The sequence below is a fragment of the Harpia harpyja genome, chromosome Z (assembly GCF_026419915.1).
Source record: "Harpia harpyja isolate bHarHar1 chromosome Z, bHarHar1 primary haplotype, whole genome shotgun sequence".
Classification (NCBI taxonomy): domain Eukaryota; kingdom Metazoa; phylum Chordata; class Aves; order Accipitriformes; family Accipitridae; genus Harpia; species Harpia harpyja.
In genome coordinates this window covers 44,304,179-44,448,357 of record NC_068969.1, presented here as the reverse complement: position 1 = coordinate 44,448,357, position 144,179 = coordinate 44,304,179, and the positions used below count along the sequence as shown (strand labels likewise).

At 41.4% G+C, this 144,179-nt stretch overlaps 2 protein-coding genes and 3 long non-coding RNA genes across 9 annotated transcripts in view; 3 read left to right on the top strand and 2 right to left on the bottom strand.

Moving 5' to 3' along the window:
- The first annotated feature begins 40,759 nt into the window (after positions 1-40,759).
- Positions 40,760-75,559, top strand: LOC128137508 (uncharacterized). 3 transcript variants are annotated; one of them, XR_008233708.1, is made up of 3 exons: positions 40,760-40,858; positions 70,769-70,867; positions 74,906-75,559. It is a non-coding gene; the product is annotated as an uncharacterized LOC128137508 (long non-coding RNA). The 3 variants fall into 3 exon arrangements; XR_008233707.1 differs by lacking the exon at positions 40,760-40,858 and adding an exon at positions 58,334-58,436; XR_008233709.1 differs by lacking the exon at positions 40,760-40,858 and adding an exon at positions 58,656-58,762.
- On the bottom strand, positions 66,687-85,793 carry LOC128137507 (uncharacterized). The gene is made up of 3 exons (XR_008233706.1): positions 85,584-85,793; positions 85,080-85,469; positions 66,687-67,035 (listed from the first exon to the last, which is right to left on the bottom strand). It is a non-coding gene; the product is annotated as an uncharacterized LOC128137507 (long non-coding RNA).
- Positions 85,794-85,991: 198 nt separating this feature from the next.
- On the top strand, positions 85,992-119,516 carry MTAP (methylthioadenosine phosphorylase). Of its 2 annotated transcripts, XM_052778066.1 has the most exons (8): positions 85,992-86,101; positions 92,231-92,317; positions 99,175-99,233; positions 101,593-101,760; positions 108,729-108,831; positions 112,217-112,456; positions 113,004-113,126; positions 118,574-119,516. In XM_052778066.1, exons 1-8 carry the CDS (start codon positions 86,078-86,080, stop codon positions 118,610-118,612), a joined length of 843 nt encoding a protein of 280 aa, XP_052634026.1. In that variant the 5' UTR covers positions 85,992-86,077; the 3' UTR covers positions 118,613-119,516. The 2 variants fall into 2 exon arrangements, with proteins under 2 accessions (XP_052634026.1, XP_052634027.1); XM_052778067.1 differs by lacking the exons at positions 85,992-86,101; positions 99,175-99,233 and adding an exon at positions 91,564-91,656.
- An 11,448-nt stretch (positions 119,517-130,964) lies between these two features.
- On the bottom strand, positions 130,965-140,044 carry LOC128137590 (cyclin-dependent kinase 4 inhibitor B-like). 2 transcript variants are annotated; one of them, XM_052778675.1, is made up of 2 exons: positions 139,765-140,044; positions 130,965-131,320 (listed from the first exon to the last, which is right to left on the bottom strand). In XM_052778675.1, the coding sequence occupies exons 1-2, from the start codon at positions 140,026-140,028 to the stop codon at positions 131,012-131,014; spliced, it is 573 nt and encodes a 190-aa protein (XP_052634635.1). In that variant the 5' UTR covers positions 140,029-140,044; the 3' UTR covers positions 130,965-131,011. The 2 variants fall into 2 exon arrangements, with proteins under 2 accessions (XP_052634635.1, XP_052634636.1); XM_052778676.1 differs by lacking the exon at positions 139,765-140,044 and adding an exon at positions 133,606-133,800 and having other exon boundaries at positions 130,977-131,320.
- A 1,314-nt stretch (positions 140,045-141,358) lies between these two features.
- LOC128137592 (uncharacterized) overlaps positions 141,359-144,179 on the top strand; it is a 2,936-nt gene continuing 115 nt past the window's right edge. Inside the window, exons 1-3 of the long non-coding RNA XR_008233748.1 lie at positions 141,359-141,605; positions 142,105-142,211; positions 143,974-144,179. The exon at positions 143,974-144,179 is cut by the window's right edge and continues 115 nt beyond it. This is a non-coding gene — a long non-coding RNA (uncharacterized LOC128137592). The remainder of the gene's footprint in view (positions 141,606-142,104; positions 142,212-143,973) is intronic.

The window sequence follows — 144,179 nt, the reverse complement described above, 5'->3', positions numbered from 1 at the left end:
GGCGGCCAGCAAGGAGCGGGCCTGCCTGCGTGTCACTCGGGACCGCGGGCCGCGCGAACGCCACCGCAACAGGCGCTCGGGCTTCGGGGGTTGCGCTGGGGCCAGGCGTTGCACCCTGTCGCGACAGCAGCTGACAGCAGGGAGAGCAGATTTCCTGCTGCGGGCTGACAGGCTGTTCATACAGGCGGTATACACACGCACACGCACGAGAGTGTGTATACCGTCAACTATAGGTACAATTTCAAACACGTACATCTCGAACACAATCTTCCCAACGTCGAGCGTTCATCAGCTTTTGCCACTCTCGGTTTATTTTAGGGCAACCAGCAAGATACTGCAGCCTACGCAGAAGATCAACACCGCTGCTCCTTTCTACAGTTCTTACGGTAATAAGGGCAACCACGTCTTAATTATTTTAATTTTTCTTTTTTTTTTTTTTTAACTCAAATGCCTTGGGTTTTGTACATGTAGAAAAAACATCACTCAGAAGACCTGCCAGTACAGTTGGGAAGCGCAGACAAATTTTCGGACCTGGTTCCTTGTCATGGCTGAAAAGAGGCAGCAGAATGCAAGATTAAAAATAAAAGGTTAGATACAATTGTTTAAGTAATCCATTGGGCGGCTTGAGAATAAAGGTAGTGAACACCTGTGGAGCGGAGCAGGGAGATAGGTGGGTTTTGTATCCTGTTACTCATGGAAAGGGAACCCTCACGATTTCTCTCCACTGCTGTTTTACTTGCAGTCTGAGTTGGAAAGTTTGGGCTAAAAGCTGCAATACAGAAAGGCTGAACAAAAAATTAAAGTGTGACCTTCACAGTAACACTTCCATAGGAGACAGTCAACTCTGTTGGAACTGTCATTCCAAAAAGTACACCAGCATACACCATAGAGAAGCATGCTGCCAATTAAAAATCATGCTAATTTCTAAATTTAACTACATTTGCTTCCAATACATGCTATTATAAAGCCGTGATTAGGCAAATATATTTTTCTTTATTCCAGTTCTGTTCTGTACTCTTATCAAATCTTTGTATATAGTAATTTTCAATATTTCCTTCTGTGCTCAGTTAATTGCATAGCACCATGCTCTTTTGTACAGTGTTCTCACAGCGATTTGAAACATTCTTTTGAAATTAAAAGAAGGCAATTGTAAACCCACAAAACTGACAGAGCAGCTAATGAGATAAAAGCTTCAGGTGCCTTGGTAAAAGGATTTTCAGCTATGCCACATGTGGACTGCTTTTCCTTGATGCCCTCTGTAAGAGATGGCTCAATGGTCTTCCAGAAGAAAGTTTGCATACTCAGGATAGCCATTAGTTCCCTGCTTTTTGCCTTGCAAAACAGCTGGCTGTAGATTTTCTACCAACTGGAAAATTATGCCAGTTTTAATCACCTTCTGCTTAGTGAGGGAGGGAAGCAATATATGCTACACAGGCAGTCCCTCACTGATTTACTCCATGACCAAGCAAGGCTTGGATAGACCACCCAGCACATGGAAAATCCCTTTTTACCTGTGTCAGTGCATTACAACTCAGTTCAGCCTGGTTTGAGACTACTGCTGACTTTTCTGGCTGTGGGAGCTGCTGCTCAGGTGTTTTCCATGGCACAGGCAATATTCAGATGTGTTGAACAAGCTTCCTCTGCTTCCAGTTATGATTAAAGCAGCGTAACTTTAAGAAACACAAAAATTGCTTGCTTTAAAAGTAACATTAGAGCAGTATTCTATAAATATCCTGGTTGTAGATGTAGGGCTCCAACCGTGGTGTCCTTTGGCAAAATCTTTTTTTTTTTTTTTTTAAATAGTTAAGAGTAGGAACAACCAAAGAGGACAGCTGGAGAAAGGGACCACCAAACCAGACCATCTTCTCACCAGCTCTCTGCTGACTACCAAGCACTGTTCTGCAGTGCTTACTGATGCCAAACAGTCTTCTAACCTTAAGGGTATTTAGTTTCTGCAAAGGCAGTTGAGTATACTCAGCTTATTGCAGAGTCAGGCCCCTAGCAGGAGTGGCATTGTAATTATTTTAATGATTAAATTGTAGTCATACCTTTTAGATATCAATAGGGGTATTCAGAAGAGAAAAGCAACAACAACCATACAATGCTGAAAAATGGGGTGTATCAAGTTGATCTTATCATTTCCCATGGTTTTGTTTATGCTTAGTGAATTGGGATAGATCAGGAACTGACTGCAGATTCCATGGGTTTGCAAAGTAATGTGCATTAATTTTACACTTTATATTGTCCATGCATACCGTGATACTAATGTCTAGTCCAGTCAAGCCTACTCATTACCTTGGAGTACAATTGGAGATATATGTGCTTGTTGATTCACGGGATATGATGATGTGTTAGGGATTATAAAGTGCTTTGCAGACATCAGCTAAATATTTTTTTTCAATTAGTTATTCTGACATTTCTGTTGCACAGGAGTGGGGGTTTTTTGTTCTGGATTTGTTTCAGAAGCTCACGACAGCACAGTTTTCTCACCTTTCAAATGTTTTTAAGATGTATCTTAAATGAAAACCCAAACTAAAACTACGCTCAGTTCTGTATGTCTTTCTCCCCATCTGGCAAAACCTGAAAGCTTTCAGACTACTTGGAATTGCAGATGAAATGAGAAAGAACAAAAGGAATATACTAAAAGGATAACTGTATTTTTATGCTGAAAACCTGCATTTGATTTCAACAAATGTAAGTAAACTGAACGCCATGTATGTCCACCTGATGTTTAAAACTGTAATTGTCCAAACCACTTTGTTTTTAGAAGCACCTACAAATCCACTTGTTACACATTGCGTGGCTTGAAATACTGCATATAGTTCCTTCTGCCTGTTCCTTTTGAATGTTAAAACTCTAAAACTCAAATTCCAGTCTCCAGCTTTGGTGAGTGTGTATTAATGCAACTTTTTCACACCCATGTAACTCTTTTTACTCAAGGACATAACCATTGAAGCAAACAGTTCTTTGAAATGTCACCTATTACCTGTGTTTTGCAGGTAGGAGACAAGGCTCAGTGAGCTGGCTGAAGTCATGTAACAAGTCATGGATACAGCTGGCCAAGGAACTCCAAAAAGAAGATTCTGTCCTCACTTGTCAGAAACAAAGCAGATCAGCCCGGGAGAGGGGGACAGCTCAGCTCAGATAGCCGTGTTCCCTGTATGCTGACGTCCTTCAAAGACGGAAAAGTTCCCTGGTAGAATTTGGAAACTTCTGGCCGGTCAGGACAGCGGAGGGGATGGTATCTTAAATTACAGCTCTCTGCCTTGGTTGCCTGGATTCTCTGCAGCATGCCATCTCCTGTGCATCGAGATCTGAGATGGTCCAGGGGAAGCCACTCACCTGATCAGCCATATCTATGTTGTCTTCTCAGGCAAAACTGGGAGTTTTACACAATCCCAACCCTTCCTGTCAACATTACAATGTGAGAGTACAGGTAAGGATCTCACTCAGAATTCATAAATTCTAATTATTGTCCCATAAGCAAAGCAAACATTGAGGAGGTGGGAAAATTTCTCCAGTTGCTTTTCTGGCAGTTTGTAAAAAGTTATTTTACCAACATATTACACAAAGTATACTTTTACTCTGACTTTATTTTATATAGTGCCTTGAAAGAAAGAAGGCCGCCCAGAATGGTACAGAAAGCTTATAAAAAGTTTAGCAGCTCCATGACACTGCCATCTCTCCCAGTTTTATCCCCTCTGGTTCAAGGCTGACTTCCACTTAAAATTTGACAGAAAATTTGGTATGTGATTAAATGATACTTTTCATTAAAATTATCTGGAACATTTGATTAGTTTTATCAGAGAATCAAAAAGTCCTATCAGTTTAGACTTTTAATTCAGTTTTTTTAAGACCATATTTCTTCTTCTTTTGACCTGAAAATTCTACCATTTTTCTAGCCAACTGTGCTCCTATATCAAAGGATTTTTAAAGCACTAATGCCTGGGAACTGAAAATTACCGAGAACTTTTCTTCAGAATGAAAACACAGTGTTTCTTTAATCTTATATGAGCTCTTTTAACCAAACCCCATGATTTGGAGGGGGGAAGGAAAACTGACTTAGGATGTTTTAAAGCCTTGGGTTAGCAAAAAGGTGTAGAAGATTGTATGTTTAGAATCCTTGGTTTATGGAAATTAACTTTTTTCTTAGATCTCACTTTTTTTTCTGTTCATTAGGAAGAGTAGTAAGTGGTAAAAAGCATAGTATAGACAGGACATTAGTAAGATGCAGAGAGTCTCAAATCAATACCAGAAACCCTGAGTTCTGTGGAAATGCTAGTCCAATTTGAGGCAACAGTAGGTCTTTTTCAGTGATAAGAAACAGCACGAAGCATCCTGTCTGCCAGCTTACCTGCCCTATTTCTTTGCCCCAACCCACCTCCCTTCTTCACTACCTTCAGACAGATCACAGAGGCTGCGGACATGCCAAAAACGAGAAGTGACTTCAAGAGAAAGTAACTTTCAAAATCCTGACCTTCATCAGGAAATCTAGAAGATGCATACAGAGACACAGAGCATGAAAGAGCTACTCAACCCTGCCTGGTCTGTTTTTGTAAAATATCTGTTTGGCTGTGGGTCTTTGATACTCTTTTGTCCTTCCTTTCTGGGTGAAAGAGACATTCTTTGTGAAATTAATTAATTCACCTGTAACATAAAGGCATGAACAGCACATACCAGCTACCTCTCAATGACCAATGTTTCAGTTACTTAATTATCACAGTAACAATATTAAAACAATGAAAACTTGAAATGAACCTGCTGCCAGCCTGCAGAGTGGCAGGTGATTTCTTAAAGGTTGCTTTTCAATAAAACTGAAGAGCCTCTTACTGGAGGAACAGCTAATTGAACCAATTTTCCACAGTGTCTCTTTAATATACAAGCAATTCATTACATTGCACGTACCATTCCACATAGGTTTATGGTGGAACAGCACTTCCACTGTTCTCTCCAAGCTCAAAGTAAATTCTACTTATTTCTTTTAAATACAAAGTGCAGCTGAACAGCTTCACATTGAACTTACTAAACACAAAGCCATTTGCTACTGCTTTCCCCCACACACTTTAAATGTGTGTAAGGCAGTTCTGTTTTCAACAGCTAAGCACCATTAACAGTCAGACTACTAAATTTTGCATGGCAGAAGAAATGCAGGGGTAAATGCAGGGAAGCTTCTCCTTTCTTTTTTAGTGGATACCTGAAATGGAGAAAATTTCTAGTGCTTTAAAATATCACAAGATCTAGAAAGCCATGTGGGTAAAAGAACAGAAGTTGCTAAAATGAAAGTATTTCCTTCAAGTAGGAAATAAATTCCTCAAAAAAGTTCTCCAAACTTAATTAGCAACCTGTGGATTCTGGAGTTTAGGATCTTTGCAGAAGCACCGATGAACGCTTTGAATGAGTTCTTGCTTGAAACAGAGGACAGATTCCAACCAGGGCTATGGCTCATACGGACCTGCCTGGTCCCTCAAGTGGGTCACTAGGCTGCCCTGAACGGATATCCGTGCTTTCCCCAGTGTGAGCAGACCACTGGGTGGAAGAGGTGCCAGCTCTGCCTCTGTAGAGATGGCCAAAGAAGGACATGCACTTTCTTAGTGGGTAGCAATTCTCTCTCTAGCATAGCTGGCAGGCACTGCTGGCTGACCCAAAGGAGGAGAAAAGTGCCTGGTTTGGCACTTCTGACCCCTGTGAGATCAAAAAATAACCATTTGAAAGTTGGACTTTGTGGAAGAAATGGCAGTATTAGTCGTCTGGGAGAGCAGGACGCAAGGCCAGCAGGCAGTCTGGCTGCTTGTCTGCTCTTTTCACCCTTGCTTCTCTGTTCAGAGGGGAGCTGGAGACCCTGTGTCATTTCAAGCCAAGATGAAATCCTATAGGTATTACTCTGGTAATATGCATATTGATTAATGCCCTCCATTAGGTGTTTTCCCTCTTCTAAAGGTTGCAGTGTTTAGCATTCATTGGTTTTACCTTGCGTTACATTAAAAGGTGAAGGACTTCATTGAGGTCAAAACAAGCTGTGCTATTATTCATATTAATGGTAGCAGGTGTTCTTCCTTCACAACTACCAGCTAGTTCTTCATTAAGAGTTTAAACCCCTCATAAATACGTATTTCATTGTATCCCTGAAGAATCATCATGAGAGACTGCAGATGTGTCAAATGCAACAACAGTGTGTATGAGGCTGACCGCTAAAAACGGAAATTCTCCCACAAAGCAAGACTAGAATATATATTAGCTTCCTCACACACTTCAGTCAGGAACTTGTGGGTTACCATTTCCACAGGCTTACTTCATTAGAAGAGCCCCAGCTCTGTGCTTACTTGTTTTTTCAGACCACAGCTTGATACACTCTTGGTATAGATATGTAAGTTAGAGAACAGTATATCATGAAAGAAAGATACATGTATCTGTGCATGTTTGTAAACACAGACAGCTCTAGGTGCTGGGGAGAGCAGTAGGAGAGGGGTATTTTACTGTACTCTATTGTCATCATGTGAAGCCGGTACAAAAGCACCATTTGAATTTAACTGAATGTGGATTGGGATTTCTGGAAGCAATTCATGACCATTTACTAGTTAATTCATCATTTCCATCAATGTTAAGCTCCCCTTTTCCCCCAAGATTTTTTTATTGCTGTTGATAGGAATGGTTGATTTCCAAATAGCTGAGGCATCTTCTCTTGGCCCTAGATGAAGAAAACACAGCAGCTCTGTGAGGTTCCAGGCCTACTGTCAGTAGTGAACTGTTCAGTCCTTAGACATCAGTTCTTGGGCAGATTCTATCAGATAGAAATGAAAGGGAGAAAACTTCCTAATATGTTTGTACTAGATTTTCCTGGGCAGTCAACCAGTATTAAAAGAAAAGACAAGACAGGGCAGTTAGGATTGCATGCTTGAGCTAGAATTTCTTTTTATTTTCTTTACCCCCTTTAAAGTTTTCTTATAGCTATGAATTTATAAGTGTTTGGTTCCTACCTAATCTCATGTATGTTTAATAAGGGTACTGAATTAAGTTGGAGCTGAATTAAAACTTGGGAGTGCTGCTGACTGAAATGAGATTTCAAGTCTCATATACTGGGTTTTAATTTGGACGATTGGCATTGGGGTGTTCAAATTTTGTTATTGGTGCTGGGGAGTTCCTCAGATTTGTTCATGCTTCCTGGTCATGAACCACCTGATCTCAGGTGGCCCTCCTTTGAGCAGGGTGTCAAAACAGATGTCTCCAAGCATCCCTGCCAATTTAAAGTATTCTGTGTTTGTACAGAAAGGGGAAAAGGCCATGGCTGGAAACAGCTTAAGGTCTGTGCAGGCAAGCAGAGGCTGAGGAAGCTTACTTAGCAGTTTGTTGTGCAGACGCAGCAGTCTGAGCTACCAGAATCAGCCCTACAACATATTTACCCCTGCAGTAACCTCATAGACTTAAGCTGTGGTGATGTTGGATCAGCTTCATTAGTTGCTTGTGTTTACTCATAGACTTCCTCATAGCATATTTATTAAAATTTGGTGTGCATAACAGAACAAACATTGGATGAGACCCTGCTGCTGCTCGGAGAGTCGGAGAACTGGCATCCAAATGAGCAGGTACTTTCTGAAAGCCCTGCAAAGGCATTGAGTCAGGAGGGTTATTTAATCTTCTTTTTTTCACTCTCTAATCTTTAGTAACTTCAATAGGAGTAGGTTATCAAAAGTATGATGCTTAAAAAAGCAAGAAATTAGAAAGTAAGTTCAGTTTTTTTCATTTATTTTCATGAAATAGAAAACAGATTCTTCCCCTCTTCTTCATTTTCTTTCTATATATGCTTCTGGTTCTTGTCCTAAAATCTTTGTTTGGCATCTGGGGCAGCAGACCTTTACTAGTTCTGATACATTTATTTCTATGCATTTACTCTGTCTCCTCAAAGAATTAGGATTTTGCCAAAGACTGTGGAGTTTATTAGTCTACAGAGGTTCAGTTACACATTGTAATTCTAATATGGGACTTTAAATGAGAGAATTTAATGCAAAAAGGCACAGAATATCAGCCCAGAGTCTCTTCATAACTTTACACTGTAAGGGACAGAGTTGTCTGGTAGAGCAAGGTTTTTTAATTGTAGGATGGCATGAGATTAGGCAGTATGACTATAATAAATTGCTAATGAAGAAGTAGACAGGAAAGAATCTAGTTCATATAAACTGATTTTTTTTTAAATCTGATGCCTTAACAATATCCTGTATCTGGATGGTCAAGAACAGAACTAGTGCTGCAGTGTCTATTCATGCTATTCTAGGGTTCTTTTTATGAATCCTATATGTCAAAACTGTATTGTCTAAGCACACATTTAATTTAATTGGACTACACTTATACATGTACTTAGCCATAGGCATATGTATTTTCTGGATTACAGCCTTTAAGAAAACTTTAGAATAAGGTAATAAGAATGACCAGAATAAGATTTTTTTATTATAGTAGGGGAGCTTTCACCGTTATATGTGAAGGAAGGTTTTTGATTTCAATGTTATAACTTTGTTGGGAAAGGAGGGCTCCATTAATAAGGCAATATGGGTGCCGTATCTGTTTAGATTATTCCGTAAAGTCTTAACGGAAGCAGATGTTTGGAAAACTGTCGATAGCAGTTTCAAGGATATTGCTTTAACAAACTGTGTCTCTGGTTTTAAAAGTCTAGAAGAAAAAGGCAAGGCCTGAACATTGTGTGCATATGCATGCAGAAAGCAGCTGCAACCAGCGTCCTTAAGAGAGCTGCCTGGCTTACAATAAACACAATTGTTGTATGCTTCAGTGTGCAGTTCGGTTTGGTTCAGATTGAGCTTGTCAATTAGTCCAGTGAAAGTGGAATTTTTAGAAAGGCTGGTGGGCGTGTTTACACTGCAGCCGCCGCAGCTCCTACAGACACACCTGAGTGAAGCTTCCTAACTGGATGCTGCTGGCAAAGTCACTGTTGTAGCATGGAGTGCAGTGCAGGCCACTGCATGAATATTTACACAGCTGTTGGAGAGCAGGATTTGCAGTCTGCTGAGTTTCACACTACTACGGCCACTGGTATGCAAATGTTTTAAGGGATGTGGATGCACAAACCCTGTCCAACACAACTGTTCTTAGTCTCCTTTGGAGACTGTAGAGATGCTGAAACAGTGCTTTAAAATGAGTCGCAAAGATCCTCTACGTGGCACTGAATGAGCAAGTTTCAGAACCTGTCAGTCATAGAGCTACCTCTGTGGGGCACGGCACTTTTAACGATTATTGTGAGAGATGGAAGCAATTAGCTGGACATAACAATGGTAAATGGAATAATAAGGCTTCTGAGACCTGAGTTAGTGCCTAATCTCAAGGACTAATTATACTATTGAGCTGACTGGTTAGCTGGCTTCCCGTGACAGGCTGCTGTATAAGTTTATGTAGGATAGCTGCAAACTACCTGAGCGCTCCTGAAAATGCTGCCTTTATAACTTTTAGAAAGTGGCTACTTTTCTGTAGTAGTAACACTTGCCAAGCAGAATTCCAATCATAATGAAACCTACCAGATTTAAATTTTACAGTGAAATCAATCAAAATTTCTACCACTTTCTCTTAGTCTTCAACATGACTCTGAAAGACAAACACTAGTATTTTGCAATCTTTTTTAGCAGGCATCTACTGACCTCATGTTGTCCACACCCACTGTGGGAGCAAGTAATTCGATTTTTCATTATCAATGTGGCTTCCACAGGTAAGTGCCAAAATAAACATTCATAGAACTTGTATCACTGAACGGAGAGATTACATCTGTAGGATTGTAGCCACTCCCATCTTTGATGGTAGAAATAATTATTAGTGTGCCACATAGGCACTTCTTGTTCTTTGAATCATTTTGGGTTTGTTTTTTAAAGTGTTGTAGAGGTGTAAGGAGAGCAGAACTGCTTGTCATAGTGGGATTGCCCCTGCATCACTGGTACTTAGGTAAAGTATGTCCACTTTCTTAATCAATAGTCCTTATGAAATCTGAGATCTCTTTCAACTGATTGAGGTATCAGTTTATTCTGAAGTACTCTTTTTGGACATCCTTTTGTTTGTATTCTGTGTTTTTATTATACAGCTTTGGATTCTCAACTGCAGTATGGAAGAAATAAAAAAATATGTTTGCTGTAGAGTCAATTTACAAAGGTACATGCTGGATGAAGGTCTGGTGCATAAACATCAGCCAGCTTCCTTTCAGGTCCTGTTTCAAATAGTAGCCCAGGTCTGACACAAAAGTGTGTGACATTCTAAGAATACAACAAAGAAACTAATTCAGCAGTAGTCAAGATGTATCTTAAATATGAGTATGTTGTAGATGCCTAGATAGGCACATTTTGTAAGCTAGAAAATATTTTGTTTTACCTTCATTTCATAGTAGCTATGAGAATTGAGTAGCTGGACTTCACAGATCATTTGGAGAGATCATTGGAATATACTATATATAAATGCAAGATAATTGCAGTGAACATATCCCTTTTCCTTTAGGAATTGTTTTTATTTGTAAATCTTGGAAGATGGGGGCATCTGGTGGCTTGATCCTTCCACAATGTGTCATACCTTTAGGAACTAAAGGACCCTTGGTTAAGATGCTCATGGTTTATTCTAGTTGAAGTAAGTCTGTGTGAACCTTCTAGAAAACACTGGAGTCTGACTGCATCCTATATATTTGTTGCCACTGACCTGCTTTAATTTAAATACAGATGAAAGGAGTCCATGTCAAGTCTCTGACTGCTCTTAGATAAGCAGAACTGAAGTAGCAAGGTTTTTATCTGGAGAAGTATTGTAGTTTTATTTGCCATTCTTGCTTTAAGTAGGTGTTCAAGGACAGTTAGAGGCACGCTGATCCATTACGAGCATTGTTTAGCTGTAACATAGTTCTGATGACAAATAAAACTCAGGGTTTCTTTTGTATTAATAAATAGAGAAAAGCCTGTGTGAAACAGCACATGAATTTGTTTAGTAAGAAAGCCTGTACAATGTAGATGAAATTATTTCAAAGAAAAGGAGCCAGAAGTATTAGCTGAAAGCATGAAAGCCAATATTTATACACAAACATGCACTTAACATTATCCTAGTAATTTCTCATGATTCGTGTGACGTTCTCTGTTTCCAAATAATCTGATTTTTCTGTCTTACTTCATTTTCTTGCCTTTTTAACCAACCACTACCTCTGATACTAATCCATCTTCTTCATCCATGATGCCCATTATCTTGTTTGGGTTTAAATGACAAAATACCCAGATATGCCTTCTTCCACCTGGCTTCTCCTTCTTATTTTAAAGCCCCACTGGAAATTTCTAACTGCATGTTGATTTGTTTGCAGTTTTCTCTTCAAAGATATCCCATGATATCCCATTATTAGAGATCAAAATAAAAAGTAAACACAGTTTTGTTTTATCAACAGCACTTAAGGTGTAATGAGTTGCGGACTAGAGAAAATAAATTAAAAGAATGAATTAATTCACAATTTATTGTAATGTATTAACAACTTGCTGTGATAAGCAGTTGCTGGATGCGTTTGTGAGCGAGATCAGGGGTTGCAATAAATTGCTGATGTCTGCTATTGAATTTTGATTGTGTATTTCTTAATGTATTTCTAGGCTTGCAGCTTCCTATAAAAAGCAGAATGTAACAAGAAAATTAGGTTTTTATAGTGTTGGAGATTTACAGACCTGAGCAATGCTACTCTGGGTCCTCTCCCTGTGTTTTCCAGGCATTCCTGCAATTTGAAGACAGTAAGTGATGGAAGCTGGGGAAGAAGTGGTGAAATGGATTGATTGCCTGTAATTGTTCTCATTAAGAGTGATCCTGAAGGACCGTAGTGGGCATTCCTGTGGTTCCTCTCACTCTGGCTTTATCGCACCATGCCTGTTGTCTGCTTATGAACCTCTGTGAGCAGATGGACAAAGATTAGAAACTATTATTTCCTTCAAAACCAGGGAGAAAAACCCTTAAGGCTTTTCTCCTTAAGCAATTGTAAAGGCGTATGAAGAAGTTTGAACAAGTTTTGGAGTGCAAAGCCAAGAAGCAAGAGAAAGGAGTGAAGCAGGACAGTCTGGAGGTAAAGAGGACTCTTGCATTTAGCAGCAGATACATTGCTTGTGAGAAAGGCAGTCGGCTTCTTCAATCCTTTCCTTGGAGACTGCAAATTGGAGTAAATAGGGTCAGGGGTCTCATTTCGACCTTCTTCTACGGAATATTTTTTCCCTACTATCTGCCCACAAAGGCACCCATCAATTTCCTGTTGTAAGCTCACCATAACTGCAGGCTGAGCTAAACCTTACTAAGACTCATTCTGGAGTAAATTGGTAGGGAAACAATTCGATATGTGCAGAGTGTACCATACTTTATTTTGTAATAGGTTCCCCATGTAGGCAAGCTGTTACTCGCACTTCCAAACAGCACACACAGCCAAGCCCTCTGGGGTGACTTCAGCTGGTGGCAGTGTGCATGGTTTGTGCTCTTAACAGTGTGGCTCTGCTCTCACACTCCTCTGTATGGAGGAGTGGAGTTGTCTCATTTACAATTTTTTTGCTCTTTCTAGTTATCCCTCTCAGACAGTAACCAAGAAAACAGTTCACTGTCTTTTTCTTGCGGTGATACTGAACTATCAGACACAATTAGAGGTAATAAACAAAGTCTTCTGTGCTTCCAGGGGGATAGGTTTTCCCGTGGAATATTTTAAATACGTATTTACAACTTACTCAAGTATCAGTTGTCCCCACTCTCAGTTTGATTCTCATCTTCTATAAAACATGGCAATCAGTAGGAAGACTGGATTCTCTCTGCTACCTTATTTAAGTCCTTGCTTCTGCGTTATATAAAGTGAGTGATACATATATATTTATCTTCTCAGTTTTGTATTATATATAGGTTACAGCTCATGCTTTCTTATTACAGAAAGCATGGTGTAGTTCTTGCCTTACCCTAACTTACTGCCATTTTTCCTTTATAACCCAGATTTTGTTACTTTTTAAGGTAACAAATATAGTTCCAAGTTGTTTAAATACTGTTGAAGGACATAATCACTCTTTCATTTATGGTAGCTATGAGAAAAGGCTTGTTTAGACGATTATTTTAACATACCAAGTTTATGCTTAGAATCTTCTGGAAAAGATTTATCGGCATATCTGTTGGTGTGTTTGCCCTTCATAATAACAAACATTGTATATTTGATAGCTTGTTATCAGAGGGACTTTCTGTTTGGGGTTTTCTGTTTCCTTCCTGCTTTCTCTAGAGGCAAGTTTATCTGAGATTTAAGGTTATTGTTAATATCATATCCCACAGGAAATATTCTTAAGGATGTTATCAGTAGTGTCTGAAAGATTTCTGCATTGGAGAAGCAGATCAAATCCTGCATATCTTTCCCCTGTAACTACTTATTCACAGAGTCTCTAGAGCTGTCAGTGCATGATAAGGAATATTCTCATAAAGACTGCATAATTAGGATCTATATATTTTAAGTGTTGTAGATACCACTTCCACGTGATTTAAATTACTTGAAGAAAGTGGATGATTTTGTTTCCACCCGTGCAATAGTAATGCATTTTCTTACTAACACACATGAAACAAAAAAGGACTTATTCCTGATGCTCTTTTAACCCCTAGATTTGTTTCTTTCTCTGAAAGACCTTGTTCAGCTGGGATGGCTTGTTACGGAGCACTTGATTCAGCTTTATGTGCACGTTATCCAACCAAAGGCTTTGTCTTGGGGCACTTTGGTACAGCAGCCTTTATTTGCAGTTACTTTGCTGCCAAGTTGAATGAAAACCAACAGATTTCAAAATTAGGATCAGGCCCACAATTTAATAAAGTTGGTCTGTTATTTCCAAATATTTTTGTTTATGACCTGGCATTTGTGGGTCTTTGTGGACATGCATAAAGTTTAACCACCAGTTGAAATGAAAATATACTCTGCAGAGTTGTGGCCCTCATCACTGTCTTTCATTTATTAACAGCATATTATGTACACCTGGGAAACGCTTTCATCACACGATTCTTGAAATGGTGTCCAATGATGAACGACAATAGCTGCTTTTTGGCTGTATGCTGAACACCTTCAATTCTTAACACTTTTTGCATGACAAAAGAAGGCTTAGGGCCAACAGGAGATGGTTAATACTTTACAGGGTCAGACTGAATTAATTTAGAATAAGAGAAATACCTTACATAAACCCACCTATACATGCAGTATTGCTTGGACGTATTTTAGTCTCTTTATTTAACAAATGCAAGGATGACAAACAAGTCAACTTTATGCCAGTATGAATTGAGGTCGGCAGTTCCTGTGTTATTCTTTTACTTGTGGATAGAATTTACCCTGCATGTCAATAAATGTTTTGAGTTATACACAGTCAGTGCCATATCATTTGTGTGTCCTATAGAAACGATACAAACCCTACATTGAAAATTGAGGTTAATGGATCAACAGTAAGGCTGCCTTTGCTGTTTGGTTTAGGTTTTACTCTCTATTATAATTCTCAGCAGTAAATTCCTTTATGCAGCACCTGACAAAATGGTTCAGTAGTCATTTTCAGATTACACTAGACAGAGAGATTTTCAAAGCTGTGTAGACACACTTTTGCACTGGAAATAATGAAATCATTCAGTGTGTTTTGTAATGAAGGGTAGTATGTCTAAATCACCTAGATTGCCCTGAAATTCTTATTACATTTGATAAATTGTTTGGCATCAAGTTTTTTTTATTTAGTCCTTAGTCTGTGTTAGATGTGGGTTGTGTTCTGTTTACAACAAAATTCCCTTGCATCTCTCTGAACACAGAAAAGGAAAGTAACAGAAAATCAATGTTGTGAAAACTCCTTTTAACTGCTAAGCATAATGCATAAAGCAGAATTTGATTTATAGAGGTGCTTCGTGCTTTGCTGTCAAATAAATGGTTTGTCAAATCTGATATTTTAATAATGATATTAATTTTGTAATTTAATTTAAGTGCCTCAACTTGTTAGACTTCTACACAGAACTGCTTGGGACTTGGGGGATGCAAATGAAGAAATCCTCTGCTTAGAAAAGCTAGGGAAAGTGTGGTCATAGGTAACTGAACTCAGATTTCTGAGAAAACTTTGTTGTCAAATGGAGGACTTAAAGCTTCAGAGGAAACAACAAAGGGTATAAAGGGCTGTCAGTGCTTTTACAGTCCTTCTGAAGAGAAATAGTTGCTCCAAGATATTAACTAATGATTAATCAGTACTCAGGGAATTTTTCACCATTTTGAGCATGGAGATATAGTTGGCCAAAAATTTGGGGTTTTTGTTCCTTGGAAAGCCTAGACCGGGTATTTGGACCATCCACGCTTCTGAAGACAGACTTTCTCTGAGACATGCTCACTTTTTACTTGAGGAAAAAGTCCAGTGATTTTCTCAAAATCAATCTCCTAACCGGGTCTTGTCCACTTGGAATAAAAGTGTGGAAAGTAACCTATCATGTGGGAACACTGGATGAGTTTGCAAGTATTTCTGTGCCATGAGAAGTGCACCTTTCTGTACAGAAGGGACATTTTAATGGCTTGCTTTTATGAACCTCAGACTGAAAGCACATTTAAGAGAAAAAGTCATACAATTTAGGATACTAGATTACTAACATTTGTCATTCCTCTTCCCTCCCAAAACACAGTGCTGTTTTGTTCTAAATGGCTAAGAGAACAAAAGTAATATTTTACCTTATAAATGTATTTCAGAAAGTGACTTGAGTAGCCAAATATTTTAAAAACATTACTTGTCATGTCAGTAATCTGATAAAAAGCATTTGGGCAGCTGTGGAGCTGCTGAGACTGATCAGTGAGTGAAACGCTTCTATTAAAACACATCAGCAAAGACACTGCTGACCAGTGAGACTCCTCATTTAAAATGGGTGCTGAGGTGCCCTTCTCTTCTGGTTCCTCCTAATGCTTCCAGTCTGATCACAGGCTACACCTGAGTTTACTCAGTGGAGCAGAGTTAAAATCGATCAATGAATAGACTGCAGCTTGTAGTGCCTGATGTGCAAATGTGATACTAACTTGAATATTTTTGAAATTTTTAGCTGTTTTTACTGTTATATGAGGCTCTGCTTTGTTTCTTCTTGTTCTTACAGCAAGCCCTGGATTAAGGTATCTGTTGTCTGCAAGTAATCTAACATTTTCTTGCTTTAGCAGTGGAGGAAGCAAGGTTCCTGGTGTAGTCTGCTCTCTGCATTTACCAGTACACTTTCTCAAGATACTTCTGATGAAAGGCCTGTCTGGCTTTAACTCTGTTGCTGCAACTCCTTCTGGTTTTCTTTCTTTTGTATTTTATTCATTTCCCTTTGATAAGTCCCTCCGTGCTAGAAAGGCAATAATCTTTATGGTACAAATGCTTCTCCTTTCACCCTGCAGCAGGAGAAAACCACTTTAGAGGCAGTGGTGTCCTCAAGGTAGATTTTTCTTACTATTAATATTTTAAGATTCTGCCTTTGGAGGAAATTTGGAAAGTACCATGTTCTTGTTGGGGCTGTAGGAGATGAGAGGGGTTTTCTCCCAGCTTCAGCTGCAGAATGATTGACACACATGCTGGAATAGCAATTACCACAGTGAGTTACTTTAGGGTTGAGCACCTGGACTGATTAAAAAAAAAAGTCCTAAAAAATCCTCTGCTGATAGATGCAGGCTAGATTGGCCTATTTATCTATTTTTAAATTCTGAATGCTGTAGTTCACATATGTCACTCCATTCCAGTTTTAAGCCTGCTTTGAACAGCTACTCATTGTGGCTTTCCATTGCAGATATCTGCTGTGATTTCTGCATCTTTTATGAAATTGATTGTAATTGATTCAGTAGGCTGCCCCCTACTTCCAATATCTGTCCATTCTGTAAGACTAAATTTATTAAGGTCCAAGCAAGGCATCTGCAGGTGTTTTTAAAGACATGAAGAGTAATGAGGTGTCCCTGTTCCAACTGACTTAAGACTTATTGCATTGACTTGCTGTTATTATGTACATGACTGTCATAAGAAAAGTCCCCTTGAGACTGGAGGTGACTATAGGCCCTGTAGAGTCACTAAATGTATATTCTATTACATCTTTACTGGTTTCCGGATTATTGCTATCTGGAGCATAATGACAGTGACCCACCCTATCTGCTGTTTCACTGGTAAAGCCTGACGTAAGAGATCGGGTGGCACATTTGTGCATCCACTATAAGAAGCAGAGAAAAGATTGCATTATACTCCTACATCTTTTGTGTGGACACTGTATGAGCAATTGTACGAACTCAGGCTTAATAGAGGAAGGTGATAGTGTCCTGGAGTTCAAAGGTAAAGCAGAGGTCTATGGTAGCACTTCTTACTGTAATTAGGTTACTTACATCTAAAATGTTGAATAAGAATAATTTTCAAGTTGCCTGGAGTATTTTGAAAAATAACATTTGCTAAACTGATAAATCAGGGTGTAACTTAGCTCAATTAAAAACACTGCATTAGCAGAGAAGGAAATTTTGCTATTTTACTTGCTGAAGATTTAAAACAGCTTTGCAACTTTTAAAATGTTTGCATTCTTTTGTATATTGCTTTTGTGTAATTTTTGGAGAAAATATGCAATCTTTCATATATTTATAGTGTTAGTAGCTTCTCTAAAGACTGGTGTGAAGTTATGCTTTTCAGAACATGTGGCATACTGCAACTTTTATTTCCTTTATCTGTGCTGAAGAGCCTGTTCCAAATTTAACAGTGAAAATTTATAAAAATGCAACACATGAACATTTGTGCATTTTTTCTTTTCATGTTCTTTTTTCTTCAGAAAACAGATCAACTGCTGGATTGAAAACTTTTGTACTGCATGTGTTGCTCAATGCAGAAAAAATAGTGGCTTTTTTCCCGTAAATTTTTCATTCTTCAGCTGTTGCTGGTAGTTTCTCCTGAACTCTTAATGTTGCTTTATATTCAAGTTTCATTTTACAAAAAGATATTTTTTTTCCTTTTATTAAGCAGGCTTTGACCATGGAAGGACTTCTCCAAGTGTTAACTTCATACAAGTGAATACTCCAACTGATGTGGAAAAATGTTCATACTTAATGTAAAGGACTTAATTCTTTTTAGAAAAAGGATTCAAAGGATCCATAGTGGGTTTAAATGTACAAATTTGTACATTTATTTCAAAGATAAATGCCAGAGTAATTTCCAAAGCCAGCAGTAAAATAGTAAAAGTCCCTGCTGGTGCATATACAACATCATCATCAGTGATATAAAGGCAAACAGAACTGGAGCCGAATGAGAATGAAGTATACATCACAACACACACAGGCATTTATTTGCACAAGTGAGTCATTTGTATTGTTAAATTCAGTAGGATTTATCCTACATGGCCAACAGCAATAAAAAGTAACTTAAAAGCACCTATCTTAATTTGTAACCAGAATCACATTATATCCAAACCTCAGAATATCCCTGAAGAAAGTTTTCTAAATCTGGGGAGCCTTGTGTTAGAAGTGAGGCTACAAGCTGCCTATCTAATTGGACCATATCACAAAAGCTAATACCTTACCTAAAAAGGAATTATTTTTAGTGTGTGTTTTAAACTAAAGGGAGGGGGTGAAAGACAGGTGAAAAAATATATGTAATCATTCTGAATGTGTTTACAAATCTGATGTTTTCTGGATGGCATCCTGGCCTCTGGATGTAAACCTGGTTTAAGAGGTAAAGGAGATAGATCTTATATCCTGTAGCTGGCATGGATGGGGAAGGGGAGGAAGTTGCTATCATCCTTTAAAAAAATATTCAAGACCAAGAGTATTTGCTGTCTGCTCAAGTGATATCAATTTTCACATTAACCTGTTATTTTTTTTTAATCTCTGCTGTTTAGTTCACCTGTTTGATGTTTATGAGGACCCATTGGCCAGTGACCTAGGAAGATACATGAGGATAAGGTGAGAGTGGACTGGGCTATAGTACTGTGTTTTAGAAAAACCGACCACAAAAGGCTTGGAAGGGTGGATAAATGAAGGGATAATTAGAAATTAATTCAAAGTATATGTGTTTTCCCATGTCATAGAAGCTTTAAAAGTGATACCATGATGTATATTAAATTTTGCTCAAGTAAAAACCAGTTTGTCCTAACATGATTGTAATCTCTGAATGTTTACTAGCAATGCCCAGAATCTTCCCACCACTGGATGTACTCACATAAAGAGAACAGTAAAGCCCACATGCAAATACATACCAATATCAATATTTCAGAGTTGCACAGAACACCCATCAGCACCCCAGTTGGAAAAAAAAAAAAAAAAAAATCACTGAAATGTTGCCCTTACCTTCTAGTGCCTGGCATCTGAGTGTCTTTCAAGGTGATGGCATTATTAATGCTGGCAGTTCCTAAAACATGCAATACACACATTCCTCAGCATTGTTTCTCTTTCGTTCTCGCGTTTTGGCTGACCAGACAAATACAAACCACAGATAGATCTGTTCAGGTAGGTTTGAAATTGAGCAGAATAAGTCCTGCCATCCACAGGGAGAACTTTTGAACCATGGTCTTCGGAGACACGTAATTCTTAGTCAACGAATTGTCCTCTCACTGGTGATTGATTTACTGTGATCCTTCTCACTAATCCTTTCTGTGATTCTTCTAATTAATTTGTGAGGGAGATTAGTCTGAGTGTTTATGGACAAAGGGAAAACCCAACCTTAAGGGAATATATTTCCACCCTTTTCTGTTACCCTTTCTTTTTTTCATCTCTTTCATGTAATTACTACGCAGGAAGAAAATATTGCAAATATCGGCTAAAATGACTCATATCCTGGGTTTGCCAGGTACACCTCGCTGTTGTATGTGATCTTATGAATGACAAATTCTGAGCCTACTGTCTAAGGAAGCAGAGCTGTTTTCATGTCAGTGTGTCATTAGGTCCAGTTGAAACACAATCAAACAAAAACAAGCCCTATGCCTTTTGAAGTATTCATGAGCCTTTCTCCCTGTTCCAAGGTCTTTGGATGTAGTCCTATCATCATTCTAGAGTTGTTCCAAATATTCGTGGGCACAAAATTGCGTTTCTGTGGGATTGCTACTCAATACAGTGAGTGCATCAGTTTTATGCATCATCGATGGTACTTGAACCCATATAAAATTACAATTGTGCAGATTGACTGTACTTGATCTTGACTGCAGCCTTTCATACAAAATTAAATCTTCAAAATTTTCTGAACTAATTTGAACCAGCAAAATTACTTTATACTAGATCAGCACTTTGCCACATGTGGCTACAGTGTTTTTCATGTGGTAGGAGAAACCCTAAAGGCAAATTTATTTCTTTACAAAACCACAATCTTAAATGAAACTTTTGCATATGTTTTTTCAAAGAGAGAAGCTTCAGCTTACAAGATATGTAGTTTATCACAGTTCTTATAGTGAGTCCACCTCCAGAGTCTTTGAACACTTTACAGACTTACTACAGCAGTTACAAAAGCTCTTTTGCATCCTGTGAAGGTCTTATGTAATTTCCTGTATTTATAACTCCTTTATAAAGTTTCTTATTTTGCAAGATATAAATGGAATATTTTTTGAAATAAATTAGCAAAAGCTGTAGTTTTTAAAGGTAAAATCATGACTAAGGAGAAGAAACCATTTTTTAATATTTTGTTTCTCTTAAAAAGCAACTTTTTATGGGTTGCAATATCTCAGAGAAGTAGATCTACTCTCCTTAAAGCTGAAGAGCATTTTCTGCTTAAGAAAAGCCTTTTCTGCTTTTCAGCTCTTTGAAGTACTCTGAGATCTGCTGGTGTGCCTCATATGATTGCATGCTATTTTGCATATTCCAATTGCAGAGTAGCACGAGCAATGTGTCCCTAAGAGCTGGTCTGTCTTCCCAAAACCAACACAACAGAAATAAATTTTCTTAAAGTAAAATTTGCTACCATTTGTGCCTTTGCCTGGGCAGAAAAGTGCAGGCAGTGGCTTCAACAGTGTGATATTCAACTTGTTTGTGCTACCAAGAATCCCTTCAGCAAGAAGTAGAGTGAAGATTCTGTCTAAAAATCACTGATCATTGAGTGTGGCTCTGAACCCAGTGTTTGCAAGCCCAGTAGATATTGTGGTGGTGTATGTGTGGGCACCGTTGCCAGACCAGGAGTCAATGAAGACAGGGAGTTGAATGCCATGACTGGGATGAGGTTGTTGAACCTCAGTCTAGGAAGCAGGAGGAAGGAAACGGAAATATAATACCAGGACTGAACAAGACTTCATTCTGAGCCCTTCTATTTTGAACTTTTTTTTTTTGGTAGATGGTCAAAACCTTCTCTGTTAAGCTGTCCTGACAACCTCTCTACAGCTTTTCCAGTCTAAGATAAGGCTGAGTTGTTCATCCCTCTGAACTGATTTTGTAAATTAATATATTATTAAATATAGCTGTATTCAAAAATATAAAACTGCCATCTCATGTAAGGGACACAACGAGACTTCTGACTGTAAATATTTCTGCTTCTTTATTACTTATATCTTTATTATTTACACCTTTTCAAAGAAAGCTCTACATCTAACCTTGCAAGCAAAGGTAAAAGGATAGATTTGATCTTGGTGTTGCCAGAGAGAAAACGTGTAGTTACATGAGAAGCAAATATCTTCAAGCGTAGCAACTTATGGTGAAATTATGACATTTTAACTGCTTCAGAGCAGATGAGAAAGTGGTCAAGCATAACCTGAGAAACCAGATATTCTTCTGCAAAAATCAAGGTTCTAAATGGTATATCCAACAATAGGGAAATAACAAAGAAATTCGATATTTCTTCCTCAGTCACAGTCTTTATGTCTATGGCATGTCAGTGTCCTCAGGGCCAATCAAAAGGATGACCATATCATGAAAGGGTCATCCAATTTACTTGCCCTTTTTGCTGTGAGATAATTTGCATGGCTCTCTTTCTGACAGTCTTGACACTTTTTCTTATTTGATGTTTATGGTGTTCAAATGATCTGGAAAGACAGGACTGGCAACCGGCTGAGACATGCAACAAATAGAAACACACTGAATTTCCTAGGAAAGCTGAGTTGGAATTAGTCTGAATCAGAGTCACTCCGTATCAAGGTATAGGAAAGGAGCAAGAATGCTGCCAAAGGAAGTGGTGCAAAGCCAAAAAGGCATGGATTCACTTTGCACACTGAACATTTGTCTTCTCCCCTCGAGCTAATGAACTGAAGTTAATTTCCTACCCCTTTACACTTCATTTAGTCAGCAATTCCTGGACAAAGTGTTATCTCCTGTGATTTAGGGTTGTGAAATATACTAGTTAACATGCATTAATACAGGTGGTTACTCTGATATTGTCACTACCCTTAAGTGTTTGCCTTAAACCCCTGTTACACCCAAGTGGAAGCCTATTGCTTTTTAAGGGTGTTAATCATCCCTTAGTCAGATGCCCCACTGTGGGTACAGGTGAGCTGTGTTCAGGAGGCATCACCCTCAACGAGGGAGGTGTTGCCTCACAAGTGTGTGCCAGTTGTGCTAGTGCTAGATCTGAAAGGAGCAGTTAAAGACAAAGTTTAAAACTGAGCCCTGCCTGGATTAAAGGCTCTTTGGGTTAATGTAGGACTGGAATTAGGGAATTAGTTATTCAGTGAGGGATGATGTCTCTCAGCAACTAGGGTGGAAATAGAGTTGCATTATCCATACAAGGACTGACATGCAATTGGGGTCTGTCTCCTCCCATGGAAGAACTGCTTGCGGTTTTTTTGTTTGATGTCTTTGTGTTGTGGTTTAACCCCAGCCAGCAACTAAGCATTCACTCACTCACTCCCCCCACCCGGTGGGATGGGAGAGACAATTGGAAAAAAAAGTAAAACTCGTGGGTTGAGATAAGAACAGTTTAATAGAACAGAAAGGAAGAACTAATAATGACTATAATAACAATAATAAAATGACACTAATAATAATAAAAATATACAAAACAAGTGATGCACAATGCAGTTGCTCACCACTCACCAACCAACGCCCAGTCATTTCCCAAGCAGTGATCCCCCCAGGTCAGTTCCCCCCAGCTAATGTACTGGGCATGAAATCACATGGTATGGAATATTCCTTTGTCCAGTTTGGGTCAGGTGTCCTGGCTGTGTCCCCTCCCAACTTCTTGTACCCCGCTAGCCTTCTTGCTGGCTGGCCATGAGAAGCTGAAAACTCCTTGACTTAGCCTAAATACTACTTAGCAACAACTGAAAATATCAGTGTGTTACCAACATTATTCTCACACTAAACCCAGAACATAACACTATACCAGCTACTAGAAAGAAAATTAACTCTATCTAAGCCAAAACCAGGACACTTTGTGAACCTCTTTATTTCTACTCTCAGACAGTGCATTACATGGCCATGACTTGCAGATGAGTTTTCATTCATAGACTGCTGTGTGAATAATATTTGTATGTAGTCAGTGAGGGTGACTGACTGCTTGTAAGAAACTATTTGTAAGGATATGAAGTGCCCTCTGGAAGAGGCTGTCTGTGCCCATTCACTATGGATTAGTGGGCCAATTGCATTTCTAACTTTTGAAGAAGCATTAATACTTTTCAGTCCGCTTCCATATTGTATTGGGGTATTCTTGCTTTCTTTCATTCTACAGTTCTTTTTTTTTTTCCTCATTTTGAAAGAGTCCGTATTTATTGTTACAGGTATTATAGCACTGATTTTACATTTGGATCATGTTGTCTTTGGCCTCATAAATGAAAAGACCGTTTGGGACACTGTTGTTTCTGCAGCAATGTTCTGGTCCTAGCAAAATCATGGTCCTGAAAGGTTACGGTTATTTTCAATAGGGCATGTGAGACCTGAGGAGTCAGGACCAGAAGAGATATAAAACATCCTCAGCAAGATGAGTGCTCGACATTAAATACAGTGACCCTCAGAGCTTGACATCACCATTGCTGTTCATGATGTGGAAAGAACTGGACCTGACAACTTCAGCTGTAGATCATGTCCTTTCAAAGCATAAAGATTTTGCGTAGTTCCCTACCAAACTGTACAGTGGCCACAGAAAGATCAGACAGTTGTGTGAACAGCAGAAATCAGGAATCCTGTTTTCTTGTGAGTTTGTACCTCAGGACTGAGTCTTTTAAGGATTAAGCTCTAGTCCTGAAGGGCACAAATAGATTTTTTCTCTGCTGCCCTTGGCTGCCTATTACGGAAACTGTGAGAATATAGTATTTCTGAGGCCTCTGTTCTTCTGTCCCATTTGGTTTAATTTGGCCCACTGATTCAAATGAAATTTGTCAGGGGAGTCAGACCTGTTCAGCCCTTTGGTCCTCTTCCAATATTCAACTTCCTCATGGATTTCTCAGTGCTCTAGTTTTACCACAGACTGTGCTGAAAACTGGTGCAATCCTTTTAATCTCTCTTTGCATCCATCCTTCCTGTTTGGAAAATGAGCGGAATGGTTTTCCTTCATCATGAAGCATCATGACATCATCATCCATCTTCATGGACCCTATTTGAGATCTTTGTAAATGAAAATCAAAACGAATATTTGTAAATTTTTGTCCAGCAACATTTCTTAAAAGTCTGCATTAGCACTGCACATTAGGGTGAGATTCCACAGTATCGTTTCCTGGTGATAAATCTGGTTTAAAGCTTTTCATCAGATTACCACCCTCAGTAACTTGTGGGGAGTGTGCTCTGTGCCAGTGAGTGAAATGAACTGGGTTGCAAATAGACTTCTAAAATGTGGAACAGCACCCTTGGCAACTCAGTATGTAATGTGTTCTTGATGAGTGACTTGCCCTGCATCACAGAGGGATTCCTTGGTGGTAAAGTGTGTTTTCTAAGCCATAAGGTAGCTCCATTACCATTTTTTGTTTGTTTGTTTTCTTCTTGCTCTGATTCAAGGCTTGTTGTGTATGAATTTTTTCATCCCTTTAATTTCTTGGGCAGTTACCATGTCCTGACCTTCCGTGGAAAAATACTTAAATTATTTGTATATTATTTTGATGATTGCTTGTTCTCCATGTATAGTGACTTGATATATAAAATCACAAGTTACATCTGTAGATGCTTTACAGGCTGCTGTCTAGACTGTCAAAAGTAGTAGAAAATCTTATAAATCTTAAAATTGTACAGTAATAACATAAAACCTTACAAATATGAGATCTCATAAACTCATTGTCTTTTCTCCATTCCTTGTGGCCTTTCATCAGTGCTAGACCAAATGCAACATGGAAATTATGTAAATTATAGTCTTTGAAGCACTTAATGATAACTTAAGGACAGGAGTAAGGTAAAGGGGTATGTAAAGGTATGCAAGCTGGTCATCTTATACTAAATAAGTAGTTGTGAGAAACAAATGATTTCCAGTTACTTTCATGATTCTTCATCCATGTCTTCAAACTCTTTTCCCTTAAATACTTTCAGTGCAAATGGCATGAAAGCAGAAAAAAAGAGGTAAACAGAATGTTAGCGTCACAAAGAGAAAACCAACAAATTTGGCAATGGATGCCACATCTCTTCTATCAGAAGTACCAGCAAGCCTCTGACAAACGATACCTGTGTGATATCTCCTCCAAAAGACCCATAGCAGATAGTGCCATGGCAAAATGAAATCAGGAACTCTCCCTGCTGGAAAACCACAGAACTCTTTCTTTTTAAAAAGAGTCCAACCATCCGGTATACAGGTTTTCTGTAGGTGCTGTTGTCCTTGGGTTTGTTCTTGGGGGGCAGATTTGGGAGGTTGCCACTGGGTATAGTGAGAGCACAATGGTTCCCTTCTGTCCTTCACGTGTTGACTCGTTTCACTGGGTAGCTTTTGTATGAAGGGTTTACAATGTTCAGAAGGTCTTTGTCATATTACAGGGACAAGCCTACAGCAGAAGTTTCAAAACTCTTCAGGGAGGGTGAGATAGGGAATGGGACATTGCACTAGGGAGTAGGCAGCAAAATGTATCTGCTGTGTGACTTGGGATGGGAAAGATTTATAAACTACCTTTCCCAGAGGCTTGCAAAAGTTGTCCAGCCTGTGCTTGGGAATCCCTGCTCTCTGTCACCCGGAAGAAAGTAACTACATTGCAACAGTTTTGACTCAAGGGCATCTGTGTCAAAATCATTAATCAGATAAAGCATTAGTATGAATAGAGACTGCAGGATCAAGCACCAAATGTAATATAACTGTATCTTCTGACAACTGGAAAAAAGTATTCAAGTTTTAACATTGGATGGGTGTTGTCATTTTTGATGGCAGCATTGCTCCGGAATTTGTATTAATTGTAAAAAATGCTATGACTGTACTGTTTCAACAGTTGGCGTAAGGAAGACCTCACTGAGAACAAATGAGTCATAAAAAGAACTAGGTTTACGCACAGTAATTAACTTCTCTTTGTCCTGCTGTATGATCTGTTAGATGCTGGCACTGGGCCATCATGATAAAGGAGGTAAAGATACCTGTTAAGAAAAACTGCCTACTTCTCCTTTTTAATTCTTTACTTCTCTACAAAACAGAAATTCTACACGCCCTTAAAATGCAAAGTTTGGAGAGTTAGTAACAGGTTGTGTTAGTTACAAAACTATAATGAAGAGAACAGCAGAAGTTCCATGCAGTATACATACAGGATCATGCATATGTGGTGATATGTATGCTGTTTTGTAAATTCTAACATATAAGAAAGTTCTGCAGTCTGTGGTTATCTTGAGTTGCCCTCCTGGCAGCAACTCCATTGGCTTCTGTGAAATGTTTGTATGTGTGAGGAGTTAAAAAAACTTGCAGAACTGCATTGGTAAATTAAAGTTTGCAAGATCAAGGCAGTAAAGCATTAAAGTTAGACTTCATTATACTTCTAATTTGTTCTGTGTCCTTATGGTTTATTTTAGTTTTAAATACAGTATAAATCATTTACCAAAGCTCAAAACTTTGAAGGTACAATGCTGAAGAGACACAATGCCAAAGTTTCATAGACTGGTTACTTTTTCTGATTGGTTGTCTTCATTTGAATTGTAGTTGTGCTTTTAAACATAAACTTTATTCATTAATGGATTGATATTGGCATTGGTTTTGTAACCAAAATTTCTTATCTGACTATATTTAGCGGAACTGAGGTTCTCTGTTGGCAAATAGAGAGAGAAAAGGAACATCTGTGAAATAGCCATGTACGTTTTTATTTATGAGTATAATATTAATATATGTTTTCATACCAGTGAAATGCAAATACTTTCAAAATCCTGTTCATTGTTGGCAAGTGAGAACTAAAAACATATTAGCATTAAAATGATGAGAACTTATGTGACTGATATAATTTTGGTGTCAAAGTTGACATCCAAAAGAAAACAAATAGCATAAATTAAACTCATACTTAAATTGTAAACATTTGTCTTAATTTTATACATCATGCTCAGCACCAAGAGCAATATGTGTGTGTGCGCTTTAAAACACATTTTTACCCATATGGTGTACCTCTATGTTTTCCTCATACCTCTTTGTTGAGATCAAAAGAAATAACATGGCCCCCTTAGTGATTTTTTTGAAAGCAAAATCCCATCACTGTACTTTTGATTTGTATTTGTGACCTATTTAATATGCTGGGAAGAGGCAGGTGAGGAACACCTGGGAGCATTCACTGGACTAGAATAGTGTCCATGCTGGATCACTTGTTGATGTGTGACCCAAGCTGGCAGTAACTCTAGAAGTATCTGGTAGCTAACCCTGTTCTAGATGAAATCAGATTAACTCTTCTCAGATCCTCGCAGCCAAATGAAGAACCATATTATGCACTAACTGGAATTGCTGTAGCAATCTGAGACTTTAGGTCTTCCCGGCAGGATTTCTTTAACGCTGCTAGCAGCCTTGGCAGTGCAGCACCAGGACATCCCTGAGGACCGACCACCTCTAAAATGAGCAGAGTTTTCAGGACAGGGCGTAAACTTGGTGCTCCGCTGGGAGAAAGCAGAAAGGTAGCAGTACCCTGTTCCCCCCACAAGTCACAGTGCTTTGGGGTTTAAAAAGGGTCCCTGCTGACTTTTTAAATAGGGGTTGATTTGGTTTCTATTTGTAATTGTTACTTTTTTCCTTGCCAAAGGGTCCCCACATAGGAGGATTGTCTAAAGAAATAAAAGGCATAGTAATTTTCTTTGCAGGTGTAAGTTTTTCAGTGTGTAACTGAAATGCATCCAGCAAAGCCCTTAAGCACGTCTGTAACTCTGCATATTGCTACTGTGGCAAATTGGACTGCTGTTGTCCCTAGAATTATGCACACATTTATGTGCTTTGCTGGATCAGGGCCTAGTTTTAGAATAATTTTCAGTTCTTTCAGCTCTCACCCTACTAATGTAGATAACGCTGTGTATGAAAAATAGCTCTACTATGATCATGTTAAATAAGCCACACCACAGGCATGAACTTTTTGGAGCAGGCAGTACTCTTTTCTAGATCGCAGTCTGTATTTTTTCTTACTTCTTAAACGTGTTCGCTTTTCCACTCAAAGTAGAAATAAAATGTTTTTTCTTAGCATGAATATAGAAATCTCTTCCTCACCCCTGAATACACAAGTATACTGTAGCAGCCTTGGACCTATCTGAGTGATTTCTCTTTCTTTTATTATTAATCCTTTTTTATGAGCATTTCTGTTCCTGGGTTTGGATTCCATCTGCTCCCCCCCCCCCTTTGTTAGAAATATTCCTTTCTAACTACTGAAAATAACAGAACTGCTTCTATTTAATTCTTTAACTTCTGCTTGTCTCAGATTGGATATTTAACTATGTAGACACCAAGTCTAAGTTTTTATCTACAGTTTCTAGGTTATTGACTTCATTGTTTTTTATGCATTTGTGGCAATATTTGAATTGTAAATGCTCTGAGAGAATATTTGCTTGTAAATCAAATTCTGCTTTAAACCACAAACAGATTTTTACTTGTCTTAGGCTCGTGAAATTTGTGTATATTAGCTGTCAGTTTTATACAAAGTCTTAACCAATTGTCCTAGTTCAAGGATCATAGAGTATTTTTAATCTTTTTTATTTTTTTTGGCTGCCTCACAGGAAAAAAACCCAAGAATGTAAGAAAAAAATAATTTTTAACAGATTAGAAGGGAGACATTTCTACTGAAATGCATGTGAAATACCTGTTAAAAGGATAAATTAGTACAATTCATGAACATAATTCATGTGAGGTACAAATATACTTTTACAGTGAAAGCCAGTATATGCTTTTATATTCATGCTCTAAATTTTGAGCACATGAAAGAAACTATGACCTTACCAAAGTCACAGACAAAACTGTTGCTGCCTTCACTGGACTCAGAGCTTCACCAACATAGGGAACCATTGTCTAGGAATTATTCTCTGGAGTGAAAAATTACTAGGTTGTCCCAGAGAACCCACAGATTGATCTATCCCTTTCACTTTAAGCATGTAATGAACTTCACTGAAATTAATGTTGTAAAACAATCTTAATACTATGTCTTTTATGCTTAAACTGAGGCCCACATATAAAGCTTTAATCTGTGTGTGGTGCAGTATGCTTTCCAATAAATACAAGTAAGATTGGGTTTACTTGTGATTTTGTTGTTTAGTGCTACTTATCCATGCCTAATAGTGTTAATAATTTTATGACAATAAAACCATCTTGTGACTGCTCTCTTCCCATAAAAATAGGTACCTGGCACCTAATGTCCAGTCAGGTATCCATTGCTTGAGAGCAGTTTGTATTCATCCCATGCTATGCTAAGACTTGAAAAATAGAATCTAGTCAGTGCAACACATAAAGCAAGCTGCTTGTGCTATGCAGGCTATTATCTCTTACTGAGGATTTGCTGATTTAGTTTGCAGAATATTTGTGTTCTTTACTAAAATACAGGCAAAAATATTTTTTTTCATACGAGCAACCTGCAAGAAGAATGGGCACCATCTTGCTGTGATGTTATGTCTCCTTGCTGACTCAGACTTACGTGGTAAACTGCTGTTGTGCAAATTGCGAAAGGAGGAAGAGAGTCGGACCTTGAGGTAGCAATATTCATGCAGACTACAGAATTCAGCATTTTCTTTGAAGTTTGCCCTTGTACAGAGCAGGCCTACTTAATATGTTACCCTGCTTGTTGAAGGCGTATGTGGAAGTACAAATATTGCATAAATGAAATGCTGGACCCTGCTCAGGCTTGTATTTTACTCATAGTATTCCAGCACTGGAGTTTAATATTTGCTTTTCTTGAATATTTGTGCAAAGAAAACACAACAGCTCAGAATTGAATGTACAATTAAAAGATTTCTTAAATTCAAATGGGTTGAAGTGGTCACTTTCACTGATACCTATCTCAATTCTGCTTTCTTCAGCAGAAGTATTTCTTCATTTGTACAAAGCCAATTTTTTGTGACCAGACAGAAATTTTTTCAAAGCTATTTTGCTGCATGTTCTTACCAAGTAAATGTTCTAGTAGCATTCCTTATCATTAGAGATCCCTGTTCCCAAATGCTACCTAATCTGCTCAAGGAAAGCTATAGATCTATGCGTTTGACTTCAATTCCCTAGTCCTTTTCAGACATTTTATTTTAGTCATAACAGGACTAATACATTTCTATGAGGTAAAGGAGAGCATGAAGGAGCTTCATGGGCCATTAATGTGCAATTTCTTTTTTTTCTGTGCCTGTTCTTCAAGAAGCGAAGTGGAGATTCTTCCTTTATGCAGGGTTGTATTTAACAGAAAGTGGCTGCCTCTAAATGCATTGTATTCATATGATAATCCAGACTGTTGCACAACGATGCTATTTTCTGCACTTTGTAATGTATCAGTTCAAAGGACTTGATTTCAGAGGTTGCCCTAACTCCTCCAAATAATCAGTAATTAATTTTAGAAACCTCAGGAATCAACTGAGGGGTGGTGCCAGTTCAAAGCATGGATGTGATGGTCGTCCAGTGTTCTTCACAGGGAAGCCTCATGGCTGTGTTGTCCTTCCCATGGAAAACCCCCAGGACTCCTTTGCTTAGGAACTTGCAGGGGTGGGTTCTTGATTATACTAAGTAAGATGAATCGCAGCAGTGATGGTTTATTGTGTTTCTCACTCTGAACACCAAATTTCCTGGATGTAGAAAGACAGCATTTCCACATGATGAAGGTTTTCTGATATTGATGGAAAATGACAAAAGCATTGAAAGTCAGGAAAAACTAAACATCAAGTGAACTATTTGATGTTATTATTCATCAAATAAGTAATCTAATAGTGCTTGAATACATAAATTAAAAACAGTAATAGATCTCATTTTAACAGATGAAGAATATTCAAACACAAGTATTCAATAAAATTCAGCTCTGAGTTAGGTTCCTTAAAGCAAGAGGGGGTTATCTCAGATTGTCATTCCAAAGTGTGAGAAGGGAATTTGTCTAGTGTTTCTGGTTCACATCCATCTGTCTTCTTAGTATTCATACATTTAGCAGGAGAAGCAGGCGGTGATACCTAACAAGAACTCCCACAGACTCAGGCTATAAGCAGCATTTCTAAGAGCAAAGGAGATGCAGGGGCTCCGATTTCTTTCTCTGTCCTCCTTCCGTTGCAATGCAACTTCACCAGCTAAAGCAGCAGGGCTGTGCCATAGTTGTCACACATGATGATAATTTCAGAAGACTGATACATGTTCAGACAAGGAGTTTGCTTTGCAGTCTCTTGCATTTCGACATACAGCTAGTTGCAATCTGTCCTTTAATAGGGCCCCGTGTTCTGCTCTTTAACCAAAATATTGATGGATGTAAACAGCCAATGGCTTTTCCTTTCGATTACAAGACCATTATTACTTCTCTAGTTCATTCTTATCTGTTTGTTGGAAACTAGGAGAGGACAGTGCTTATACTCCTTACAGAAAGTATAAGGTTATAAAACATCAGGGCTTTGTCTTTGTGTAATGACTTGTGATGGCATTTTTGTGCTCCTTTCTTTTAAGGCAGTAGTGGTCAGGCCTAGGATACATTGTACCAATGAAGTCCAGGAGGATTTCTCCATTCTTCCTGAATATGTCTTATATGTTGATTTGCTGGAAACTCATTTTTTTTCAAATTGTCTCTGGACTCCTAACTGAAACTTTGGAGTTGTCTAAGATGCTACCTACAGTCAACAGTGAGGGATATAAGCCTCTAGAGGATGACTTAGACTTGCGGGTTACAAAAAATGAATTTTCAGTTGTTTCAACAATGGTTTTATGTCCCTGCTCTGCCACCCACAGATCTCCTAAATCTTCCTTCTTCTCCCTGTCAGACAAATTCTTCTTTCCAGATTGCCTCCCTACACTGGAGTCCTTGATCTTCCCCTCCCTTTCCCCTAGGAGAAAATCTGCCTTGTCTCTGACTCACTGCCACGTTTAGCCCCCTCGTGCTGTTGAGTGTTTGTCCCACAGATCCAAGGTAGTTTCCTCACTCCACCCCTTGATCTGTGACTGTACCTATTTTATTCCTTGTCTTCAACCTCTGTCTCAGAGATCTTCCTATACCTCTTTGAAGATTACCCATCATTAAAAGTCATAATTAACATAAATGATAAAATATGCAGGAGTAGGAGGCAAAGCACATAGTCCTAAGTGCTGTTTCATACTGACTATATATCTCAGTTTTCAGGTTTCTCCTGCAAGTCCAAGCAAGCAACTCAGTAAGCTCAAAGTATTTAATATAGTATATGGTGTTCTTTGCCTTGGTTTGAATTATTTGACAACCAGTTTTCAGGTTCATTTATATGAATCTTTCAGTAGTGCCAAGTTCTCTTCAAAACTCACTACACTTCAGTGAAGTATTTTCGGGTACGTGTCTGTGCATGTACGAATATATACATAAAAATATTATATATACATATGCACACACATTTGTCCTTCCTATATGTTAAGATTTTTAGTATTTCCTTGTCTAAGCTAACTGGTGCAGGTATTCATGCCACTGACAGGGTAATTGAGCAGTTGAAAAAAGCATGCAGTTTCAGAGTGATTACTGATATATGTCAAAGAATTTATGTGGTGACTAACATTTTAGAATGAGGAATTATCAATTAATCAGGATATCTGGTGAGAAATGGGCAAAATTGACCAACTGCAGTCATGATCGTTAAGTTGCAGACTCCTATGTGTTATACTACCAGCAAAAGCTGCGAACTGGAATACAACTTTCATTACAGAACTCCTTTTTTTTTCAGATAATCTTTCTCAGTTATTATTTCGATAAAACCTTCAATACTAGGAGCAAGCTCCCTTGTTTCCATTCTAAAAGGCACAGTTCAATACCTGCTGTCAGTGGAGGATGGGGCTTTTGGAATTTTTGCACTGTTTTGTTCTATACCTGTTGGTGACGTGGGGGAAGGCAATGGAAGGCCTTTCTCTGGACAAAATTTGGGCTTAAGGGAGCATTCTGGCTTACTGGCAATCTTTCTAAGATATCCTATGGACTTCAGGCTTTTGTGGTGTCTTCACAATACTGTATACTATTATGCACCTTCTGACACATCTTTCAAGGCTTTTGATAGGTTGCTAGAACTGCCCTCCTTGTTTCCTTTCCTTTTATTGCTCACTCATGCTGTTGCAAACTTTTTACAGAAACAAGACCCTTCCCAGCCTTTGCATAGCATCACTTTATTTTTAAGAAAGATTCTGTTGAATTAACCTCATCCTTTTTGTTTTCTGTCTTCTCCAGTCTTTCACATCCCTTCCCGAGTGTTGTGCTTGTGTAACTCGGCATGAGTTAAGTGGATTCAGTCGAAACTCAGCTCCTTTTGTATATCTCCTTGCAATCTAAGGAAGAGACTTGTTTTAAAAGAATCAGTCTATTAGTTTTGCATTCATGAACAGTGAACTTATCTTACCTGCAGGCACAAAGTGCTGCTTGCGTTCTTCCTGTGGTTGGTCTCTAGTTCAAAATATTTATGTATATGTCATATTTTGGTGCTACCTGATAACAGTTGCCAGTGTAAGTAAAAGTAGCCATGGGCTAGTGAATTTAACACCTACTGCCTATGGCCCCAAGGGACCACCTCAGAAGCCAAAGACTAGCTGCATCCTGTGGAAGTCCCAAACCACGTTTCCTGTCACTGGTCCTGCCCCTTACACAAAAGCCCAGGAGGGAATGTTTAAAGATTGACTCCTGGGGATTTCCTTATGCTAAAGGCATCATTTGATGGGCAGCTGAAGTAGGTTTTGAAAGGTATAATACCACTGGAACTGGTGGAAAGCAGGTGGAACAGACCCAAGCTCAGCCCACAGACTTTAATTGCATGATGACTCAGATAATGTTTCTTAAAGTTAGTTTTTTTCTCTTCCTCCCCCCTCCATCCACTTAAAAAAAAATTGTGCTCCATATTTTTATTTATTTATTTACCAAGCCCTAATTGCTTGCATTGGGCCAGTTCAAGCTCCACTTAATCCCACTTAGATTTTTATTTCTTTTTTATTTCTTTTTTGCTGTGCAGGTGTCTGAAGGTGTACTGGCTGTAAGGTGGGTTGAACATGTAGTGATGAAATTAAAGGACTTGGGCCTGGCTTCTCTTTTAGAAGATCTTCAACCTGATAGTGTCACTTGCAATGGTACAAAAGTTATATTTGTGTCTTTGTCCTCTAACAGACAGACCTACCCCCCCCCCCCAACATTTTCTAACAAGACCATCAGGAATACAGCTTGTGAATGAGGTAAAGACCACTTAATTCCTCCCCCAAATTAAACATATAGGTTTATTTTACTAATAAATGTTGAAAACCGATAATGATTTGTATAATTTGAAATCTTTTGATAGCACTGAAACTCTTCATACAGGTTTTGATCACTTACACATAAAAGATTTCAAATTTAAAGAAATTAAATTTAAAGAAATGCATTTAGTTTTACTTACAATATAGGTTGTTCTCCAAGTTAAATAAAATATTTTTAGTTACAAACTTTTAAACCAAGTGATTTGGAAAGCTGGGTGAAAATTGTGTGAACAGCCAGTCCTGAAACTTGCCCTTTTCCTGGCAAATACTAGTTTTCAATGAACTGTCATTTTCTGATGAGAAAAGCAGCATCTTGAAAAATTCCCAGCTTGATCCCTTCCTGATCAACCTGCCTTACAGATATGTGTAAGGTGTATGTTTTCTGAAGCCATCCTTCAATCACCTGGAACTTCAGATTGCCCTTCCTGCAGTCAATAGCAATCTAGCTATTGCATCCATATTGTGACACCTCTTCCCTGGAGATATGATATCATCCCATCCCATAACACCTTATAAGTCTGCTGCTTATTATACCTGGACCATTTCTATGGGAGTCCCCCTCTTTTGTAAAGGTGCTGGTTTTCCTACCCAACCTCCAACAGCATTCTGGCTTCCAATTAGACTGCTTTTCCTTGCACAGGTGGTCTAACTAACAAAATTGAGAAAAGTCACAGCTTGTCCTCTGTCCTGTGGAAGGAATCAAGTAAAATCTCACCTACCGTCCCATGCCCACATGCTGCTACCCATGATCTTCTTGTCTCTTACACACCCTTCTGCAGGACTCTCAGCTCTTCCCCTCGGTGACACTATGACCAAGCTCATTTGAGGATTTACTCATTAGATGTTACATGCCAGCAATTTTCATGGACATGAGTCACCAGAAAACCTCACAGTTACTTGATCTGTGACTTGTCAGCAATAAGTACATGGCCTGGGACAGAAGGAGAAGGCTTGAATCACATCCAGCTCTTTAGATTTAGATTTCAGACTGGTAATCATGCTGGTTTTCTCATCTTGGACAAACTCATTTATCTATTCCTAGTAATCACAGTTGAGAGGGGGTGGTTTCCTCTTTCTCTCTTCTGAGACTGTCAGAGGGCACAGACAATTCCACTGGAGCAGGTGATATGTTACATGTTGCCAGTCAATAACTGCCCCATCAGTTGCATATCAGTGGTGGAAAGGTAACGGGTTTGTTAACTCCGTGCCATTGAAAAGTGAGTCACATCAAGAACATTTCTGTCTCTAGCTAGAATTTAGTTATCAGTGGAGTTGTACTAAGATGTGGGTAGGAAGAGTAGAACAGTCTTATTTTACAATGCAGAAGTTATGTGACAGTCTGAATGTATTAAAGAGAAAGCCCAGAATAACAGAAGTAATCTTATAGAAAGCCCCAGCATCTACTGAATGTTGTTTGCTAGTGGATGCTGATAGAGATATTTAAGGGATGTCAGAGGCCTACTTCTGGCTTGCTAGGCCTTTTACAAATAGAGTTGTCTGGCTGTCCTGGCTGAGAGCAAGGAGTAGCCAGAATATTTGCTACAAGAGAGATTCAGCTGCCAAAGACAAGTTTTTGCAATTATGGTACTCTGAGGTCATTGAGAGGCCTGAGGTGAAGGAAGTTGTTCAGATCTTCCTCTCCACATAGCAGTTTTGAAGGCGATTTGTGGACAGCACATCTAGGTGAACATGATGGCCTCCAGACAGCACAAGACCATCTGTCACATACCAGATAGGCTCAAGGAAAGCAGTTCTTGGCTGAATTTGGGGCTGCACTGACAGGTTTGCTGTCTGCATAGGTAGCTGATCTGGGCCTAAGAGTGGCTTTGGGGCACCCTTGAGGAGACAGCCCATATGCATTCACCAGGTCCAAATCAGGATTTGTGCTGCTCCTTCACAGCTGGGTAGCTGAATATGGCTGATTTTGGTACTTACAACTCAGAAAGAATAGGCTGGGGAGTCTTGGTGACATAAGGAATCCCTGAGACTGTGACCCTATGAAACAGCTAATGTCACCTCTGTGCATTAGCTTGTCTTTTTACATGAAATGTGGCTTCAGGTATGTGGGAGCACCGCCAGAATGATGGATACATGCCATGGTGTTCTTTGAGTTGAACCATGAGTCTTTTGGAGTGGAATCTATCCCACCTGTGTTTTTGTGCGTGTGTATATATAGATACGTATATAACATGTACTTCTTTTTAAACAGCAGATGATCAGAGAGGCAATATTTCCAGTGCCCCTGGATGTCAGAAGATAATTCTCTCTTCAGTTAAGTCAGAAATCTCCAAAAGTCACTACATAGAGTAAATACACTTCTGAAAATTCCAGCATGTGCAAAATTCCCTCCTTGTTTTCTTCCCCAAATGGCTGCTAATCAGATGAAGGCAATAAAAATTAATATAAAACATATTCAGACTTGGCTCCCTGCCATGATTTAGTAGTGGCTGGCCCTTATGGCAAAAAAAGGTAGGGGTAATATGGGGCAGCAAAGGGAATTTTAAGGAAAATTAAAAGAGGAGGCCCAATGGAACAGATGTCTGGTTTTCCCTGCCACTGGAATGACAGCATTTTGTCTCCTCATCAATGAAAACTTTTTAAAGAAAGAAAAGGAAATCATCATGGTACTAAGCACTGAAGGGACCATAAGTGAGAAAATTCATAAATTGGATTAAATGATGATCCACATGCAGACTTCCTGTCACTAGTAATACTTGCATCTGTATAAGCAAATAGATATGATGGTATGTAAATTAGGAGACAGTAAGTACAAAAGTGGTAAGTTAGCTCTAAAAAATCCAGCAGAAAAAAGTGTATTACTCTCTTTTGTAGAAATACATGGAAGCCCCAGTTGGTTCTCCCAGGGTCTATGCAGTCAATGTAGAAAGGACTCCCAGCCCATAGAAGATATAAACAGTCAAAAAGGGAGTGGGGAGGAAATGTGCAAGGAGATATTAACAAAGCACAAATAAACCCCAGCTCTTCTGCCAGACGCATCTGTACAGGGCTCCCTCGCTGTACACTGGCTTTGGCTTCATGATCAGTTCCAGGAGCACCTCTGAGCACCAGTGTATGGCAGTAGAGTTTGTTCAAAGCAGAGAGGAACCCAGGGCCTTTCAAAATCCACCTACATATGATCATTTTGATGAGGAATAAAAACACAGTCTAGCTGTAACTGAAATAGGGTGTGGTTAGAGCAAACTGCCTCACCAATGTGGGACCTGTGACAGCAGAGCACCGAGTTGTCAGTGATGCATGAGGGAACCTGAGGAACAGGTGGGCTCCTCAGAGTATGCAGCAGGGGACAAGGTAGGGTCTTCTCCAGTTGTGTGCTGCTGAGGTACTGAAACACAGAAACATGTTCCCCAATAGCCAGCACTTCTCTGTACATTTGAATGGGAAGGTCTATAGTTGGCAGCCCTGCTCTGATGGACTGCCTTGATTTTAATAATTCGTAGCAAGGAAGCCTTATTCCCCACTCCCATCCCTTAGGGATTGCCACCTCCAACTGACGGGCCTACCTGGGGACTCTGTGTGCGGAGGTGAATATGTTATACTCTGAGTTCATTTGCATCCCATTGAGTCTGAGTCTCTGCATGTTCAGACTGAGGTGCAGTCAGAGAGGGTGATTGAAAGGTTTTATATAATATCTTAACAGACTACTGGGCATATAGTCTAGCTAACAGGCTAGTAATCACAATGATAGAGACATGAATGGACCTTAGCTGTAGATTGAAGTAGTATGGTAGGAGAGAACAAGCATCTACTTGATCTAAGAAAGATCTAAACAAGAGCTGAAAGAAATCACTTTTTCATGAATGAAAAGTGGACTGGCTTATGCCTCAAGGGCAGGACCACATTCAGGAGGTGGCACTGCCTATAAGGAGGCCAGGAAAGGAGCCATGACTGCCCTGTCTCTACACAAACAAAAACTGATAATGCCCTTACCACCCCACAACGCTACCCAACACCAGCTGCTCTTGAAGAGGGACCAGACTCCACACATGGGAAAAGTGCCAAAGAAATTGATTTTAGCCTGGCTGCAAGGTCAGCATGTTTCCCTCAAGTTTGCTTTCTTGGGTTAAATTTCAACACTTTTTTGGTGCACTAAAAACTTGACACTAGCTTTCATCCTGTTCCTGTTGAAATAATTTTTCCCACTGCAGAGCTCTGTGCTGCCCTCTCCTCCTTCCGTGCTGTTGTGCAGGTGCTAGGTTGTGAAACTTAACCCTCCATGTCCCACAGGACATGCTAACCTCAAACCTCTGTCCTGGTGGTGGTGCAGGCACCCCTGCGTTATAGCAACCCACTGTGGCATCCCTTAACTACTGTGTGCTCCCTGTACTTCAGAGAGACTTCCAGTCCTCAGGAGTACCATAGAAAAATGTTCTCCTGCAGAGCTGCTTCTACTGATGTCCTATGGCTGGGAATCGCAAATGGTTTAAAGTGCACTTTCACCCCAAGTAAAGTGTGTCATGCTGTGAACACAACCAGGGCTTTACATCCGTCCATGCATTCATTGGGGCTGAAACCAGTGGGAGATGCAAAGGTGGAAGAGATGAGGAACAAATGTTACGTTACCACCCAGACAAAGATTCATGATCTCCTCTTGGAAGAGTCTGATTTTCTTCATGTGTACTTTTACCCTCTGGATAGTACTTTTTGCATTCTTTCTTCTTAGATTCATCTCTTATTATGTTTTCTTGGAAAATGTGACAACTTAGTTTATGCTCTGCTTCTCTGTGTTTGCTGTCTGCTGTAATACGTTTCTATGATAAGGACACGTAGCTGCTCGGTGTTTGGCCCTGCCTTTCCCTTAAAATCTATTAGCAGCAGGAGCAAACCCCAGAAAATAGTGTTCACATTCTCAGCAGGTCAGGACTGATTTTAATTTTCTTTTTATAGAATTGTGTAAAGTACTGTTTACGATTCAGTACCTTATAATCCTTTTTTGTATTTCTTTAATGCTTTTCAAAAGGACTTGCTCAATAAAGGAAAAACAGTAATATGGCAATTGCAGCTATCAGTTGATTTTGGTATCTTAAGACAGCATTGAATGTTCCAAAGTCAAAGAATAGCCACTTCACAGACAGGAATCTGATTTTTCTAAAGGATGCAAATGTCCTCCCAATTTGAGAGCAGTGTTTCAATATCCACGTTGTAGAGTGGAGTGAGCAAATAGAACAGCCCAGTTTTGCAAGCTTTTGGTTTTAGAGGAAAGTGCATCATTGGGGTGGTGCAGCTCTGGCTCTTACATTTAGTTTGAAGTAATTAAATAACTTGCAATAAAAGGGCTATTCCCTTTGATGTGTATTTTTAACTTCTGCCTGCAATGTGTATCAGAAAGATATTTTTCTAAACATCTCTAAGTATTTCTCTTATTTTGAGTTAATTAAGGCAATTTTATATACTCTATAGAAGATAAAGCTATAATACATAAACACATATTATAGTATACATAGTGGGACAAGTAAATGCCTCATTCAGACCATATTTCCTATTGCTTTTGCATATAAGTGTCACAGTCATCATCATTTAGACTGTATTTACAGAGCACATGGAGAGCAAGACCACCAAATTTGCCTAGGGGAATTTGACTGCGCTTATATTTTTGCTGCATTTGTGCAAGTTAGAAATGGTGTCTCAGCTTTGATTTGTATTTCCTATTGTTTGTCAGTTTGTAAAGAAACATCAGTGTTATGTGTGTATTGCAGGAAGCCTGCAGTCCAGCTGGTCAGGTTAGTCTGTGCTGTAAAAGCATATAAACATTTTAATTTGCAGCACTTTCATTTTTAAAAATGTGATACTACTGTTTCAGTAATTCTGCAATTTCTTTTTCCTTTGCTTGTGTAGATCAAAAAGTACTGGCTGCTGCTGAAAATTTTATGTTCTTTGCTTTCTGTTCCGTAGTCACTGATTTTTACAAAGGATTTGTGAAATTGTTTACAGCAGTTATCTACAAAAAGCTTCTGAGCTTTGTTATTTATGTTGCTTCTATTTTTTTTCCTACCTCCTATTCCACAAAAAGATTCCAGATGCATTTATTTTCAGGCAGTTAATTATCCCCAGAGATCAGATGTTTGGCTGATTCATAGAGAAACTTACAGCCTTCCTCACGGTTGTGGTTTTTCGAGTAGGAACTAGCTTCCAGATTTCACCTTCTTTCCTCTTATGATCTGATTCTCATTATGAGTAAGGGCTTCATCTCACTTCATTCTTATATCACTGCAAGATTTTCACTGTAGGTAAGGCTGGGGTTTATTTTTTATATATCTAAATTTATCTATCTATGTGTATATTTTTATATATATATATACAGAGAGAAATTTCTATAAAAATATGTTGTTGACTTGAGTTCTCTGTAGAATTTTTAAAAATTAGTTTACTTTCTCTTTTAAGATGGGATGGTACAAACGTATTGTGAACCTTATAAGTAACTGCGACAATCTTTTTTCAGAGAATTAATTTTAGCAAAGGGCACCGTGATCCCGTTCATAGTAACACTTGGAATTGCATAGCTGACAAGATAGAATTTTCTAGCCGTTACCCAAGAAACTGCAATTTTTCAACTCTCTCATTTTTTTCCAGTTTTTCATATTCTTTTCAAATATTGCCCCAAACTAACATTATAGTGTTGTTAGAAAAGTAAGCAAGTACTGCGTCCTCTTCAAAGGAAATCTGGGGTAAAATGGCTCATGAGAAGATAGTTGCCTGCATTGAAGGGATTTAGGATGTGTCCTCTGATCAGACTCATTCTTAAATAATGAGTTTTCAAAGTGATAATCTGCAAAGGGGCATTTTATCATCTGAAAAATATAGTGCTTTGCTCTCAACTTGTACAACACCAGCAATTATGCAGAAAAGCAACATGAGGACTCTGGAGGACAGAGTGAGATCCTCAGTAGGGCACATACATTCCATTCCACATGGACAAAATGGGATTACCTCCCTAAACATCACAGAGTAATCCCTAAACATGATTGCTCTAATGGCTAGCTTTCTTCATCTTACTTGATTTTATCTTACGGGCTGTCATTCAGAGGCTTCTGCCCTACTTATCAGTGATTCAAAATTATTTGTCATAGGCATATGCAGAGTTCCCTGCAGTACTATGTATGTATGCAATTGTTCTAATATAATTTTGCAGGATGTTTTTTGTTTGGTTTTTTTTTTTCCCCGAAAAACTGCAACAGGCTTTTCAGACTTCGGCAGAACCATGAGTTAACTGCAGGCATATAATTGTTGATAAGTGATATGGAGCACGCTTGGAACATCTCAGTCTTCTGTAGGCGGCATAAACAGCTTTTAGTCTGGTGATTTTCGTATTCAGAAACTCTCACTTTAAATAAGGGGTGGAGTGCTTTGTGGAAGCTTTGCATTTGTTGTAACAAGAAAAATACACATAAGCTCTGTCTTTGACACCCAAGATCAGCCGTTTAAATGCTATTGGTGTTTCTTTCTTCATCCAAAGCACTTTTTTCTTGTACCTTTTCAAGTACAAAAAAAAAAAAAGCAAATGAAGAACAATAGTGTGTCCAGTTCCCAAGGAGTCTCAGAGCTTCGTCTTTGGAGAGGTAGCTTAAATTAAGAAAATCAAAAGAAGTTTCGCAGGCTCATTTTGGATATAAAAATGGCTTGTATTCTCAGAGGATTATGTTTGCTCACTGTATTCAAACCAGCAACTGGCAAACCTCTGCAAGTTTTCTATTGGCAGTAAGGTTTGGTCCAGTTTTGAATTTGGTGAAGGATCATCTGATGCCTCTCCAAATTACGTAACCAGCCTTGCTTCCTGCAGTCTCCCTCTTGCCCTTATCTTCAGTCCTTCCCTGGAGCAAATCCTGCATCCCACCCACTTCTCTCCCTTCAATTCTGTTCCCTCCCACCCAACCCTTCCTGCCATGAGCTACAGAGCTTCTGTGTCTCTCTGTCCTTTCCTGTAAGCATCATCTCTTCAAAAGGAACGAAAGCAAATCTCTGCTCACTAGCCACACTGTCATTAGCTGACTTTCTTGCCCCTCTGGAAATTAAGGCTAAAATGATCTTCCCTCTGTTGTCTATGGAGACCTTGCTTTCAGCTTGGGGAGGTTTTAGCCAGGACAATTATGATAATTGTGCTTTTATGGGCCTCGTCCTAAACAATGTGTTTTCCAAGGGTTTTAGAATTTCAACACAGATGTTCAGAAAGGATTCAGAAAGTTCGATGTCACGGACATTTTTTATGGTAGCAGTAATATTTTTGCCCTCCCTAATTTTATATAAACATTTTTCCTCCAGGAGAGGTTTTTTCACAGGAAGACAAATTAAATCTTCGTAATATAACAAGAGATATTTTATACTTTTTGCTTAGTCTGTGGAGAGATGAGCTTCCCTTGCTAATATTTCCGATACCTTTTATTCTGTGTCACTGATTTAAAAATTATGTGTCTACTGATGGGCATCAGCCAAAAAAAATTACTTTTTTCCAACCTAAAGTGGACATCTGTGGATTTGTACACCCAGATGAGAAAGCCAAATATTAAATTAATGTATTAACAATGTTTATAGTTTTATTACCCTGTAATTATATCATACCTCCTGATTGTTTTTCTTTTCATCCTAGTCTATAAAATGTAGCTGCCTGAACCTGTTTTTGAATGTCTACATTTCTAGTGTTAGACCTAGTGATGTTTTGCCAGGTTCAGTGGAAGAAAAGGCAGTTGTAGGGATGGAGTTGTTACTCTGGAGAGTGTCAATGCCTGCCAGCCATCAGAAGGTGAACTAGAGACAGCTGGAGACTTGGTTTGGGCCAATAGCTATGTTTGGCATCCTTTCTGCCAGGCTGACTGGAAGGAGCAATTAAAAGCAGCCTTGAGTAGCAGTGGCTGGAAAGTTACAGCAAGGCTAAGTTGTGTAGTTTCAGGGATTTAACTGGTACTAGTTGTGAAAACACAGGGAGGAGGGAACTCTTTGTCAACTAAGCCAGCAAAGGAAGCAACTGTGAGTATGGTCCTCTCAAATGCAGAGCCCTCTGAGCACGCTGTTGACTGAAATTTACTGCTGTTGTTCATTTCTGCTAGACTCCAGGAAAAACAACTTTGTATTTATCTATATTTTTGTTAAATAAATATCTAGAAAACTGAAAATTATTCATATTATCAGCTCATCTTCCTAGCTGAAGAAAGTCTACAAAAGCCAGCATAATTGGCTAATCACTGAAGCCCAAGATGAAACAACATTATTACTTGATAACAGCAAAAGAGTTCTGATAATTTGATGAGCTGCTGTGACTGGGCATGGCTTTGTTCACGCTTGTGGTGCAGTGGCTATTTCATCCTAAACCTCTACTTTCATGCCATGGAAGATCTTTTATTTTAGTTATTGATTATTTATTGATTTAAAATGCTAACATGCATTTTATTTTTATTTTATGACTGAATTTCAATGTTAATAAATATTAAAATAGAGGTTATGCACTGATTACATTGGACCACTTTCATTAACAGTCCGAGTTCCTTCTGTTCATTTTGGACAGCAGCTTCTGCAATGAATGTCCCAAAGAGCTTCGTGAATAACAATCCCATTATCCACATAATTTCGTAGAAGCAACACAGCATTTTGCCATTGCTACATCTATCTGCTGCAACTGTCTGTGTGGTGGAAAATGGGAAGGTTTTGGCACAAAAACAATTGTGTGGTAATTTTTAGGAGGAGTACAAAACAATGTTTTCAGTTGACAATAAATGTAGGATAGTTGGACCAATGAAATAACAGAGAGATACCTCTTCTTTGGAAGAAAAGCTGCAAGGCTTTTAATGATCACTTGTAAGCAAGATTTGGCTTTTATATTCCACCTGACGATCTCTGAAGTTTTTATGGGTAAGTCATATAACTCATGCTACACAGTTTATAGCAAATGTGTAAAGCATTGTCCCACCATATACACCTGCCTCAGTGAGGACAACTGCCTCCAAGTGGGCAGTTAAACAAAGCTAGAAGAGAAATATGTCAGTTCTGGTTGAAGTAGTCTGACAATCCTGCAGGTGGAGGCTACCTAGCTTTCTGGATTGAATACGATATTAGAAATCCAGTGGTGGGTACTACAGAAAAACACGCAGATAAAATTTCTCCTCCTCAGCTCCAGCTAACTTTAGATGTTTTCCACACCATGGTTACCAGTTAAGTTTTTCTACCAGTGCTCCTCATCATCAGCTGACTTCCATTTTAAGGGAGCCTATGGCTGAATTTAGTGGAAGAGCCAGACTCATTGGAGAATTGGATAGAATTTTAGCTAATGACTGGAGAGGAGCGGCCATCCGATATATTCCCATAAGCCTGAGTTGCTGATGCTTAGCTATAGGAGTACTGGCCCAAGCTGTCTGTCAGTTTTGGCTTGTTGTAGATCAAAGAGCCGTAGAACCATCACTCCAGCTCTAAGAGCTGAGCAGTACATTTTTCCTGATGCAGTTTTGTAAATTACCCATTTGGCCTTTAAGAATGGCATAAAATAAATGTTGAGCATTGGATAAAACTTCTGTTGAGTGACTTGGCCACGGGTATAGAGGCATGGTTAGGAAGGAGGGTGGATAAGCTGATGCATAAACTGTGTAAGGGGAGGGAGACGACATTTTTCCTCTTCCTTCTCCCCCTGTTCCCCAGATACTTTGTTGGAGGGTGTCTAGCTAGGACACAATGTAGAGCGGTATGAAGATGTGTGTAGCTATCTGTTCTCTACAGAAGACTCAGGTCTGACTTTCACACAAACAGCAGAGCTGTGCAGATCCTAAGGTAAAATTTCCACTGCTACCTATGGGAATTTTACCACAGGAAAGAGTACAGGTCTGGGCCCGGCATGTAAGATTGGTCTATGTTTGCCAGGGGTTTTGTTGACACTGAAGTTCCTAAAGAGAGATAACCATTATGATGGCCAATTGATATTTAACAGTGTCCTGTCTGGGCTTGCCTGGATGTATGATTCACTTCAAATGCTTTTTGCTTTGAGTCAATCATATGGCTTCTGGCACTGGAATTTTTAGCAAAGAAAGACGTTTTCTGATTTTGAAATCCTTTGAACCTGCAAGCAATGCATTAATTTTTGGGGGTGCCAACATAGCCTTGGCTTCCTGTGATGGTGCAAACTAGGCACTGGCTTCTTGGAGGTGCTTTTCTTCAGCCCTTGATCTTATGTGTAATGGACCTGGGACCAAACATGATAACTTTAAATGCAGCTCAGGGCTGTGGTTAAGGAAGCGGCTGCTGCCTTGGCACTTCTACCCTTCTTCTGACTGTGCTCCAGTCATTATTGTGGAATTTCCTCTCTTTCCTCTTTTATACATATAATTCTTGGCCTCAGATCCAGCCACACATTTTGCATGGGAGTTATCGTATTTGCTCCCATTGGACTACTTACATGCTTAGAGAAATGCATGTGGTAAGGGCTTTGAGTTCCCAAGACCTGAAATCCTCATACTGAGATAGCTACATTACACTACTAATCAGAACAATTTGAAAGCTGCCAAGGAATGTGACTGATGTACCATTAGTTGTGATGTCAAAGCACTGGATTTAGAGAGATTTCTTCCCTGAAAATTAAACAGAGTATTAAGAGAATAATGTGGGCAGACTTAACTAGACAATTGGGATATTATGCATTCTGGTTGATCCTTTAATCCACCTTTCAATTGCCATGTTAAATAAAATTTATGCTGAGTACAAACATGTGAGATCTCCTATCTATTCCTTTGCTGTTTCAGCAAGTGCATACGTCTTTCTCCCATATATCCCGCAGTTTCAGTTCCTCCTGTGTCAAAGTTTGGAATGATTGCTTATTTAGTAGCTTGGTTTGCAGGACTGTAGTCATAAATTACTTATTGTCAGACCTAATATATTAAGGAGAAGAAAATGACGTGTTATTTAGATATGAATGTATATGTAAAAGGGGGCATAATTCTGGTATTTTCTTTTTTCCAAGACCTAAAAAACCCCAATTTCGTACATGTTTATGTATTAAAATGAGTGGATGAATTAACATGAATGAAATACAGTATTTATAAACTAAGTATACCTGACTTTTATTGAAATCCAATTTTTTAAAATAATGTCAGCTGTATTCCAGCGTCTACATTTTTTAAATTTTATAAAGTACTTTGTAGTAAAATCCCTTTGAGGTATAACAAGCAAGAAAGAATCTGCCTTTCATGCTGAGCATGACATCCTATGGTCTGGAATATCCCTTTGGTCAGTTGGGGTCAGCTGTCCTGGCTGTGTCCCCTCCAAAATTCTTTTGCACCCCCAGCCTACTTGCTGGTGGGGTGGGATGAGAAGCAGAAAAGGCTTTGATGTTGTGTAAGCACTGCTCAGCAATAATAAAAACATCTCAGCATTATCAACACTGTTTTCGGCACAAATCCAAAACATAGCCCCATAACAGCTACTATGAAGAAAATGAGCTCTATCCCAGCCAAAACCAGCACAAGTGACAGAAACGTAAAGTGGAAAGTCCCTACAAGAGACTGTGCTTCTGTAAATTGCTGTTAAAAACCTCTACGGTAGGTGGTTGTGCACTGCGTGGAAAACCTGTTTGACTCTTTTCACCAGCACATTTTTTTTTCTAATGTTTCATCCAGATTTTTTTGCTGCTAATTAAGTCAATCTCTTCTATCCTGGGCATGGAGAGCAATCGATCATTTCATTAAAATCTTTTTTACATGACATCCCATCTCTGTCTTTTTATATCCAAATTAAACATATCCACTTATCTCACTTTTTACTCTATAGATAGCGTTTCCCCAGTCTGTTATCATTCTTGTTTTCTGAGTGCTTTGCAATTAATCTGTCTTAAAAAATCAGATCCAAGAAAGGATACAGCACTGAAACTGTATTGAATGTTAGACTAATTAGCTCCCAAGTCTGCTATATACCACTCCTCTGAATAACATCCCAGGATAAGTTCCTTTTTCTGATTGTTTCTAAGGAGTTTACGCTGTGCCCTATCTCATTCTATATCCTCTAGTTTTCCTGAACAAACGCTTAACATACTGGTCTATTTCAACGAAATTTGACAGAAGAATGCATGAGGATCCATAGTTCTTACGAGTTTTGTGAAAAGCAATGGCTGGGCACGTACAGAGAGCTCAGCTACCCCCCTAAAGATACCTGACTGGTTGAGGGGTTGGCATGTACGTCCTGTCCACTCTGTCATTACAATTCACACCTGGCTTCCTCTTGCCTAGGCATGCAAGGCAGAAAAGGGAGCATAAAGAGGGGGATATGAAAAACGTGGGAGTGTACTGCAAGTAGTTTTTGAGGAAGATGAAACTCGGGAGGGAGTAGACGCAGCTGTCAGTTTGGAGGAGAATAAATGCAATTTCACATTTCATTAGTTCCACCATTGACAAGGATTTGGAGGGTACTTTTGGTTTTTTGATTTGTTTTGCTTGTGGGTTGGCTGGTTTGCTTGTTTGTTTGTTTGTTGTCAAAAGCTTTGGCCTGCTGGCTAATTTTCAGATTGTCATCCACTGTAATCCCTACATGATTTCCTTTAATTATACTACTGGACAGCCTGGTGGTTTATGTCCTCTTCCTAAGTGCAATTTGCACTTCAAAGAACATATTAAAAAAAAAAAAAAAGGTTTGGGGGATTACATGAGTTACTGAAATGCAGCATTTAGATGTACTTGCTGGGAAATGTTGATTACTGTACACTATAGGACAGAAAAGAAAAATATTGCAAAAAATTCTTCTTATAACCTCACTTCACCATACTTATTCTTGGAGGACACCTGGACATCCTTTCAGCAGCCTGAATTTACTTTGATTGTGTTTTTACAAAGTTTGTACTGAAATATTTAACATACACTCTTCCTTACTTACTCCAAAAGCTATGTTTACTGTATGAAAAATCTTTTGTAAAATGAATAGATTAGGTCAGTGCCGAGACTCCAGTTGCCCTGAGGAGTGGAACAAACTGAGCGGGGAGAGAGACTGATGATATTCTCACTACTGTTACAATGGTCCCCTTTAACTCCAAGGTTACCCGTGCACTTGGCCTGCTGGTGAAAAGAGTTTTATTCTGTTGCCTTGGAGGGACATCCTGTTTGGATGGAGAATTTCAGCCTGCAGAACTCAATACTTCCAAAACGGTAGGGATAATTCATGTGAACAGCAAAAAAGATTATGAAGTAGACAAAAGACAACTATTGCAATAATATCACAGTTTAGTTGTTTATGTTGGATATAAATTAACAGCTGATTCTTGTTGCCTATACTGTTCTCCCTTTTCGACTCTTACCAGTCTGATGCTGTACTCATAATTCAGAGAAACTATGCTAAGATAAATATGATAAATTCCAATTGTAAATACTAGCATGTGCAAATGCTGTATACAGCTCCAATATTTGCATTTACAGTGCTTATAAAATATGCCAGAGTAGACAAAGGGTACACAGTTGTTCTATTCATGGTATAATTTTGGAATTATAACGGGGGGGGGGGGGTTTATGAGCTATGTTGTTGAAAATTAAAGCTTTTCCCTAAATACTAGCAGGCAAGAAATCAGTCGAAGAGCAGTAGAATAATTTTTTTTTTTTTGGTATGACTTGAAACAGTCCATTTGATTATATTAATTGTTCAGTGTGGTGGGAAAATAGCTGCACTTTTCATGTTCTTTTTAATGTCAGAGGTAAATTTGAAGCATGTTACATTGTCAAAGGCAAAACTCCTGTTGCTTTTAGAAGAACAGGCATTGGTCTGAAAAGCCCATTTTGAAACTAGGCATCATTGCACATCCTGTCTACACTGAGAGGGAAATTGGGAGTATTTGAACTGACAGAGGTGCTCAGTGCTGAAAACTAGGTTTTGCACATGTCCAGTGTCACAATAATTCACAGGATTTTCACTTTGCGTGTTGGTTATGGTGGTCAGAAGAGCAGTAAAAATATGTGATCGTCTAAGACTCATGTAAGTCATCAAAACAGATATTAATGTTTTGGAAATAACTAGAGCAGGTGTACTGACCATTGCTCCTAGGTCGAATTTCCTCTTGACCAGGGAATCACGAGGATGAGAACGTTCCCTCTCCTTTATATGAGCACATGCATGCATGCATGTGTATGTATATATATGTATAAATTATATATTGATGTTATGCAAAATTCAGACATGGGATACACCATAAAGCTGGGACAGAAACATTTGTGCAGCCACAGTTTGAACTCTAGAATTGCCTACTTAACATTACATAGGGTTTTACCTGATGAACACAGCCCCTCAAGTATAAATGTAGCAAGACCAGGCTTGAAGATCTCCGTAACACAGGAAGTCTCACACATTCCCTGGGCGTGCTCAATGAGCATTTAAAAGCTAAGAAACTAGCACACTAATTCAATGCTGAAGTAATGTGAAGACCCTGTTTCACACTGGTAAAAATTTCATACAAATTATCTTGCTTTCAGTGTATCTGTCACTGCAGTTTCTGCTCCTCTGTATTTGGCCATTTTTAGAGGGAACTGAATTGATTTTAGGCCAGAGGTCTCTGCAGCGGTTTCTCAGGACACATATGTGGTACTGGCTGTCCACCTTATTTCTAGATACCAATTTAAATAAAAGCACTAAAAATAGATTTATGGTAAGAGGCTTCTTTATAAGCTATTGTATCAGCATTTGTGTGAATAGGAAAAAGAGGGGGAGCCTATATGTTTCTGTGCTTCTGTGTATGTACCAAATACAGAAATATGCACATGCAAACATATATATTGATATATAAGCATACATAAAATAGCAAAAGTGAAGGCTGGTCTATAAAGGTCAATAAAATGTTGATGACTATAAAAAACAAGTGTGTCTTTTCCTTTAAGTGAGAGACACTTACGGACTTCGTGGGCTGCAAAACTGCTATTGTCATCTTGGAGTCCTCCCATGTAGTAGTATCTGAAAGATTCATTTCACTTCTTTTTCTTCCCAATGCTTCTCTGGTCTTATGCAGTGCTCAGAGGCACTTTGCAAAGAAAAATGCAGCGTATAAAGCTTCAAACAGATGGATAGAGTTTGGAGTGGCAAAGGGAACCATAGCGTGATCAGAGTGGTGCAGGCTGCTCTTCAAGGGCAGGCTGTGGGTCTGTTGGACCCTCCTCGCCAGTGTCTGGTACAGAAATGACCGTTCCCAGCTTGTACACGTTGCCTGCAGCCATGTGTGTAAAGTTACAGAGTGGCATGCCTCAGAGCCACAGCAGGCTGTTGGGTTTAGAGGAGTAGTATGCAAGATTAAATTGTTCCTGCCTGTCTTTGGAAGTCTAGTTCTGCTCCCAGACTCCTTCCTGATTCTAGTCCACATTTTGTGTCCCAAAGAGCTGTAGGATGGAGCCTGTGTTGTTTGCCCAATAACAGGTTGGGGTGTGAATTTTCTGGCTGTGTTTTCTCTGAAGTGCCACAGCTGATCCTCTTTTGCTTCTTCCACGTATGCCAGTGTCCTTATAAATTTGATATATTTGAAGCAGATGATTCTGTTCTTCACCCTTCTTATCCTGAATTCAGGACACTGTTTAGATGGTATTTTTGTTGAATTTTTTTTCTTTATTTATTGCTTTGTCTGTATAGATTATGCAGACTTAAACACAGCAATGCAGTCATGTGAGTGCACTTATAGGGGAGGTCAAAGGCTTTGCAAAAATAATTGCATCTTCTTCTTTCCTGACATATTTAGCATATTTTTTCATTTGCACACTAAGTCTCCCTTATTTGCCTGTCTTCCAATATCATAGGAAGTACAGCATTTGTTATTTTACATCCATTGTTACAATGAAAGAGAGTGTTTCCGTGTAGGAGTAAAGGTGGTCTGCTGAGCAATCACTGGATATTGTTTGGTTTGACAGACCTCCCATAAGTGTCCATAGGCTATGCAATACAGTGATTGAACTTCATATTCCCACTCTAATTTATAACATTTTAAGGGATATTCCCTCTCGCCTAACAAGTAGGTACATGGTAAGAGAGCTAGTCATTTGATTCAAAAAAAAATCAAAAGCGGTACAATTGCAGTGCATGAGTCTACCACCCCTTTACACTAAAAACAGGTTGCTTGGATGAGTAAGAATGACTCATGAGAGCTTACTAATGCTTAAAAAACCTGACATTAAATTTAACCTAAATTTTGAGCAATATTGACAGAAATTTCAGAAGTAGCTTAAGTTGCTATGGGATGCTTTATACAAAAAGTCATGGTATGCAGTGTCTGGGACTATCTTAGATCTGGGTTACACAACTTGCTTAGGTCTTTTTCTTCCCTCCTGTTTATAAATTGTTCGTGGGGTAAGATGCAAAAGTTCCTGCAAATCTTTGGCCTTTCTTGGGGAGCTTTTTCATACTTTCTTATTACTCCATGTGTGTGAATATAACATGACCTATACACATAATGATGTTTACACAGCCCACTGTGACATCATCATCTTATTTCATTTTTCAGTGAAATTCTATGGAAGTTTGAAATTGAAATATGCTTTCTTTAATAATTTTTTTTTATCATGTATGATTATTATCTTCTGTGGCTTTTGAAGACTTATGTGCCAGTGGATTAGTTCTTCTTTCTCAATGATTACACTTTTTCTTAGGCATTGAAATATTTTTTAAAAAAAAGAAAGAGGGCATTTTGACTGCCTTGTGATTATGACCTATTTGGGGACAGAACAAGAACAACAGTGTTAAAAAATACAAGATTGAAAAAATTGTGACCACATACTTGTATGTCTGCTTGAAAAAAAAAGGGAGGGGGGGGTATTTGAATCAGTCCTAAAACCATAAATCAGGAGAAATATTACAGAAAGCTGAGTTTTGACATGTAAAGTGTAAGCCCCAGGAACCACACTTTTGTTTTAGGGAATGTAAGGAAAATAACTCTTTAATTTCTGAAGAAAAACATTTAGAGGCTTGTAATTTTTCTCTGAGCTTCTTCCTACTAGTATCTTGCCAGCCAACTTCCCTGCTGGCTTCAACTGAGAGATCTGTGAAAGAATCAATAACGTGAAGTGAAAGTGGTTTATGTAGGTAGGAGTGCATAGTTTATAAACAATTCTTTATTAGTAAGGAGTAGTTAGAGAAGCACAGGCTAATATCAATCCTGCTTGAAGTCAATAAGATTTATTTCTGATGTTAGTCAATACAGAACAGGATCATGCTCTTTGCAGCACAGTGCTTTGATGCTGCACAGATTTGTCTTTAAGACTGTTTCTACATAACAATAATTCAAAATCACAATAGCAAACTTCCCTCCAGTTAGGTAAAATGTACTGTATATACTTGTTCTAAAACAGGAACAGGTGGGTTAGAATTCCATAAATATCATGCTAACATGAAAAAGAAATAATTTCTTCTTATACTGTTACAGATTTTTCCACTGGTTTCTGGAAAGAGCAATTTATAGCATACCTCTGCCCAGGCATGCATTCAGAAAGGTGATTTTCAACAAGCCAAAGAATTTTCTCTTCTGCTTTATGAGTGAATTTGCTTTGCCCTCATTAGGGACAGCAAAACTCCAAGTACTCTGAAATTTCATGCCTGAGACATTTCCAGGACCGAGACTATCACCTTTGCCAAGATCATATAGGTTTATGTAAACCTCAAAACCTGAAAAAACCCAAAAAGTTTGCATTCAACCTTACAAGAGCATTAGTGTTAAGCACAACTTAAAAGCATACAAAGATGGGGAGAGCTGGTTTTGAAAAATTTCAGAATCAACTGAAAAAAGTTTTCTGGGTTATCGAGCCTGATTCTGCCAAAATGTGCATTCTGGACAATTAAAAAATAGATAGGTATACTGTGGAGGTGATTGAGAGCGAGGGTATTTTTTGTTTGTATATGACCCATTTTAATAAAATACTACAGTATCGTGCTTAAGACATCAAACATATGACTTGAGCTGATCTAAGAATCTCAGATTTGGTAGTAGGGAGATAATTTGTACCATCATAACTCAGTCCAGTAATGTATTTAAGCACATCCTTGCTCTTAGCATGTGCAGAGCTGCATGCAGTACATACTTGTGCATTCATTTGGATCTGTAGCTTTTACTGTTCTTTCCTTAAAACAATTTGCAGCTGCTCATCACAAAGCATTGTGCGCTAATACAGACAAGAAGCTTATTCCAGGCTAAGTCTTACTCTCTTCTTATTTGCACACTGCCAACAAGAAGAAAGTTTGCCATGAAGATGGATGGAGGAAAACTTGATAATCACTGTAGGTTTTAAAATGCTCAATAGTCACTAGGTTCTTAGGCAACAATACACCTACTGGTAAAAATTCTATTAAAAACTATTCGATAGAAATCCAAACAAATGAAACCTAAATATGTCAATTTAGTGTCTAGTGCCCAAGGCACTCACAATGAGTTTTAAAAAACTTTTAGCCAAAAATAGAAGACTCTTTTTTCCTTTTCCCCCAGTTTCTCTCTCCCTGGTCACAGGGAACTGACAGTCACAAGAGACATCTTGTGAGCCTGTCCCTGGTCGTGCATCAGATGCCTTCAGGGGAAGGCCAGGTGAAGCGGTGGACATTTTTGGTCTCCAGCATGCTTGGCAACCCAACCTGGGGACGTCTGTTCGCAGCGGCAGGCAACATGCCAGCTTTCGCAGATCCGTACTCGCAGGAGGACCACTAGACCTGCGAGGCAGCACCCTGCTATCTGGCTCCTGGCTGGCACCCGGGTGCTGTGAGCAGTCCTCAGGTGGGGGACACCTTCCAGCTGAAGGGAGCCGTCTCCCACCCCTTGGGCCCCAAGCGAAACCCAAAATGAGCAGCTGTTTCCATGGGAAGGATTAGGGGCTCACAAGGCACGTGGGGCTCTTGAGATCCGTTCTTCTTGAGGTTTTTGAGGAGCAGTGGTACCACATATGCTTAGGTAGGATGGGAGGAATTCCTCTCGGGTGACAGCACAGAAGTGTAGACAGCTACGCTGAGTCCAAGACGGTGGGGAAAACCAGCTTCCTGGTGCTCACCAGCAATGTCACCTTGGTGGTCCATGGGCAAGGTGGAAGGCCAAGGGCAGTGTCAGCAGTAGTCATGGTGCCCTCACATCACGTGCAGCCAAGCCCAACACCTGAGAGGTACATGGGGCAAACTGCAGGGCCGTGGGTGTATCAGGCAGGGCTCAAAAGGTGGGCAGGCAGTTCAGCCATGCCATCAGTCATCCTTATGCCTGCAAGCAAAACTCATTTTCCATATATTCTTTATTCCACCGTCAGTCCTCTGAACCACTATGTCCTTCCCTGCTTCCCCCTCACTTGTACACACACCTAGCTTGCATGATGTTTTTTAAAAGGTGAAAAAAAATCAAAGTTTGCTGCCTACAGATGTTTTGAGATATTCCTTGTATAATCCTGCCTTTGCCTTCTTCATTTGCCTGTGGGCAAAGCACACAGTACAGCAGAAACAAAAACATGTGACATTTTTCTTGACCTTTATGCTAATAGCTTCATACTAACCAGCAGGAATAATTTCAAAATACCAGGAAAGCAATTAAAAGAAAAAACCCAAACTTGACATGTAAGTAATAATTTAACACCTCACCCTAACACAACCTGCAACATCTTTCCATCACATTATGGACGAATACTCATCAGTTTTTGTGGTGTTTTGCATAAATTTCGTGAGTAGGAACAGAGTAATATTAAAACATACACACATACCCCATTTTCTGGCTTTTCAGTTCATTACGAAATACTTCACCTCTGGGCAGATGACTAATATGCTATTAAACTTCTCTATCCTTGAGTTGTGTTGTAGCCAAAAGGGGGTGCAGTCACTCATGATCTTTTTTAAATTATCTGAATACACCTACTCAGGGAAAATGCTGTTGTATGACTTTAATGTGTCCTACGGCAGCGTTAACATGCTTTTGGATAATTTAGCTCCATGTTGTGGAGCTACAGTAATAACTCCGTAGTGAAACCTGGGGGAAATTTCCATTATAACCCTGTGCTGAGCAGTTTGGGAGGCATTACCCAGAAGTTTAAATTTCCAATTAGTGGAAGGAAAACTTTGACTGTGTGTTGAACTGCGGCAGCTCGTGTTTGGACTTGGGGCTGCCCTACAGTCCAGTACAGATGATAGTCATTCACTGTCATGGTAGTTGCTTTTGTTCAGTATTACAAGGGAGGTGTGGACAGTTGTATCCCAATGCTAGCCAAATTTGGGTGATCCCAGTCCAGATCCTCTCTCTACCAAAGACCCCCCATATAATTTTCCTTATTTTCCCGGATCTTTGGTTTCTCATATGTAAACCAGGATAATGAAACTGCTTTTTTGCTGCTCCAGCTTGCAGTGGGTTTTGTGAGCCTGATCTGCAGAGGTTGACGTGGTGCCCTCTCCATCGTACCAGGGCTCTGCCTGGAAGTGGGGAGTTTGATTGCTACTGAGGTGTCGAGGTGCTGCAGCACTGTGGCTAAGTCCTCTTACATTGCTGCTTAATCAAGGGATAAAACCAATGCTGAGTGTTTGGTGTGGCAGGCCACTGTTGCAACCTATGGAGTCTGTGTATCGGGGGATACAATGAACTCTAGTAAACCATTTGCCTGGGACAATACAATCCTGAAGAAATTTTTAGTTTCAGTTTTTCTGTTATAAAGTTGTAATCTTCTTATGGATTAATCTTTAATAGGATAGATATTAAACTGGAATAATTTCCTATTGATTTTATTATTAGTTCTGTCTAGAACTAGACATGAACTCCTTTTTTTTCTTTTAAACTAAATGTTCAAGAAGAGGCAAAAACATGCAACTGCTGTGAATGGGAAATAGAAAATCCAAGTGGCTTATATAACACACAATATGTCAGGAAAACTTTTGTGAATATAACTTAGACCAGAACCAGCCTATTTTCAAGGGGTGATAGGACACACTTCACCTTGCTGTCCATTAAAATTTCGCTATAAAATACTAGATGAATTAAGCTAATAATTTCAACAGGAAGCAGTTTTCTCTGGTAACTTGGTTTTAAGAAATTGCTTCTTTGTCACTGTAACTTCTTTGTCTACCCTTAAAGCTGGCCCTATTAAATGTTGCATGAGAGTGACTCAAAGGCATTTAAAAGAACACAACTCTAATTGCCCATACAGGACCAAACTTGACAGAAAATTTGGGATATTGTTCTGGCAGTAGCTGACAGTGACGACACTGACAATAAACTCACCTTATGAACAAAACCATCAGTGTGTTGTTATGAATGTAGAATCATCTGATCTGTTCGTGTTTAGAGATCTATTTTTGTTTCGGTAGGAAAATTATTTTTAAATTAAAGAAGGGATATTCAGGAAGTTTTTGCTAATGTTCATAGTTTTTTTCCAAGCTTGCACTTCTTGAAATGAACTTGGAATACTGTAGGCATTTTATTTTGTAAATGAAGAGGTTCATTGTCCTCTCATTGGAGCATGTTCTAGTGATAATGCTGTAAATTCTAGGAATTCTAGTAAATCCTAGTTATTCTAGTAACTCTAATAACACAATGGTGTAAATTCTAGTAATTCTAAGATATGTCTATTGCAGTAAGAGAGCAATATGGAAACTAAATTTTAAATCTTTGCAAGAAAGAAAAAGCAAAACCTATTTATGTCTCTGAATAACTTCATCAGTAAGAACTCCTTCCCTTACTTACTTTGTGTATTGCATTACTCTGGAAGTACCTGAATCAGGATGATAATGCATCAAGGGCCTTTTTTTAATTGCTTTTCAAGATACATATTTATTGCGAATGCCTCAGCTTTATGACTCTAATCTTTAGTCTTAGCATGCTATGTAATAGATCCTGAATTTTCTGTGCAGCAACATTTCTCATTTAATTCCTGGGATGTAAGTTGCCCATTGTTGATCTTTAGAGAACTTTTAAGGTGTCTAAACACTTACTGGAAAAGATAAAGCAATATGACTGTGATCAGAATTCCACTAAGATAAAGGTGCTTACATTGCCACAGCTACTCTGCTAATGAAAGGCAAACCCCATCTTTATCTCATTATGAATGTCACCACAGTAAAGGTTCTTACCATGTAACCATTTAAATTTATTTTTCTGTTATTTCTATAACTTGCAGCTTTAATCAAAACAGATACAATCAGAAAAAAACCCCACCATGTGGATCAAAACAAAGTAAATATTTCAAACCCTTTTTTGTGAGAATCACTTGGTCTTAAGGGTTGTTAGTACATCTAGGGGTAAAAATTAGGGTCCTATGTATTAACTGTAATTTCATAAAGCCAGGCTAAAGATGAAGACAACAGGAGTGCAGCCATACAATGTTATTGTTATTATTAAAAGGTCAACAACTCATAAGCACAGTAGCAAAAAGATGAATAATTTAGACGTCAAGCTGACACATATTGGACTAACTTACTTCCCCTTAAAATTCATAAGTCTATACAGGTCTCATAGTATGATTCAGATCTCATAATATAATGAAACAAACTTAATCAGAGGTGTTCATTAAATAGCAATTCTGATACAGAGATAATTTAGAATGACTAATTAAAGACCTACTTTCTTTTTCTCTATCATTCTGTGAAAAGTCCTACAAAGGTGTAATTTGCTAATTAAATCATGAGATCCAAATCAATGTTTCAGGCACTTAATTGCTCAGTGTTGTGCTCTTCTCCAAGAAATCATGGAAATTTCCATGAGAATTGAGGATGTACCTTCTTTTTATTACTTTTTAAAATTATCTATCTTTTCAGTTAAGATGTTGATAACATCTTTTTCTTTACAGTCTTAAAAAGAAATGGACAGGAAAGGCTTTGAATTTGGAATATATTGAAATTGGGTGTGCTTGAAGTTGTGCATTTGTGAGCATCTCTCAGGAGCAAGCTGGTCTTCAGGTAAAGTATGGCAAAGCACTTAAGTGCACCCTTATTTCTGTCCCTGTTCATCAAAGGACAGAAGCACGTATTCTACTTGAAGGATGTATTTCTATAATTTTGCATAACTAATTTTTTCTTTGTTTTCTTCTGCTTCCCTCTTTGTTTCTAGGTGCAAAATTAATTCCTTAAAAATTAGTGAAAACTCAGCATAGATTTTTTCCTTGTTCCTTCCTGATGTACATCATTTCTGCAACCATGTCAGGAATGAAATACGATTTCGTATTGGGTGCTGGTGTGAATGGAGGTGGCTACTTTCTATCTTTGAGAAGCTCCATCATCAAAAGGTTAGATGATAACACAATAGGTTAAAAAATTCTGAATATATTAAACGCCTTTTCAGTTATAAAAATAGAATTTGTCTTTGGAAAATGTTCGATTTTAAATCAGCTTCTAGCACTGTCCTGAATTTCCAGGTAGTATACTGATTTCCATGTGGGGGATGACCAGATGATAAGAACCAATACCAAAACTCCTTCTAAAGTACCCAAAGCTCCAGACAGGCTGAGTGCAGCACATAATTCTTAAAAATAAGGAAAATGATAAACTGGAAAAGTACGTTCTTGTAAAAAAACCATAATCCTATCTTTAGAACAGTTTTTAAGGGGTTTACCTCAGGCTTTCTAGTTTACTTAAGAACAGAGCTGGATTTCTTGCTTAAATGGTGTCAGTTTCCTGGGTTTAATTCACTGTTTTTCTGTTTGACTTTTGCAATTTTTTGCAGGTTTCTAGCATTATTATCATTACAGAAAATAAATAATTCTGACAGATCTTATGTGAAATATCTTTTATGACACCACTGAGGTATTAGTGAGAAGAGAAAAAAAATCAATGGGGCTCACATTTGAACTAAAGTTAAATTTTTATTAGAGAACTTTTTTTACATGTCTAAATGCAAACCAGTTTGCTGTCTGCTGGCTCCTACCATCCTGTTTCCCATTTAGCAAATGGAAAAGCTAAGAACAAGTGGCACAGAGACTATACAGTTTCTGTACTTTCCCAGAAACTTTCTTTGCTTTAGTGCTTTGTCTGATTTGTGATTAAGTCCTTCTACACTCTGGGTGTTCAGGAATTGCCTAAGTAGCTACAGTTTGAGTTTAACACATCCTTAGAAATGTGACTACCAATTTAGTTGTATTTATTTAGCTTCCAGTTGGTAGCATGCTCCTCAATGAGTCCCTGAACATTGGCTAAGCAATCTTTATTTTTATAAATATTTGTGAAGAAATGCTGGCTTCTTTTTTATGGGGTATTATGTTATCTGAATTAAAAACAAACAAGCAAACACACACACAGGTTCTAGAGTAAGTGCTTGAAATGCTTAAGAGCCCACCTTTTCCATGGGGATTTCAGTAAGTTAACCTTTTCCCAGCAGTGGGATTTCAATTCTGTGAGGGGGTTTCTGTAGATTTTCCAGTTTTCAGAGAAGTTTTTCAGAGGCAATACTGCTATGAGCTGCGGGTGTTCAAGGCTGACAGATCCTCAGCCTTGCAGCTGTTTGGGTGCTGTGTTGATTTTCACACCCTGCCCCACAACTCAGAGACATTTAGCACCTACCCATCACAACTATGTTAGGCCAAGGTTATTGACCCTATTTATCTAGTCTGGAGACAAGTTAAAGTCAGCATTTTCATACCTGTGTTTCTGTATTGTATTGGGGCTGCTCTTACCTCGCTGCTCGAACATGTCTTGGTGGCATTGGTGATCACCTAAAGCTTGGAAGTAATGGGTTAGCAGTGCCTGGATATGCCTCTCCTACATGCCTGTTCTCCTGACAGTCTAAACCTCTGGTTGCCAGGCTAAATTAAGCATGGTCTGGAGACATTAGACTGGAAACCCACAAAACTGGGATATCTTCCAATAGCCATTCTCACAGGTTTACAGCTTTGTATTCTCTTTATGCTTCTTAGCTAGAGGTAAAGGACATGGACAAAAACTGGAACAATGACTTCATGTCTCAATGTCTCCGTTACCTTTACAAGAGAGGTGACGTGAAGACACACTAGCAAGAAGTCATTAAGATATCCCCACTGTGGAAAATCCCAAGAACCTTGATGAGTATACAAGGGTCTGCATAAGACAAACCACTTTATTACCCATTTGCAAAATTATCTTACCTGAAAATGTTTAAGCGTGGTACCATGCCCTGAAAAAATTCTCTCCCAACTATCTCTGAAATTGCTAGGGTTAATACGAAGATGGCAGGATTAACTATATCAAACCATCTCCTGTTTTGTATGAACAGTGATAAACTCCTAAGTACTACTGGAGAACCGCCTTTATTAGACATGACCTGACCAGACTTGCTCTTCTATTGTAGCTCAAGATTAAAGCATTTCTTACCACCACATTTTTTTAACTAATCCTCTCTCTGGCTGACTCATAACAGCTGTTAAATAACTAGATATTTAGCTAAAGATGAACAGAACCTATAAATTTAAACATGTGATATAATAACCAACTCCTTTATGCATAGCAAACCGCTTCTGTCATCATTTGAATGCTTTATGCTGACCTCACTGTCTGCATCTGATTGAACTGATCTAATGTCATAGTTGACAAAAGATGATAACAATGGTGATTAGATATTTCTGATGCATTATGAAGGAGGACAGAGACCACATAGGAGTGTGAGGCATTGCGTGGGGGGAGATGGAAAGGTTGACATAATGTTTTTGAAACATCTGAGAGGTTGGTTGGAGTTTGTTCCTGAGTGTTTCAACAGCAGCACATTCAAAAGTTCACGTGCCTTGTTTTTACCTATTTTCTTTACCCTTTTCCTCCCACATGACTGTGCAATGAAGTCATAGCCTTGTTTCAGATATAACGGTACATTCACCATTTTTTTCTGCCGCCTTAGAGGTTCTGACTTGTCAGAAACTTAGTAACAGTAATACTAACTGGTGCTCCTGCAGCAGTTCGTCCTCTCTGGACCATAGTGCCTTGCAAGCATTGACATTTTCTGGTGGGAAAGGCTGAGACCTAGAGAAGTAAAATGACTTACCCAAATTCATGTAGGACAGATCCAGTCTTTTTACTGACAGCTCCCTCCTGCCTTATATCACACAGATCCCCCCATGCCTTTTTTTCACAATGAAGTGACAACATGTGCACATAAAGGCTTTTATTAAAACAAATCTATGTAAAAAATCATCCAGATGAAAAAAAGCCTTTTTTCCTCTCGTTGGCAAAAGCAACTTGCTTCCTTTTTACATATTGTCTTGGTTCAATTTGCATTGGTCCTAAAGTCCCCTTTAAATAAAACGTTCGTAGTGATATTTTAAAAGAAATCATCTATTGTTGGAATTAAGTCTAGGAAATGTGAATTTGTTCCATGTGAACAACTTTCATGAAAACTAAAGTACAGTGGCAATTTTAAAGATTACAGGAACATTCCTGAAACCTTTTAAAAACACGTTCAGCTTTAAGCTTGTGAAAAGTGCCTTAGGACTTAAGGTTAATGATGTGAGTAATGTGTCGTCTCAGCGCAGACCTGAATTCATACCATAGTAATTCATACCCAGAAGTGAAAATGCTCAGTTTTGCTCTCCCTGTGGTAAACATGGGAGCACCAGTGTTTGTGAGCACTAGTGGCTAAAACATCAGGAGATCTGAGTTCCTTCTCTTCTAAGTTATATTTGTGTTGTCAGGGAGCCTAAGGGAGCTTAGTCACACTGTACTCTGTGCAAAGATGGAATAAAATAACAGCCTTTTTCAGAGCTGAAACAGCACAGCAAGGCAATTACACAGAAACAGCTATCATGCTACTAGTGTGAGACAGGTGATAATACATCTCACTGATGCGGTTTGCTGATTTTCTCTGAATCTAAAGGGCAATGAGAGAGAAAGTCTGAAGATGTTCACCTGAAAATTAAATGGAGCAAACTCTGGCACTGTGAACAACTCTGCAGTATCAATCACTGTATAGATGCAAAAAGAGAGAGAAAGGTAGAGACTGGAACATGAAGAACCTTGACAGTGACAAGAAGTCACCTGTATGTGGTGAGGAAGAAGAAGAGGGAAGCAGTGTTGTGATACAAAGAGTGACGTTGTCTAAGCTGCTATCTAAGAAAGTGATCTTTTGCAACAGCATAAAGGAATGGAAAGGGTTGATCTAAGCCCCTGCTTGCCAAGTCAGGGTTGAGTATGTTGTGATGAAGGTGTGGGATTTGGAGAGTGGAAGAAATGGAATGTGTCATTTGGAATGGCCATATGCTTGAGAAAGAGAAAACATTGCACAGCACAAGTGCCCAAGATTTATAAGAGCAAACACTGAGACCATCAATTCAATATTACAGACTGAGAGACTGTGTGGCAGGTAAGCATAAAGAAAGGAAAGTGGGGAAAGCCTGCCAAGACAGAAGGATGGCTCAAAACCTTGTTGAACTTGAGCCAACAACCAGTCATACAGAAAGAGATGTTAGAGAGACAGGACAAGACTTCATTTCTAAAAATGAAACTGGCCTGGATCAGTCTGTGGTTGCCCTGCCTCCCTCATGTAGCCTTGTCATTATGTAACCTTGAGGGTTAAATAGGAATATCTCTTATAACATTAAAAAAAAAAAAAAATTCTACAGACTACTATCAGGTCAAGTAGTCCTAATCAGACATAGCATCTTTTTACTCCTTTGAGGACATATGTGTGAATTAACCCAATACAGGAACCCAGTAATGACAAGTGGAAGGTGCTCAGTGATGTTTTAACCAGGGAATGATTAAACTGAATGCTACTAGAAGCAAAACTGCCTAACATATGACATGGTCAAAGCGGTAGTGGGGACTGAGAACTGCACCTTGTCCTTGTTCACAGGAGGCTATCCATGCACGCACAGCACTGGAGAGGCTCACAGGGACGCTGCAGTTCTCTGACCTCTTTCCCTCCCCGGCCTCACTTGTTTTAGCTATGCAGGCACTGCTGCTGTATATATTGCCTAATTTCCCCCAGGAAACAGAGCTGGAGCCACGCTGCTTAATAATAACTGTATTAATTCCTCTCTTTGCCTGTTCCTTAATAACCTGTTGACCAAACCTGAGCCGATGCAGCAAGGTTCAGAGATGTGTTTCACACAGGCAGCGGAGGGAGGCTGACAGTGATGCTGTAGAGGGGATTGCAGATGCCAGCCATCACTTGCAGTTGTGCGAGCAATGCACTTGGGGCCTCCTGGTCATGCACTGTCCTCCGCACCAGGTCCCATCAGAACCAGGGGTCTCCCCTCCTGGGAGAGGATGGGGTGTGAGGGGAAGGGGGCAAAGGGGGCAGAGCACCCCACCCCATGCAAAACTGGCCTTGATTAGCTGTGCTGCTCAGAGGGCAATGACTCTAAAGCAGCAGTTTTACAGCAAGGGTGAGGATCCCCAGGGGGCTTGGGCTCTGCTTCAGGGCTGATATGAATGGTGCAGTGGCCATGTGTGGGTTCTCCAGTTAGCCATCAGGAGAAATAAATTGCCCATACAGTATGATGTCCAAGGGCTTCCAGAAGAAGAGGAACAGTTTTCTTACAGTTGTAAGTCTTCCTATCTTTTGCCCTCTCCCTCTCCACTCTTTCACATACTGCCAAGCATTCCCTCTTTAAACAGATCCACATCTCTGTCCCAGACTTAATTCCTGTCATCAGTTTCACTTATCTGCAATCATCATGCTATTGAAATCACACTGTTGGAGGCACCTAGTAAAATGTACAAAAAACTTTGTGTTCAAACTAACTTGTACAGCCAGACACGCGTCCAGATGGTTTATAAACACAGGCTTGAAAAGAAGAAGTTTTCAGCTTGTTAGTGCCTCACATTTTTGCTGTACACAGCAGCTGTGTTGACATCATGGATACTTGTGGCTTTGGAAGATCCGATGTAGCTACTGACTTCAGAAACACGGCAGTCAGTGCCTCAGAGGGCTGAGCCAGGCTCCACGCTGCCCTCCACTCGCCTGGTGTTTGCCTCTGGCTCCCGCTTTCCCCTCCACCCTCCATTTGGAGAATTCAGCACCCTTCCCCAGACATAAGGCCATGGAAAAACAAATACCATTTTTTTTTATTTTAGACATCATTATGGATCAAATTCACACACATTTGAGAGGTCAGGACTACCTCCAGTCTCCCTCCTCAAAGCCATGCCCCTTTGCACACTCACCAAAGTGCATGTACCTGTTTTCCAGCAGACACACAGGAGCATTACACACCATGAATATACACCTGGTGACGAGAGAGCCAGGTAAGCAAACAGAGGCAGGAGCAACCTGAGCACGTGCATGAACTTGTTGTGAAGGTGAAGTGCTGTAATTGTTCTTCAAAACAGAAAATCTAATACTCATCTTCCTTCTCCCTGGAGGACTTTCTCCCAAGAGACCCAGTAAATACTGGCAGGCAGCAAGGCGGGGAGGGAAAGTGTCACGGGCTGAAGAAGCCAGAGGACATTGGTGGCTGTGGAGCTTTCAGTAGACAGCAAACCGCAGCACAAGCTGCACCCTTGTAGCGTTTGCACCTCCCAGAAGTGTTTCTAGCTCCTTCTCTCTGTTAAGCTAATGTCAATAAGGTCCAGTACTGAAGAACAAGAAAAGGAAAGAAATACACTTCAATTCCTGGCTCATGCCCTAGGCTGTGCCAGTAGCTGAGAGACATGGTTACTGGGGAATGGGTGGTTTAGAGAAATAAAATAGCTGTGAATGTGCCATGTATGATACTGCAAACCAACTGATCACAACACGACTTTTGAACCCATGTGTACAAACATAACCCCCCACTTACACATGATAGTTTTGGTCTGTATGCGTTGACACAGACACACATACATGCTGATGTGTGTACGTGTAGCCATCAGGTACTCTTGGCAGGACTATGTAGCAAATTTCCCAGACAAGTGAAGGTGTATATTTGGGGCTGTGCTCCTGTCACCTGCTCTACTTACCTGTAGTCATCATGCTATTGGTATCATTCACTCCGAAGTAGCCCTAACACTTCCTGTGAACTGGAAATACATGTATCTCCAGGATAAGCAGGATGTAGAATTTAAGTTGATTCCAGTTACTAAATCTAATCCAGCTGATAAATACAATTACTGATGCTTTTAGTTCATGATATACAATGGTGGTGAAGGTGAACTGCTGCATAGATAAAGATCACAGAAATTTAGACATACATGGAACAAGACACTTGGCAAATGTGCAGTCATGTATTGAGTTTTATGTGACATATATTTTTTAAAGTAAGAGGAGAATGTCTAATACTTTCAATATTCAAGATAGAAACTCTGTATCACCAATTCATAGACCCTCAGAGATTTCAATTTGAAAATAACCTTTTCGCAACTCAAAAGGTTCTTACTGCTGCTTTTAAATACTTTGACTTAGCTTCTCTTTACGGTATGCCCTAGCCATTTTTGCTACTCTGCCAGTAGCCAAAATTGAATGCCAAGTGTCAGAGATTTGGTTGTAGAACAATTCAAATGTTGGCATTACTCTATGAAACAGTCTGTGGTTAGCTTTAGTCATCTCTTCCCTTCTGGTCTGTGTCAGTATTGGAATGGAAATAGTCTCATCCAGATGTCCTTGGGTTTTTATGCCTCTCAGGCAAGTGGAAAAGTCAGCAAAGCCAATTTTTTTGCTGCAGTCAGAACTGTACATTGGTGTAAAAAAGCCTCAGGCTGCTACTCAGTGAGCTATGCTACAAGGCCAATGTATTAGCTCTGAAATAGCTATCCCAGAAAACAGTTGCGTTAAGAGTCATTTAGTCAAGCCACGGGGACTGTTAAAATATCTACCTGGCACAGAGTAAAATTTCTGTATTACTGCAAATTTTTAAGTTATCTTTACACATCAAGAGGCTCTCTTCATAGATTAGAGCAAATAACACACCTGTCTGGAGAAGAGGCTTTTGAGCATTGTGTTCATGTCAGTATTTGCAACTCCTCCATCAAAACAGGTTTCTCTAGTTACTTAGAATTTTTTTTTTTTTTTTAGTTTGATGGGTTTACATCTCTGTTTTTAGACTACCTGGGACATTTTGGAAAGGCAGACCTTCCTTACAAACTGCCTGCCCGCTCTGGCACAGTAAAGGGGATATAATTTACAGGTGCCTCTTGGGGTGGGTGGAGGAGGTACAGGCAGAAATTTTTACACAGTTTGTCCTGAAAATTAACTATGTTGTAGAGGTAGCAAGAGGATCTCTGGTGGCAGGGAGGCAGAGGTATTACCCAGCAAGAAAAGAGACTGTGCCTATGTCAGGTCTATATAATGATGTTTAATAGCATGTGCAGTGTGATAGTTTATACAACTGTAATATATAAATACAATAATGCAAGCATGACAATAGTGGTAACAGTTATGGTTTAGCAGTATTCAACTGTAAGATAACTCTGAGAAAACTATGATGATGGCAGTGGATAACTACAACACACTTAGCAGCACGCAGTCATGGAAGAGTTAGCAGTACACTGCTATCGTTATGATGTCTGCTCCCAAATCCCTGGAATCTCCAGGTGCTACAAGGTCTGCAAGACTCTGCTTTTGTCCCTGAGCATCCACATTGGTGGCACGGGGCCTCAGGGTGTTGCAGGTGGTCAGGATGATCTGGAAAAGAGGACAGCCACCATAGCAGCTGATGCTCATGACCCAGTGTCATCAATGCCAGCCCTTTTCTGCTGACCCCACCCTGGTCATCCTTGGGTTGTCCGTTAGGACACCATTACCAATGGCCCTCTGGGATTAATTTCCTCCATTTTCTGGAAGATTCATCATTACTGAGTCACTTGCTGAGCTGATCCAAAGGTGACCAGTCACAACATCCTCCTATTACTGTGTCTTCATCCTCCAGCTCTTCCCCAGGGGAGTCTGTTCCCTGAAACTGACTCAGAGGTGACCGCTGCTTTCATCATTGCCCTAGGCATCCTAACCATGCCATTACTGCACTTTTTATCCTACGTTCTAGAAATCATGTTAAATGAGCAGGACGCTAAATCGCTTCATGGCAATGCATGTCAGCAATTTCATTGTGGTCTTACAAATAAACTAAGGCTTCATAGTTAGGCTGGGCCAATGGTACCTTAGTATATTAGTCTTTCACCACAGACAATGCTAAACCTATTTGTTATGTTTGTTATTGTCCTGGTTTCAGCTGGGATAGAGTTAACTGTCTTCCTAGTAGCTGGTACAGTGCTGTGTTTTGAGTTCAGTATGTGAAGAATGTGGATAACACTGATGTTTTCAGTTGTTGCTCAGTAGTGTTTAGACTAATGTCAAGGATTTTTCAGCTTCTCATGCCCAGCCAGTGAGAAAGCTGGAGGGGCACAAGAAGTTGGCACAGGACACAGCCAGGGCACCTGACCCAAACTGGCCAACGGTGTATTCCATACCATGTGACGTCCCATCCAGTATAGGAACGGGGAAGTGGGGGCAGAGATTTCGCCGCTCGGGGACTGGCTGGGTGTCGGTCGGCGGGTGGTGAGCAATTGCACTGCGCATCATTTGTACATTCCAATCCTTTCATTATTTCTGTTGTCATTTTATTAGTGTTATCATTATCATTATTAGTTTCTTCTTTTCTGTTCTATTAAACCGTTCTTATCTCAACCCACGGGTTTTGCTTCTTTTCCTGATTTTCTCCCCCATCCCACCGGGTGGGGGGGAGTGAGTGAGCGGCTGCGTGGTGTTTAGTTGCTGGCTGGGGTTAAACCACGACAGTTATGTAATATAAATGAAGTTACATTAAGGCCTTATCGTGGCTCAGTGGCCCCCTCCCCCTGCTTTGGACTGGGACTCCTACAGCCATTGGGTTTCCTCTTACAAATTTATACAAGGATTGTTCCTTTGCTTTGATTCTTCGTCTGTATCGTTTGCAATTTACAAAGTATGTATTGCCTCATGTGCTATGTGACATAGCATGGACCATTTAAAGAGGGCTGAGTTTCTTCTTTCCTGAGTAAGTATTGATAATGAATCAGACACAGATCTGATCCTCCCTAAGCGGTAGCCACAGAATTTTGGAGTCCATACTAGTTTCTTCATCACAATGTATTTTTCTCCCATTACATCTCCCATCAAATCCTGAGAATTATTTCTGAGGCATGAAGGAAGAAGAAGGCTTCTCTTGTGACTTTTGAGGAAAATACACATTGAATGAATTTTGTTACAGAGTGTTATTCAAGTGATGTTATTTATAAAACACTCAAAACAAAGCTCTGGGCAATTTTCAAATCAGCCATAATATTTGCATGTGCAAATTTACCAGCCAAGATTGGAAGCATGAAGAGATGACTAAGTAGGTTGCCTCTGCCCCAATGTATGCACTATACAGAGTTGGGCACATGTCCAAGCCACTCATTTGTTCTTGTTGTTCTTATGCAAGCTAACAGCATATTTGCTATAAATTGCCATCGGTTGGGATTTGCTGAGCTGTGGCTAAGCAGAGCAAAACATCTACAACAGAGTCATGACTCATGAGCTTGGTTTTGTTATGACAGAAGATGGTTATTATTGAAGGTTGTGGGAAGGAGGGCTCGGGATGCAGAACCCCCATCCCTGTCACCCCCTCAGGACACAGCTTGTTGAATTCACTGGTGTTCATCTTCCCCCTCACCCTACCTGAATGCAGTGAGGCCCATGGTACTTCAAGCCTGATTTCACCTACTTTTAGGTTGTGTTTTGTATGCACTTATTGATGCTGTCTAACAACAAAAAAATAAACTCATCTGAATGGAAAATGCCTCCCAGATGGTATTACTTGAAGACAACACTTGAGCAACGAGTTTCCCGTACATGATCTTCCAGCATTCCCATATTATTTTTCTTGTTCTTCCCAGGCTCCAGAAATTAATATCTTTCCAAGCTGTAGTTAGTAACAATCCCTGGGTGAAGTTAATAAAATTTCTAGGAGACTAACTGCATATTTGGTACCTACTAAAATACATGGCATATATTGTATCTGATGCATAATTTCCTAGATGTATGTGTATAAAGATGTTTGGGTTTTTTTTCTCACTAGTATTTCTAATGAAACTTTAAGATAAAGAACTGTAAGTTTTCCCCAAAGCTAACTGCTTCCATGCCCCTCATTTCTCCAGAAACTGAAAATTGCATTTGGTCCATGCAGAAACTGTAATTTAGCTGCCCCATAGCTCCCATCACCTCTGAGCCATGTTCCCAGGGGCACTACAGCTTGCATGACTGCCTCCCTCTGCTGCCTAGCTGTCTTTTGAGTAAGATTATCTCTTCTACCCCTTATCACAAAAACTTTTCTTTCCTCCCTGGGAAGCTGTCTCTTTAAAAAAATTGGTTAAAAAGAATCATCAAATGAAAAATAAAATCAGTAGAAAAAAGTAAACTATCTTACTATACAGAAGAGTAGAAAGTTAAGTTTATCCTGGAATATTTTCTTGATCAGATTTTGAACTGCACACATGCTTCAAACATCTGTTGATTTAATAAGGTACATTTGATGGAAGTAACCAATTTTTTTAAAAATAAGGAATTTGAGCTACTTTTTTTTTTCTTTTCAGTAATAGAGTATTGTAACATAACTATGTTTTATTTACACTTTTGTAGAAATGTCTCGCTGCAATAAAAATTTCTTCTTGGGAGCACTGGCAATTCCGTAGCGTTAAGTACATAAGTTAATAGATGGGTATGTGTTCAATTCACACAGACATTAGCAGCACATTAATCATTTGCAGGCTCTTACTGCTAATTTAGTGATTAAATTTATGCCAGCATTACCAGAATGAGCTGTCACACAGCATTGGTCACTTTTTTGCATTATGTTGGTGATAGAGGAAGTAGAACTTCTGGGAACCATAGAAAATCCAAAGCCATATTAGTGGTGGTGGCAGCTCAAATTCTGTAGCGTGCATCTTCGTAACTGCACTTTTCCTGGATAACAATCTTTTTCTTTTGGTGCCTTAGAGAAGAGATGAGCATGTTAATGTACTGGCTCTTAAATCTGAATTGACTGGCTTTTTTTAAAAGGTTTTCTACCAGTGCTTTATGCAGTCATTTACCAGATTCAATAACCTGACCTCCAAGCTGTCAATAAATTGGATAAAATCAACAATATACCACCACTGTCCCCCTTTTACCAATCTGTAAGTAGGTCTCCACCAATAATTTCAACACTTCAATCATGTAAGTCCTGCTAACAAATCTCAGCAGTAACAACCACATTAGCTGTGTCATGTATGAAGACTTCCAATTCCTCCACTTTTCCTGAAGATTTATGCATTAATACAGAGGTAACTTATATTAATTGCACATTTTGCTTGTATTAGTTTTGCAGTTCAATTATGATGATATTCTTATTTTTCCCTCACAGATCTGAAGCTCCAATGGTGCAATGAAATATTTGCTGCCTGGAAAAGCCCTTCCAGATTTGAACAAAAAAGTGATCAGAGTACCAACTGGAAATTATTAGGTCAGTGTTTTAAGTAATGTTTTTCAGATACATAAGAGCATACATTAACTGATGTGAAGTGTTAAATAACAATTCTTTCTCATGGTGGGTAGTTTATCCATGGGTAATAAGTCATATTCAAAAGTAGTGTGACATGCCTGTAAACCAATTATGTTCTTCCTGTATGTAAGCAGGATTTCAACAGGTGGGCCTGCTTGATATGCTGCTGCTTTTTTCTGCAGGTTCCTATTACACAATACAATACCAGCTCTTTAGGGCTGTTAAAAGAAAGTAAAAGATTCTGTAAAAAATCAGAAAGGTATGCGTCAGACTACTTAGAGGAAAAGTCAGGGTAGGGCAGCAAATGAGGCCATACAATACCACCCGCATTGTACTAGTTCCTTAAAGACATATTTTTCAATTGTAAAGCATGCTGCCAGTTACCGATTCCCTGTCAGTGTATAAAGGTACTAACTACATGTGCAGTACTTGTCAAACTTCCTGCTCTGTATCAGCCAAACCCATTTCATCAGGAGTTTCCCAGTGAAATCCAAAGAAAGAATCTGTGAAATTATGCAGGGAATAGTAATTTTTTGTAATCAGCCTGAAAGGAGACAAAACAACCACATACTGTTAGACCTGAACAGTTGGTGTTTTTCAGCGTGTGCTTTGGTAATCAAAGCAAATGCTGAGAGTAATAAAACATCGTGTAACACATGACTACTACCAAGCTCTATCACTCCCTATTCAGAACAGTGTTTTCAAGCTATTTAGGAAGGTAATTTAAACATTTCAAAGCACAAGAACAGTTTTAACTAACTCATTTAACAGGTTTTATTTCAGAGATTTTATTTTCCCCTGTGAATGGCAGCGTATCAACGGGCCTAAGACCTTTAAAGTCATATTAATACACACGCTAAGCCTCACAGAGTCAGCAACCTACTGCTATGGCAATATATCATGATCCTGTTTCAGGAGAGCTTATACTGGGATGAGAAATTATTGGCATCATTACTAGAAGTAGCAGTTGACAAAGGACAGGCAACTTTGTAGTGGAGTCCCTGTCTGCTTGACAATGAACTGCCAGTTGCCAAACAATTTTACATGTGCAAAACCATATTTTTCCACTAATCCAGCGGGACTCAAACCACCAACATAAAGATGTGACAGGGTCTTTCTGCCACTCTTTCAAGTACTGTATTTCAGTAAGGAACACGATTACTTTTGTAAAGTGAGAGAGGATTTTTCAAATGCCTTCATCCTTGGCCCACTTCTGCTGCCATGGGGATCAGCCCAGTATAAAAAGAAAAAAATTTCATGGCAAAGCAGCTAAATGAACAGAATTAGGAACCTCCACATTTCCTGAGGCAGACATAGTTAAAGTTCGGCTGTGGGTGGCCACCTGTGGTGCCTCCCTGCCATTCCTTTTGTTTGTTGACTATCACACTTCAGTGTGGACACCAAATCCTTAATCTACTTGATAACTGGGCATTGAATGCTTGGTTCTCAAATAGCTGTGAACAGTATGCATCAAAGACACCAGGGTTTATTTTAAGTTGAAGCATTTTATATTGTTGGGAGTGGTGGTGGTTATATAGGGTTTTTTCTCCAATTTTGCGTGAATATATATTGCTTGAATGGGTGCTGTTTGATTCAGCACATCACTTCAAGTGCTGAAGCTAACATGACTACTTCCATGCTTGAAGATCAATGTGGATTTAATACTCGTGCTGACTCAGTCACATAAAACAATCATCTGGACAAGCAAGCAAAAAATAATTTGATTCCCATGCTTGTTACCAGTCTTATTTCAAAATCCTTGACAAGTGCCAAATATTTCAGAAAAAAACTAATACATCTAATCTGAATCTTGTAGGTTTTCATGATGTCACGGATTTCATTAAAAGAATGGTTTTTACAGTGACTAGCCTTGAAGAAAAGTAATGTAAAGCATATGTGTGCAATTTAAACTGCACAAGAGGTCAATGAAGAAATTATTCAGCTTCTAATTTGAAGTAATAACATTCTCATCCACTGCTTGTGATACCAAATCAAAGGAACTCAAAAATAGTGCCGATTGCTTTCAGTAATACAGCATTACAAAATTAATACTATTAATGGATGCTTAGCATATGTGGTGGGTCGAGCTTAGTGCCAAAATATTGGGAAGATGAAATATTCTGGGATTTTTATTTTTTTGTGGAATAAATTTAAGGCAACTCTGTCTTTGTCTTCTACTTGGAACATTGCAGATTCTTTGGACCAAAGTACTTCCAACTTACAGAAATTATTAAGATTTGGAGAAGCAGATCCTGAATGATTTTGCTAATCATTCCTCTCGTAATAAGTTCTTATTGAATGTTAGATATCTTCAGTTCAAAGGTGAAGGAGCATGGTTCTTCTTTACACCAGCTTTCCCTTCTACAAGCAGTTGATGGACTATGTTCAAAAAGCTTTACATAATATTGTCGCTCTTTGCCCACACAAATCTAGTTTATTACTAAGAATGCTCTCTCTATCTCCATTATACATGCATGAGACCAAATTATGTACTAATGAAATAGCCTGAAGCCTCTTTACCACAAGTCTTTACCATGGCACTTATACTGTATTTATGTGGACAGAAGTCTGCTTTAAGTTCTTTACACAACCTATTTCCTTTAATGCATCATCTGATTCTTTGCATATGCGAATTGAGCTGCAGATGTTAATAGTCTAATCATGCTTCATAAATGAGTGGCAGTTATGTGCCATATTTGTTTGAATAGATGAGAAATTATTTACATTTACTAGGAGGATTTGGGGTTTGTGTCTGTTTGATAAACTATCATTCTAGCATAAGGAATACAGTCCGTTGGCATTACTAAGCAGCATTTAAGTTAACTGTGAAATTCATTTAAGGTCAGCTCATACTGGATGGTTGTATGTTTTATTTTGCAAAACCCCAAACATGTCTAACTTCCCTACAACTATCCACCAGCTAGATATGAGTGTTAGGCACCCACTTACCTTTAAAAATCTGAGATTTAGCCAATGGGTAAGTTGCAAGCCAATTAACTGCTTAGGTTAATATTGTCCTACATTATAACCAGCCATTTTGCCCAACAGTTGCCTTCAAATTTGCCCGGAATTTTGTCATCTTCAAGGTTTAACATGAGCCCTTCTCTAGAAGAGTTGATCTAGTATAGCAAAATAAAAATGATTGAGTTTATTGGTCATATAATAATAAGAGAGGCATTTGACACTTTTTTTAACTACCCCTATAACAAATATCCTGGCTAGAAGAAGCCTTATTTTTAACTGTTAAGCAAAGACCTTATCCATTGGATTTTTTTTTTTTTTTTTTAAATCTGTTGAGTGTTTTCCTGGGTCTTGGGTGAAAAAAACCTAAGCGCTGAAACAAGAAAATGCAATATATGAGTCAATTTCCTTTTAAGGAACAATTTTGCTTAAAAAAGTTTTCCTTAAGAGGACTTTTTCTGCTCATGCACAAAGTAATATGTTGTTGTGCACATTTATGAATAATAATAATTTAGATTTTACAAAATTTTATCAACAAATATTAATTAATCAGCCAAATGGCAGCCACACATTCTGTTTAGCATTGTATTGTGATATTGCAATACAGCTGACAGCTGATTGGAGAGACAGACAGCATATTTAAATGGGATGTCAACTCCATTTCTTCAGCCTAGTCAGAATAGGTGTTGTGTAATAACAAAAGTATTTCCCAGTTTGGAAGGGTCAGTCAAATGATGCCAGGTAAGTTTGCTGAAAGTATGCCAGGCAGCGAATTTTTTATTTAGACTCAACACAACCAAATATCAAAACAGTATTAACACAGAATGACAAAGTTACAGGAAATTGTTCCAGTGAACAATCCAAACTAAAACTTATTCCAGTATATAATTTCTTCAAGAAAGCTTGCTGAACATGAGTATTTGCCACTGTACTGGGAGTAAGGCACAGTGACACCAAATAGTTACAAGAAGACTTGTTTTTTTTCTGAGTTTCTTGGGCTTTTACTTTCTCTTTTTTTTTTTTTTTCTTTTTTTCCAGAAACCTCAGTATAAAGGTGGAAGAATTCATCAGGCAAATTGGAAAGACAGAATGAGGTGGGAAAACAGAAGACTAGAAACAAAGAAAAATGAGAATAATATAGGAATATATGATCTAAGCTTTACAATGAAAGAGAAGGAAAAAAGTACAAAAAGGAATAAAATGTGCTATTAAAAAAAAAAAAAAAAGTAATGTGGTAAATTTGCACTCCTTGTGCCCAAGGGTACATTTTTTTCTCCAAGTGCCTCTTAGCTTGTGGTTTAAATCAATAAGAAATTAGACTTCCAGACTTTCCATTTCCTTTCATGTTGTCCAGTCATTACATCCCACAGAGATGAAAAAGATTACCACTGTGGAGAAAGGGTAAAGAGAATTCAGACTGGAAGCATCTCTCTAAAACTGAACCTGACCTAACAGGTCCACTATCTCAAAGCAGTTATCCCTGTTCTTAATGATAAGCATGCATGTACTGCTGCTGATTTCAGCTTAATGTGTTTTAACTCACTTGCACCCTTATAGGAGAATTGTTCAAATATGTTTTAGTACCCAGTTGCTTCTTCGGCCAGAATGTAACTAACTAAAAAATAAAAGTAGCCATCTGAGTAGCAGAAACACTGAGGCCTGGTTTCCAGTACATTTTAGAAGGATTTTCTGTCTGACTTTCCTTTGGAAGAAGAGGTGGGAAAGAGGGGATTATTAACTGGCTTTCCCTCTTCTGCCCAGCCACATGTTTTCATGTATCTTAAAGGTATTAGTATCTTTGAGACTTCTCTCCCTCTTGGATTGGGTTGACATTGGACAGTAATGTCAAAAGTTAATGGGGGGGGGGGGGGGGAAGAGGTTGCAGATACACACAGAGGCAGAATGGTTGAATGTGTCCAATTCTGCATAGGAAAATCCTCTAAAATAACTATGTGGATCTCAAGCATTACTTAAATTTTTTCTATCCTCATCTCCCTCCTTGCTCTTCTTTGTAGAGGAATGTAAAGACTGAAAGCTATTAAATGGCTATATTTGTCTATAAGGATCACAAGCTTCTTTGTTTTCTCCCTCTGTGCATGGTGCAAAGATTCTTTCACAGGGAACCAGCACGCACTCTGTTTCCATAGGCCTTGTCATCTTCTGTTGTGGTGCAGGACATCAGAGCACATACAATGCAGAGCATCAACTCATGGCAAGATTACTTTGTTTGCTTTCTTTTCAGTTCTTTACTGACTTAGAGAGGTAACTAAATAGAAATTTTCCCTAACAAGAGTATCAGCTGAAAAATAGATTAGATAATCAGGCCAAAGTAGCTAGACATATTAGCTGTGCATTTTAGTTTGTTGCTTGGGTTTTTTCCTTCCATAGTCATTATTTTCTGTGTCTCATATAGAAAGCTATTATCATGAGGCTAACTTCATCCAAAAGTCTATGACGCAGCTGTTAATAATACCAAAGATAAAGGAGCACTTACTGATGGCTTTCAGATGGGTTTGAAGTTACTCTCTTCCTACTGAGTCAGTAGCTCTTTGCCAAGAGCTTTTGAAATCCCCCACTTCTCTCCTGACATTTTTTTAAACTAGCACCTTTTTCACAACAATAGTAAGCAGCACATTCAGACCATCAGTATGTACACCCACACAGGATAGCACTGTGTCCTGCCTGCTCACACATCAATTTATATTTATTTTGTTATTCTGCCAGTCTTTCTTTATTCTCCCAGTCAACCTTCCTTTCTGCAATTCAAATGAGTCATGGGATCATGCAACCTGTTGTAGTGTAAGCAGTTTTCCTACATATTTGTTGAAAATGGTTTCCTTAGAGCCCCACCAAAGGCAGCGACTTTAAGTACTTTCTAAATAGGACATTGAGAATTACTTTGTTAGATGTCTCTTCATTTAGCAGCTGAAGTGCCGCAGCTCCATAATGCATCCTCCAGCAATATTTTTGTCTTTTAGCTCCTACCTAGATCCATAAAATGGGGTATATCCCGTTTCAGGACTGCCAAGAAATGCTCTTCAGCCATGTGGTCTCTCAGACTGTACAGCTCTTAATTTTGCAGAAATCCCAATCACAGGCCCACTGCAAACATTCCTACCAGGGCCCATGGTATGTCCATGCAGTGCATTGTTTCCTCTAGCCCTCTGCTCTTTCTTCATGGCAGGACTATCAACACATGAAGCTTCTCTGTGGCTGCAGGGTTTTAAACTGCTAACAGCTTTAGACAGTTTGCTAAAGCTTGTTAAACTCAAATGATTTTGATAATGCATTATAGTAACAAGACAAATCAATTACCCCAGCATAACCCTTCCTCTTTCTTCATCCAAAGATTTGTATTAATTGCTTAGAAAAAGATGATCTTTTTTAAATAACTCTACTCCTATTAAATCAGAAAACAGGAAAAAAGACATTTTTAGAAGCACAGTGGTGATTCCACAGGGCTCACAAACCTATTAAACAGTTCATTCTATCCATGTGGGTTTTTAGGCTCCTAAAACTCTTCCCATTTCATTTAATTCAGGCTGATTAGAGACAATAGCCTTCTGCTGCTTTCCTTCTGCTGCTTTCCTTCTGCTTTCCACAGTTGTTTGAGAATTCTCTGGAGTCATTAAAATTTAAATCTGTTCTTATTGTCCCAAGGAAAGTTGGGGAAGCTTTGGCAAAATCCTTTTCTTAAGCAGGGAGGGGTGCAGACAGTTGAGCTGTTAGGAGGCTGGAGGGACAATGAGTGCACAGCAGCAGCAGGACGAACTCTTATTGTGACTGAGCTCAGAACTAGGATTTCGGCCACTACAACTTGTCATTGCTTGAGGAAGCTCAGTGGCTGTAAACTGAGTCTGGCTCAGTGGAAAAAGTATGGGATAGGGAGTCAGGAGATCTGGATCCTGTTTCTGTATTTTCATTGCTCAAGTAGCTTCAATTGCTTCTGTTTCTGTCTCATGTCCTCTCTGCCTGTTTGGATCTGTGTAAACAGTAAGCTCTCTGGAGCACAGACCATCTCAATACATGCTGTGCAGTTACAAAGCACTGCCCTCACAATTAATAGCACTTCTGCTTGTCTACACTAAAGATTTTTCCTTGCAAAGGTACACTGGTGGCTACAGCAAGGCATAGCTTCAGAAGAGAGACACACTGTAAAACAATACTCCTGTTAATCATGTTCTACTTATTACAGCAGCTAAAAAAGAGCAGCAAAGGATATTGATCCCAAGAACTGTGATTATTAACTTATAGCTATCTCTTAAATCTTGCTCAAAGGCGGCAAATAGTGGAAATTAGATAGACTTTTCTTCATAGACAAAATTTCAACTTCTGTAAACTCCTTCTGTCACATGAGCATCTGATAGAGATGGCCTGTCACAATCAAGGGTTGTTTTCTTTGTGCCTGAGTCTGGGTGAGACTCAGATGCCTGGGCAGTGATGTCTTAGGATGCACCTCTGTGTTCACTTGAGACCCAGAGAATTCTCCTAGAAAAGGCTTTTTGGGAAATTCTTTCCCTTCTCTTTGCAGACATGACCATGGCAGAACTATTCACTGTGATTGCACTGCCCTCCTTCTCAGGTTTGACAAAAGACTCAACCTGTAGCTAGGACAACACAGAAGTTACTCTGCAAGCTCTGGGTGATGTCTCTCTTGGCATTTGGGATACTTTGGTCTCATTACAAGGTGTGCAGGCCTCTCCCCATTAACTGATCACCTACACAGAGGCCTGAGCACCAGCTGAGGTCTTCAGTATTTCAACTCCCTGACCTCTTTCTTTATCAAGCCTTTAGCCTACCATCTGTAAGTAGTTTTCTCGTCTCATTTGGATGTTGTTAGGAGAAATAGTTTTCAAATATTGCACATTTCTCAACTACAATAAGATGAATGCTATACACATAATGGATACCAGCAGACACGAACTCTTTTTTCAAAGCATTGTCCCCTTACTAAGCTGGAAAATACTATGTCCTTTGATTTAAGGGGTTTATTTTACTCCTCTTACTACATTGTGTTAGTCACCCTATGATGAGCCCAACTAAAATATTAGCTATAAACTGTATTTAAAAGTCAGCTTCAGTCCAAAAATTTTATAATGGTTACTGAATTAGACTCTTTTTTAAGTGGTCACCTTCCTAAAAAGCCTATTTTATTATTTTGGTAGATGGCAATATAAAGAAGACATACAAAACTTTTTCAGGTAACATGCATGGACCTAATTTTTAGTTGCTATTTAAAGCTGGATGATGAGCTAGAATATGACACATATATCCAGGCTTAAGCAGTGTTGCCAAACAGGCTACACTAGCAAAGAAACGGCTCATGCAAGGAAAAGGAGCTATTCTGCTGCTAGAGTTAAAACATGTTGCTAAAGGACATAAGCTGTACCTGCAATGGACTCACATGAAAGAGTGATGTGGGTTTTATTTGGTGCAGCATAGCCAGATGTTGGCTAGAAGCACCAGCAAACCTCAGAACGAAGCGCTACATGCCCGTGTACCTATTCACCTCCACAGTAGAAGTGCCGGACCAGGGGTCTAACCATAGAGAAACGGGACTGCAAGCCCACTTAATGGGAGCAGGCAGAGGCACAAACGAGATGAGGATCTGGCCCCACTCCTGCAACTCACCATCCACAGCGAGGCTGTGTGGGATGGGCATGTATTAACTGAAGGATGCATGAGGCCAGCAGTGCGTACCTGCACGCCTGCATCCCGAGGCAGTCTGCGTCAGACGCCTCTGAGTCAGCACGCCTCCCGGGCCAGTCCCCTGGGGTGCGATCTCCCGGACCTAACTTTTAGTCATCAAAGTCATGCAGAAGCGGTGCCTGAGCAGAGCCAAGTAAGCCACCTGAAGTCAAGACGCAGTCGAAGTGGAGTTATGGGTAAATAAAGTATGTCTGGGGTTCAAATAACTACACCTCAACATAAACTAATGGAAAACTTATGCCAGCCTTTTTCGTTCTTCCCCTTTTAATATCTGTGCGATGGATGTAGAGCTAAGCTGATATAAATGTTAAAAAAGTTACTGGAAGTAGAAATATGTGGTAGATCAGCAAGTTCCAGCAGAGCCACATGAGGAGGCAGCTCATACTATAGCTACCTAGATTAATTTTATAAGCACTTCTATCCACAGGTGATAAGGATGCACTCATGTACTTCATGCACAAAAACTAATTAACTGGTATGGGGGCAGTATTAGGCAGAAGGACATACCTCTAATTCCAGCACACCAGTGCAGCTAATCATCAAAATAATACTCATTTTCTATAATCATTTCCTACATGATCTGGGGTTCCCTTTTCTCTGTGGCATCATTGAAGATAATGGGACTTTGGGGCTGTACACTACAATCAGGAAGAAATTCCTGCCTAATTGCAGCATCGATTTTATTTTCTGAAGTAACTTGTGTCAGTAACATCAAACGTCAAGGTTCTGGACCCGATTATCTTATCTTGTAGTAGATTTTATATACATGATCTCATACAGTGTTGTGTTTCTTTGCATGGAAGCTTTCCAAAATACTACATCAGTAAATTACCTGCAAGCTGAAAAATTCTCCTCCTTTCACCTGCAATGGGCAGTTGCTTGCTCTGTGGACTGTGCAATCTTCACCTCATTAAGGTTATTTAGTGCACAAGGAGCACACCACAGCTTTGAAGCTGGTGAGGTCAGCTTCTCGATGGTTTCTCCTCGAGAAAAACCATGCTAGGGAAGGGATTTCCTGGTGCTTCTGGGTTGCTAAAATGGTCCCTTGAAGATACTTCCATTTGTTGCAACTAAGGAAAAAGCCAACTGTTCATTTTGCAAATGGATGGACAAATGTAAAGTATTACAGTTCCATAGCAGAGTCAATGTGAAGACAGCCATCTTCACTTCAGCTATTGATAAAAGTTGCTTGAACTTCCTCAGTTAGCCTTTTGTTGGTATGCTTTTGAGAGTTCACAGACCCTTCTGATCCACAAGAGAGCTGTAGAAACACTAAACTCTAGGTAGTGGATCATAATAAACAGCTGGAAACTTGACGTTTTCACATATTCCTGAACGTGATGCTTGGATGCTTCTGTACAGTAGCCTTTATTTATGCTTAAAAATTATTTGCCCTAGCACCACAGTAATTCATTTTTCTTTGAAGTCAGTTGAAATCTTTAATTATTACTTTGGGAACAGGGTCCAACAAATTGTTTCCAGTATACAGGAGAAAATGTAAAGTTTACATGGATTGTGCAAGAGAAAGCCAGTTTCATAGTAAGAGCATATGGTAAAAATGGGCGTCCTCTTTGAGTCGAGTTTTGGGTGATACATAAGGACACAGAGGATGCTCTTCTTTTAACGTGTGTGTAATACTCCATCACCATTTAAATAAATTTTGTTAATTTGTAGGACAGAAACAACAAAGTCTACAAGAAGTACAATAATGGGAACTCTCGACACTGAGATCTGCATGAATGAATGCAGAAGGTAAACTTCACTGAGAATTTATTTTCCCCTCTCTTCAGTGCTAATGTTGTTTCTTTGAAGTACTGTTAGCAAAAGCAATTCAAAGCTCAGCTATGTGTATGCAGTAGTTATTTCTTTACAGCAACTTTTGTAAAAAAAAAATAGGATCTTTTACCTTGATACAGTGCTTTTCATCTTCCAAGCATTTTCACAAATACACTCCAGCTAATCTGAACTCCCCTTCAACATAGTTAAGGTTGATTATCATCAAGATTATAACTTTACAGGAGGGACAGAGTTTAAATTACATAAATGCACAAAAGTATTTCATGTCAGAAAAGGGATTAAAACTCAAGGGTCACTATGTCCTAATTATCTGCCCACAACACTACACCCTCTTCTTCCAACCTTGTTTGCACTGTGAAGAATTATCTTCTTACACATAGACTATTTTCTATATTTAACTAAATAATATACTACTTGTGTCATTAAAGTGCTTCTTACACAAACAAGAATGTTTCTGTTCATTTGGCCAAGATTTCACAACTCCGTCAGGCATATGGCCAAAACTGCTAGGTAGTTGCGGGGACCTTAAATTGTCAGATCTTCCCATCAGTACTTCTAAGGACAGGGTTTTCAGGTATTGACATGTGGATTGTCACCACAATTCTCTTGAGGCATAAAAAATGACACTTTACATTTGAAGGGCCTTAATCTGGTGTATAGATTGCTTATTTTCATCTAAAGATACTTTTGTATTTTTTGAGTGGTGTGAGTTGTAAATGACACTTAGTTCTCAATGCATTATTTTAACTTAATCCAAGGAAACACTGTCCATGAGACACAGCCACCTGAAATACTGAGACATTAAAGCAGAGAGACTCCAAGTCACTGTGCATTTATTTTTGAAAAAGTGAAATGAAACTCCACGAAATAACTCATTTTTATTCAGATAAATGGATTTACATTTCATCATTTAGAATACGAAGTACCAAGCGCACCCTCTGGGAAAATACAAAGCTATCATTTTATTTCAAGGTTTTCTGCAACACCATAAATGGAATTGTGAACTGAAATTGCAACCTCTCTAGTAATGCTGTAACCAGTGTCTTTTTAATGGTATGTGTTCATCCTAAACATCCATGTTCATGATGTTTTCCTGAAAATTATGGTGGTGCTTTTGGTGGGGTGGTGTTTGATTATCTGCTTCCAATTTCAAATGGCTGCTGTAGAAAGCTGACTACTCACAATGATAAATGCTGCATTAAGAATTTCTAGATCATAGTTTACTAATGAACAGTCACTGACGTGGACTCCATCTCTCAGTCCTATAGCAGGACTTTCATTTTAAGCTATTCAAAACTGAGTTACCAAAAGCATATTGTCTACAGAAATGAAAGCATTTAAAAATATTTCACAAAGCACTATTTCTTACCTGTTATTTAACAGTTAAATCATTTTGAAGGCTTAAATGCATGTACAGCTCGACCTAAGTTATAAGCTGGTGTAAGTAATGGGATTTCACTAGCTGTTGATATACACTGAGCTCACTTGAAGGAGTGCAAAATTTCATATTGATACAGGTTTTCCTTACCAGTTAACAGCTAAATTGAAATTAGCATGGTATTAAACTTGAAAAGGTACTTAGTTTGTCTGCAAGAATCCAGTTTTTCAGCTCCTTTTTCTGAGTACAAGCTGTCCACCCACTGTCCAGAATGTGCAAAAACAGTGGCTCAGACTAGACATCTTTGGAAACCCCATCTAATGGAGTTTCTTTTGAGCTTCCAGCTCAACATTTCTTGAAGTACTTATGTCATTAACAATTCACCATAAGCAGGCTTTTCTGCTTGCTGTTCTGTGTTCAGATTTACCCTGGATGTATATAGACCTTTATACAGACTAATACTCCTATGAAATACCATAGTTAGAGAGTCCATAAGCATGAAGTTGGAAAGGTGGTACCTCTCTGGACAGCTACAGTATCAAACTCCCACAGGAACAGTCTGTCCAGGAACAGCTACCACAAGTTTTAAATTGGAGTAAGAAAGGACTCTTAACTTAGAGTCCCCAAGAGTTCAAATAGTGAATATTTTCACACTATTTAAACAAAGTGAGTTCTCATATTCAAAAAGAAGCAAAAAACAGAACCAGAAAACCAAAAAGATTGCACATAGTTCTAGTAAAAGATGAATACTGCAACACAACTGACACAGCTTTTTATAAGCAGTTCAGTAGAGGAAAACTGTAGTAGAATTAAACAGAAGTAATTGCCAAAAATTATTCACTAAAAGATTCTGTGCACTGAAAGTACACCATGTGCCTTCAATAGAAAGGCCAACCTAGAATAAGAAAAATAGGGTAAATTTCAGTCTTTAATATGGTATTATGGCTATACTGCACCAGACTGAAGAAGTGTGTACTTCTTTCTCCCTTTATTAAACTATGATTTTCTGAAGTCATTTCTCATCAGTATAGTCTCACATTTTGAACTGCAGTAAGAAGTCTTCAGCCCCTGTGACAAAAATCCCAGCTGTGTAGGAAAATGTCTAACATACACTGAAGACAAGAGGATAAAGTGTTTAAAGCTGCACAGAGAGCAAATTCCAGCTGGAATAAAAGTTCAGCACTAGCTGCTACTGCCTTAAGTTATCAAGAATATCTTTTTTCTGGTATACAATGAACTGCCTCACAGATCTCAGCAGGTTTCTCAGCCGTGATAAAATGTAGGACATATATTCAGTGATGAATCGGAGTCTGCATTTACTAGCAGATGTGTGACATTTTTTAATATACAGGTAGCACTGAGTTGCACTTGAGAATGGCATGTCTGGATGGCTGAGGTCTCTCCGACAGATAAAGTTGCTTTAAAGAAAATCTATGACAAATACTTTCAAAAATAAATACTTCCAATTAAAAAGATAGTGGCTATTTCTGAAAGCTCTATATTTGATATTTATAGCTATCTATAGTAACAGAATACATAAATATATCAAAACTATTGAAGTTTCTCAAAATGTAAGGTCGTGTTACAGTAAAATGAATGTTCTGCTTAAATGTATGGACTTGTGGCAACAAGAAAAATACCACGAACAGGACAACTGTAATTATTAATATATAATGCTACAGTGTTTATCTTTTCATATCACTTGAAGCTATATTTAGCTTGGAGAGCTAAGTATACATACTTTCTATATACATGTACTTCAGAAAGAAAATAAAATTCCTTTTTTTTTTTTTTCAAAACATGCTCCAGTTTGTTCTCAGAATCATTTTTGGGCCTTGAAAAGATCACCCTTAATTTAAACCATAACAAACCTCTAAATGAATTGGTTTTTAATTGAAAACAAACCTCTTCCACTTAGTTACAAATACCTAATTTATAACTAGGAATTTTCACATAGGTTAGAGCTGGAATTTTGGTCTCATTTTGCCATTTCTGGCAATCCAGGAGTAATCAGCACTTTTTGCTTCATGTCACTGTTTTCTAGGGTGCTCCCTGGACTTTGCGGTGCTGCTCAGTTCCACAGTCTGTTCACAAATTGAGGAATTTTCGGGGGAAGTCAAATAAACCACAGTGTCTCCAGGAATATGGTAGGTGGTCCAGCTGAAATGTGGACCACCTGAAAGTCAGTTTTCAGAGACCGAGCCAATGCTTAGCATTTTCAGCATGTGCTTACACATTTAAGTAGATAAATTATTTCTATCTATCCATGACATTTGTGGAATACTGTTTTCTGAAACTGCAGCATAACTCAGAAAAGCAATTACATACCACCCACTGCAGCATCGCTCCCTTTACACACAGTCAGTGAAGACGCCCGGAGGGTTGCATGTAAATGTGCAGATCAGAAGTATTAAAAAGAAAGCAGGATGGGTGCCCTGGCTGCGATTTCAAGAGATATTTAAACACAGCAGCATTCTCGTTGACTTAATAAAAGTACTTCCGAGATGAAAGCTTTTAAAAAAGCATTAAAACCTTCACTGAGGATACATTTTAAGGACGTAGCGACATTTCAGGACTTACGGACCAGATGATAGCGATGTTTCAAAAGCACGCTGGAGATGTTCCGATAAGGCCACTGGTGAAGTACAGGAACAGCATGTTAACAGAAATACTCAGAAATAATGGGATGGCAATATCCACTTCCGAAGAGGAGCTATCCTGGGGAAAAAAAAAAGAGGGGGGGAAAAAAGCAGTTATGTCGTATGCTGTGGCACAAAACCACGATAAACCAGATTTTACTCCAAGGAGCTGTTCTGCATCGTGTGCTCCTACTCGCTTCCTGAAGAATTCCAGCTGTGTGACTCGCATTAGGCGAAACCGCTAGCTTCGGGCTCGCAGCCGGAGACCGGTCGCTCAGGCCCGGGCAGCGGAGTCCTCGGGCGCCCCGGCCTCTCCCGCTCGGGCCGCAGGCACAGACCTGCCGCGCCGCGGAGCTGCCGGGCCTCCCCGGCGCCTCCTGGGGCCGGAGCTGCCAGGGGAGGGGAGAGGCCGCCGGCGCCGCGGGCCGGCGCGGCCTGCCCTCAGCGCGGGCGGGCGCTGCCACCTAGCGAAGAGCGCATGGCAGCAGCGGCAGCGGCGGCAGCCGGCAGGCCGGCCGGCCGGCCCGCCCGCCGGTCTCCCCCCTCCCGCCTCCCGCGCCGGGGAGCGGGGTCGGCCCCGCAGGGGCGGGGCCGGGCCGGGCCACACGTGGCGCGCGGCGCTGGCGGGCTGGCCGGCTGGCCGGGTGCCAGCGTCACCGCCCCACACTTCCCGCTCTTCCCGCCAACATGGCCGCCGCCGCGGCCGTTAAGGTAAGAGTGGCTCCCCGCCGCCATGGTTTGGGAAGGAGGAGGAGGAGGAGGAGGCGGCGGCGGGAGGCGGCGCCCACTGCCACCCAGTGCCGCGCTCAACCCCTCCCCGCCTGTCGCCCCCCGGGGCGCTGGTGTCGCAGCGGGCGTGCGGAGCGGGAGGGCGCGGGCCACGCCGCTGCCCTCCTGGCGCTGCCGAGCGCGTGGGCGGAGGCGCAGCCCCTCGCCCGCAGTGTCCTTCTCTGCTCCCTTCCCGCCTCCGCCCCGCCCCGCCCGCTGGGAGCGGGCCCGGGAGGACGGCGGCCCTCAGCGGTGGCGGGCGGGAGAGGAGCCGCCAGGGCGGGCGGCGCCGGGCGGAGTGCCCCCCCGCCCCCCCCTCCTCCCGAGGCCGCCGCCTCGCCCGGTTGGGGCCTCTCCGCTGCGGGACGGGCAGCCCCCGCGCCTCAGGCGTCGCGGTGCTGCCACAGGCGACAGCCCTGCCCGCCGCTCCCGGCCGTGCCCCGGCGGGCGGCCCGGGCCGTCCCCGCTGGCTCTCCCGCGGCCGTCCCGGAAGAGACGGATCGGGTTTTTTTCACAGGAGAGCCGGAGGCCTCTGCTTCTCGGGGTTTGCGACCCGGCTGCGGCGTGTCGGATTTCTCAGTGAGAGGAAGCGGGGCGGGTTTGTAGGGGGCACAAATCCCGAAGCTGCAGCAGAAGTGAGCCGGTACAAAAGTTTAGCTTAAGACTCGTCCGTCCCGCGTGTTCAAAAAATGGCTGCAAAATGTGACGGCCTGCGTTAGACATGAGCAGGCCAGTTAGGCTGATACTCTGGGTTTGCGTTTCGACCAAAACATGAATTAGTTTTCTGAGGTGATGTAATTCTCCCGGTTGGTTTGGTGTGTAGAAATCGGTTATAAGCTGTCTTTATTTTACAGAGACAGCAGGTTTATTCTCTTAACTGTTAATTGTATACAGCTTGCTGTTTATCTCCTTTTTAATGCCATCCTGTTCCCCTTCTCATTATCCCCAAAACAGAAGAGAGGAGGAATACAGATGTGTTCATTAGTTGGTAGTTGTCACAAAGACTCATAGCTGATTGTGACAACGCTTAACATGAACTAGTGTTTAAGACCCTCACATGGACAAGTGTAGACTGTTAGTGCACTGATACTTCTGTGTCTTGTGCTTGAACCTATTTGAGGGATTTCACCAAACAGCAGGTGAAGAAAGGCATACACTTAAGTGTGATCATCATTTGGACTCCCACAGAGAAATGATTTTGATTTTGTAGTTATTGGTTGTGATAACTTTTTGTTAAGTTTCACTCTTGTTGCTCTTCATGCCAGTGTTTGAGATCAAGTATTTTACTATGGTTTAGTCCATGTTTCATTCCACTGCAATGCCATTTTACTTGAGATTTAATTCCAGATAATCTCAGCTACAGCCTCCATTAATTTTTACAGGTTATGTCCCTTTGTAGGATGCAAAGTCTGGAACTGAGCATACAGTCTTGCATCTTCTCATTCTTGAGGTCACTGCTAGATGTGACTGTCGCTGCCTTTTCAGGAAAGTTGAGACTTTCCTCCCTGAGTCAACTCTTCTCTGCCATTCCTTGCCTTCAATGCCTGGGCTGCTAGGTGGAAATAGGCCTCAGGTCCCTTGGCAGGGTATCTTCCCCACAAGCCTAGAGCAGCTGCATTCCTTCTGATAATTCACTAGAAGGTCTCTAAAGCAGAATTTAATATAGAACCAGATTTGGGGGTCTCCAGCCCCCAGATGCAGCTGATACTCCTGGTGATTATGTAAACTGGATGAAAAATAGTTCTTTTGCAGAGAGGGAAAATTAATTTTAGGGTTGGAGCTGCCAGTTTCAAGTTGGCATTACATGGTTGGAGAAGTAGCTGCTTCAAAAAATCTCTGCTGGGCTAACTTTCCTTCCACTGTAGCAGCTCTCCTGTGAATTACAGTGAGCCCAGCATTTCTCTAGCTGGTGTTGCCTAAGTGGCTGGAAGGTTGGCCAAACTGCTGCCGAGGTGTTTTGCAGGCAGGAAGAAGGTGTCATGGTTTAACCCCAGCCAGCAACTAAGCACCATGCAGCTGCTCACTCACTCCCTGCCCACCCCCCTGTGGGATGGGGGAGAGAATCGGGGGGGGGGAGTGAAGTAAAACTTGTGGCTTGAGATAAAGACAGTTCAGTAGGACAGAAAAGGAAGGGAAAATAATAATAGAATATACAAAACAAGTGATGCACAATACAATTGCTCACCGCCTGCTGACCTTGCCCAGCCAGTCCCTGAACTGTGGTGCCCCCTGGCAAACTCCCCCCAGTTTGTATACTGGGCATAACATAATATGGTATGGAACAGGCCTTTGGCTCATTTGGGTCAGCACTATACCAGCTACTAAGAAGAGAATTTACTTTATTCCAACCCAAACCAGGACAGAATGCAAAAGCAAATTCACGGTAGTCTAGCTTTTTTCTGTGCTGTGGGTTCTCCACCCTGGGAGCTGTGAGTATTTTGCCAGCTCATTGCACTGCTGCCATTTCTGACAGCATGGCCGGTGGTGTAAAACCCTGCCCTGGAACTGAATGGTGCACCACAAGCACGTATTGCTGCCACTGCAGCAACAGGAGTAGAGAGCCCAAGAGCAAACCTGAAAGCAACCTCACCAGGCCTATGCTGCTGTGAACAGACCGAGCTCTGTGCTGCCGCAGATCAGGTGTACTGCTTTCTGGTACAGGAATTGTCTGTTACAGTGCTGGATCTGTGTGTTCATAAGGACCTTAAAGCATTGCAGTTCCAAAATAACTTCCATGTCATGTAGCTGCTATCTCCAGCTTTGCACTGTTTTCCTCGGTCCTGACAAGTTTTCACTCTGCCAGACATAAAAATTCAGGCAGATGAGGATTCCCTTTTGAATAGTCTCAATCTTAAGTCATAAGGCACTAATAAAACAAGCATTATACCAAACTAAAACTAGTTAAGTTATTGAAGGAACCATTTTTTTTCTAGATTAAAAACAAAAGGTAACATTTTGATCCTGGCTTCTGTCAATGTAGTAATCTTCCATATTGACTGAATGCATGCATGAACAATGTTAAAGGTGGTCTTCTGTTCATTTTGAGTTTTATGATTGCTCCTGTTGCACACTTCTTACATTGTTCCTAAGGCAAAAAATTATTCATCCTGAAGTCTGTATAGTTCTCAGGATTTTCATGAGCAATCTAACAATCTGAACGTTTGTGATAAATAAGCAACATGAGTAACATGGGAACACGCCCATCAATACTACTGGAAACAACGATCTAGGTTTTCCCTAATGCTTTGACTATAATATATTCAAGGTTGGAGTTTGTGCATTTTCCTTTGCACTACTCATCGTGCTCCACAGGGGGGTAGCAAAAGGAAGCAGGAGATCTGTTTAAAACTACTTCAGCTTATCAGCTTTTACACCATCTGGTGTGGAAAGCTTTCTCAGAGAAGTATTTGATGTGTAACCAAGACCACAGAGCCTCTGCTTGTTGAAACGAAAGTCTTGATGAGCCAGCTAATACAGTGGTTGAACAAATGAGGTCTCTATGAATGTGAAAGTTAAGAAAAAGCTAGAATAAGAGACAGTTGGGTGTGTGTTGTGGAAGGGGGGTGTTGTACATTGAAGTCTGGAGGTTTTATTTGAGAAATTTCCTGTCTTTAATAAATAGTGCTGGAACCATGCAGTAGTAACTCACACCAGAATGGTTCCAAAATTTTTTTTTTCCACAGTGAGCAATCATAAGCCATGATATGAACTCTTCAGCTTAAAAGTGAGACAAACTTTGCAACAACTGGTCGCACTGGAGGAAAAAAAAAGCAGTAGCATTTTCTCCATGTGTGATGAAAGGTGACATTATTTTTAAATATAATTACTAAGCCTAAGGTTATGAAGGGCCTGACAGCACCCATTCCATCCAAAGAGCTAGAAGTGTTCTGAACTCAAGAGAAAACTCAACTTGATTGAAAATGGGATTATCCCTAGAAAGACAAAAACAAGATACTTTCCAATGATGAACTAGAAACAAGAAAATTCAGATGCATTTTTCTTTAGGTGGAGTGTGAAATCACAGGTGAGTTTAGTCTCAGTGAGAATATATGTTTCAAATTACCTTTTTTTCCTTTCCCCTTTTTTACAAAAGAACTAGACCAGATAAACAATGAGCAAAACCAAGACATCAGTAATTACTAAAGCATGACAGATAGGTGGTAATTGTGAGTCACTTCATGCTTCTTCACTACAAGTTGTATCAAAACACAACATGGAACTTTTAGCCTGATCTCCTAAGGAAATAAAATAGATTTTATTTAAGTGGCCCTTTGCTTTGCCATCTCTTTTCCCTTTTGCTTTATGCTTTGGAACTGTTAGTCAATATCATAAAAATTTGGCAAGAAAATACTTGAAATTACTTCATTAAAAAAGTAGGAGGAGCAAGAGTCTGTTAAGTTTCTACTTGGGGAAAGGTTGTGAGTTGAATAAAACCTGACACCAGTACGTCTACACAGGAAACAATTAGTGACCCAGCTGCAGGCAAAGTTGAATGAGCGCTTACACCTTCTTAGGTACCAGATGACCTAATTGTAAGTATGTGAAGAAACCCAGCAGTACTCACAGCAGGTGAAATTGTCAGCAGATTCTTTTTATTTCACTTGTGAAGATGCTGTTGAGCTGTCCCCCTTTTCAGAAGCTGTGCAGAGACTACTTAGAGAAACGGGGAAGTTCTTACATCTTGGCAAGTCAACACAAATTTTTTTGAAAAAAGGTTTTCATCATTTTGTATGTATACTACTATATAGGAATGCCTGGTATTCAGTATGGTGGTTGTGTATAGGACTGATTTTCCTCATGTGAACAAGAAGCCTTTGTTATAATATGCTTTATACAGGTATTTCTCACTCATTAGAGGCATTCCTAAATAACAACTTTCATTTTTAGATTGGGAATTGTTGTGGTTTAAGCCCAGCCGGCAACAAAGCACCCTGAAGCCACTCGCTCACTCCTCCTCCCCCTGGCCCCGGTGGGATGAGGAGGAGAAAATATAAAGAAAAGCTCATGGGCTGAGACAAGGACAGGGAGGGATCATTCACCACTTATGGTCACAGGCAAAAGACAGACTCAACTTGGGGAAGAAACAAAATCAATTTAATTTACTACCAATCAAATCAAAACAAGGATAATGAGAAGTAAAACCAAATTTAATTCCCCCCATGCCTCCCTCCTTCTTGGCTCAACTCCACTCCTAATTTTCTCCACCTCCTCCCCACCAGCAGCACAGGAGGATGGGGAGTGGGGGTTGGGGTCAGTTCATCACACTTTGTCTCTACTGCTCCTTCCTCCTCAGGGGGAGGAATCCTCACTCTTCCCCTGCTCCAGTGTGGGATCCCTCCCACGGGAGACAGTCCTCCATGAACTTCTCCAACGTGCATCCTTTTCATGGGCTGCAGTCCTTCAGGCACAGACTGCTCTAGCGTGGGCCTTCCCATGGAGTCACGGCCATCTTTGGGGGCATCCACCTGCTCTGTCGTGAGGTCCTCCCTGGGCTGCAGGTGGGCATCTGCTCCCCCGCTCCCCTCCATGGGCTGGGGGGGGACAGCCTTCTGCCTCACCATGGGCTGCAGGGGCATCCCCTCCTCTGGCACACCTCCTCCACCTCCTTCCTCACTGACCTCTATTCTCCCAGAGGCGCTACCACAGTCACTGATGGGCTCGGCCTTGGCCAGAGGCGGGTCTGACTTGGAGCTGGGGAAGCCTCTAGCAGCTTCTCACAGGAGCTGCCCCTGCAGCCCCTCCCCTGCCACCAAAACCTCGCCACCCAAACCCAAAACAGGAATAAATGATGAATTGGCACATCTTGTGCATTTTCCATAGCTTTTTAAATTTGGTATCTTTAAAGAAGAGAATCATAATGTAAGAAATTTGCAAGTGAAATACAGTTGTTTAAAATCAGTCATTTGAAATTTTATTTCTGGAAAACTGCTGGGCATGTTATGTTTCGTTGATTTGTAGTCTAGCCCCATCTCAAGCAGAAGATACATTTTGTAGCTGCCTAGTTAGTTTTTCAGATGTGCTGTTAAATCGAGTGTAATCTCAAGAAGACTAATACGTATTTTTCTGTGTAAGATCGGAATTATTGGTGGAACTGGCCTGGATGATCCGGATATCTTAGAAGGAAGAACAGAAAAATATGTTGATACTCCTTATGGCAAGGTCTGTATAACCACTTTTTTTATTACCGAGACTTTTTGCTGTTTCTAAAGGTGTTTGTATGCTTTAAGAATTTTCAGACTGTTAAATGAATGCATAAAGGAGGTACTGTCACAAGAGTATTTCCTTTTAGTTGCTACATATTGTGTGATTCTTAGTTTGTAGAAACAAGGTGTTACCAAGGTGATGTGCAAAGGAGACTATACCTCTTCTCGTTTGTAGATTGGATGAATTTACAAACTCAGTCCTGAATTTGCAGTCAAGAGGGATAAACCCTCTCTTCAAATTTGTGCTGTTGTGTGATCTGCAGCATATGTCAGATCGCTCCAGTCACCTTTCTGAATTGCAGAAAACTGTCCTTTGAGGTATATGGGCCACCATTTTCCCTGTAACCACTGAATTATGCTTTACATACCAATGCTCTCCTTACAGTTATGCTTACAACCACATAATTTGAAACTGATTTGTAAACAAAGCTCTGAAACTGGTTTTGTGGCACAGGTATTCTTGACCAACTCTCCTTCGCATTGCTTCAGCCCTTTTCCTCAGCAAAAGGGAGTGGAGGCTACAGGTGTTGCTCTATACACAGTGCCGAGTGTGTTGTGAGGGGCAATTCTCACCCCAACGCATTTATAGTAGGAACATAAAACACAAAGGATGAGAGAGAGTTTTAAAGGCAGGAAATCAAGGGGGAGAGAGGTTGACACAGGAAGTTCATAGAAGAACTGGATCTCACCTATTCTGTAATTATCGTAAGACCAGGGGAGTCTGGGTGCTTTATAATTGCCACTGGAATTATGTCTTATGAAATCTACCAGTGTAAGGTTGTATACGTAGAATAAAACATCTGGCATGTGGTAACAAGAGCCATTTTATGGGTAGAAGCTTGCCAGAAAGCTCAGCGCTGTGGTGTGTGACTGAAAATTTGAATCTGTGACTCCAGCGAAAACGGTTTGAGGGGAAGTAAGAGCGTAAAGAGCAAGCAGAGTTTGTGTGTGCACCACTCAAGAAGGGGAAGGAGATAAAGATTAAGGGAGGAGAAAACATAATCAGAATTATACATCTGACTTTTCCACCATCCCTTAAAATCTGTTAACAAACTGCAAGAGAATGAAGGGAACTTGCCTGCTGTATTTTCTATAGCCTGCTTTCCAAATGGTAGCCAGGGTTGTTCTGAAGTGGAATCCACTGGCTAAACCAAACCAGTTGCCATTGCATTCCCTATTTTTTGAGAGTCATGGATGGTCACAGCATCTCTGTGTCTGGAGACTGCTCACAAAGCAAAAATAGCACTATGCTTGTAGCAGATAGTAACTGAAGCCTTTGTATCCAGGAAGGATGAAACACTCTTCACCTCCCTCACAGGCGTCTCTTCAGATCAGAGTTAAGGGCACAGTGGCAGCACAGCATTTGGAGGGCTGTTCTGTCACAGCGCTGGGATGCAATAGGGTGTGGGTGGCCCAATTTTTGCAATGCGGTAGGTGGCCTACAGCAGGGTTTAGTATTGCTGAGAAGAGTAGGAGTACCTGCAGGATGTCTTCTGCACAAGGGAGTGGAAAAAGCTTCCTCAATCCTGCACCTTTCGTCAGGGTGGAAGGCTTTTTTAATTTCATTTAGGAAGCAGCTTAGCTACTGTCTTTTTTTCTGTGTTCTTCACAGAATGCACATGAATAGGGGAAAATAAATCTTGGTTGCCTGTTGTGGTTTGTGAGAAACCTTGATCAATGGACTGGCTATGTCTGAGGTTGTGTATTATATGCATTTAACATAGGCTCAACTTAAAGAAAAAGCTTGTGAATATTCTGTCTCTGTGTAGGGCAGGAGGCGGGGGGTTATAACTGAGATGTCGTGGTAGGAACGCACACGCGGATTCTAGATACTGTGGTGAGCTGAACTGGGACTGTTAAGCTGACCTGGATGGAAAACTGCAACTTCCTGGGGCTTCTGTATCTGTGAAAGGGAGCACAGCAAAACAGCGAGCTTTTGTCCTTACCCCTGCTGGCCTCTTCTCTCTTCTCTCTGCCTGTAGAGCTGAACTAATAAGAACTCAGGCTGTCAGTCTGATGGTTGTTTCATGTAGATTAACTCCTGCATAGGATCACATTAACTTCAATGTTTGAATGGAGTTTTCATCCTCGTGGAGCAACTGGTGGATCAGCCTTAATGTAAGACACACAGGGCTTAGACCACAAATTGCAGTGGCATAAAGTGCATTGAGTGAGTCAAGTTCATAGACTTCAATTGAAGCAGAAACAAACTTCACAAATCTAATTGGTATCATTAGGTGGATCAATGTTTGCTTACTTTGCTGCTGAAACTTTTCAGCATTCAGGAAGGAGGTGTTACACAGCCTGCCTCTCTCATTTTGGAACAGAGATGAGAGAAGCAGCTATTGCCAAATGCAAAAGGGCAAATGAGAACTTTTTTTGAAGTGTGCTTGGAAAAGTTTAGAAGTTTGTGGTTTATGTTAGTATTTTTTCCTAAAGGTGTGCCTTGTCCTGGATTGTTACTGAAATAAAACCAAATTGGGATTTTTCTTCCATAAAGATGCTTTTTCATAGAGCTGTGACATCAATGGAGAGATAATCTGCCTGAAATTTTAAGAGGTAAAGGGCTTAGTCTAAATAAACTGTTCAGAACTTTGTGGTCTTTTAATTGCTGAGAGAATTAGAGATGCAACATCAAGCCTATTTTAGTTCAAGCAAAACTAGGAAGAAAGAAAACGAATGTCTGAATGCCAAAAGGAAAATGCAAGGCATAGTTAAAAAAAAAGTATGTCCATTTCATTCTATCCTGTAAAAATGCAAAGTGTACAATTGTATTCTCCTTAAATTTTTGTTTTTAATGCTTAAGTTTCTTGGCAAGGACATAGCCAAAAGACTTTTAGCTGAAAACCTTTCTGGTGGTGACATTCCTTGCCACCTTTGACAACAGCAAAATAGACATTTCTTTAATGCTGTTTCTTTACTTTTAGAAGCAGAATAATAGCTTACATTTTGTTCATATAGAGTCCTTGGATTGTCTTCTGCTTTGGCCTTCTCAAATCCTAAGAATCATTTAATAATAAAACTTACATCATTAGGGAATGTGGGGATATTTTTTTCAGGTGAAGTATGGAAAAATTTAAAGGAAACTAGTATGAGAATTTTTGCAGTTCTCTGTACTGGCATTGGTCCTCCTGTGATCTTTCAAGTTACATTAGTAATACTAGTGAAAATGCAGTACATTAGGTTTTTAAAAAATAAATATGCTTACAGCTGTTAATATTCCAGCCGTCTTTTCTCCCTTGCCCACTTCTACCATTTTCATTGCATCAAAAATTTGGATTCTATGGAAAATACCCTAAAACTTTTTGGCATTCCAACTCCAGATGTGGAAAACATTGTTCTTTTATAGGATAAGAAAATGGCTTGCAACAGCATTTATCTTCATCATTGAATTTTGAAGCTCCTAATAAAACTTTGTTCAGAATATACCTTTAGTTAGATCGTTTTACTTTCTGGATGACAGAACTTGGTTCTGAATCACCTTTCCCCAAATCAGCAAAATATCTTCCCGTTCTAGAAAATTATTTTAGGTGCCCCCCTTTTTTTGGTCATAGGTATATCTGGCAAAGTAGGCGCAGCAAGGGGCCCACCTTGCAAATGAGCTTTGTATGCTTGCATCAGGAAGATCAGACCATGTAATGTGACACTTAAGCTCCTCTTCTGCTTCCACAAAATGATGTACATCTTTTGGTTCCTAGACTAGATTACAGGTTAAATGAAGGCTTGGGGAACTTATGAGATACTTCTCCATCTCAGGTTTTCATTAGATTTTTATTTGCTTGTTCATTCTATTTTCTGTTCCAGCTTGCTTCTGATGTGAGACCAAGGAAAAAATGAATTCTGTAAGCACCACGTGAACAATACTTCATGCATATTTGTGTTGCAGACAAAGGGAATTTATTTCAATTGTTTGTTACTGTAATAATTTAGGGTTAACTGCCCAGGGTTCTTTGCTTCCTTTTCTGTTTTGCAACACTGAATAATATATATCTGACTTGGATTTTATGGAAGGGGGAAGTAGTTAAATATGTATATGAATTATTAATGTTTGACAACTTTTTATTGGGCCTTTTATTAAATCCTGCTTTAAAAATACTGTATTAGAGCTTTGAATTTAGATTGTTCCATTGGAAGTTTCTATTACTTTATCAGCATTTCAAAGCTCCTGACTGCAACTGAGGTAATATTACAGGGGTACAGCACTGGGAAGAACTTGTGGGAAAAGGAGAGCGGAACAGAAGTATACAGTAGCTCTGTTATATGGTTAACACATAGTTTGAAATTTCTGTATCTTTCACCTGTAACTTTACACATGTTGATTTATCCTTATTTCTTCTCTTCTAATGGCCCATGATACAGTATCTGCAAATTCTTTTCTTAAACTGTCAGTTCATCATTTAGCAGCACATTCTTTGTTCCAAATCTTTTCTTTTCTCTGCCATGTTTCTAGCAATCATGTGCAAGAAAGGTGTTCAGGCAGTCACATGGAAGATGCCCTGAATGTGTTCTGTGGAAATCTGTGTAAAGATGACAACCAGTCCTGTTACACAGCCACCCTGAAGCCTTTTGAAGTGACTAGGATGGCAGCAGATAGGGAAGGAAACCCTAGCTGCTGCAACTAGATTTTGAAGCCTGTTGAATTTCAAAGCTGTTGCATTGTTGCTGTGTCAGCAGTGTATGCTAGTGGAGTTCTGTGGTGGGGATGAATATCAAATAGCAGTTAAATTGCACCTTTCGACCCCAAATCTTTTGGAAATTAATACAAACTTTTATCTATCACTTGCACTAAACTTGAATATGTCACTTGTAAAGCAAAGGATCCAGTCTTCAACTTACTGATCTTTACTTTTCATTTTGATAGGAGGCAAGGAATTTTGGCTGAAGTCTTCTTTAGTTTTTAAGAGTATTTTTGTATCCTGCTGTGAGTGAAGTTGCATGCTTATTACTTCACACAGCAAATGTGTGCTCTCTAAACAAAACAAACCAAAAAAACAAAACCCCCGTGCTGATTATTGTGAACCTTCATTGAGATGGAATGTTGGAACATCAAAATTCCTTGGCACCTAGACAGCAAGGCTTTTGCCCTGTGCGAAATTTCACTCTTAAAGCCGTGTCTGGTTCAGAACAGTATATGTAAAGTAAGGTAAATAGATTAAACGTTTAAATGACAATAGGTTAATATTAAATGGAGACTTTTAAAAAGAAATCAGAACACACTACAGTTCTAGAAATAAAATTTCTGAACATTCCCTTTATTAAAACAAAAAAGTGGTAAATCTGTGCCTGGCAGAATTTAAACCTAGGTGATTGAGTAAACTGTGGTGCTCTGAAGAGATTTCACATTAAAAATTACCCAAAGGAGCTATGCAATAGGGAGTAGAAAGTGGTGTTTTTATTAGAAATTAGTTATCTCTAAAATGCAGCTATGTGGGACTCACATATTACTTTATTCTAGATCTCTGCAAATTTTCAAGTGTATAATAGAATTAACAGCTGTAAAACTAAATGCTAACTGAAATCTTGCCGCTAGCATTAAAATACAAATAAAATTATATCAGGTAGCAGGCAACAGAACATTGCTAAATGCAAATGTGTGAGTCCTTCCAGACACTTGCAAACTTGTGATCAGTAAATAAATCATAATTTTGTTAATAGCTATTTCAGCTTTAAATCCCAAGGGCATGGAAAGAGAGATTGGCACAGCGTGGCTTCTAGCTTACTTGCAGTTTCTTCTACACTGCAATAAAAAGAGTGAAATGTGTGCAGTTCTGAATTGGGCAGAAGAAGGAGCACATCCAGCTGCACAGATGCATCTGGATTAGTTTAGTATTTAATTAAACAGAGGCTTTACATTTTTTAACAAAAAGGGAAGCTAGAAGCATTCTGTATTTCAGATCCCTAATGCATATAGCCAGGAACAGAACGCAGCCCACAGAGCAGTTAATTACTTGGGGGCTGCCCTGCATGGGCAGTATGACCATGTCCAAGGCAGAGCACATGTCCCAGCTGGGCAGCTAAAAATAAAATGCTCTAGCTTCCTGGCTGTTTGGTTCATCGGGAGGAATGCATGTTCTCATGGTGTAGCTGAGAGGAGAGTGCAAGCTGTCTTCTGGTCCCTAGGCTGACCAAATACAACACTGCTTCTGCCACTAGTGTACCAGAAGTTCTCTGTCATATCACAGTTCACTTCCCAAAAGCGGGACTCCCAGCAGCAGGGAAGAGGGAGTTTATCGGGAAGCTGGGGGGGGGGGGGGTGAAGGGTAGGTTGGAGGAGTCTAGAACTCCTCCTCACACCCCTAGCATGAGCTACGGGGGTGAAGGGGGACAGAGAGGAGAATGGGGAGTGTTACAGAAAGGGACAGATTAAATGTGATTTCTTTTGGGAGGGGGCCTTTAGTAGGAAATGGCACCTGTTTAGCAAAAAGCCACCGAAGTTTACAGAAGAGAGTGAGAGGTCTAACCAATTTAAAGGCAACACCTATGTGCTTTGTTTTTTATATTTGTCTATCACTGTTTGAAATACTGTTTCAAACTATTTGAAAGTATTACTGTTTCAAAACCTAAAGTAAGGAGTTGCAATATTGTTAGTAGGAACACAGAAAAATTGTGATAATCCCTCTGGTGTCAGGTTTGATCTTCTGTTCCAGACAGTTTTCTAATCTGCCATATCAAATTACAGAGCTCAGCAGAAGAAAATGGGAGACTACAGGGGTAACCAGTATTTCCTAACTATCCTGCTTATTTTTAAGTAGCAGTTAAGGTTTCTAATGTGATTGTCAGGCTGTAACTCATTTTTATTTGATTGTTTTGCAGCCCTCGGATGCTTTGATATTGGGAAAGATAAAAAATGTGGACTGTGTGCTGTTGGCAAGGTAAATGAGCATTTTAAGAGGTTTTATATTATGTGTCTTAAAGGTTTCTCAGAAGTTTTTTCTTTTTACATTAGGTGAACTGAATTTTTACTCTGACTTCATCTTGCTCTGGGGTTGCTAGCAAAGTCCCGCAGAAGTCTGGGTTTTTCCCTGAACAAATTTAGTGCTGCAAGGACTGAGAGTATTAAAAATACCATCTAGGTTAGGAAAGAGAAATCCAGTGGGGGGTGCTGCCCTAGTAAGAATGGTAACCTGCAAGGCTGCCTGCTCTGGTGGTAGGTAGGTGGTGCCTGATAACCTCAGTAATCAGACTGCTCCCTGTGTTTGCAAATTTCCTTTGTGAAACTGGGAAATTGCCTGTTTCCAGATGAACTGTATCTCTGGTACCACTACAGACTCTTCCAAATTATTCCCTGTGATTATTAAGTCTTCTGGCTGTTACCTTTATTGCTTACGAGGCTGGATTCCCTGTAGCTCTCCCTCCCTGGGTCATTTTTATTCAGACATCTCTTACCATACTCAGAAGAGACTCTGGAAGCAGGATCTGCAGATGAGTGCATGGAAATTTCACACTAATGTAACCATGGATATCTAAGACCAGTGTGCTACTAGGTTAAATATAAGAACGCTAACACAGTTTTTAGCATTTGGACAGCATGGGCAGAGCCAGGCACTGGTAACAGGGTCCATCACCAGTCCCAGACAAGTTGAGGCAATGAATCCAAGTCCAGGATCCACCCAGGGAGTCCAGGCAGGAGCAGTAGCAGATGGGGCCAGAGACAGAGTTGGAGACAAGGCTGCGGCATGTGTCCAAAGGTTGTCCAGAAAACAGTCCTGTAGACAATCTACAGCAAGGTCTGAAAGCCATCCAGGAGACAGGGCTGGGGATGGGCACACTGTGACATAGCTCAGGCCAAGAGAGAAGGCTAGGGCCTGAGCTTGGAGGCAGGAGCACCTAGGCTCACAGACACCGGTTGTTTGGGTGGAGGCCCAGGGTGAGGCTGGCCAGGGCAATTACCGCCCAGTGATGCACTCAGGGCCCTGATTCTTTTCATGCCAGTTTTTCTGTTAAGCTGCTGACTGTTACCATCTCTGCAACTACCCTTCTGTCTGTGGTTTTACTTTTCTTATCTTGCATGGACTTTGCTCATGTATTCTATTACACCTGGACAACATTTTTCTCATTTTCTCAAATGAAATGCTAAGCCAAGATCTCATAGCTGTGCTGTATCAAAGTAGGCCTTGGGCTACAGATGGCTGAACAGCTCAGCTGTGGTTTACATCCTCACTGGGATTTATGACCATTCACATATGACCATTGTGAGTTTACTTTTGGGGCTAAGGTACCTGCAACTTCATTTTGTGTTTCGGGAAAAATAACAGAATTGCTTGTGAATGCCAGATTTAAAGTAAAAGGCGTGTATATTCTAGAAGAAGGTTATGACAACAACTGCAACATTTAACAATAAATCTTATCAGAAAACATGGGAATCCTGCTTGACAGTGCTTGGTCATTGTCTGTGTAACTCCCAGTTCCCAGCTGATAAAGTTCTTAAGACCTTTTGGTCTCTGTGAAGGAATCAGTTGGGAAATTAAGTTCCTCCTTTCCTCTTACATGGTTGAAAATAATTTTCAAATGTGTTCAATCATTATGTGAGTGATGTACCCCTGTAGCGGTGACAGGGATAACACGAAAGCTTGTGCTTATAAGACTATGTATTTCCTGTCTTGGTGAAAAAATATACTGCAACAGTGTGAAGTCATTCTTCTAATTTATGAAAGCTGTCAGATCATTTTAAGAGCAAAGAGAAAAATGTGATGATTCTACTGTTTTCTTTGGGAAGGTGACAGATAAAAACAGCATGTTCTTTCTGTTTTGAATTTCCTGTGATGTGCCACTCTTTTCTGAGTGGGAGAATACAAACAGCACTTCTGAGCAGAAAGTTTGTAGAGGTGTATGTAAATCTTAGAAATCTGTTGTAGTGTATGGAAGATTTAATTTGTTATACCTGGGTTTTCAGAATCTATGGAACTGACTTAGAAAATTCAGAGAAAAATGCTTTTTGTACTCTTGAAGCTGCTAATGTCTATTTGGATTGTATTTTCAAGATTCTTTTCATTACAGTCTTGAACTTAAAAATTTTGCATTTAAAAAGAAAACTACACCACTACTTCTTAAATCAAATCTTGAGAGAACCTTAATACAGTTAGGAAAGCTACACTGGAAGTAGCTGAAATGATCAGTTCCACTTCCAATGCTGTTATGGAAATTACATTTTCTGGAATTTTCTTTATCTGGGAGAAGGAAGACAATTTCAGTCTGATTTATTTTACTCTCTTGCAACATGTATCTTTGCAGACATGGAAGGCATCATACAATTATGCCATCAAATGTCAATTACCGTGCCAATATCTGGGCATTAAAAGAAGAAAATTGTTCACATGTATTAGTGACTACTGCCTGTGGCTCATTACGAGAGGAAATACAACCTGGTGATCTTGTCATAATTGACCAGTTCATTGACAGGTGAGTAACATTGGTTTTAACTGTGTTCTTAGTTTTGGAGGAGAAAAAAGGGGACAAGTGGGGTTAAACCATATAATAACATGTTAATGTTAAATTAAGTTTTTGTGGAATGAGGTGATAGCCTCAGTTCTTACGGCAAAAAGTGAGATTCATACAAGAAGACGTGATAGGAAACAGGAATGAAATTACAAAAAATTCAGGTCTAACAGACATAGATGAAATACCAGGCTTTGAAGAATGACCTCAAATGAACTAAAGTATAGCTCCTTGGGAAGAGTCTTCTGAAGAGGAGATATCTCCTCTTCTCAAGTGTGGGAGAGGAACATGGATAAAAGCACAGGCTGTTACAAGTTTTGAGAAGAATCTGAAATGAAATGGAGGGGTACAAGAAGGCATAGTAGGAGCCAGGTAGGAAAATTTATGCAGTAATAATGAGGCTCTACAGAAGAGAGATCAAATGCAACACAGCAGGAAAAGAAAGGAGGTTGTTTTAAAACGAGGGTAGATGCTAACATTTTCTATTTGCTAAGAATCATAAGGAAGTAAATTTTTTCCAAAGTCTCTGTACTCCAGTCAGTCGTCCCCTCCTTGATTATCTGATGTTTAGAAAAATTCAAGCAAACGGGGGAGGGGAGGAGGGAAGCTATGTTTAAAGATTGCCAAGCACACCAAATATTTAAAAAATAGTTGCACATTTTAAGATGTAAGTTTATTATTAGTACTCACAGGTGTACTATATCTGGAAGTCCTGTTTGGGTATTCCACCCAATTTTAAGTGTTTGGAATGGTTTATGCAGCTTCTTTGTGCTTTGTGGGGCTGCTGGCAATATTTCTTTGCCAACTGAACATGTATACCTAGGTTTGTTCTCTGCAGTGCAGTGCTATTCAAGTTTTGACTTACTGACATTTTTGTGTGTGTGTAACTGAAATGCTCTTCTTGTAAGAGAGTACATTTTAAGTAGAGTGTATCTAAATGACTAAGTACCCTGCAGGAGCAATCCCCATATAAACTGCTTCCTGTTATACTAGAGTTGATTTATGGGTGGAGAGCAGCTGTATTGCTGACAGTGGTCTTTTTTTTTTCTTTTTTTCAAGTCTAAAAGTATTTAGGCTGATCACTTTGTTTATACAGATTAAATCATAATCATCCTTATTCTGCCAGTAGTACTTTGAAAGGAGTAATTTTAGTATCAATATTGATTTGTATAGGAAAGATACTAAACATACTTCCATACACGGTTTGGATGATTGTGAGTAAAGCACCAGTTATTTTGACAGCATTATCATCTAGCAGACTCCTGAGTAGGTAAGGGGAGCCTAATCGTGCTAAGCTGTGAATTGCATGCATAGTAGGAAGTAGCCTCTGGCCCAGAGAGCCTGCAGTTTTAAACAAGAAACAGTTGGAATGATTGCAGTTATTATCTGCTACGGATGAGGGGTGGAAGTATGGAGAAACTAACTCTTGCAGAGGTCAGGCAGAAAGACATTGACAGAGCCAGGAAATGAACCCAGATATGAAATCTGAGACCATCCGTCATCCAAAATGTCATTATCAAAATTAACAATTAATTCTGAAGCTACCTAATCTCTTCCCACAGGTTTACATTTCCCAGCATTTGCCAGTCTTCATCAAAACTTCTGAGCTGGAAAGGAAATAATCAGCTTGGTTAAGTTTGGGTTTTAAGGACATGTCCCTTTCAAGAAGGAAAAAAATATGGGGGTGTTATAGAACAAATCAGTATATTTATCTGATGAGAAGATGAGTGAAAGGACAGGGTTCATTTACATTGCAGCAAAGAAGGCAAAGTATCTTGGGCTGTATTAGTAGGGGTGTTGCCAGCAGGCCAAGGGAGGTGATCCTTCTTCCCCTCTACTCAGCACTGGTGAAGCCACACCTGGAATACTGTGTCCAGTGCTGGGCTCCCCAGTGCAAGAGGGACATGGACATACTGGAGAGAGTTCAGCAAAGGACCACGAACGTGCTGAAGGGACTGGAGCATCTTTCCTGTGAGGAAAAGTTGGGAGAGGTGGGACTGTTCAGCCTGGAGAAGGGAAGACTCAAGGAGGATCTCATCAATGGGGAACCTGAAGGGAGGGTGCAAAGAAGACGGAGGCAGGCTCTTTCCAGTGGAGGCCGGTGACAGGATGAGAGGCAATGGGCACAAACTGAAACACAGGAGGTTTCCTCTGAACATCAGGAAACACTTTTTCACTGTGAGAGTGACAGAGTACTGGCACAGGTTGCCCAAGCAGGTGGTGGAGTCTCCCTGCTTGGAGATATTCAAAAGCTGCCTGGACATGGTCCTGGGCAACCAGTTCTAGGTGGCCCTGCCTGAGCAGGGGGTTGGACCAGGTGACCTGCAGAGGTCCCTTCTAACCTCAACCATTCAGTGATTCTGTGAACTGCATCTTCATTTAGAGTTTATTCAGGTGGTCACCAGTAGTAATGACATAGCCCATATATGAGCAGTGTTTCATTTGAGCAAGTAAGTTTTAATTTCGATGTAGAAGAGTGGGACCTTGTGGGGACTTGTTTCATGGCTTTAGGAAACCAAGAAGCTTCTCAGAAGAGCACATGTCTAAGTGTGGAAAACAATATGTAATATGAATTTAAAAATCATTACTAGCTTGCCCTTTAATTCAGAAAACTGACAAGTCATAATAGTCTGTTTCATTTGACAATTGATTTCTGTGAGAAGTCTTTTTCTCCAGTGATCTTTGCCAGTGGGTGTTAGACTGCTGGTTCTTTGGATGTAGGGTCTGCATTTTTGCCTTTCAGATGGGTGTATCATCTGTAAGAGTGATTGTATTATATGTCATAAATCATTATGAAAACAGCACTGCTGATGGGAAGGTAATTTCATGGGACAAAATGATTATTTGTCCACCAAAGTCTGAAAAGGTGCAATTTTTCTGAAATACCTTGTAATGAAAGATCAGGGTCTTGCAAGCAAACTACGTCAGCAGTCTTGGAAAGAAGGTACTGGTTAAAGCTGCAGAAACAGTCAGTTATTTTTCTTGAAAGGTATCCTGGCTTCTATATAGTTACTAACCCATACCAGGTACTACATAGCAAAGAGGCTTGTGTCTAGGTGGGAAGGATTTACTCAAGCTGCCATTAAAATCAGTGCCTTCCAGGTGTCCAGGTACCTTTTGGTATCTGGGCTCTACTTCTCAGTAGAGAGCACATCATTACTCTCCTTCCGGGTGTGAAGCAAGAAGAAGAAATAGTGAATGGGAATGGGAGAAGACCTAGAAATGAGCAGAAAGCTGTAGGCACAAATTGTAATTTGCTCCCCTTGGGCATGTACACTGTGGCATTAATGACAGAATCTCAATATATGAAGTTGTGTAGGACTTCTACCTAGTTTAGAGCATATGTTTGACTTACAGTGAGGAACACTGAATAGGTGTAGTAAGAACTATATAGCAGTTCCAAACTTTTGAGAGCTTAGTTCTGCAGATCATTAGCACTGCTAGTAAGTGTTTGGTTTGGTATATAGTCTCTGCTTTCTTCAGGCTTACCTATTAGTTTGTATCTTTAAGCAATAAAAGATACATTTTGTTAAGTAAGTACCAAAATATTTACATGGTGTTCTCCCTACTTCGAAATACAAAAGTAACCACAGGTACTATTATGGGCTACAACAGTTGTTCTCTTCTTTGAAACAAGTGCCTAAAAAAAAATCTGGAAGAATTTTTTTTTTATGTCTTTGGCTCCTGTTAGTTTATTACAGTGCTGTTAGTCAACTGGCTAGATCAGACTGATTAGGGGCTTTTTAATACTTTCTGTTTGGTTTGCTGCTGATGTTTGCTAAGAAAAGAAGAGTAAGAAGGTAACTACTTACTTGGATGACTCAGTTCTGTCAGGAAGATGCAGAAAATAGCTTCATAAAAGAAATCCTGTAACAGCTGCCAACTTTATTGTTTGAATTCTTTGTGTGACATACACCACTACTCTGTAACATTTTTCATGGGAGAATTTTCTTTCATTGTCCCCAAAGAGGCAGAGCATGCTGGGGCTGCTTTTTATACAGCAGATGCCAGTGTGAATTTTCATTTTGTTCTTTAATTACTAATAACCTGTTGATAATTCAACACTACTGGAAGAAAGGCGAAGATGATGATGCAAGTGGTAGAGGACTGTTTGTCACAGATGGAAATGATTGGTTTCTTCACTTACTTGAGTTGGATTTTGCTTCCTAGCATCAGTCATAGTCAGCATTGCCAGAAAATCTTGTGTTACTGTGATAAAATCAAAATGAAGGAGCAAAAGCCACCTTACTGTCTGATTAAAAATGTGGCTATTGCTGCAGGGTGGGGAATACAAACTCTTAGCACACCTTCAAAACTGCAGTACACGCAGCTCTGAATCTGAAAAAGCAGTAAGGGCAAGGCAGGCATGGTAAAACTATGCAACAGTGCAAGGGTTTGCTTGAGCTGTGAGTACCACTGTCTCCCTGAGCTTGATACACAAGCAGTTATGCACAAAAACATACATGCCCCTTTCCCAGGGAGAGAATTCCCTTTTCTCCTGTACTGCTGTCCACTGTTTGGCACAGAGTGGGTACAGTGGGGGTTCTCCGTAGAGCCCTACAGAGGTCAGATGGCCAGCAGGAGCTGTGCAGCCCCAGCTCTTAGCTGCTTCCTTGTAGTTATCAGTCCAGTGCTTTCAAGTGCTGCTTCTGATCTCACCCACTGGGGGCATCTCTGTACTTTCCCTTTACGCTATCCTTGAGCTGTCTGGATTGTGCGCTTCTACTACGAATAGTGTGGCTAGTTTCTAGGCAGGCACTTGGTGACTGCTTCCTGTTTTAATGTAAACAACCAGGCAGTTGTGTAACATTCAGTCGTGCTCTGTTGTTAAGCAGGCCCTCCTTCTGATGGAGGGCATACAGACTTCTCTACATTAAAAACTGTGAGATCTAAGGAACAGATTGTCTTTGAAGAGTGGCTGTTGAGTTCCTTATATCTTGTTTCCTGCTGATTCCATAAGGAGTCACGTGGGGTACGTGGGGAAGGTCTTGAAACTCCTGTGATAAGAGGAGCCTTAGGCAGATACTGTCCTTTGCTCTCTGGCTCTTGGTCTCTGTGAGAGTAAGGCAAGAAAAGCATCTGTGATTTTGTAACCTTCGTTCTCTTTGCAAGGGATGCAGAGGAGCGGTATTGCAGTGGTGAAAATTATGTGCTGCTGCCCTGTACCTTGCAGACAGGTGCGTGGGACAGATCAGGATCGCCAACTCCTGACCTGAGTAGCAGGGCTACAGAAATGAGGAGAGGCTAAAAGGCATTCCTCTGTGACAGCCATCAATTCACAGATAGCAAGAATCAAAGATGGGTTCAAATCTGCCTTTATTCTTGCCCTAAGCCTAGGAACTTACAGACACATCAGCTGGCCCCATATCGAATAGCTGTGGCCTTTGCAAAGTTGCAGCTTTCCATGCAGAAGAGAAGTTGTTGCACTCCGAGTACAAATACATGTGGTCCATCGCTCAGAGCAGTCATAGGTCTTACTGTTGTTACCTATTCCCATGCAGTTTGTACGTATGGTGCTAAACATAGTGGGATTTCTTTATTAGACCATGTAGTGATGCGGCCGTTCTTTCCAAAGAACACAGGGTATCTGAAAGTCAGAGATTAATATTTATACATACGTGATTTTTCCTCAGGGCTTTACTGAGTGAAAGGGCCTGACTAACATCATCTGAGATATTATAATGCAGGAAATGGATGATGACTTTTCCCGTTTCCTCCAATTCTAAATAATTCATTCGCAGACACTGAAAAAAAATGTGTAAAATTGGATACATTCTATTTGCAGCTCTTCAGTATCCCATAAAGGAAAAATTAAAATTAGCGTTTCAACCGATTTTAACAGCTGTATCCCATTTTGCATATGTTTTTAATCTGCTGATCTCTTTTCCTATTTTATAACCTCACCCTTAAGGCTACCCTATTGGTTCTTTTTTTTTTTTTTAAATCTACTCTAACATGTTACTTGTATTTAAAACCTTCTTCTAAATATTTGCTGGTGACTTAGGTGAGGAACTGTTGTGAGCAGTATTACCAGCAGAAATTTTGTATTTTAACTGTGGATTGAATTTGGCTGTTGGCTTACTTTTCTCCTATAAAGTACAATATGTGACACACTGGGGCAAAGAAGGCAATGTCTCAACAAATTTTGTTCCAGAAGGTTTTCGCCATCCAGTTGGCTGAATCAGCTTGAGGCAGTGCATTTGAAGGTAAAGTGATAGTGGGTAACAGTTCCAGTTGTCAAAATGGCATGCTGGATGGTAATTTCTGCAGCATGTTTGACCATTTTCATGCAAGCAAACAGTTTCTCAATTGAAAGAAGGGAGAAAAAGGATTTTTCTACTTGCAAGTTGCCAATGCATGTGTGTAATCTTTCTGAGAATATGAAGGCACCCTTTTCCAGGGTTTTTCTCTGGGTTTTGAATTCACACCTCTTTTGTTCAGGAAGCTGTTCGTATAAATTCCCATCCTTTCAATGTAGGAATGCAATGATATGAACAAGCTCTATTTTGACAAGCTTTGTGGTAATTCAGACTTGATTCCTTCCCTTCCTGAAAGCTTACTGTGCTCTTTTTCTCAGAGATTACTTGCCTGACTATTAAATTTAGCTGATTTCTTTTGGGTAGAATCGCAGCATAGTGTAGCTGTTTGTGTCATTTACGAAGAAATAAGCACTTCAGTGTTTTGTTAACAATAGATTTTCTCTAATTAATTGACAATGCAGTACTGGAGTAACAGTTTTATTTTTATACTCTTGAGCTCAATGCTGAAAGGTTTGTACAGAGGCAAAACAGGATTACAGGTGGTCATTAATATCATACTGATACTTTTGTTCCCTCACAGGTATGCTATGTTTTCTGAAATGTGTAAATTTCTTGCTTACTCTTCTGTTTCCTTCCCATTCTTCTCCCTAAACATGTTTTCTACTTTTCTAGGACAACTAAAAGACATTGTACTTTATACGATGGGCAACATTCCTCTCTGCCAGGAGTATGTCATATTCCAATGGCAGAGCCGTTCTGCACCAAAACCAGAGAGGTTAGTGAATTTTGTAATAGTATTTAGAAATGTTTTTTTACGGCACTTATTCATGATATAGTATACTCTAATTATGCATTCTTAGAATACAGAGGTAATCTGCACCTCTTTATTCCCGTTTTTCAGATATATATGATGGTATTAAGGAAAAATGTAACATTTGGAAGGCATGGGAAGTAAAAGATCTTGTGTCTATAGGAGCTGTCTTCCTAAGGGAGCTATGCGGAAGATGCCAGTTGGCAACCTAGATTTCCCTGGGGTCTTAATAACAGGACAAAAGATCTTTATTTATCAGGTAACAAGCCAAGAGAGGAACAAAGTGGACAAAGCAGGAAGATAGAATTAGGAATTAGTTCCTTTTTGTTCTGAATAAAACTGCACCTATGGTAGAGACACTTTACATACTTAATACAAAAATTGAATAAATAGTACTTTAGCATTCACAGAAATTACAATATTGCATTTGTGCTTTTATGCATTGTAGCAGTGGGTGGTGGTGAAGAGTCAAGGCTTAGTTTAAAGGATGTTAAATGTAGAAACAAGCCAAATTACAGTAGGCTTTTATTCTTAACTGTTGCTCTTAGTTTTGTCACTTCAAGATTTTCAGGCTTCAAAAACAGTTAGACTAAGCAGTGTGAAACACTGCTCTGTTTTTCAGCACCTTTATAAGCTTCTGGGAGGAGTGTATCTGTGATTAAATATGCCAACTTAGTGTATTCTTAGACCTGAGGAAAAGAGAAGGTGAAGATTGAACTGCGTACTTTGTGCTGTTGTGGAATGCTCTGATGAGAAGCTGCAAGGAGTTACATTCTCCAGGGGCACAGGAATGCTTACAGAATCAGTCATATCCATCTAAGAGACGCAGTTACTGCACTGAGCAGGACAAAGCTGAATTGTGAAGCAGGTGGCCAAATCTGTACACAGAGCATGTACAAATATTTGTACTACTGAGCAATGAAGTAAAGACATTTTAAATCTCATGAGGAAACAAACCACTACATATTATACATGTGCATGCTTTTGCCCTTCATAATTTGAGCAGCAAATTATGCAAAACACTTTGCATTTTTCATCCAACAAGAGCCTATCACATGCTCTTACTAAAGATTAGTTGGCATATAGTTGCTTACTGACTTTGAGCATGATGTCATGTCACAACAGATTCAAGGAGTTTATTGAGAGCTAACTGTACACTTTCTGAAATGGATTAAAAACAATGTTATTACTGAAGTGATTGGCAGTACTTCACACTGTGTCTCTTTCTTCTTTTTTAAAAAAGGTAAGCAGATATGCATAAGCCATTTCCTGAGCTTGCAGGAAACATACACCAAGGCTAGTTTTCATTCGATTGTTAAGTAGCTAGAGACAGTGTTCTTCGGGTATTACATTTTTTGAAAAGCCAACAGAGAAATGCTCCTTTTCAAACAGAGAAAAAACATTTAGGTACTTCCCAGTCTCACATGTGATCATTATCTCATTAGCCTATGGGTTCTAATCAGCCTAACAGATGTTTTAAAGAACATGTGGTTTTGAGGTCTTAGTGAGGCTGAAAAGGGATACTTTCACTTCATTTGAAAATACCAGATAAAAGTGACTTAAACTTTTTTCCTGGAACTATCCCTGAAAATTGTTTGGATCGTTTCAGCCCAGTTTATCCTAATTCAGGGGAATTTCGTAGATAAATGCAATAATAATAAACCCAAAACTATTAATGTAATAGACTATTTAAGGAATTTTGCATGAAAACATCTGAAAACTTTATATTAAATTGTGTTTGTGCAAATACAAGAAAATACTCTGGTTTACTTGGTTTATGCACTGTAAATTAAATGAGAATCTGAAAGGAGTTTATCTTTTCTCCAACTGCAAATTTTTTAATAATGTAGGGTGCCTTGGTTATTACTGTTTTCCAAAACTGGGGCTCACTGCAATATCTTATAGGGAGTGAAGTTGGAACTTTGTAAAAAGTTTCGGGGAAATACTGCTCAACTGTGGTTTAAGTCAAACCACGACTGAACTTGTCTATTGATATATTAGCAATGTCTAATTAACTGGCTATCAGTGAATCATATATTCAGAATTAATATCAGCAATAAACCACAATATTAGGTGTAATTAATATTAGATTAACTTACAGCATGTTAATAAACACCTACAAATTTCTAAGTGTCATTCTGTGGCTAATCCCCAGAAGCTCTGCTTTACCCCTACACGCATATTCACGCAGTTGCATGCACAAATACCCTTCCCCAGCACATGTGGGTTACATGCATACCCACCCTCTTCAGGAGTGCAGGTTTACCTGTTCACATGCATCTGCAGTGGGAGATGTGGGTACTCGGCCTTTATGTGTACTTGTGCTGCTCCACACAATCCACTGATCCACGTTCCAGCGAGGAGACACCTCACAAGGTCACACCGTACACTCGAGGTATTGCTGCTTGTAGCACCCGTGTATGACAGGTTGACCAACCAGCTGGAGTGCAGGCTTTGCACAGGGTTTTGCTCCACCTGGCCTGTGTGAAGGTCATGATGCTGACAAGTCAGCTTCTAGTGGTGTCAGACTAGGTTTTCACTGCTGCTGTGTTGTGAAGGTCTTTCCTGTCCTGTCACAAATTTTCATGGTGCTTTTATACTTATTTTCAAGTGTTTCTTTTCTGTTGATGGTCATTTTAAACAGATGTCATCATAGTTACTTTCCCCTTCCTACTCAGGACAGTTATGGGTGTCCTAGTCCCATTTACACATGCTGGTACACTCTTATTCCTACTGTATCAACTGGTGTTACCCAGGCCATTTACCAAGAGAGAAAGTCATGATGATGCTGCCATATACAAGGTCCTAGTTGGAACTGTAAAGACTAATGTGAAGTACATGGTATATGTAAAGTGCACAGCTCAGTCACTGACATGGGAAAATGTAGTAATAATTTCTCTACAGATTCCCAGGGTAGTCTTTGAAGTATGTGCTTGTAAAGTTTTACTTTCAAAAAGTAAATTTCCTATTAACTGTTCTCACCAGCTCAACTCCACCATGTGGTAATGTAGCGCTCAATGGAGCGTTTTCACCATTCTGTTCTCAAGGTAAGCACAGCCTAAATATCATGCAAAAATCTTCTGTTTTCCAATCTTCTTGATCTGCACTGAAAACAATAATCCAACTGATACTAACAAACTCAGATATCATTCCTGTTAGTAGGACTATTAATTTCTCTTGCTGGATGAGGAAACTGAAACTGATCCTTGGTTTTGGACAGCTGTAGCCCTGTGAAGGTTGACTGCTTTGTATAAAGCTAATTCCTTTTGTATATAAGTTTTTTGATGGAATGCAAAAGCTGTGCACCAGGGGAATTGTTTCCTTTTCCCGATATTGGCCTCTTTTGCAGGTTCTTATTGAGACTGCCAAGAAGCTTGGGCTCCAGTGTCATTCCAAGGGGACAGTGATCACAATCGAAGGCCCACGTTTCAGTTCTCGAGCGGAAAGCTTGATGTTTCGCAGCTGGGGAGCTGATGTTATCAACATGACCACAGTGCCTGAAGTGATTCTTGCGAAAGAAGCTGGAATGAGTTATGCTAGTATTGCCATGGCAACAGATTACGACTGCTGGAAGGAACATGAAGAAGCAGTGAGTGAAGCTTTTTTTCCTCTGGGTCTTGTCCTGAGGGATCTGGATGAGAACCTGTAGGTTTTGATAAGAGATCACATACTGGACTAAATCTGTTCTTACTTAGATCAGTATCACTGAGTTATTCTGGATGAACAATTGTGAAAGGAAGAACGTAAAGTAAGAAGAAAGAAAGTAATTGTTGCTACCTCATTCATTTTCATAAACTTGCTTCACTACTAGCAAACCTTTTATCTCCTCTTGTCTGAATCATGGAGTCTGTGTGTATGAAGCTCATGAGCTCTGTGTATGAGCTTGTCCTCCCATAATTGGTCTAGTGTTTTTTTCTTTTGCAGCTCTCTGCAAAATGATGTATCTGCTTTAGTTCTCCTATTTGTGTAAAATACAATCAGACATAAACCCACAGAGGAAAGAAGTTTTTAATGGCTAAAAATATTGTGGCTTCACCTTTTCACTTAGAGATGTATGAGTTAAATGATTTATTTGGGTATTTAAAATGTGTGCCATCAAAATTGAAAGACAGCACTCAGTTTTATTGTACTTCTAGGTGTCAGTGGATAAAGTTTTAAAGACGCTGAAAGGGAATGCAAATAAGGCTACTAGCATACTCCTTACTGCTATACCTCAGATAGGTTCCATGGAATGGACCGACACCCTGCACACCCTGAAAGTAAGTACACACATGAGGCTGATGAGTACTGAGGACAATGTATGCATATGTACACATAATACAGGTATATGTTCCAAGATGTTTCTGCTGAAATCATAACTTCTTAGAGTAGATGCTTCAACAAACCAAATCTGTTCAAGATGGGCAAACAAATTCATTAAGACTCTCACAAGCTTTATTGCAAAGATCTACCTTCCGTTTCACAAGAAATGTTACAAAAGGTAAAAAAAAATAAGGACATCTGTGTATGGTTGATGAAGTGTTACCCTTCATAGCACAGGTAAGGTACAAAACTATGTGAGTATCCAAATGAAAAACCTGTACCTCCACTCAGCTTTAGCTTAGATCTTAGAACAACAGAGACCCAAGCGGAGAAGACTGAACCAAACCAGAAACATTATGCTCTCTTTAATATGTAAAAGGAGAGGAGTCTGTTACAAGATACAGGTAATAACCAGACTGAAATTATTAGAATTGTGATCTTCCACAGGTTTCAGATCCATAGGGCATGAAAAAAAAAATGAAAAAGAAAAACATTTCAAAATATATTGGTGAAGGAATTTTTAGGCAGAATTTTTCTTAGGCAAGAGTTTACTTACGTGTTTTATATCAACTCTATTTCACAGGCATGCTTGAGATTCATATGTGGCTATAACATAGAGGGAAAGAACAATGTTAAAATAGTTTGGGTGTCTGTCCAGCTTCTCAACAAGCTTTTTGTGACAAGTAGCCACTTCCAAGAGTACAAAAGCATGAAGTGTGAGAGCAACTGAGGATTATATTGAGATGGTATGGGAGACAGGGAAGGAGAATTGGAATATGAAAGGCAAAGAGCAGACAGAAGTGGGCCACAAGGATCTCTGTTAGTGGAAGCAGCAGTCTGAAAAGGAGGAAGCCTGTTGAGGAAACTTGAGAGAGTCCAGTCTCTGGTAACTCTCTCCTGTCTTAGGTTCTTTCTCTTTTCACTGTGTTGACTGAAATTTGAATGGGTAAGAAAGATGAACACAGATAATAAGTCATGTCTTCATGTCTCTGAAAGTGTGTCCTTGAAATTCAACTATCAACAGAACTGTATGTGCTGTAAAAATCTTCCATGTCGTCTGATTGGGATCAAATTTTCAGTTTTGTTTCCAGTATGGTTCTCTTGTCAGTGACTCTCATCTCTAGTTTAGTCAGTGTCCTAAAGGAAAGACATATTAAGCAAAATTCACCCCAGACACTTTTAAGCATACTTGACCAGGTCAGGTTCATGGAGGTCCAACCCAAATACTTGAAATGAGTCTTTTGCTGATTCTTCACTAGAAAACCTACTTTTTATTAGGAAGCCTTGGATTATGTTTATGACTATTCCTCACCCAGTTATCTGAAACAGCTATTTTAATGTCCCCTCTATACATTTGTGAGAGGTAACAAACTTTTCCCTTTCCCCTTTGCAGTGTTTAGGAAGTTGTGTCATGGATGGGTAAGGGGGGCAACAGAATCAGTATTCCTTCTCCACTCTAATCCACAGAAAACATTTTCAGAGGGCTGGGCCACACTTTTTTTTTAATACAGATGCCTAGCTATACAAAAAAACTCAGAGTTTGAACAAGTAATCTAAAAAATGTGCTAGGTATTCCTCAGCTACTTTGGCCATGCTGGCATGGAAGGAAATTTCCCAGGTATATAACGCTGCTTAAGTACTGAGGGATCTGCCTCCAGTTCTGGTGGGTGTACTTCAGTAAGCAGTGTCATGTTGGTTTTCCCTTGCATGATTGTCTTGATTCTTCATTGGGAGTGAAAGAGCAGGTGACTGGAAAGAGCTGGCACTGAGTTTGCAAGATTGCCCTTTAATGAACGCTAACCCTTCTTTCATTTCATTGTCAGCTGTTTAAAACACCAATGCAAGTGCTTCCTCCAGCTCCGTCCCTGAACTACTGTTTGCTGAAAGAAGAAAATATGATGCACCAGAGGAAGAGTCACTCCATTCTAATGTAGCTTCTTACAGTCTTTCTCTTAATCATCTGCTACTGCCCGGGTATCGGTGATGCGTATTGAGATCGTTTCACTTGGGCTTGGCAACTCGTACGTGTTTATGCTCTTTGCTGATAGTGGCTTGGTCTGAGTGATAATATACTGAGAAAGGGAGTTGATTTGAAGACATTAGAAGAACTTGAAACAGGAACTAGGTATTGGCAGTGAGGACTGAGATTTTGTGTCAGGAGAGTAGGAGTCAATTGGTTTTGATTTAACACAACCAAGTACACTGGAAAAGTGACAGGGAAGTCTGAGGCTTTGGAGGCTTCCTCTGATTTTACTTAGGAAGGGCAGGAAGGGCTAAAAATCTTTCTGTTTGAGGCATTAAATGGTGGTAGAGTAGATGAAGGATTGGTCCTAGGCTTCTGTGTTAATGAGTAAGGACAGAGGCAATTTTGCAATACAGCAAAGAGAGAGATGCATGTATGTGCCTCTGTATGAGTGCATACAAGTGTGTAGTTGAACCATAAAGAGTTTTAAAAAACTATTCTCTTTGTTGATTTGAAGTGTTCTTCTGTATATTTTACTCTGGGAATTTTGAAAGTCAGATGATGGCGTTTTTGAACTGATCTTTCTGAGGCACCTTTTCCTAGAGCTTGAAGGCAGCGCCTCTTGCATGCCCTGTGGTAATGTGGTAAGGAACACAGACAAGGAGGGAGCTGAGCAAGACTGCATCTGGTACTCTGCTATCAGTGATGATGTAAAGCCATGCCAGCCTATATCCAAGCTGCAGCTGGGCATCTCAAACGGACATTTGCCAGCGTCTGTTTCTAGTGTTTGGGGAAGCATGTGAAGCTATGAAGTTCTACATGGACACAGCTTTTCCTTTCTGAGTTCTGTAATCTGGCTGCTGTGACTGGAGGAACTTCACCAGGCAGGAGAAAACACGCTGCCAGTCTCTTTGCCCACCTGCATTTACCTATCTGCTCCCATGGCGGTATACATCCCACACACCCACACATGTGGTGATGTCACCTCTGAATCTCACAGTGGTCTTTAGGAGACCCTGGAGTGTTGAAACAAGAATGTCCAAGGGCTGTTTTTCTGCTAAAGGACAGGCTGCCTGCCATCCATTCCTTTTCATGTGTCTTTTCATCTGTGATGTGCCAGTGAGTTTAAGTGTAGTTTGAAAGTTACTATTTTTTAACTGCCTAAGATGTCTTTAGGCCGGTATTTCCTGGCTCTGTTGCTGTGAAAAGAGATCATTCTCCAGGCTTAGGTTACATAAGCTTGAAAAAAATGTTTGGAGCAAACTTTTCTGTGGGCACAGAATCTTTCTAGAGCCTGTCATTTTGAAGCATGGCCAGGGTACAAAGCTCTTGCTCTTTCAGAACAGGGTATGACCACATTGTATTTATGTCATGGATCAGGAGACACAGATGATGCTATTGATCACAGTGATTTCTGGCTGGTGTCAGGGAAATTTCTGGATAGGAAGGGTGAGCCATGGGTGATATACAGCTGGATCTGCTGTTCACTGAGAAGAGTTGTTTAGTGAGGTGACAATCAGTGGCAGTTGTTGCTGTAATTCTCGTGAAATAGTGGCATTCCACACCCTATAGAGAGCAAGGAGGGCAAGTAGCAGAGTACAGATGCTGGAGTTCAGGTAAGCGTACTTGGGTTTAACCAGTGAATCATCTCATGGGAGGCAGCTCTGAAGGGGCAAGGAGCTCCAGAAAGCTGGCAGGTCTTTAAGGGCAGCATTCTCTAAGCACAGGGGTGATCCACAGAAAGACCAACTGGGAGACTGACTTGGCTAAACAGGAAACAGAGCTCCAGTGTGAAAATGCAGCATTCAAGGGTTGGAAGCAGGTACAAGCTACAAAGAAGGAATCCAGAAGCAAGAGCAGGCATGTAGGGTTGATTTCAGGAAAACCAGACTTTGCCTGTAGTTGACACTTCAAAGGGACGTCAAAGGCAACAAGAACTTCAGCCACTGCCTTGATATCAAAAGCTGATCAAGTAAAATGTGCACTCATTGCCTAATGAAGTAAACAAATTAGTGACAGCAGACAATTTCAAAAGGGAACCAGTATAGTAGATTATTTTTTATCTTTGTTAGGAAAAGTATTGGTGAGAAGGGAAAAACTGTCTTGTTGAAAAGAATTTTGACTCATAACAACTGGGAATTGAGCTCTGTACCTTTATTAGAGAAAGGTTCAGCCCCATGAGGATTGGGAGAGCATCTGTACTGGGATGGTAAAAGGAATGTCATGTTAGAACTGATTTTTATTACAGCGTGGATGCAAGAAAATCAGCTTGTGGTGAGGTGTCATTGCTTCTGTGAATGCTCCTCAGGTAAACTTCTTGACTCTGTGAGGAGACCTGCTGATATTACCTGCCTTTTTTGAACTTCTGTACTAGCCTATGTGAAATGGTATTTGTCAGACCTCTGATACAAGGAATAATGTTGTACTTTGGTAAGAGAGCTGTGGTAGGTGAATACTCTGGGATAGTTTAGATTGGGTAAGGTATCTGTAGATGTGTTTCAGCACACTTCTTCATTGACATACTTGGACTTTTAATATGTTTGGTAGCTAACAAGTTGAAGGGCATAAAGGTTAACATTTTTCAGCCATTTTTTCTAGTCTATCACAAACTGAAACTGACATTCATATGTTATGAATGTAGAGCTCTGATCTAGTAAATATTCTTGAGTAATTTTCTTCCTCAAAAAATACCTCAATGAAATCAGTGAACACACTTATGTGACTAGGGTGAATTGGTTCAGGTGAATAAGGTGGAGGGGAAAAACTCATTGAGGCTTCACTTCAACTGTAGTTGCATTGGTCTACATACTGTGGTCCTTGCAGGCTAAGGACCTCTCAAGAAAGCTGAGACTGAAATGTTTCTCAGGTCCTACCCTTGAATGAGGCTGATGTCAAAGTTGGCTGTCCCTGCATAACATGACTATTTCATTCACTCCCAGTCAGTGTACCTTTAGAGAAAGGTTTCTGTTCTTGATAGCTGTACTTCAAAATTGATGAAGAAACATGTAGAAATCACTTTTTTAAAGGAACTTCATTTTCAGAGCCTTCTGATAATATTTGTAAAGAGCTTTCTATTAATATGATGTATGTAAGCCAGTATGCTAGCCTTAAAAACAAAAAGCAAGCTGCACTTGTAGCCTGTGATCCTGAAGTCCTTAATTTAGTGTTTCTGCAATATGATTGTTGTTCTCAATACCAATAAGCCTGTTACATAGATACAAAGTTGTAATGACAAGTCCTTGAACTGTTGTAGCGTATGCCCTCCCTGCAATTCATTTAATTTTTGTGGTGTTGGAGGAAGTTGGAGATACTATCAACATGGAAAGAGTTACACATGTTTGTAATCCAAATGGAAGCGATGTAGTCTGCCTTTATGTTGAAAAGTAATTCTGCTCTGCATTGGCAGAGGAAGCATTCATCTACTTTGGCTTTGTATTTCAGACAACAGTGCAGTGTTCAGTCCTCCTGCCAAAGCAGTAACAACCTGGATGGACCTTGAAGTTTGGGTGCTCACAAGGAAGAGTGGATCACTTTCAAACTTCCAGAGTTTATAATATCTTCAAGAGTTGTTACAAGTGTAAAAGAATGGAGTAAACGTTGACTGATGATAATGTATAAGACAGCTTTTATAACCTTTATCATGCTTCATAATGTATAAGATGGCTGAATTTAGATTTTTTAGTATGTTTTAAACTAGGAATAGCGTTACTGTCAAGCTGGATCAGACAGTGGCCAAAGAAAAAAGTCAGCAGCAAGTTGTCATCCTCTATTCAGTGATACCTTTAGCTGATGGAAGAAGGGAAAGGCTAGGTAATACTCTGTTGCAATTTTGTAAGACATAAGAAAGCAGATTCACAGGTATGCTATTTGCTTTGCAATTTCTGCCTCCCATCTTTTCCTTTGACAAGGCAAATGGTTACAGTTCACTCCAGAAACATACCAGAAAAACCAAACAGGCCATTTCAAATTATACTATTTTTATACATTATCCGGATTTTTTATTTCAGTAGGTTTTTTTTAAAAGCAGTGGGTTTTGTTTGTGTGCTAGAAGACATGGTTTAATAATTGTAGTTCTTTTCAGAGCAGCAGTTGTGTAATGAATGAATGTTCTTATTTAGGTAATGCCTAAGTCAAATTTGTGCCTGAAGATTTACTTATGTGACTTACAGAACGGTACAGAAAAGTACTTTGCTTCCAGTGTCCTGAACACTGTGCTGGCCTTTTGCTGCTTCATTGATCTGAAAAACTCCAGATTTAGTTTCTATTTTAAGTGATGAATGTGCTCAAGTGCTTTGAATGTATGCATTTCTTTTTTTTAATACAATTTGACTTCAGTAAAATAATCTGCAGCTTCTTTTCTAGTAAATAAAACAAATGAAACCTATGCTTTTGCAAACTGTGTGGAAATTGGTTTTTTTAATTTGCTTCTAGTCATTAGTGAGTGAATTTTGTTTGTCTGACAACAACTTTTGCCATTCATGGAACAGGTTGATGATGATACCTTGTAAACACCCCTTTTAGAAAGACCACTTTTAGAAAATACTGTGCTGCTTAGAACTTAAGGTTCTAAGTCCCTGAAACAACAGGGATTGCTGAGACAGAAGTGGATCAGAATGCAATCCAAGCCAAGCAAGGGAGAGAAGTCAGAAACATGAAAGGTATGGATTCTCACAGCAATGTAAAAAAAAAAAAAAAAAATTAATCCAAAGAAAAATTTTAAAAAGCAGGTACGTAAGCTTTTTAGCTTGCTAGTCTTGTTAGACACCCAGTCTCCTGCTGCGAAAGCCTTTAGATTTGGACATATTCTCCCTAGCAAAACCAGTACAGGTGCTTTTCAGATACTGGGGAAAATAGCTTAACCATCTTTCCATATTTCCTGGTGTTTTTTAAAAGAACTTAGTTTGCTAAGTTCTAGGAGCTAGAGCTTGAAGCTTGACAGGAAGGCTACAGATCTAACATACATGTGACTACTTTTAAAATCTAGCCAAATCAGATGGCTGGCCTTAAAAATGGTTTTCATTGTTGTTATCTTTGCCCCCTAGACAGTTTTAGTGAAATGGATTGGAGCCATAAAGTTCGTATTTGGATGTTCTAAGAGAAGGTTGCTTCTGGCTTTCCATTTTCAATCCCCTTTGGTTTTTGTTGGGTTTTTTTTACATTCCGTAGTGACATATAAAGATAATTGTGTTAATTTTCTTGATTTATGTACTGAGTACTTACAGTGTCACAGGACAGTATGGCACAGACCAGGTCCATGGTTAGTCGTTTTTGTTACACATTTCTGTTATACATTCATCGTCATATGCAAGGCTAGATGGTAACGCTAGGTAAGCATAAGGAATTGGCTGGATGGCCGCATCCAGAGAGTTACAGCTCAATGTCCAAGTGGAAACCAGTAACAAGTGGTGTCCCTCAAGGGTCTGTACTGGGACCAGTGCTATGTAGTATCTTCAGCAATGACATAAAATAGTGGGATTGAGTTTGTGGATGACATCAAGCTGAGGCGTGCATTTGATTTGCTAGAGGGAGGGGATGCCATCCGGAGGGACCTGGACAGGCTTGAGGAGTGGGCCCATGCAAACCTCAAGAGGTTCAACAAGGGCAAGTGCAAGGTCGTGCACCTGGGTCAGAGCAACCCCTGGCATCAATACAGGCTGGGGGATAGAGGGATTGAGGCAGCCCTGCGGAGAAAGACTGGTGGGTGAAAAGTTGGATGTGAGCTGGCAGTGTGCACTTGCAGCCCAGAAAGGCAACCGTATCCTGGGCTGCATCAAAAAAAGTGTGGCCAGCAGGTCGAGGTATGGGATTCTGCCCCTCTGCTCCACTCTGGTGAGACCCCCACCTGGAGTACTGCGTCCAGCTCTGGGGTTCCCATCACAGGAAAGACATGGACCTCTTGGAGCGGGTCCAGAGGACGGCCATGAAAATGATCAGGGGGATGGAACAGCTCTCCTATGGAGACAGGCTGAGACAGTTGGGGTTGTTCAGCCTGGAGAAGAGAAAGTTCCACTGAGACCTTATTGCAGCTGTTCAGTACTTAAACAGGGCTTGTAAGAAAGATGGGGACAGACTTTTTAGCAGGGCCTGTTGCCATAGGACAAGGGTAATGGTTTTAAACTGAAAGAGGGTAGATTTAGATTGGATATAAGAATTTTTTTACAATGAGGGTGGTGAGACACTGGAACAGGATGCCCAGAGAGGCTGTAGATGCCACATCATTGGAAGTGTTCAAGGTCAGGTTGGACAGGGCTTTGATCAACTTGATATAGTGAAAGATGTCCCTGCCCCTGGCAGGGGGATTGGCTAGATGAGCTTCGAAGGTCCCTTCCACCCCAAACCATTCTATGATTCTGTGATACCTATTTGCTCTGTCAACATAGGCTTGGTATCTAAAGGTGTCTCACGTAGAATTTATAGCCAGTAACATGGTGGTAGTGTGTACTGTGTTTTTGCAAAGTTTAGCATACATTTTATATTCTTTGAAATGTATTGGGAGATACTTATCCAACAGACTACATGATGAAGATGGTAACTGGCAAGAAAAGCATAGGTAATGTTCAATTATAGAAAGATAGGCCAAGTAACTGGTTGTAATGGTCTGTCTAAACAGTCCTAAGAAAGGTATCGAATTTATTGTAGGAAGTACGACAGGTATGATAGAGAAGAAGAAGATACAAATTTAATGTACTGCATTACTAAAAGCAAGTAAACATTCTAGCAGAGAACAGTGGCTGTTCCTAGGCTCAAAATGTTTCTGGTTTGACAAGAGTGAGACAATGACACGCAGAGGACTTTGTTGATGGAAATTACCTCTCTTCTGTTTGGCTGTCTCTCCATGACAATTTTATTTTTGTACAACCATTATTCAGTCCATTTGCAGTGATGGATTTGGAGTGCCTTCTTGTGGTGCATAGTATTGACTTCTCCTATGTTGTAACATCATAACCAGTGTTAACAAATACTAGCTTGAGGTTCTTGGAAAATCACATCTTGGCCTGGTAAACAGCTTACTAGGGTATAGGATGCTAAATTGTTGCAGTTGCCTAGTTTTCAAACATCTCAGACTCCAAAATGAATGCCTCTCAAGGTTGACTGATGGCATTGCGCCTCTTAGAGAAACAGAGTCTTCTGTGTGTTAAACACAACCTGTTATACACTTACTGGTACAGTTTTACACTGACATCTCTTACACCAAATATTGTCTCTTACAAACATTAACAAAGCTTTCAGTAGGACCTTTCGGGACCTGACTGGTTTCTATGTGTATGTTTCCCAATCCGATACATTTTAAAGCCTCATTTAAACAGTGACTACTTCAATACAGGTACGTAAATAGTGAACACCGAAGCAAATGAAGCAGCTTCTCTGTGAGTAAATGGCATGTCTTGTGCAAGATGGATTAGAACCATGGAAAGCCTAGTAAATTATTAGCTAGTGAAATTTAACCTTACACTTCTCAAACCTACTTCTCATTCTCCACTGGAATTGTCCTAAACTAACTCATTGATTTGTATGGCCTGAATGTTTTCAAGGCTTTTGTGGGAAGGAGATCACCCCTAGAGCCAGCAGGAGCTGCTGAAGAACAGATCAGTCTCTCATGGTCCTGTGTGGGATTTGCATTGGGGGAATAGAAAAATGCAGCTGGGAAACTGGGTATATTAGAAATAAATGCCGAAAGGCTAATTTTCTTTGCCATTGTTTTGGGTTTGTGTGGCGGGGTTTTGGTAGCGGGGGATGGGCTACAGGGGTGGCTCCTGTGAGAAGCTGCTAGAAGCTTTCCCGGCTCCAAGCCGGACCCACCTCTGGCCAAGGCCGACCCCATCAGTGACAGCGGTAGCACCTCTGGGAGAACAGATTTAAGAAGGGGAATCTGCAGTGAGTAGGGGGATTGGAATGTGAGAGGAACACCTCTGCAGATACCGAAGTCAATGCAGAAGGAGGGGGAGGAGGTGCGCTGGAGGAGGGGATGCCCCTGCAGCCCGTGGTGAGGCAGCAGGCTGTCCCCCCCAGCCCGTGGAGGGGAGCGGGGGAGCGGACGTCCCCAAAGATGGTCGTGACTCCATGGGGAAGCCCACGCTGGAGCAGCCTGTGACTGAAGGACTGCAGCCTATGGAAGGGAACCACATTAGAAAAGTTCATGGAGGTCTGTCTCCGTGGGAGGGACCCCACACTGGAGCAGGGGAAGAGTGAGGAGTCCTCCCCTTGAGGAAGAAGATGCAGTAGAGACAACCTGTGACGAACTGATCCCAACACTCATTCCCTGTCGCCCTGCACCGCTGGTGGGGAGAAGGTGGAGAAAATCAGGAGTGGAGTTGAGCCAGGAATGAGGGAGGGGTGGGGGGAATTAAATTTGGTTTTACTTCTCATTATCCTTGTTTTGATTTGATTGGTAGTAAATTAAATTGATTTTGGTTTTTTTCTCAAGTTGAGTCTGTCTTTTGCCTGTGACCATAAGTGATGAATGATCCGTCCCTGTCCTTGTCTCAACCCGCGAGCCTTTCTTTATATTTTCTCCTCCTCATCCCAACAGGGCCGGGAGGGGGAGGAGTGAGTGAGCGGCTTCAGGGTGCTTTGTTACCGGCTGGGCTTATGTACAGAGAGGAGACTGAATGGAAGTGAGTGATTGTAAATAGCACAGGTGCACAAAGCAGGAGGCATACCAGTATTAGCCAAGGACTGGCAAATACAGAATTGGTAGCCAGCTGATTCCTTGTAAAATTTTCCTCTGGGCTCCAAAAGAAATACCAGAGCCTGGAACTACATGAAGTGTCAAGATCAATGCAGGCCACAAGCAGAAGTTCCACTGCAGAGTAAGTTCCAACATGCAAATAACAAATGCAAGAGGAAAACATACACCCACTCACACTTTTGTCCAACTGTCCCTCCAGTGGCATTCGTTAGGAGTTCTGCTTCATCTTGGCTCATGTGTCAGAGGCGGCAGATCTCCTTGCGCTTTGACTGCAGAGACTTCTGGATCTGGACTCAGTAGCATTCAGACCCAAACAGCCGCTGTCTATATTCCAAGCCAGCACCCCACACTTCCCTGTATTGTGAACATTTGCGCTCTCTGACTGTGGAGTTGCTATTGTGTCTACCCTGCTTCTCACTGATTGTTTGGATGTTGTATTTTGCTTACTCCAGCTATCCAAGGCTTTTAAAGTCCTTTTCTCTTGGAGGAGATCTCCATTTATTTTGCTTGGATCGTCCTCCAGTGTGGATGTTCACAGTGTAATGTACTGATGCCAATGCAATATTGCAGGTTCAAATATGGCACAAACAGGACCATGAAGCAAGCCATTAGATTTACCCTTTTTCTCCCTTTTCTATTTCCTCTATATCATTCTGTGCAGCCTAACATTGGTCTATCTTGCTAACATGAGATAGCCCACTCATATCTCATTTTCACTTAGCTAACACTTTGCACTGTTTCATCCTAACAACACCCAAATCATCTCTCAGCATCAGCACAGGTGGCACATGACATCAGAATTTAGTTTTCACATTGGTGTTCAAAACAGACCTGAAAGCAGTTGGGGTTCCCAGAACTGTAACCAGTAAGACAGTATTTTGTTTATCGAAACCAGCTGAGTGTCAGTAAGGAGAGGAATTAAATCAAGAGGTGCTCAGCACTGGGTGGGATCAGCCCTCTAAGATGGAAACTCTGGCTTAACTGTTTTAACGACTGCTTCCTCTCCTCGCTGTCATTGCAGTACTGACTGAAGCAGGACAGTGCAAGAGAATTTAAATTAACATTTAATCACTCTTTTGCAAAAGTTTGCGATTGTTTATTTAGATAATTATCAAGCTCTCCAACACTTTTACTATAAATTGTCTCAGGCAATTTGTGGTGTAAAGCCATGCATGACTAGGCATACTTGGAAATATGTCTTCTGTCTGAACAGCAGGGTGTTGTAGAACTTTCGGATGAAAAAATCAAACTTTGCATTGTCTGTTTTCAGTTAATTCTTGTAAATGAACAATAAAGTCATTGTTCCATAGCCTAATTCCTAGTACACAACTGGCAGTCTGGATCTCTTGACCTTTGTTGAACTGTATGGGAGAAAATAACACTAGTTTGGTGTTTTTACTGGAAGAGAGTACAAAGATTCTGTGTAGGTAAGAAAGCCCACACTTAACTCTGTATCTGTATTTTCTATTGCCTTTAGATTTTATTCTCATGAAACCAAGCAATAAGGAATAACTTTATTGCTCTTGTGTTTACCACTGAATACAGACCCTGCTTCCAGAAACCTTAGGCAGGTATGAATGACACTATGAATCTTCTGACTCAGTCTTCTACTCAGGGCAGGGCAAGATAAATGCCTTATGGTCTCAGTAACAATACCAGAAAACAGAATGTTTTAAATTCATGTGGAATAAATCTAAGTGGAATCCAGAAGTTTCTCAATTTTTTAATTAACATCATCTATTTTTTCCATGGCTATGTAGACTGGTATTGTCTACAAATTGTTGTTGACTGACATGAAATGCGAACGTAACCTCTGCATATAATTTTTGTGAACGAGGTTGCTGGACTAGTCTTTCTGCAGGATGTTCTTTTTGGATACATACACCTCTCGGTATCTTCAAATGTCCTGCCTTAGGGCAGGCATTCCTCATTGAATCAGGTTTCTTCTGCACATTATTTAGCATGGAATTACTTAGCTTGACATTTGGTGAAACAGATTGCCTTGCTACTAGTGAACAGAACTGCATGAACATTTACCGAAAACAACCACAGAAGGAGCATATATGCAAATTAAGTACATTGATAAATCACAATAGCTTGTGTGCTTCTGTACAGCTGTAGAAAAGAAATGGATGATGCAAATCTGTAGAATATGTTGATGTCCACAGTGTTGAATAGCACTGCTTAAGGGAACAATGTGAGTTAAAAAAATCAGTGGTTTCTATGTACAACTTGAGAAAAAAATAATTAAGTTTGGGCACAATGTTTGATGCCCAAATTTAGCAACATACAGAACCAAGAATAATGCCTGTAGTAAGTGAAATGTATCTTGGATGACACATGAAGTCTGTCCAGTTGTGTGGTTTCTTACAGCATGGTTCCTCTAGCACAAGGAGAAAGACATTTGATCTCATGGAAATCTTTTCATTTGACCTTAGAATCTGTGTTTTATTAATTAGTGCTTTATAGGAAGCACCTTTTGTATGGGCTTTTATCCACTGTGTAAGAAGGTCCTGAAATACATTTTATTTGTTTTCATACCGTGGTCAAACATTTAAAATCATTCGTTTGCATCTGCCTGAACATAAGCCAGGAAGATAAGCCAGTAGGAGGAAGGTGACAGTAGGAGTTACTTTCCCCTTAAAGTGCATGTGAAGGGGACAGTGGAATCAGCTCTGTCCTTGGACTAAACCATATTTGATATATGTTTGCCACTCCATGGTGTTATTAGTACCTTGGCTTGACTCTCAATTCCTTCTTCTGGCCCTTAGGCTGCTCAGGACCTAAGTTGTAAACAGATGTAAAAAAACTGTAAAGCTAGCAGTGTTAAAATGCTTGATCTCTGGAGGCAAGAAATGCCCTCTCTCCCATGATTTCCACCAAACAGGGTCCACTGCCTAGTTGTAAGTGCCACTGCTCATCAGCCACATACATTGGGTGTCTGCAGGGATGAGTTTTGTTTTAGAAGCCAAAAAAAACATCGATCTGGATTGACATGGGATGGGGTAGAGGTAAATGTCCATTGTGCATCCTTGCAGGCTTAGACAGACTCTGCCATGTTTGTCTCCCCTTTCTCCAGGAACCTCTTCCCTGAGCTGGACCTCCCTTCTTTCCACCTGTTCTGGACACCCTGTGCCTCTGCCCCATCCTCCCAGCTCTCAACATGCCTGTTTTCTTACCTTTTTACCCAGTCCATGCTATCAACCACCAGCACCGTGCAGAGGAAAAGATGCTTATCTTGGGACTTTCCCCACCTGAGAGATCAAACTCTTCTGTTCTAGATTACCAGTCTTACCTCCTCAAGTAGCAATGTCTTTGTTCAGAAATCACGTGTAGGAGGCTGCTTCCTGAGGAGAGTTACTACATCAATGGCAGCATGAGCTACCTAGTTCAGTGGTAGGAAGCAGGGTATTTCTAATACCATGACCTCTGCTGACAGTGTGAGCTGAACTCTAAATGTCTTGTTCCCTTGGTCTTTTGTGGAAATCCTCTCCCTGGTTGCACAGTCCCTGGCTGGAGCAGTAGGTGCAAACAGGGCTTCTCACAACCCAGCCTCAGTCTACCAAAAGCAATGCTGGGACTAGTGGCAAATATCTGTGCACCTTTCTGTGAGGCAACCTGAAGCCTATAGTTGCAAGGTTCTTGGTTTTCAACTCTAAGGACCACCTCTCATTTTGCTTCCCCTTCTTGGGCTTTCTCCAGCACTTTCTTAGCGAGTGTTTCTACCAAAACCATGCAGGTACTTAGGAGTACATGGTAACAGAGAGAAATGCGGAGAGATTTGTCCTCTGATCTCTTTTCCACAGAGAAAAAGTGTTCCTTCTTAACTTCTGTTCATACAGAATCTTAAAGTATTCCTACCTCTTCTCCCTGTAAGTTTGGGAAAGAAAGGGGAAAAAAAAAAAAAAGAGGAAATGGTGAATTACTTCAGTGAGTGTCAGGTTAGGATTGACTGAGACCTGATTAAAAAAAATATGTACCTAGAACCACTAGGTATATCAACCCTCACCTCTACTACTGGGGGTGATTGCCCCACCAGAGCTCTTGTAAGATATGAATGTCTTCAGAGGTCCTCTCTCCAGCACCAGGTCCTGTGGCTTACCTGTCCCATCTTCAAATTCCTCACTTTCTTCTGTGAGGGGTCTGAGCATTTACATTTCCCTCCTGAGACTCACAGTGCTTGAGGCTTGTTTTCTATGTAAGTGGGCAGTGAGGTTAATGTATTTCCACACCTATGGCCCAGGCAAGGTCAGGTGATGACTTTCTTTCCTAAAATGCTTCTTGTTTTTCACTTCTGTGGAGCATTTAAAGACTGTGAACACAGTATGTAAAGCCTATGGATCTTTAGACACAACAAACTTAGGTGAATTTAAAGGGGATGATGCCTGTTGTAAAGTCTGGGAGTCATGTTCTCAAAGAGTAAATTTCCAGAATGTGTCATAGAAAACACTTTGTTTTTCTAACTGCCATTACACCCGAAGGGATTTTCATTAAGTATGAAAGCTTGACAGAGGACACCACAGTGGAAGATATCTAGTCAAATTATTTAGATGCTGGTGTGCACACACAACTGAAGTATGCTTTGTAACACATACTGCTGCTGGGTCCTTGTCCAAAGAGTGAACATTTATGACAGAAAGGAAAGCAGCATAAAGCTGCTACCTCAATGTGATGAACCTATCTTTTTAAAGACTTTTTATGGAGACAATAAAGTGATGAATATTTTTTCACAGAGGCTGGGCTGGACACTGGGAGAGAAAACCTTTTTCTATAATTTCCTAAGCAGTGTGAAGTCTTCCTTTCCTCACTCTGGTGAATGCCTTGTCCATTCAGGCACTTACCACGCTTACACCACCTTCGAAATCACCACGCGTCAAATCCATCCCAAAAACTCTTCATCCTCCTCTCTTCCGATGACTTCCCAAGGAAGTTTTGGGCTTCGGCAGCTCCGAGGCCAAAGCCCCTGGGAAAGTCACACTCTTTCGGCGCGGCTTTCCCGGGTGGGGAGAGGCCACGTGGAAGCCCCGATGGCATGCCAGTGTGAATGCCACTCCTCCACCTGCCGCGTTTCCGAAAGGACTCGCCGGGGCTCCCACGGGGTAGGGGGCACCTCCGGTGGGCAGCCTCTGGGCAGGGCGGCGGGCAGCGGGGGCCGGGGCCCAGCGGGGAGCGGAGAAGGCAGGGATGCTCCGGCCGGGGTCCGCCGGCATCTTGGGCGGGTGGGACCGTCACCTGCCCTCAGGCCCAAGCGTGGCAGGGCTGAGCTGGGCTCCCGCCTGCATGCATGCAAGCCGGAGGGGGGGTCGGGGGAGGAAAGAAAAAATACGTTCGTCCCGCCCGCCCTGCCCCCGCCCCGGACCGATTTGCTGAGCCCTCGTCGCGCCGGCCGCCAAACGCCCTCTGGGGCGGGGGTCGCTCTCCAGTTGGCCCCCGGAAAGCTAGGAAATAGCCTTTTTTTTTGAGGGGAGAGTGATTTGGGGTTTTTTCCCCCTTCTATTTTAAAGAAATGAGCGGCAGAAAGCCGTTCCATGGCAAACAAAGGCGAAACGAGCGGGCACTGGAGCGCTTCTTCTGGCCTCGTGGTCTGTGCCCTGAGCAAAGTGCAGGCTCCTAAGCATGGGCAACAAAAATACCAACGTATCTGCCGGAGTGGGAAAAAAAGAGCCTTCATGCATAATATGCGCCCGTGGTGCCTTATTCTACAGAGTGTGCTTGCCACCGGTCTTCTAGCAGGAAAAGAAATAAAAACTATTTCGCTTTCAAAGAGATCGTGAAGTCATGCAAAGGTACGAAGTGCAGCTGAGCTTTCCTGTTGCTCTGTAAGCCGTGGTTTAAATAAGGAAATTAACGAGTTTCATGGATGTTTTTAGCTCGATTGTGTATGTGTGTAAATAATACACACCTGCGTATAAGCCGTGTCCATTCTACCTGCGTGAATGTGTTGCGTGACACAAAAAAATGTAAGCCAAGGACAAAGTCGATATAACACTGCCCAACACTGAGTAGTGCTGCGTACAGGGAAGTTTAATAGCTGAACACAAGGATTGGTTTTTTTTTTTTTTATATATATTTTGCACTTGAATAATAACACGTATTTCATCACACATAAGTGAACATTGGGTAGCCTATGGAAATATCTTAGGAAAAACAGACGCAATGCGTGTGAAGAGATTCAGATTTATCTCGGTCATTTGGTTTTGCTTCCAAATATCTGGTTTAGAGACCCGGAAAGCTGACTTAAAAATACCGAGCTCGTTGCCCAGATCTTCTTTATCAGCAGGGTATCTCCAAGTGTTAACACTACGCAGTAACTAAACGATTACCAATTGGTTTCTGGCATGGCTAGCCGTCCCTCAATACATCTCTACAAAATATTTGTAGTAGTTCCCAAATTGTAATCTCGATCAATGTTAAATATTTTAAGACTTTTCTAAATTGAGCGGGGTCGTGAGGGGAGAAGATTTGAAGATGACTTACATTTGTAAACGGGATGGTGACTGCGTTCACTATTTCGGAGATCTATATAAATGAATCTCAAGGTATCGCCAAAATGCAAAGCCCTCCGGGATTGTGCGATAATGAATAAAATCAGTACCGTCATGAATGAGACAGGTATCCGATGGAGATCGAGGCAGCGGCTCGCAGGTCAGTGAGCAAGCCGCTAAGGGAAACGGAGCGCTCTCACTTCTCCAAACGGCATCAATTTAACAATAAATGGAGGGGGGTAAACGACGAAATTGTTGCGGGTTCTTTTCTCCCTGGAGTGCCGGAGAACGGTTTGCCGGGGAGCCTGCGGCGGGGGGAGGAGCAGGAGCGCTCCCCGCGGCCGCGGTTTGGCTCTTTCCGATTTTTCGGGGAAAATTCAGCAGCACGCATGGCCTCTCAGAAGCGGGACACGGAGCGCCCGGGGTGTGCGGGAGGAGCATTGGGACAGAGGGACAGAGGCTCGCCCTCCCCAGCAGCCGGGGCTCCCGGGAGCACCGCCAGCCGTGAGCGCTCGCCGGGTGCCTCGACGGCAGGGGGGACCTCCCCGGCAACCTGCGGCGGAGATGCGCGCAGGGGCCAACGGGAAAGAGAGGGTCTCGGCGGGGGGAGGCGGGGGAGGGCTGCCGCCGAGGCTTCGGGCGCTGCCCCGGGGTGGGGGGGCGAGCGGCGGACAGCGGGCGGGGCGGGATGGGGCGAGGGATGGGTCAGGGCGCAGCCGCCACCGCGGCCGTCCCGGCTCCCGGTGCGGCGGCGGGGACGGGCGGCGGGTGGCGCAGGTAGCGGCCCACCGGTCCGTGCGGCCCCCCCGCCGCCACGTCGAGGGGGAGGCGGCCGCGGCCGTCGGGCAGGTCGAGGCGCGCCCCGGCGCGGTGCAGCGCCGCCAGCGTCTCCAGGAAGCCAGCGCGGGCCGCGTCGTGGGCCGGGAGGGATCCGGTGCGCGGGTCGGGGCGGTTGGGGTCGGCTCCGCGCTGCAGCAGCAGCTCGGCCACCCGCGGGCTGCCCAGCATCATCACCTGCGGGGAGAGACAGCGTCAGCGGCGGCGGCGGCGCCCGCCCCGCCCGCTCAGCCGCGGAGCAGCGCGGAGCAGCGCGGCTGCGGAGAGCCGGGGCGGGGCGGGTGGGGTGGGTAGTGGGGACGGCGGCGGCTGTGGGCTGGGAGGCTGCGGGGCTGGGGTGTCTTCTCGTCATAGTCTTCCTGCGTCAGCTCTTTGTAGCTGTGACCCGCGTCGGTGCGCACGGCTGTACTCGACCATCCGTCGGGGTGGGTGCCGTCCAACCTGGGGTGTTCTATTATAAAATACTAACTGCGATGCCTGTGACTTCCAGACTAGGTGCTACACGTCTGTACGTTCTGTTCCACTTTTTGTGCCATTTCTAGATACCATGGCATACGCGGTACTTGTGGGGTGTGTATACGCACGCACACATACATATGTACGTACACCCATATATACATAAGTATACATACACACACACAATCTGTATGCCATTTATATATACCACCTATATATGTACCATGCATTGTACCATAAATACAAACACACATATATATGTACACACAGACAGGCGTGCACACACACTGTATATATATCTATGCACACTGTGTATTCTGTGACAGCCCTGAGGAGCCTTGCGTTAAGCCTCCTGCCGCTTAGGGTGCGTTACTGATTTACCCCTGCAGAGCGGGGCTCGCAGCACAGCAAGCGCGGCCGGACAAGGCAGTTAGTTGGGTGTAACGGCCCTGGCAGTGGTTTGGCTCTTTTCAGTGCCCGGTGTGGGTTTCCCCCCCTCCTGAGTTCTGGATCGAGCCCTTTTTCTCTCTCTCTTTCTCAGCTCTGGCTAAACCTATGCTGCTTCTCACAGGAGCAAGGGAAGCTGTTGAGCGCCCACGGGTAACGCACAAAACTTTCCTTCTGAAGCCCCAATGCCACTCTGCAGCTGAACCAAAAGCAGAAACTTCTGGCAAGGTCTGATCATGCACGATTGAACAAAAGCAAAACAAAACAGAAACAAACAAAACCAACAAGCAAACAAACAAAAGAATGTGACACTTGGGGTTTTACTTCCCGCATTGTCCTGGTCGTTTTCAATGGAATTTTAACCCCCATAAATCGAGTCTTAACACTGTAGAAAATACCTTGAGACAATAGGTTTTCTCATTATTTTCTTTCTCGAGAGAATTTGGTTATGGACTACAAATATTTGGTTTTATTTATCATAGAAGTGCAAAAATGCTTATAAATTTCATAACTTATAAATTCCTGCAGAGGTTAAATTTTTCAGGAAGATAAAGAAAGTCCACATGTCAGAGTGGCAGCCATTTTGCAAAGTGTTGGTCAGGGAAACAGAACTTAGTCTCACTCTGACATGGGGGGAGGAAACAGAAAATTTACAACAATTTGGAGACCCCTTTCATCTGGAATTTGAACCTACAACAGAAACAAAACGAATAACTTTCTCAGTGCCTTTCTTAGCAGCTTACTTTAGGAATATATTTCCTTATCCATATGAAGTGCAAGGACCAAAATGGCTGTTCAGTTAGCTGGTGAATCATTAAATATATGCTTCAAATGACAACTCGAGAAAACCTTTTCATGAAATACACAGCTCCAGTTTAAATCACAGTACCTTAATCGTTCATTGAGCATTTAAAAACTTTCAGCTTAAGTACGTCGATTAATATAACACACTTCTAGCTCTCAAAATGCCTGGAAAGCAACTCCACTACACACTGGTACTTATAATAGCCATCAATTAATACTACCACTATTGATGAATAGTGAATATTAAAAATACTACTAATAATAGTGGCGACTACTAATATATACCTAATTTCGAGTTACAGTTTCTACTCAGTGACAATTTCTGCGCCGCCTTCTGTGCTGTTCTTTCACATGAATATACTAGTAAGGGACCCCACTTCGATTTCCTTGGGGAAAAAGACCCATTAGGGCTGTATTTAAAACAAACAAAAAAACAAACAAGAAAAGCTGATCGAAGCGCAGGCAACTCCCTGAACCCATCTGGAAGCGGATTTTGCAGTCCCACTTCTCCTTCTGAGTACCCTCTAGCATAATTCGTTTGCTGCCAGCCGTGCCCCTCTAAACTCCATCTAGCATTCGCAGGAGGGCGAGGGTTCAGAAAAGCGCCCGCTTGTATTCGGGCAGCTGCGGCTGCAGTCCGGCTCTGATAACAATAATAAATATTCACTCAAAACCCGAAATTCCGCCCCCCCCCCGCCAGCGTGGCAGAGGACAGCTCCCCCCACCCCTCACCCCCACCCGCCGGTGCTCCGTACCTGGAGCGGGGTCCTCCCAAAGGAGTTGGTCCCGTTGGGATCCGCGCCCGCGTCCAGGAGCTTCCGCACCTCCTCGCGGTCCCCGCGGGCGGCGGCGCTGCACAGACGGTCGCCGGAACCCTCGCTCCGGGGGGACCCCTGCATCGCCCCCGCCGGCCCAAACCGCAGGGCCGCCCCTGGCTTTCAGTCTCCCCAGAGAACCTCCCCCTCCGCAGCTCCTCCTCTCCGAGGGCAGCGGCCGCCCCCCGGCCCCCCCATCCGGGGAAGGGGGCCCCCAGGCCAAGGGCACGGCCCTGCTTACCCCCCCCCCCCCCCGGCCTGCACACCCCGGGCGGGGCAGGGCGCTGCAGCGTGTGTGACCCCCGCCCCCGGCTCCAAGCGGGGAGGGGAGCGCGGTCCTGGCGGCTACGGTTAAAATCCGCGCACCCTCCCTGGGAGGGCGCGGGGGCGGAGGACGGCGGGGTACCGGCAACCTGCTTCCCCAAGCTGAGAGCTGGGGGCAGCTCGGCAGCCCCGCGGGGCAGCGCGGTTTCACACCCCCCGAGGGCGCGGGGCGGCTCCCGCGGGGTCTGCCTTCCTCCGGGGGCGCCGTCGGTGCGAGAGAAGGAAGGGGATGGGGCCTGGGGCCCTGCGCGCCCCCCCCCCTCCCTATATTGGGGTGGGTCGGCGTGGGTGACGGCAGGGGAGGGGGGCTCAGCCCCACCGGCAAACGGCTTCTGCGGGCTGGCCGGGCCGGGGCAGATGCCCCGGCCCGGGCAGGTGGGACGTGCCCCGCGGCTACCTTGCGTGGGACGGGCCCGGGGGGGGGGACACACGGGACCAGAGCATTCCCTGAGGGGCAGAGAGGGAGTCTTGTGCGAGGGACGGATTTGGCTTCTGCCCCCGGAGCGGGGCCCTGCCCTGCCCCGAGCCCCTGCGAGCGCTGGGTCCGGGGTCCGTCCCTCCGTCCCGCCGCCGGCCGGGAGCAGGCGGCCCGGATGAGGAAGAGAGCCGTGCCCGCAGGAAGTCTGCGATCCACCTAATGGCACCCGGCAGAAGAGGAACGCTTCACCCGGCCCCGCGGGAGCCTCTCGCCGGCAGGAAAGCCGCGGCGAGACCCAGCCGGGGTAAGGTACGGCTCCAGCCCGGCAGCCGCAGGCCGGGCAGGGCCTCGCCTTGCCGCTGTGAAGGTGTCCCCCCCTCGAAAAAAGCACCTGACTCCTCCCCTTGCTTTCCGCCCTTCCACTCACCCCTCCTGGACCAAGCCGCTCCCCGCTCCGGGGCCCGGGGAGGTCCGTGACACACCCCCACCCCCCTCAACCCCCCAGGCGACCCCTCCACCGAGGGGAGCGGGGCGATCGGTCCCACGGGGGGCCGCGCAGCGCCACGACCCGGGGCTCGAAGGTTTTGTTCTGCCACCTAGGAGCTAAGGGCAGACCTGGGTAAGAAAAAGACAAGGCGGAGGAAGGGGGTTAAGGCAATGCGGGGAGCGGGGCATCGCGGAGCCACCGCCGGGGTCGGACAGTGAAGTCAGCAAATACAGAAAACAGGCTAAGGAGGTTTTTTAGAGGCTTTTTTCTTTTTTCTCCCCCCCCCCCCCCCCCAATGTCAGTTCCCTAATGTCCTCTTTTTAATTGCAGAAAGCCGGTGCGATTGCCACAGAAGGAATACCTGCCGTGCAGATGCACCTTTGTTCCCTTCGGCGTTAACCTCCCCCCGCCGCTCGGGCACATGAACAGCCTTGCGTGGCGAAAGGGGAAAACCGGCGATTTTATGTCTACATGTACCGACGGCTGAAAGGCAGAGGCATCCTTGGATGAGGAGGAATAAACACAATTTTTTTCCTGCGCAAGTTGGGGGTTCACTGAAATTTCCTCATTTGGGGCCTTTCTGACCCTTCCTCGCCAAGTTTCTGGGGAAAGTGGCGTTGCAAGAGCAGGGTACGACATTTGAAGGGGGCTTGGGTAGGGTGAGATGCCCGCTCGGCAAGGACCTGCGGTGAGCTCCCATGCACCGTGGTTTCGCTGCAGCGTATGGTGCAGAGCGGACCCCAGGGCTGGCAGGCGATTACATAAAATAAAATAAAATAAAATAAAATAAAATAAAATAAAATAAGTAAGAAATTTAAAAAATCATCAAATAAAGTTTAAAAGTGGTTTTTTAAAAAGTCCGTAACGTCTGAGAAATTAAAAGGAAAGGATCCTCCACCCAACAGGCACAGTGCCCTCCAGTCCTTCATGCACTCTCTGCCATTAATGATAGCGGTGTAGAGGTAAATCCAAGGAGAAAACCTCCTTGGTTACATGTGTCAGGTGTCTTAAAATTCCAAATCAACGCTGAGGTGCGGCAGGGTTGCGTATTATCAGTGGCTAATCTTGCTTTCTGTGAAATAACATTGATAGTGCATTTTATGCATCTCTCTATGTGTGTATAAATATATGCATACGTGTCTTTTTGTGAATATATAAGCATAAAAAAAATGTATACACTCACACGTCAACATATTTGTAAGTGAAGACGTTACTAGATGAGTTGGAGGGCCTGTCTGCATCTCCACCCCTGCTAAAATCTATTAAAAGCTACGAAATAGCACAATGGCGTGAAACAACAAATACGGTCCTGTGCTAACAACTACTGACCCTCCAAATCACTTATCAAAGCTACTGGACCATTAAAATGACACAATTTTAAGTTACAGTATTGAAGTCATATGATTTTTTTCCCCCACAAATGCAAATCCTATTTTGCACAATTCTCGTACCAACAAACGGCATCAAATTAATCAAAACATAACAACACACGGTCATAGCTGAAGTTAGGGAAATAACAGCCGAGCTCATGCTAATGTGTTTTGAAAGCGACCCTTGTGTTACACCTGTATCTTGGAGGAAGGGAGGAGAAACCACCTTCTCTCCCCAACAAACCTTACTGCAAAGATATTTCCCTGAAGGAAAAACAAAAACAAAAAAATCGATCCGCATTAAGCAGTTTCCCTATCCTACATTTCTCCTCTTACTTCTTTTTAAAGTCGCTGTTTAACAATATAGATCTTTCTTTGACACTAAAAACAGATCCATTTTAATACTACAATACAGCAATCCTCCAAATTGTTCTCAGACGTTTTGATAATAGCATACAGGACGGAAAAGGTAATTTTCAGTTACAGAAAGCAGCCATCTTATGCCCTGTTTAAGGCTCAGCAAGTACTACCCTTTTAACGAAAATAATAATAATAATTTAAAAAAGTATTTCAAAACATTTACGTGAGTTATTTTATCATCTAACGAGTACTTCGGTAATAAGTTTAGGGGTTAATTAAATACTACAAAGAGACACACTATAGAGAACATAATACTGGGATCTCCTCGCCTGTAAATAGGCAAAAAAAGGACACGAGGGGAGGTGTGGGGGGTGCAATAGAGAATTTGCATGGAAGTAACCTGATTTACAATTAAGCGGGGGTGGAAAAAACAGTTCTTTGGAGTTATGCTAAAAATTAAGCAAAAATGATGAAAGGAAATAGCTGAACATTATCATTCTACTCTTCAGCTTAAAATGTCACTATATTTGCAAAGATAATTATCCTCATTACACATATTGGGTAAGAACAGAAAAATCTAGTGCCTTAATTGTAGACCTTTAGAAGTTGTGCCACAGACGTGTCTTTTGAACATAAAAATGCCCCCCCCCCAAGCCCAAACCCCTACCAACAACCTGCAATAATAAAGAATAAATACTATGGTTTCTGTTTTCCGAGTCGTGTGATATAAACTTGTGCAGGGCGCATTTGTGAAGGTAATATGCTGCCCTAAGTAGCTGTGAAAATATCCCTAGATATTCTTACATTTTTGTTAGAAACCCTCCATAAAATTTTAGATGCATATTCTTTCGGTACCTCGTTTTGGGCTATGGAGTCATCGGCAAGTAAAACGACCTAATGGCTCTGGATAATCACCTAACAGTTTACAAAAAGTAACTAAGCATTCATCAGGCAAAATATTCCCTTCCTTTAAAAAAAAAAAAAAAAAAAGCAAAGACAAATCACAAATAAACATACATGCACACAAAAGGCAAAACAGACAAAATCTCTTCCATCGTCCTGAGAAATAAGTAGATTTAGATGCTGCAAGAAAAATATCTCATGGTGTGGCCAATGCCCTGGCCGGGCAGGCAGCTGTAGGATTGCCCTATCAGCCAGTTTTTGAGTGTTGGTCCTTGTCTCAGACCCACTCGGGTTTCAGAAGCAGCTTCGTGGACGCTGTTTCAGCAAAAGAGTGTCTCTAACCCTGCTCGAGGAGTGCTAAAATTTTCTTTGTTCCATCTATTTAATTAAGCAATTTAATTTTGAACAAAGCTTGAGAATAGGACCAGTCTCTCTAAATAGGCAGTAAGGGCAAAAAGAGCTGTTTTCTCTTTATTTCTAAACTTATTTTCCCCCCTGAAATAGATGCCCATCTAATCCAAATATGAAGCCACACTCTATCTGCAGACTGCGGCCCAAAATACTGTGGGTTTGGGGTTCACTGTCTCCGAGCTGCCAAAATATTTATGCATTACTTTTGTGACTGTAATGTTGTTACATCCTATTATGGAAGGAGTACGGTTAGGCAAAAGGGAAAAATCTCATCTTTTTTTAGATTAAACACACCCCCTTGTTTTACCCCTCCCCAGCCCCTTCAGAATCAGATTTTCAGCACATTTCAGTGACTATTTTAGACCTAACTGGCATTTGAGAAGAACACGATCTCCCCCATGAAAAGCTTGGGGGGGGGGGGGAGGAGCAGTATTTACAGCAAGCGTGAAAATAGAGAGAAAAAAATTGCCACACTGCCTGATCCATAAGAGGGTTTTGTCCTTGCTACAGCGAATTTACTTCGAGATAATCAGCACCTTCATATTTATGTTTTATATTCGAGATTCGTGCATTTCAGGTCAGCCAGGGTTTATAGTTTCTTTTTCCCCCATTTAGTATAAGATGAAGAAATTAGGCCTACTATTAATTCAAGAAACAAGGGATCTGAAGGTAACAAGGAAAACTGGATGTTGTTTCTGGTTTATATATATATGTGTGTGTGATCTCCCCACACTTGATATTCAATAAAGTGCTGAAAATGATATAACCAGAGACTGGAGCAGGCAAACTGTGAATTGATTTGTCTCCACACCCCGAGTCCTATGAAGGGTTTAATTTATATATTTAATTAATTTATATATAATTTTAATATATAAAATCTCTATTTTTGTAGATGTTTTCAGGCACATATTTCCACTTTCCTTCTCTTCCACCTCTGTCCTTCTCCAGTCTGTGCTCTGGATTAGAGGAGGTTGTGGACTCCTCTAATGACCCCTACGAGGATTTTGCAGAACAATCCTCAAATACTCCTCAAAATTAATATTCTCTTTATTTTTCATTATGTGTCTAATTATGTGTAATGATCGAGGCCTAAGCTGCGCCGTGCAGATCCGCAGCAATCCGATTTTGCATTCTGCCGTCAGGAGAAAGTCTCTAAAAATGCCTGCACCTCGGGTGTCTCTCAAGGTCCTTTACACGTCTGTGTTTTAATTACTCTTTCTGACGCTGCTCAGCCGCTCTGAGCCTTATTGCGTATATTTATATAACAGCAAGGGAAGGCAAAGTAGGCCACTGTATTTCACTGTCATTTACAACAGTGCAAAGTAACACGCTCGGAAAACAGTGGCCATTTTCTTTCTTCAGAGCAATAGTTATGTTCCTTGTTCTGCAAATGTTGGTAAGGGGTGGTGGGATTGTTTTTTCTAAATCAGCCATAGACAAAACGAAAAGAAAAACTTCTCAAGGGGGGAAAAAAAGGCAGGAGCAAGGTACAGTAACTTTTCAAGAACCTGTCGCTTCCTACTGCGTTAAAAAAAAAAACCAAACAAAAACCAAAAAAAAAAAAAGAATAACCCGCACGCCTGTACAAACCTCACGTGTTCCCGGTGCAATCTGAGCATGTGGCGCGGAGAGGGCTCCGCGGGCGCTGCGCGACCGGGCAGCCGCGGCGAGCGGCCACCCCGCTCCCCCCCGGAAGGAGGGCCAGCGCCTCCCGCTCCCGCCGCCCCGTCGGGCCGTCCGCCACCACCAGGGCCGGCCTTCCCAGAACCTCCCCCCGCCTCCCCCCCACCCCCAGCCCCAGCAGCACCGCTCCCCGGGGGCCCTACCTGGGCCGGGGGCTCCCGCGGCGCCGCCTCCGCAAGACCAGCAGCAGGGCGAGCCGCGGCGGCCGGCGCCGCCCCAGAGCCCAGACGACACCGCGGAGGATGCGCCAGGCCAGCGCCCGGGCCCGGCGCAGGCTGCGGGCGCGCCGAAAGCGGACGGTGCACCTTATCCGGGGGGTCATGGGTGCGGCGGAGCCCCCGGCGTGCCGCGCTAGAAATACCTCCCCGGCGGGGCCCCACCGGTGAATCGGCCCTCTCACCCTCCATTCATTGGAGAGGACTTTCTGGCGTGGTTTTTTTTTTTTTTTCCTCTCCCTTTCTTTTTCTTTTTTTTTTCTTTTCCGTTTGACTAATTTCGACTCCCCATTTCGCCTTACCTCCCTCCCCCCCCCGCCCTTAAACGCCTCCCACGATGATGGCTCCCGCCTCGAAAGCGGGCGAAGGAGGACCGGCGGCGGGGGATGGGGACGGGGGAGGCCGCCGGCTCCTCTTCCCTCCCACCGGCTCACTCCGAGGAGCACCACCACCGAACGCGCGTGGAGGCCGGCCAATCGCAGGGCGCTCCCCTGCTTTCAAATAAAGCCTTGACGACATGTCCTTGCCCCCCCCCCGTCCGTCCGTCCCCTCCAAACACGCCGCCTCCCGCTCCGCTGGTGCGGGGGGGGTGGTGGTGGTGGTGGTGGTTGTGGTGATTTTGTTCTTTTTCTTGTTGTTCGGTCGGTTTTAGACCTCGCTCCCTTCGGGAGTCCCTCAGCGGGGCGGGGGCTGCGGCGGCTTGGCGCACCGCCACTCCAGCCCGTTCCCCCGGGGCCCGCGTTGGTCCCCCGGGCAGGCGGCTAGCGGATCCCTGCCGCTTTAAAAGCGCAGGCCAGTATTGGCCCGGGCGAGCAGCTATTTCCTTGTCACATGGTCATTTGAACGCGACGCGGGGCCGTTGCGTAGCGGAGCGAAAAAAAAAAAAAAGAAGGGAAAAAAAAAAAAAAGCGGATCTCGTCTCCCCCCGCCGGTAACCGAAACGGATAATTAACTGTTTCCTCTCCCCCGACTTTCTTCCCGGTCGTGCACCGCGGTGCCGGACAGCTTTGTTTTCGGTTTGAAGGGTGAGAATTTGGGGCCGGGAGGGGGGGTGTGGGGGGACTAGCGGAGGAGCGCTCAAAAGCCCCGAGCAACCTGCCGGCGCTCCCCTCCCGAGCCGGCTCCAGGCGCTGCCGCGCGGACCGCCGGAGGGGTGCTGAGCCCCCCGACAGCCGGTGCTGAGCGGGGCCTGCCGTCCGGCAGAGGATCTCTGGGCGGCGGGGGGGGGGGGGACACGACACTGTTGCTGCTGGTGGTGGTGGCGGCGGTGGTAGGGGTGTCCCACTCCCCCCCCCTCCCCCGTCCTGACCCCCGTCCCCGGGACCCCCTCTGCGTGCGCATCCCCCCTCCCAGGGTGCGGGGTACCTCGGTGCGAAGCGCGGGGAAGGGTGATGAGCAGGGAAGGTGTCGGTCCTGCAGGCGCATCTTCGCCTTCCCCGGCTGCGGCGGGGCCCTGCTCGGCACGGCGCGGCTGGACGCGGAGCTGGGGGTGCAGGGACTGCAGGGAGCCGGCGGGGAAGACTCCGGAGTGGGGAGGCATCGCGGCAGCCCCTGGGAGGGCTGGTGGACATACGCGTATGCAACACCCCCCCCCCCCCCCCAACAACAAACACCTCCTTCTCTCGGCTGGACAAACAGTAATAACACCGATGTCAACAGAAGTTTCCTTCTTCGGCCCGGCCACGGAGTAACCCTCACAACAATGCTAATAAAAAAGAGCCTGTAATGGTTTCTCCTGGACCGAGTCCGCTTTCAAGCCTGGGAAATGGGTGAGTGAAAACAGCCATTTCGAAATGAAAGCAGCTCTCCGAGAGATGCTGCCTTTTTTTTTTTTCCTTTTTTTTTTTTTTTTCTCCCCTTCCCTTCTCTTCCCTTCCCTCCCGTGACGACTCCTCCCCGACAGGCAAGGCAAAACTGAGAGAAATGAATGCCTGCCTGGCTGCATGATGCAGGTGCTGGAGCAGTGCTGGGAGGATGAACCGACAGTTTTGGCAATAGAAACCAAATACACACCAACGCTGAATGCATGGCCGAGCCGGGCCGGAGGAGCATCTCGTCGTGCACAGGGCGCAAACCATGCCGCCAGAGGGTTGTGTGTGCATGTGTATGTGTGTGTGGTGTTTGTGCACATGTACTTACTTACAGCTGCTATATCAAAAATAAAAAGTGTGAGGTGTCTGAGATGTTAAACGTAATTATTTTAGGGCTTTCTCGAAATATATGTTGCTACTGCTGTCTGTTGTTAACCATTACTATTCTTCTTTTCAGGGAGGACTCCAAGCCCTGGAGCTGATGCTGCTGCCAGAAGAAAAGGTGCCTGTGGAAGCTCCCGCAGCTGAGTGGGATTGTGTTGGGGACCCCAATCCTCCGATGGGGTGAGTAGCCCCCATCGTGGGCCTAGCCCGGGCAGGGGCTCCAGACCTATGGTGTGTGGCAGATTTATAGCAATTAGGCATTTAGCCCTGTTGGGTTTTGAGGGCATATTCTGCTCGTTTGGTGTGGTCAGCCTAGGAAAGTCTGTTCTTTCCCTGCCACGTTAATTTTATTTTTATTTTTATATTATTATTATAATTTTATTTTATTTTTTATGTTTTATTTTTATTGTTGTTGTTGTTTCATAAGCTGTAATGGAAGTACTCAAAATTTTAAAATCTAATTCTGCTTCTTAGAGAAAATGACCTTTTAAAATAGGAATACTGCTCTAACTGAGATTGGAAGTGCAGTTTATTAGACCCTTACTTTTCTGTAAAGAGGGTGGTCAGGCTCTAGACATGACCTGTCTCCATGTCTGGTCCCAGCTCCATCCCAGTTCCCTCAGGCATGGGATGCAGGTGCTTGACTGCTGCATCTGCAGTGTCGTCCTTGGTTCACTTATGGCTATGCCATGTACTAAGAGAGAATACAGTACAATTTCATAAGGTGGTATCATTGCATATTGTAATTTTATATCTTTTTATTTAAAGATATGTATAAAATACATATTCTAGGCACCCTTACAATAACCAAGCATGAATATAGACTAAATATAATGCGAATTTTTTGTACATATTTATTTGCATGTAATATAGTTGTAATTAAACACAAGAGGATTGCTTATACAAATAATTGATAAGCAAATACATAGGCTTGATACATAATATAATGTTATACATATATATGCATGTTACATATATAGGTATTACCTCGATGTATGACATACATAAATGGCATAACTACATATTTAGAGCGTGCCAGCCGATACGAAGTAATTATAAAGCACGCATCGTATGAAATTATGTTATAATAAATAACATGTTCTAATACGTTATATAAAAGTACTTATATAATATTTTTTAATGTGTATGTGTGAAATATCTGGGGGTTGGACACTCTGTAGGGACGCAGAATGAAGAGAAATCTTCTCCCCCTTTAATTCTCCGCAGGCGGCTCTGCCAAACGCCTTTTGCACGGGGTTTGCACTGGGGAACGGGACCAGAGCTCTCCCGCTGCCCCGCCTCGCTTCTCCTTCTCCGTCCGAGCACGGCCCCGCGGGGGGCTCCCGGGGAGGGAGGCAGGTTCTCCCACTCGTGCGGCGGGAGCCCCGTCCTCGCCGCCTGCCTCACCGCCCTGCCCGCCGCTGCCCGACCCCTTCTTTCCGCTGCCCAGCCCCGAGGGTCGGGGACCGGCCGCGGCGGGGAGGGGGTTTCCCCGGCCGTCCGCTTCCCCGCGGTGAAGGCCGGGCTGCCGCCGTGGCTTTCCCGCGGGATGCTCACGCCCGGCTTGCTTACCCGCGCCGGGGCGGTCAGGGAACGTGGAGCAGCTCTCCGATCGTGAACCTGCCGCTCGCCCCGCCTCGTCCTGCATCAGCACAGCCGTTACAACCGCTTGTTGTTGCAACGGCTCGTTTGTTTCTTTACCAAACGTGCCACCTTCGAGCAGCTTGGGAAGCCCTGGGGCCGAGCTCGGACGCACGATTTTTGGTTTTTAGTTCCACGCCGACTTCGATTTGCAACCGTCGTCATGATGTCTTCAAAAGACTGTTAAACGTACAGTAACTCAGGGAAGGTCACCTGCAAGTTGGTAAAACATCTATTACTTCAAGCGAGGGCGGTATCGGGCTTGCAGAGACACAAATCGCTCTTTATCTGCTCCCTCCAGGTCCCATGTTTACAACCGTCATGAAAAGAGCCACGGATGTGCCACGGGCCCATGCACAGACTTGCACAGCATCTTACGTGGTTTTAAGAAGGCATTTGCCAAAGCCGCAATCGCACCAGGAAGCCTCAGTTCCCCGCTGTCCTGGCCGGTTTTGCCAGGGAGAGGCAGAGACTGGCTTCGGCGCCCCTTGAGTCCCACTTAATCGG

Bases quoted from the DNA above. Each gene is read 5' to 3' on its own strand.
- MTAP (XM_052778066.1), top strand. From the start codon at position 86,078: ATGGCCGCCGCCGCGGCCGTTAAG. The intron at 86,102-92,230 runs GTAAGAGTGGCT...TTTCTGTGTAAG, and splicing joins CCGCCGCCGCGGCCGTTAAG to ATCGGAATTATTGGTGGAAC. The intron at 113,127-118,573 runs GTAAGTACACAC...TTTGTATTTCAG, and splicing joins ACACCCTGCACACCCTGAAA to ACAACAGTGCAGTGTTCAGT.
- LOC128137590 (XM_052778675.1), bottom strand. From the start codon at position 140,028: ATGGAGGGTGAGAGGGCCGATTCACCGGTGGGGCCCCGCCGGGGAGGT. The intron at 131,321-139,764 runs GTAGGGCCCCCG...CTCTCCCCGCAG, and splicing joins CGCGGGAGCCCCCGGCCCAG to GTGATGATGCTGGGCAGCCC.